The sequence below is a fragment of the Oryctolagus cuniculus genome, chromosome 1 (genome assembly GCF_964237555.1).
Source record: "Oryctolagus cuniculus chromosome 1, mOryCun1.1, whole genome shotgun sequence".
Lineage (NCBI taxonomy): Eukaryota > Metazoa > Chordata > Mammalia > Lagomorpha > Leporidae > Oryctolagus > Oryctolagus cuniculus.
The window spans coordinates 106,294,567-106,435,273 of NC_091432.1; the positions used below are offsets into that span (position 1 = coordinate 106,294,567).

The following is a 140,707-nucleotide window of genomic DNA, read 5'->3' on the forward strand; positions in this document are numbered from 1 at the left end:
ATTTCTTTAAATTTTGTTTTAAATTTGAAGCAGAGACAGAAAGACAGGCACACAGAGTTTCTATTCACCAGTTCTGTCCCCAAATGCCCTGGCTGGGCCAGGGCTGGGCTGGGGCCAAAGCTGGAAGCCAGGAACACAATCCATGTTCTTACACCCCTGCCACCACCACCATGCATGGCAGGCACTAAATTGCTTTGGCCATCACTGCTATCTCCCAAGGTCTGCATTAGCAGGAAGTTGGAGCTGGGAACTGAACCCCAGGTACTCTCACATAGAATGGGGGCATCCTAGCCAACATCTTAAGTAGGCTAGACACCCACCTTGTGAAAAGAAATTTCTTAATGTATTTGCATTTTTTGATGTATATGGGAAGCTTCATTTGAAGTACATAATCATTTCTATTCTGTCTGATGCTTTCATGGGATGGAGACTTATTTATTATATGGTAGTATCTGCCCATTATCCTTTAGAAATAAAATGCTCATGGGGAATGAGGGATGTCCACTTTGTTTCTTACTGTCCAGAAGATGCTTCCTTTGTCCCTATATCTTGAAACAGGTCTGGTCTATTATGTCTCACCTAATTTGGATTTAACTCTGCTACATTTCATGATAGGAGGCCAGACTGAATTGAAAACAGTACTTGTAGCTCACTGCCCTTACGATTCTAATACCTTAAACCTAGTCTTCGGGGCCAGCGCCATGGCTCACTTGGTTAATCCTCCGCCTGTGGCGCCAGCATATAGGTGCCCATATAGGCGCTGGTTCTAGTCCCAGTTGCTCCTCTTCCAGTCCAGCTCTCTGCTGTGGCCCGGGAGGGCAGTGGAGGGTGGCCCAAGTGCTTGGGCTTCTTGCACCCACATGGGAGACCAGGAAGAGGCACCTGACTCCTGGCTTCGGATCGGTGCAGCGCCGGCCATAGTGGCCATTTAGGGAGTGAACCAACAGAAGGAAGACCTTTCTCTCTCTCTCTCTCTCTCTCTCTCTAACTCTACCTGTCAAATAAATTTTAAAAAAGACTAGCCTTCATTTATTTTGGAGTCTCTGAAAACTGACATAGGATCAAATCTCATACTTCTGGGCAAATGGAAAGAACACAAGAAAACAGGGAAGAAAAGGAACGAGTCCCATGGGGAATGAAACCAGAGTGGACATTCGGGTCAAGAGGCAGTATACCTTCCTGCTTAAATGAGGAACTATTTAGAAGTCAGTCATGTGCAAATGATTAAACTAAATGGCTATAAATGTGGGAGTCTTAACAAAGAACAGACTGAAAAAAATGATTAGGAAATAATTAAAAGGAAAACAGTATATTACATAAAGCAGAGAAATATGAAAAATAAAATAATCACTCCTCTCCCTTGTGCTTCCCCACCCTCCACAGCTGGAAAAAATATCCCTGCTTCTGCCCTTAATTTGAAAAATTTAGAACATTGAATTTACTGACAGGAAATATATTTACCATCTAATCAGAGAAATTCCAGAGGGAAAAGAGTGTTGTACACATCAGAGGTACCCTAGAGACTCCACTATTCATATCTCTGCATGAATAGGGAGGACACTGCCATATTCCCATTAAAGAGCAACACAGTTGGTTAAAGAATGAACAAAAAGCAGCATTTCTTCATTAGTGTCATTGCAGGAAGCTGATGCTGTGAAAGCTGGAGGCCATCAAATGGATATTGTAGCAATAAAACAGAATGAAAAAATGAAATGCTCCATTCTCTTGTCAATCTCACAGCCTTGTCTCTTTCTTTTTAATATACCAGGCAGTACCCTGGTAAGCTAATACATATTTGCGGTTTCATTTTGTGCTTGGTAATTGTGCTATGGGCACTTATTCATTTGACAGAATTTGCTTTAAATGAAGGAAACTGGCAGGTTGGAAGAAAAAAAATCCAGTGTTGCCAAATCACCAATTAAGGAAGCTGCCACAGGGAAAACGACCTGAGACTGGTATCAATAAAAATGATATAATGATGCTGCACTCCAGCAGACACTGTGAAGAGACACTTAATGAAGGAGATAAGGGAGCTTGATTAATATATATGACTGTCAAATTTAGACCTTGAAGATAGACACAATGGAGGTACAGTCAGTTTTGCGAAGTTCTGGACATCTAAATACCAAAGGTATCCAATTTGGCTGTAGTTGACAGGAAGGCTGATTCTCTCCAAAAATGGAGGAAGTGGCCTAATAACCAGTTCTGTTCAAAACTCTTCATTGTGAAGCAATGTCACCATGGTAGGTCCTGGGGATATGATAGCAAACACACTATAGTCCTGGCCCACCTCCATGGATCTCATAATCTAGCAAAGGAACAGGCAAGTATGCAAGCTATTGGTACGTAGCTCTGAAGGATGAATCAGAACACTCCTCTACTTTGCCCACTGAGTCACCCATTAGCATCAGGATGACCCTTCCTCCTCTTTGTTCAATTTCTCTGATTCTCCCACCCCCACCCCCAGACCCAGCTTGATCTGGAGAGGTGGCATCAAATCCTACACTTCTTGGAATTGCTGCAAGAGGCATAAGTTCCTTCATAAATTATTAAAGCGTTTTCTCTTGCTACTATTGATTGTTTCTCATGCATAACTTCAACAAATTATTATATTAACTAAGTCATTGTCTCTTTACTTACTTTTACCAAAGATTCACTTCTGAAAAAAATTGTAAAGGAGAAAAAAAGTGAAGGAAGAAAATTCTATAAATAACATGCACTGAAGTAGTGGTGTGAACAGATTCCTGAGTATTTGGAGATGTGTCACAAAAGACATGGAAAACGTGATGCTTGCTGAGTAGAATATTTGGGCACAACACTGTCCTATACACTGTCAAATCACAAAACATAAGACAGCACTCCTGTCCTGAAATAAAAAAATACAAGACAACTGGTAGTGATATGCGTGATATGAATGCATTGGCAATTTTGGAACTGAAATTTATTTTCCTATTTATCTGCCAAACAGGATAAGGGCTAAGAAAATGTAAGTTAGTTACTTGTTCCTGGAAAGAGTTGTTTCTGGAAATTAATGCTATAAACCAACTAAAATGGCTTATGTACTAGGACTAACAGCTTACAGGTCAGTACCCACTTTAAGGCCCTTGTTTCTGTGCTCATCACCCTAAAGGTTGCATGTTTTTCACTGCTCAGCCTCTACTAGTTCTCTGCTTTGCCAGATCTGCCTTAAACCACCCAGTCCTGGCCCTGAAGTACTAAAAACATCCTTCTCCAAGGTGGTACTCTCCTTTTGTACTAAGTCTATAAGCTTTGCTTAACAAAATTTTTTTCTGGTGATCTTTTTGGAAATTGACAAAAATAATGCAATAGTTTCCTATGAAGATAGATGTCAGGGTTACCTAGTAATTTCTTTAGCCATACTGTTTTTTTTTAAAGATTTCATTTATTTATTTGACAGGTAGAGTTATAGATGTGAGAGAGAGAGACAGAAAGGTCTTCCTTCCGTTGGTTCACTCTCCAAATGGCTGCAACGGCCGGAGCTGCGCCAATCTGAAGCCAGGAGCCAGGTGCCAGGTGCTTCTTCCTGGTCTCCCATGTGGGTGCAGGGCCCAAGCACTTGGGCCATCCTCTACTGCTATCCCAGGCCACAGCAGAGAGCTGGACTGGAGGAGGAGCAACCAGGACTAGAACCGGCACCCATATGGGATACCGGTGCCGCAGGCGGAGGATTAACCTGCTGTGCCACGGCACCGGCCCCTAGCCATACTGTTTGTATATAAATACTGCCTGTACTTCTTACGTCTGCGCCCTGTCCTCAGAAACAAAATAACAGCCGTGACTGAAAGGTCACACATCTAAAACCCTAATAAAGGGGTGGAATGAAGGGAAACATGGAGCTCAGCAGAACCGAGAGACCTATGGTGAGCACTTTTGTATCCTGATGTCACCAGTGATGCGACAGACTGGAGCGGAGATTTGCATACAGCTTTGGTCTCATGCCCTGGGGATCAGATACACACCAAATTGTGCCCGAGTGGAGGTGGAGAGACAGTCTAAGGGAGCCAATTTACAGAGAGAGGACACAGACAATTCATCCCAAGGTGAGAGCACATAAGGAACAGCTAGCTGTCAATGCCCAGGGTCATGCATGTGAAGGTATACGTTAAGCTCTTGGTCCTTGGACTTACTCAGGCCCAGTCATGCTAGGGGAATACACACACACACACACACACACACACACACACACACTGGGAAGTTCAAAGAACTAAGTTGTTTCCTTAGACTCAGCAGCACCTTGGTGCCAAGCAGCCCTGCTGTGGGAGTTCTCTAATGAGCAGAACATGGAGGAAGTGTCTCCAGCTCAGCTCTTGGCAGCTCAGGAAGCTTCAGGCACAGGAGACTGAGCAGTGAGGGTGGAGCATCATTTCCTTTCAGGATTAGAGGCCCACCGAGGGAGTGGCTGTGAAATGTGAATGTACCATAGATACCTGTTTCCCCTGCATACTCTAATAAGGGATTGGGACTTGGTAAGGAACAAGACATTTTATTTTTATAAAAAAAACACTTATTTTACTTATTTGACAGGCAGAGTAACAGAGAGAGAGAACCAACACAGAGAGGTTTCCCATCTGCTGGCTCATTCCCCAGATATCTGTGACAGGACTGGGCCAGGACAGAGCCAGGAGACAGACACTCCATCTAGGTCTCTCATGTGGATATAGGGACACAAGTACTTGAGCCATTGTCTGCTGCAACCCAGAGCGTGCATTAGTAGGAAGCTTAAAGTCTGAGAGGAGCAAATACCTGAACCCAGACACTCCAGTATGGGATGCAGGCCTCCCAAGGAACATCTTAACTGCTGTGCCAAACACTTACCCTAGAAATACTTTTATGAATAATTAAATCCAGGAATGAACAAGATTGAGGTTTGAATCTTAGGGACCCCCAGTTTACAGTGGTTGGAAACATTTGAGTCCTGTCACACAAAATCACTTATCTCATGATGATTTCCCATAGGAGTGCTGTTGGTAGGGAGGTGGCCAAGATGGTGTGGCTTGTATATATCAGTCAGGGAGGAGATGGAGTGTCAGTGTTTCAACCAAGATCTCTCTTGACCATTGAGAAACCATAAGTATATATAGGCTGTTCATAGCGGGGATGCACTTAAGATCACAGGGAATTCCAGAATGATAGAAGTCAATAGGAACTGAGATGGTCATACAAAAACATTTATGATGGGGTGCCACTGTGGTATAGTGGACTAAGCTTCTGCCTTCCTTCCCATATGGGCACTGGTTTGAGTCCCGGCTGCTCCACTTCCAACGAAGCTCTCTGCTATGGCCTGGGAAAGCAGCAGAGGATGGCCCACATCTTTGGACCCCTGCACCCACGTGGGAGACCCGGAAGAAGTTTCTGGCTCCTGGCTTTGGATCGGCCTAGCCCTGGCATTTACAACCATTTGAGGAGGGAGCCAGTGGATGGAAAACATTTCTCTCAGTCTGTCCCTCTCTCTGTCTGTAACTCTGCCTCTCAAATAAATTCAAAAAAAATTATGGCAGAGGTAGACAACATGAGAAGGCTGGGAAAAGGAATCAGTGGAGAGAAAATGATATTAAAAGAAAAGTCTATTTTGTTGCAAAAGTTCTGGAAATCCATGCCTACGTGGAGTCCATTTTTTCCATGGTCTTTTTGAATTTCCTTTGCATATCTGTATACACCTGCCCTCCATTGCCTGAGACTCCAGCAGATAGCCTCTGGAGAGTCTTTGTGCCTAGGGGAAGGGAGGGAAGGCAGAATAAGGAGTGGAGCACAGTTCTGTCATTCTCCCACACCTACACCATTTCACTCTATATACGGGTATTAATAAACATTCTAGGAGTAGGTATTCAGCTTAGTGGTTAGGGTGCCTGTGTTCCACATCAGAGGGTCTGTGTTCACTACTCACCTCTGATTTATGACTTCAGCTTCTTGCTAATGCAGACCCTGGGAGGCAGTGGTGATGGCTCAAGTGATTGATATCCTGCCATCCACATGAGAGACCTGGATTGAGTTCTCAGCTTAGGCTCAGCTCAGTCCCAGCTGCTGCAGGCCTTTAGGGAGTGAACCAGTGAATGGGAGCTCTCTGTCACTCTCAAAATCAAAACAAACAAAAATCCTAGCTTCTCCAAGGCATATTAAGCTCAGACTGTATACTCCACCATCCTGGGAGGATGATAAGGATAAAGAAAAGACTATCGGCAAATGACAAATGTCACTGCCCCAGTGCCATCCCTTACCTAGCTGCATGCCCGTGAGGTAGTAGTCTCACTCTCTGGCCATTTCCCCACCTGCAGAAAGAGAGACTAACATGGACTTCCTGCTACCTTTCATTCTTCCCTTCCTGCATGGTCTCAGAAATGTAGCCAGGTGCAGGGCTCAGCAGCTCTACTGTGTTTCCCTGTCTGCTGCACAGGAGCTGTGACTAGCCCCTCTAGTAAAATGTGATAGGAGTGCCACACCTTTCCAGCCTGTTGTTTTAAGATCAGACCCAGAGAAGTCATGCACTTTCCCCCTTCCACAGGCTGGGATCCAGATCCAGATGGGGCATCCATCACAACTGGACAAATAAACAAGACGGAGAGGGCTCGGGTCCTTGAATAAATGTACTGCTTGCTGAGCCCATCAGTTTACAAGAGATAAAGAATTATTCTGCTTCATTCTTTGCATTTTGGGATCCCTGATATTTAACCTTATCATAGTTGGTTCTATGTCAAAGAACTGTTGGGAGCCAAAGAACATAGAGGATGTTACACCCCCTTATAAACTGTTATAAACTGCAAAGTGCTTTATAGATATGTTGTAGCTGCCACGTAATTGAATGAGCCAGCAATGGAAGCAACAATCTTCAAGCCTAAATGTACCCTCACATCCAACTGATATATCTAGCCTCATCTTACAAATTAAACAATTAAGCAAAAGTGACCAAATTAGTCAGGGGTAGTAGACACCTGTTGCTAACTGGGTGTTTGATACCAACCTACTAACACCTTTCTCCTTGGGGAGTCTTAGGAGGTAGTAGACACAAAGCCTGAAAGGTCACATTCCCCTCCCCCTTGCTGCTGCTGTAACCAGCCAAACAAGAGGATGGATGGAGTTCATGTCCATTATTCTGCAGAGTGGCAGACCAGGACTTGCAGAACAAGAATCTCCACTGATGCCTCAGGCGATCGTCAGCCCTCTACATCTGAGCTTATTCAGAAACACAGCCCAAGCAATTAAACAGTATCTGTCTTGAGAATCTCCAATTCCCTTCATTACAGCCTTTCACGAATCCTATCAACAGCCCTGAGAAAGTAGAAAGCAGGTGCAGCTTCCTTAACTTGACAGCAAGCAGATGTTTGGGGAAGGAATTTGCTAGCTCGCAAAGGCACACACAGGAACAGAGCATGGACAGCTGCCCTGTGCACCTGCTCTGACCAGGCTGCTAAGCCCACTCTTCCTAAAAATAGTGTCCTCCCTTCCCCAGGCTCAGGGAGGGTGGGTAGAGTACTTGATATTTCACTCTCAGAAAATTTCCTAGGAATCAAACTTTTTTTTAACAATGCAAAAGCCTTAGAGGGGATCTCACATGTACTTCTTCATTACCTAAGCTGATGAGTCACAATGGAGGTGTTGAGCCCTGGGGATGGAGGATATGTGGAATAGCCACTGTTAAAGGACAGGATGGAGATCAGAAGCCCTTTCTCTCTCTCTGTACAACCCAGACACGGCCTTACCCTTTTGCCACATTTGGCCCCCAGAACTGAGGAGGATACACTCAATGAATAAATGGGGCTCCCCTTTTTGAAACTCCCTCTGTTTCTTCCAGCTTAGCCTCCTGAGAAACATATTTCTGCCTTGCAGGGTTTCTGCTAGTCTCCTTTCCTGTTTTAGTGGCTTCTCATCAGGGAGTCCTGTTTGTCATGGAACAGTGCAAACCATAGACTCTTTCCCAACAGCTCAGGAGATGTGAGGCAGCTACAGGACAAAATGGGGAGAAGAGGGGGCAGATCCCTTGATGCAGTAAAATGCTCATTCTGTTCTGAGCACTCTGCCAGAGCAGTGACTTCCAAAAAAGTTTTTAAAGTATAAAGGGTACTGGGGCCGGGGCTGTGGTGCAGTGGGTTAACACCCTGGCCTGAAGCGCCAGCATCCCAAATGCCATCCCATATGGGTGCTGGTTCAAGACCTGGCTGCTTCACTTCCAATCCAGATCTCTGGTATGGCTTGGGAAAGCAGTAGAAGGTGGCCCAAGTCCTTGGGCCCCTACACCTGCATGGTAGATCAGGAGGGAGCTCCTGGCTCCTGGCTTCGGATGGGCACAGCTCTGGCCATTGTGGCCATTTAGGGAGTGAACCATCCGATGGAAGACCTCTCTCTCTCTCCGCCTCTCCTCTCTGTGTAAATAAAAATCTTTAAAAAAAAAGTACAAAGTGTACCTTAAAAATATAGTCATTTATTTAAAAGGAAGTGTTTACACAGAGAGGGAGAGATGGGGGTGGAAGAGAGAGAGAGATTGATTGATCTATCTTCCACCTGCTAGTTCACTCCCCAGATGGCCACAATGGCCAGCGCTGGGCCAGGCTGAAGCCAGGAGGCAGGAGCTACTTCCAGGTCCCCCACATGGGTGGCAGTGGCCCAAGGACTTGGGCCATCTTCCTCTGCTTTTACGGGACATTAGCAGGGAACTGGATCACAAGTGGAGCAGCCAGGGCTTGAACTGATACCCATATGGGATGCCAGCATAGCAGGCAGGAGCCTTACCCACTAGGCCACAACACTGGCCCCTACAAACTGTACTTTTGAGATTTATTCAATCGATCTACTTACAAGTTTGTGCTAAACAAGATATAGTCTCTGAGTGCTTTAGATCAGTTTTGGAAACAGAGTGCTTTCCCTTTCCCTGCTCAAAGTTCTATTTGACACACTTATGTTGGCTTCTGATCTTTCTTTAAATTCTCCCCCACTGCCAGAGGCCTTGATGCCCCTAAAGGTCACTTTCTCCTCTCAGCTTATGATCTATTGGTCTTTCTTGGGGCAAGTGTCATTCATTGCATTAGAGGGGAAAAGGAAGATCTAGAAATTTGTGTCTAACTCATACTTTCACTTTGTTCTATATCAAGACAGAGACTTCATTATTAGAAGACCACACTAATCATACTGACTGCTGTTTTGATTAGAGACAGGTACCTGGAAGGAAGCATGCTAGGGAGCTAGGACCAGAAATCAACTTTGAACCTGCAGCTCAGCTTGACTACTCATTCGCCATAACAACATGGCCAATTACTTAAGGACTCAGTTTCCTGTTCTATAAAATGGAGATAAATACCTTGAATCTGTCCTCTGAAAGTTCTTGTATTGGGAACTAAATCACATTGATTATATTTGAAGGGAAGTGCCTTTGAGAGGTAGTGGGTTGGATGAGGTCATGGTCTTTTGAGGCCTCCACACGATGTCATGACACAACAGGAAAGCTCTCACCAGGTGCCTGTACCTTGATATTGGATTTTCCAGCCTCCAAAACTGCAACCAAAAAATTCCCATTCTTTACAAATGACCCAGTCTTGGGTATTCTGTCATATTAGCAGAAAACAGACCAAGACAGATTCTTTTCTCACAGCCTTGTTGGAATAATTAAAAGATATGACACATGTTACGTAAGTGGAGCTCAGTAACTGTTTTTCAACTTCCTGCAGATGAAGAATTTGGAGGTGGTAGTCATGTTGAAATAATTGCTTGAGATACAGTCCAATATGGCTTCCCTTGTAATATACAAAGAAGCAGTACAGAAGATATGGTATGCCCTCCTTCAGCTCTGGACTCTCATGCAGTGAGATGCTACAGTTGTAGTGGGATCTCATCTAACAAAAATAACACTGAAGTGATGGCCTGTTTTACATTCACTACAACTGTTACACTAACAAGTTACTCTAACAGTTACCCAAAAACCTGAAACAAATAAACACTGAACTGCAGAAGTGACTAAAAGGTGATTTTTTACTTTATTTGAAGCAAAAGATTTCTACAGTTGTGGGGAGCAACTCGAACTGGACTGAGTTACTGGAATTAAGACTTATTCTATGCATCTGCTCTCCCACAATATGGCGCTGAGAGAGGAGAAAACAGCTTCTACGCAGCTGCCTCTTGCCAACTTGAGTGATGACCTCCAGGAGCTGATCCTGCTCCTGATTGGAGGAGAGCAGCGTACTCGGCGTGTGGGCAGCCGAGTTGGGATTGGCGGAAGAGGACTATAAAGGAGGAGAGAGACAACATGCAGGAGGAACATCTAAGGGGAACATCTGAAGGAACACCTGTGCAGCTCCCGAGAGAGCCGGCCGGCGGTGTGCCGCTCCCCTGCGGAAGTGGGGATAAGTGGCCAGGGGGAACCGCCCTTCCACGGAGGTGGAAGGGTCGGTAGCCAACCCGGGAAGAACCAGCAGCAAACCCGGGGAGGGCCGAGCAGACAAAAGAACAGCGCAGGGTCCTGTGTCGTTCCTCCACGAAGACGGGGAGCGACATACAGTGAAAATTATCAAACTCTGATGAAAGTTTGATGATCAAGCACAAAAAAAAAAAAAAAAAAAAAGAAAAGAAAAGATACTCCTTGCTCATGGATTGGAAGAATCAATATCCTTAAAGTGTCTGTACTGCCTAAAGCAATCTACAGATTCAGTGCAATCCCTATCAGAATACGAATAACATTCTTTACAGAACTAGAAAAAGCAATCCTAAAATTCATATGGAATCACAAAAAATCCAGAAAAGCCAAAGAGATCTGAACAAGATAAATCAAGCTGTAGACATCGCTGTATCTGACTTCAAAGCATTCTACAAAGCTATAGTAATTAAAACACTATGGTACTGGCATAAAAACTGATACATAGATCAATGGAACAGAATATAGAGCCCAGAAATTAATCCGCATACGTACAGCCAACTGATTTTTGACAAAGGTGCTTAGACCATACAGTGGAGTAAGGAAAGTCTCTCCAACAAATGGTGCTGGCAAAACTGGATTTATATTTGTAGAAGAATGAAATTAGATCCATATCTCTCACCATATATCAAAATCAACTCAAGATGGATCAAAGACCTAAATTTAAGACCTGAGACTATGAAGTTGCTGGAAGAAAACATGAGAAAAACACTCCCAAGACATTGGTGTAGGGTATGACTTCTTGGACAAGACCCCCAAAGCACAGGCAACAAAAGCAAAACTAAATAAATGAGACTAAATTAGACTCAGAAGCTTTAGCACAGCAAAGGAAATGATCAACAGAGTGAAGTGATATCCAACAGAATGGGAAAAATATTTGCAAACCACCTATCTGAAAAAGAATTAACATCCCAAATATATCAGCAATATAAAAAACTCTACAACAACAACAAAAAACCCCAATCCTGTTAAGAAATAGGCAAAGAACTTCAATAGGCAGTTATCAAAAGAAGAAATACAAATGGCTAACATATGAAAAAAATGTTCAACATCACTAGCTATCAAGGAAATGCAAATACAATGAGATTATTATCACACCCCTGTCAGAATGGTTAAAATCCTCAATACAGAGAGTGACAAATGCTGATGAGGATGTGGACAAAGGGGAACACTTACATACTATTGGTGGAAATGTATATTAGTGTGGAAAACAGTGTGGTGATTTCTTTAAAAACTAGAAATAGACTTGCCATATGATCCAGCAATCCCACTACTGGGTATATACCCAAAAGACTTGAATACAATGTATCCAAAAGATACCTGCACCACCATGTTCATAGCAGCACTGTTCATAATAGCCAAAATTTGGCAACAACCGAAGTGTCCATCATCAGAAGAATGGGTAAAGAAAACGTGGTATATATACACAAAGAAATATTATTCAGCTATAAAAAAAGAATGAAATTCTACCATTTGCAGCAAAATGGATGCAACTGGAGGACATAATGTTGAGTGAAATAAACTGGACCCAGAAAGACAAATATTACATGTTCTCCCTTATATGTAGGAGCTAAAATTTAAAAAACAAACAAGCAAAAACAGTAAATGAGAAAGAAATGTCTGTATCAGTATTGCTGCAAATACAGTTGTATAAAACTGTTTTATACTTTTGACAAACCAGTGGTTAAGAATGTTACAGTACTTTAGTTTTAATGATGTGTGATTACTTTAAAATTTACTGTATAAGGGTGAAATGGTCATTTTTCTATTCAACTATTGTTTATAGCAGATCTATATTTCCTATAAAGTAAGGTTCTTTTGCTTTTTACTTGTTAAACTTCTTATTCAGTGAAGTATTAAGCCTTTTTACTGTCATGTAAATTTAAATGTTATCTCAAAAACTAAAAAAAAAAAAGGAGAAGGAAGGAGAGTGGGAAGGACAGAAGGGGAGGGATGGAGGGAATGAGGAAGGTAATATCGTTATGTTCTTAGACTTGTACCTACATAGCACACTGAATCTGTTAAAAACTAGTTAAAATTAAAATAAAAACTTTTGAAAACATAAAAACCAAAATCTTCTTGGGGCCAATGTGACATAGAGGATTAAGCCACGGCGTGCAATGCTGGCATTCCAAAAGGGCAGCTGTTTGAGACCCAGCTACTCCATTTCCGATCCAGCTCCCTGCTAATGTGCCTGGGAAAGCAGCAGAAGATGGCTCAAGTGTCTGGGCCCCTGAACTCATGTGGGAGACCAGGAAGAAGCTCCTGGCTGCTGGCTTCAGCATGGCCCAGCCCCAGCCATAATGGCCCATTTGGGGAGTGAACCAGCAGATGGAAGATCTCTCTCTGTCTCTTCCTCTCTTCTCTGTGACTCTGGCTTTCAGGCAAATAAAATATAAATCTTTGAGAGAGAGAGAAAGAGAGAGAGAGAGAGAGAGATACCAGAGGGTAGTCATGCACATGTTCCTTGTTTCTTGTCACATGATGCCCTGTACCACCTTAGGTTTGTGGCAGCAAGAGGACCATTACCAGATGTGAGCCTTCCACTTTGGACCAGAACTGTGAGATAAACAAACCTCACTTTTTAAATAGCATCTCCTAGTGTCAAGTGTCTCATAGAGTAGTGAAAAATAAAAAGGAGTAATTCAATACCATTCAACACTGTAGCATGGCTAGCTCATCTGACTCTTAGCATATCGACAAAGTGATAGCATTTTCCTTCTGAGGCTGGGTCAACCAGAAAACATTACAGCTTCCTCTTTGCTCTCCTGGATTCACATCTCTAAAGGAAGCCAGCTACTGTGTTATGAGAACACTCAAGCAGAACTGTGAAGCCCTATGGAGAGGCCTTGTGGGGAGCAACTGGGGTTACCTACCAAGAGCACTTTGGTTTGGGCAGTTGAGTTTAAGATGCCATCTTGGGGCCGGCGCTGTAGCGCAGCAGGTTAATGCCCTGGCCTGAAATGCTGGCATCCTATATGGGCACTGGTTTGAGACCTGGCTGCTCCACTTCCGATCCAGCTCTCTGCTATGGCCTAGGAAAGCAGTAGAAGATGGCCCAAGTCCTTAGGCCCCTGCACTTGCATGGGAGACCCAGAAGAAGCTCCTGGCTCCTGTTTCAGATTGGCACAGCTCTGGCCATTGTGGCCAACTGGGGAGTGAACCAGTGAATGGAAGACCTCTCTGTGTGTGTGTGTGTGTTTGTGTGTGTAACTCTTTCAAATAAATAAGTAAATCTTTAAAAAAAAAGATGCCATCTAAGCAGAGACAACAGTATAAACAGTTATACATGAATGTGTGCAGCTCAGAGAAGAGCCGGACTTGAAATTGAAATCTGGGAATCCTCAGCACATGGATGGCTAGAGTGTGAAGCAACAGAAGAGAGCATGAGCGCCTTCTGGAAGGAAGTGATAGCTGAGCTAAATTGTTATATGTGACTAGGAGTTATCCTCAAAAAGGAACTGGGGATGTGAACAGGAGGAATTCAAGGCCTTCAGGAAGTTAGGGTGCAAGTAAGTTCTTGTAGAAACGTGGTATGCATTGGGTTTGTATTTCTAAGTCTCTCAAATGTGCATTTCTAAGTCTCTCCTCACTGGACATCCATCCATACATGCAGCCCTTCCAAAGGTCATCCCTTGTCCAGGTTAAAGGGCAAAAGAAACACTATGTAAACAGAATATTTGTGGTTAATAAAAGATACATATGCAGCAAAAATTTCCACTTTGTTGATTTAAAAAAATGTCAGCAACAAAGAAACTAGTGACATAATCTAGACCTCCTCAGGCCTTCTTTCACAAGCTGATTTCAGAAACAGGTATTCCCACTCAGCTGCCTTTCGACTTCCTTTGATGTGTCCTCATTTCTACATTGGATATGCATTATAAATAAAACTTTGATAATGTGTAAGGAATGATATATTTAAAAAATGGCATAGAGAATACCTAGAAGGATTTTAGATATGAGTCAGATTCAGAGAAACAAGAAGCACAGAGGTATGTATGTGTGTGTGTGTATATATATATATATATATATAACTAACTATATATATAAGACTATATATATAGATAACTCTGCAAATATATATATATATATATATAGAGAGAGAGAGATTGATTTACAGTTACTCTTTGCTATTAGATTAGCCCAGATGGCAAGGGTTTATGTACACAATTCCAATGTCCAATAGAAAAAAGTAAAATGTTTTCTTATTGGGCCACAGTCAAGTGAGAAAGGATTAACTCTGCTACTTGACTTTCAAAATTTAATGGGTATATTTATGGAGGAATATTATAGGTGACCGGTCTTGATTCAAAAATGCTAAATTTCCTAAACCTGGACTATGTTTTCAAAAATTCAAGATGCATTTAGCAAAGCAAGGAAAAATAAATTCAGGCTGCTAGCTTGGCAGCTGGTCTGGATACAGTATTTTGCTCTGTTTACTCTGTCAGGAAGCCAGTTCCATTTGATTAAATTCTGAAATTAGAATGCATGCACCCTGGAAGATACCAAGCAGCTTCATGCTTTCACCCGTATGGAAAATGTGATTAAGGAAATGAACTCAACGGCTGTAGCATCAGAAGAGATCAATGCAACAGCTGTATTCAACTAGGCTCAATAGGCTAGACCTTTACTTTATTAAAATGGATGGCTTTAGCATGGAAACTGTGTCCACATCACAGAACTGCCGTATTGCTCTGAACTCAGGCCGAGAAAAGAGCCAAGTGGAACTGCCATCAAATATTATGGCAGCAGTGCAAATTCAGATTCACTCTCACACCACAAAACTAAAATTCAGCCAAAAGAAGAGATAATTAAAGAATTTATATGCAAAGCCTTCCCACACCAACATATTGGACTAATTTCAAGATTGTTGGTATGTCCTAATTTGGCAAGTTTTTCAGAATTCCCCCACAAAAGTCTTGAAATTCTCTGTGGGGTAGTAATATTTTTTGCTTTGCCTGAAGTAGGCTATGAATAATGATTTAAATGTGAAATATTGTCCGAGGCAGATATAACCAGATAACTGCAAAAAAAAGAAAATCCCTCATTGTGTTTTTTTTCCCACCCAGTTAACACAGAGAAAGAGAAAATTCTTAAATTGGCACCTAAACGACCAAGTCTTCATTTTGGCCATATTGGCTTGTTAATGAGTTGAAAAATGAAATGGAATTGAAGTATTATTGCTGTACCTGTGAGGCACAGAGTGTGTGAAGGTAATGTGAATGAAGAGACACTGAATTCCAGGAGGGCCTAGATAAGACTTTCTAGAACTTACGTACGGTGGTGTGGATACTGTGTTCCATGAGCTGATACTCAGGCTCCCAATATTAAGGAACTGTAAGAGATTCCAGACATGATCAAATCCTCTGGAACTGTTTCATGCTAACCAAACACATAAGAAGCTGGTAAAGACAGCCGAGTAGGCCAGCACCGTGGCTCACTAGGCTAGTCCTCCGTCTTGTGGCGCCGGCATATCGGGTTCTAGTCCCAGTCAGGGCACCGGATTCTGTCCCGGTTGCCCCTCTTCCAGGACAGCTCTCTGCTGTGGCCAGGGAGTGCAGTGGAAGATGGCCCAAGTGCTTGGGCCCTGCACCCCATGGGAGACCAGGATAAGTACCTGGCTCCTGCCATCAGATCAGCGCGGTGCGCCGGCCGCAGCGCGCCAGCCGTGGTGGCCATTGGGGGGTGACCCAACGGCAAAAGGAAGACCTTCCTCTCTGTCTCTCTCACTGTCCACTCTGCCTGTCCAAAAAAAAAAAGACAGCCGAGTGACAATAACCATACTGCATACTCTCCCTTAAGATATGCTAAATAGATGCACACTTGGTCAGCTTGGAGCCAAGACAAGACAAGCTGATGGAACGCACATGTTACTTTTATCCAGCTTGGCATCCATCTCTAAAAATGAGTTGTTTGTGTTCTCGCACTGTGGTGCATTCTCCCTTTAACAGGAAAAAATCTGGCAAGTTCTTGCTTATGTCTTCTGAATAGTATCAGGTAGACCAGGTAGACCATCCTTTTTGTTAATACAATCCTTGGGGAATTTCAGTTTGTCTTTCAACTTTATTGAAATACAATTTATATACAATAAAGGGACCCATTTAAGGTGTATAGTTTTGGGGGCTGGCATTGTGGTGCTGTGCGTTAAGCCACTGCCTGTGATGCTGGCATCCCTTGTTGGTGCTGGTTCCATTCTCTGCTGCTCCACTTCCAATCTAGCTTCCTCCTAATGCATCAGGGCAGGCAACCAAAGATGGCCCTACTGCTTGGGCCCTTACAACCCTTGTGGAGGTCCTGGATGGAGTTCCTGGCTCCTGACTTTCTCCTGGGCCAGCCTCGGCTGTTGCAGCCATTTTGGAGAAAACCAAGGAATGGAAGCTCTCTCTGTCTCTGTCTCTGTATCTCTCTCTGTAATTCTGCCTTTCAAATAAATAGATACATCTTTCTAAAAAGTATGGTTTTTTTGGGATTTGACTATTGTATATATCCATGCAAAGTTCATTACAAGCTAATACAGAACAGTTCCATAACCATCCAAAAAACTCCTTTGTTCCCCTTTCCAATAAGTCCCCACCACAAGAAAATATTGATCAGCTTTTGTTGGTATAGATTAGATTTATCTTTTCTAGTTTTATCTAAATAGAATCACATAATATACTCTCTTTAATGCCTGGCTTCTTTTATTCACCCTGTTTTTGAGATTTATCTGTGTTGGTAGACAACTCCTTTTTATTGTTGGTAGATAATTCCTTTTTATTGTTGAGTAGCTCTCTATTGCATGGATATGTTATAATTGCTTATACATAGTAGCCTTTTAATAGTAACTTTAATGCAAATCTACAAGGTGCACTTTCATTATAGCCAATTATGAAGTGGAACTTGATATAGAGTAAGATGGTTTAGTACCTATACATCAAAATGGTTTAAATAACATCATTTGAGACCTCATAAATGACTCTATGATTTTACACATGTATATCTTGCAAGGCGATCAGATGATCACCCCATATCATATATATATATATACTCAAAAATAACAAGTTATTCTTACATATACAGTTTAGAAAAATTTAGAAAAAGAACTAAAAAAAGTTTCACAAAAACATCTGTACATTTTAAGCAAGGCTTTTTAAATATGTATTTTATTTGTGTAAATTATCACATGCTGAACTAGAAAAAAATGACTGTCTTGATCAAAAAGACCTACTTATTGCTCAACAAGTTCAGGGAATAGAGAGACCATAACCTAACCTATTATATCAACATGAACAACTGTTGTTTAGATAGGGTTTAAGAAGCTTTGTTTTGATATGGCTTAAGTGAAATTATTTAGCAGAGCTAATACACTTGCTTTTCAGTCTAGACTATTGTCTCTATAGACAATACAAGATTATTTTGAAATGACCAAGTAAAAGGATAATGTAGGAGTTGAATGATTTATGTTACATAGTTAAAATGTTAGCATAATATAGTTAATGTGATTGAGTAAAGACAAACAATGACCCTATCAGAAGATTTTAAGATGATTTAAATATTTTCTGACAAAAATTTTAATTATTTTGCAAATTCAGAAAAATATAATTAATACAGTCTACAAATCACATTAAACATCACCACCCAGAAATAACATTTTGGCCAGATTACTTCTAGTTTTTTCTGTGTTTGTCTTATTTATATAGGTGAAAACATGGTATAATTTTATACATAGTTTTTATCACATATAACATAAATACCACTGTAACACAAGTGGATTCACACTACTGAGATCTTAGAAATACTTGAATGGTATATGCGACCACCTTGAAGCAGAGGTTACAAACTCAAATGGCTTAATGGGCCAAGCAGGTGACTAAAATATATGAAATGGATGAATACAATGTAGGGTGTGGTGGTAAATAAAAATGCATGTCCCACCAAAAGACATTCAAATTTACATTTAAACATGTTCTAGCAGGGCAATTCAAATTTACATTTAAACATGTTCTAGCAGGGCAGAGTGGAGAAAAGAATCAAGTCACAGGAGAATATGTACAGTATACCGCCTATATCACAGCAAAGTAGATAAAATAATTAGATACTTTGGGATACACACAGAGTGGAATCAGTTAAGAAAAAAAAGCGGGGTGGGTGGCATTGTGGCTTAATGGGTAAAGCTGCTACCTTTAATGCCAGCATACCTTATGCTCAATGGTTCAAGTCCGGCTGCTCCATTTCTGATGCAGGTTCCTTTTAATGTGCCTGGGAAAAGTAGAAGAAGGTGGTTTAAGTCCTTGGGCCACTGCACCCACATGGGTTTACATAAAAGAAACTCCTAGCTTCTGCCTGGCCCACCCTTGGCCCCTGCTATTGTGCCATTTCAGGGGTGAACCAGTGGATAAGAAGCTCTCTCTTTCTCTCCCTCTCTGTCTCTCCCCCTGCTCTCTTTAACTCTGTCTTTCAAATAAATAAAAGACATCTTTTTTTTTTTTTAAGATTTATTTTATTCATTTGAAAGAGAGTTACAGAGAGAGGTAGAGACAGAGAGAGGTCTTCCATCTGATGGTTCACTCCCCAGATGGCTGATTCGGATGGAGCTGTACCGATCCCAAGTCAGGAGCCAGGAGCTTCTTCTGGGTCTCCCACACGGGTGCAGGGGCCCAAGGACTTGGGCCATCCTCTACTGCTTCCCAGGCCATAGCAGAGAGCTGGATGGGAAGAGAAGCAGCCTGGACTAGAACCGGCGCCCATATGAGATGCTGGTGCTTCAGGCCAGGGTTTTAACCCACTACAACACAGCACTGGTCCCTAAAAGACATCTTTAAAAAAAAGAATAAAAAGAAAATATGGGAATGAAAAATACCAGATTTAGGATGGCAATATCTGGGAGGATGTGAACAGGTTATCAAAGTGGGTTACATGGAAGGGTTTTAAAGTGTGGGTAATAACTATTTAAGTTGGGTGGTAAGTTCATGGGTATTGATTGCCTTTTAGTTTTGTGTGTATTAAATATTGTGTGGAGCTGACACTGTGGCGTAGCTGGTAAAGCTGCCGCCTGCAGTGCCAGCATTCCATATGGGCACCAGTTTGAGTCCTGGCTGCTCCATTTCTGATCTAGCTCCCTGCTATGGCCTGGGAAAGCAGTGGAAGATGGCCCAAGCCTTTGGGCCCCTGCATCCACGTGTGAGACCCGGAAGAAACTCCTGACTCTTGGTTTCAGATCAGCGCAGCTCCGTAGCTCCAGCCGTTGCGGCCAACTGGGGAGTGAACCATCAGGTGGAAGACCTCTCTCTCTCTCTGCCTCTCCTTCTCTCTGTGTAACTCTGACTTTCAAGTAAAATAAATAAATCTTTTAAAAAATAAATAAATATTGTGCAATGGATCTTTTTAAGGAAAAAAAAAAAAAACTAGGCAAAGAAAACCCCACAAAGGATTTGGCTACTGGCTACCCTAGCACTATTTTATTAGTAGTACCTCATGGTCACAAATTGAGTAAGCTCTGAGGCCAGGCTGCCTGATCAAATTTGAATTCCTGCTCCACCACTAAATAGCTTTGTGCCCTTGGGCAGTTTAGCGGAGAATTACTAACATTCTCTGTAAAGGAAGGCCCAAAGGCTAAACACAGCCCTCTGCCAGTTTTTGTATAGCTTTTCAGCTAAGAACGCTTTGTACATTTTTAAGTGTTTGATAGATCTGTCCTCAACCACTATTATTGAACTGTAAACAGCTTTGGAATTTAGCTTTTGCAGCAGATTTGATTATGTTTCTAAAACTAAAACTAAAAGGCAAAACACAGCTTACATGCCAAACTTATATGATGGTAAAGTCATTTCAACAACAACTAACCTTGTTTGAATCACAAACAATCTCAAGCTGTTTTATATACTTGCTAAAACTAGAAGCAAGATCTCCATACATCCACAAATTTGCAGTAGATATATTTGAGCTGTTCGAATTCAAAATAGAGTTCTAGCAAGGCTTTCTGGATCTAAATGTAAATACAAAGATATTTTTCACATTTCAAAATCCATTTGATTGTGCAATTGAAGAGCTTCCACCTAAACTTCAATTGGAATCAATTAATCTGCAATGTAATGATGTGCTTAAAGGCAAATGTTCAGAGAAGAATCTAATGAAATTGTGTAAAAGCCTTCCCAGTGATGAATATGTTGAATTAAAACCATATAGTTGGGGATTCATATCAGTATTTGGCAGTATCTATCTGTATGAAAAGATATTTTCAAAGATAAAACACATAAAATATCATTAGAAACCAGCATTAACAGATAAGCATTTGTTATTGATTTTGGTAAAGAACACTTAACTTTGAGTTCCAGTCGAGAAGAATGCTGTCTTTCCCACCAAAAACAATTCTGTTTTTTCCTTAGCATTACAAAAATTTGTATTCAATTATTATATTTTGAATTTCATCAGCATGAATTTTATGGTTACTTTTTTCCTCCCTCTTGTTTATACATATCTGCATAGGAACCATGAATTTTGCCTCTTGGACCACAAAATCTAAGATATTTACCACATGACTCTTAAAAGTTTGCCAACCCATCATAGAAAGACTGAAATGATTAAGTAAGCCTCATGAAAGTGATTAATGACAACCTGGCATATGGTAGGCACTCACTGTTTTCCTCAATTCATTACCTAATTTGAACATGTTTCCATGTGTCTTTTATCATTATAAATCAGAAAAATGTTAAATGTCTTAAATATTTGTGTGTTTAAACATTGATCTACTTCTTGTATTAGGATCTAACCTTAGGTTATTTTCCTAGTAGCAATAGGTTATTTTCCTAGTAGAAGCAAACCTTTAAACAAAATTTATTTTACCATGTTACTCTTATCTTGCCAAATTTTAGACTGGAGGCCACAATTTCCTGGATTTAACATGGAAATGGGGAATTACAGGATGAGAAGAGAAAGATTAGGTATAACACATAGGGTGACCTTCTTGGCAAACCAGGACATTTAAAGAGGGGAAGAGAGGGCCCTATCAATCATGGAGAGGGAACAAGCATAAAAATAGGGCTATCCGAGCCGGCGCCGTGGCTCAATAGGCTAATCCTCCACCTTGCGGCGCCGGCACACCGGGTTCTAGTCCCGGTCGGGGTGCCGGATTCTGCCCCGGTTGCCCCTCTTCCAGGCCAGCTCTCTGCTATGGCCAGGGAGTACAGTGGAGGATGGCCCAGGTGCTTGGGCCCTGCACCCCATGGGAGACCAGGAAAAGCACCTGGCTCCTGGCTCCTGCCATCGGATCAGCGCGGTGCGCCGGCTGCAGCGGCGGCCATTGGAGGGTGAACCAACGGCAAAGGAAGACCTTTCTCTCTCTGTCTCTCTCTCTCACTGTCCACTCTGCCTGTCAAAAAAAAAAAATTAAAAAAAAAAATAGGGCTATCCCAGGCACAACAGTTGACTTATACAATCATCACCTACTTTTGTACCATATTCCTTAAGTTTTCAGTGAAAGAGGCTGAGACTTGTAAATGAGGGAACAAAAATCTTGCTTGGGAGTACACACAAATGTGTAAGAGCAAGGGAGGATCCAGTGAAAGTGATTTCATTTCTAATGATTTCACTTTCTGTCATGGGGTCATCAAAACAGTGCTTTGCTTGAGTGGATATACCAGAAAAAAAATTATTTGCAGCTGGCCTTGTACTATACAGCAGGTTAAGCTGTAGCTTGGGACCTCTGCATTCCATAGTAGAGTGCTGGCTCAAGTCCCAGCTACTCAGTTTCCAATCCAGCTTCCTGCTAATGTGCCTGAGAAGGCAGTAGAAGATGGCCCAAGTGTTTGAGCCCTTTCCACTCATTTAGGAGACCAGGATGGAGTTGCCAGCTCATGTCTTCAGCCTGGCCCAGACATGGCTGTGTGGCTACTTGGGTAGTAAACCAGTGGATGAAAGATATCTCTGTCTCTGTATTTCCCTCTCTCTGTGTCACTCTGCCTTTCAAATAAATAAGCAATTTTTTTTTTTTTTAAATAAAGCTGCCCCTGGCTGGCGGCACTGTGGCACAGCGTTAGGTTAAAGCCCTGGCCTGCAGCGCTGGCATCCCATGTGGGCACAGGTTCTAGTCCCAGCTGCTCCTCTTCCAATCCAGCTCTCTGCTGTGGCCTGGAATAGTGGAAGATGGCCCCAAGTGCTTGGGCCTCTGCACCCACATGGGAGACCCAGAAGAAGCTTCTGGCTCCTGGCTTCAGATCGGCGCAGCTCCAGCCATTGCGGCCATCTGGGGAGCAAACCAGCGGATAGAAGACCTCTCTCTGTGTCTCTACCTTGCTCTGTAATTCTTTCAAATAAATAAATCTTTAAAAAGAAAGAAAGAAAGAAAGAAAGAAAGCAAGCTTCCCCTAATATACATTGGGAGTAGAAGATTGCTCAAGTACTTAGGCCCTTGCCGCCTACATGGAAGACCAAAACGGCATTTGTGGCTCCTGGCCCTAAGAGCTAGCTGTTGCAGCCACTTGCATAGTGAACCAGTGAATGGAAGAAATGTCCCTCTTTCTCTCTGCCTTTCAAATAAATAAATAATTATTTTTTAAAAAAAGATGATCTGCCTGGAATGTTCTACGTTTGGAATTTAATTGCCAACAGGGACAACCTGTTTGTGAAGTCTACTTATTCAATGGAACTTTTTAAATACCTACTCTTTGGACATTTAATAGGTACAAATAAAATAGACATGTGTAACTTCAGAAAGCTCAAGGTATTAAAGGAACTAAGATAAAAATTATACCTGTTCCTACAGCTATGTGTAAAGTCCCACTTGGAATTCTTGAGCAGAAAATGAGGGGGAAGCTACAAGAAAAACAAAGGCCAAAGTGCTATTAAATGGTGGATAAAGAGTTACTAGGTAGACAAAATATCTGATGTTCACCACACTTCCCCAGCTCTGAAAATTAATATAGCCCATTTGTTGTTTAACCTGGTTAAAACTGGTATGTTTTTTGCAATGTAAAGAGATTTGACTAACCTAGGTAGATAAAGTTTAAAAGGCAGAAAAAGGAGAGGGACAAGCAGTTTAGTTAAAGGGACTAGGAAGGGCATAGGCTCAGGAAAGAGCAGCAATCAAATGCTTGGGGGAATTATGGATAAAAAAAAAAAGCCTGGCAATGTAGCTTGGTCAGATTATGGAAAGCCTTAAAAGTTGGTTTATAGAGTATGCAATTTATTAGAGTTGCATTGCTTCAGTGACTCAGGTCTTTGGGAGCTTAAGGCAAGATTTTTCTCTTCTGATTTAGAAAAAGTCCATTTTGAAGTAGAGCTGCCTATAAACATTTCCATTGCAATAAGGACTCAAGTCATCACTCTTTAGAATAACGTACTTAAGAAATCTTCACACCTACCTGCATTCATCAGGGTATGTGTTACTAGTAACAATGCAGACTTGTTCCTCAGTGTCCAGGGAATCTTCCGCCAAATGCTTGCCTTCCTCCTCCCACCCTTCCAAAAACATTGATAGGTACAGGTCATCCTGTGGGTTGAATCTTGTCAAACTGTGAGTGAGGAAATCAACTAACATTTCTAATTAATAGCATTTGGAAACCTACTAAGATCTCACACTATATCAAAATCCATTTCTAATATACAAAAAACTGTCCCACTGGAAGTAATGCAGCACTTCTAATTACATCTCTGTAGGAAAAGCCTCCTTAGGAAGACATATAGCATACAAAATTTTAAACCTACGGAAAATAAATTTGGGGGACACTGGTTAAAATACAATTAAATGTTTCTTTTTCTGAAGGAACTATCAGAATCTTTGACATGTTATTACACATATATCTCCCTAAGAAGTTGGCAAAACATATACCACATGTCAAAATTATTGATCTTCTATTCTTTTTATAAAGAAGGACCTTGTATATCTTAGTGAAGGTTCTGTGTAACAGACATTAGGAAACACTGTAGTAGTAGTTTGTAGGAGTAGCAATAGTAGTAGTCAGATGTCATTAGTTCAAAGGCTACATACATTTAGGATGGAGAGACAGAAAAAGAAAACAGGCTGCCATGTCCAAGTAAATATGGTTCAGGTAATGAAAAATGATTATAGAAACATAATAGTACTCAGAAGATAAATGTACAAGACTTCACAATTAAATGGAGGAAGACAGTAAGAAGACATAGGTATTATGTTGTCATATATATTCAAACATAGATTTGGGGGCTGGTGCTGTGGCATAGTAGGTAAAGGCTGCTGTCCACAGTGCCAGCATCCCATATGGGTGCCGGTTCTAGTCCCAATTGCTCCACTTCCAATCTAGCTCTCTGTTATGGCCTGGAAAAGCAGTGGAGGATGGCCCAAGTCCTTGGGCCCCTGCACCAGTGTGGGAGATCTAGAGAAAGCTCCAGGCTTCAGACTGGCACAGCCCCGGCCATTGCAGCTATTTGGGAAGTGAACCAGCCAATAGAAAGACTTCTCTCTCTCTCTTGCTCCCTCGCTCTCTCTGTCTCTGCCTCTCTGTAACTCTATCTTTCAAATAAATAAATACTTTAAAAAAATACATTTGGTCAGCTAGGAAAAATCGGAATGCCTTTTGTAGAAATTGAGAAGCTGTACCTCAGTGCAATCTGTACAAATCCACCAGACTGAATGGAGGACATATAACTAATTTTGATGGAAAGGCAGTAGAGTTTTCTGACCACTACTTACTCTTGCTTCCTGTGACATTTTTCTCCCTCTTTTATTTATTTTTAAAGATTTATTTATTTGAGAAACAGAGTTACAGAGAGAGAAGGACAGATCTTCCATCTACTGGTTCACTCCCCAAATGGTCACCAGACCCCGGGCTGGGCCAGGCTGCAGTCAGGAGCCAGGAACTCTATCTGGGTCTCCCATCTGGGTGGCAGGGCCCCAAGCATTCAAACCATCTTTCATTGCTTTCCCAGGCACATGAGCAGAGAGCTGCATCAGAAGCAGTTGGGACTCCAACAGGTACTCACTGGCATCGAATGCACCCCCCTCCTTTCTTTTCCTTTCTACCTTCTAATTCTTCCCTGTTAGAGTTACCACTAAATCTAGCTCAGGGACAGTCTTACTGGTCTCCTTTTCTATATCCCAAACAGATACACTTTGTGGGAGCTTCAGTGCTGATGAATAGAGAATGTAAATACTCTATCAGGATTTCACTTCAACTCATGCTAGCCAGTTGCTCATACCAACACAGTAAGTAGGGGCAACAAAAACAGAGGTTATAACACCTTTTCAAAAATATTACTACTTTTCTGGACTACTCTTAGAATTCACCTATTTTAGAATGACAACATGCTATGATTAATCAATGACATTAAATAAAAATTCAGAGGGCTGGCATTGTGGTGCAGCTTGCAATGTATACATTCCATATGAGCATCCCATATGAGTGCTGATTTGAGTCCTGGTTTCTCCACTTGTGATCCAGCTCCATGTTAATGCACCTGAGAAAGCAGAAGAAAATGGCCCATGTGTTTGCTACACCAGGATTAGGCTCCTGATTCCTGGCGTTAGCCTGGCCCAGCCCAGGCCACTGGGACCACATGGGGACTGAACCAGTAGATGGAATCTCTTTTTCTCTCTGTAACTCTATTTTGAAAATAAATGTCTTTTTAAAAAATTCCACTTGTAGGGCTGGTGTTGTGGCATAGTGGGTAAAGCTGCCGCCTGCAGTGCCAGCATCCCCTGTGGATGCTGGTTGGAGTCCTGGCTGCTCCACTTCTGATTCAGCTCTATGCTATGCCCTGGGAAAGCAGTAGAAGATGGTCCAAGTCCTTGGCCCCCTGCACCCGCGTGGGAGACGTGGAAGAAGCTCTGGCCATTGTGATTATTTGGGGAGTGAACCAGTGGATGGAAGACATCTCTCTCTTTCTCTGCTTCTACCTCTCTGCAACTCTGCCTTTCAAATAAATCTAAAAACATAAATAGCTAAAAAAAATTTTAAAAATCCATCTGTGCCCCAATATATGAAATTTTAATAATGTTGTCTGCTCCAGGGAAAATCCAGTTGTCCCTGTTTTAGACAATTTCATTTAGAGAGTTTTAAGTTGGTTCCTGCTTCCACAAATGTGACTGGAGAAACACACTGTCATTTGGATGCTACTGCAGATGTGAAGAACAGAAATTAGAAATTCATTGAATCAAACTTAAATAATGGCACATTTATGTGAACAAAGTTCTCCTCCTGCCAAATAAAACAAAACTCTAACAAATGACATCATTTTCTTTTTCTGGCACATCCACTATTACTCAAGCAAAGCCCTACTCCTGATCACCCCATGAAAGAACAGGCAGAAATGAAGTTACTCCCACTTGGTCCTTCCTTGTTCTTTTGTACTTCTATGTACTGTTATGAGACTTTTGTTCCCTCATTTACAAGTCTCAGTCTCTTTTGCCTGAAAAGGGATATAACAGTAATCTAATTGCAAAATTATTTCCTAGGTGACTATTATATAACTGATATACTTGGCACAGCCCTTTTATGTCTGTTGCCTCTGCGTGATTGCTGTACCCTCTTAATTCTCAAGTGTCCTGGTTTGCTCATATGATCATTTTCCCCTTCTTATCCTCTAAGTTCCCATTTCCAGATTAAGCCAAATTATTTTCTTAAAGATTTATTTTCTTTATTTGAAAGAGTTACAGAGAGAGGTAGAGACAGAGAGAGAGGTCTTCCATCCAATGGTTCACTCCCTAGATGGCCACGACAGCCAGAGCTGTGCCAATCCTAAACCAGGAGCCAGGAGCTTCTTCCAGGTCTCCCATGTGGGTGCAGGGGCCCAAGCACTTGGGCCATCTTCCACTGCTTTCCCAGGCCATTGCAAAGAGCTGGATTGGAAGAGGAGTAGCCAGAACTAGAACCGTACCCATATGGGATGCTGGCACTTCAGGCCAGGGCGTTAACCCGCTGTACCACAGCGCCAGCCCCAAACCAAGTGTATTTTTAAAAGTACAGAATCAGAGTAAATGAGAAGAAAGTGAAGAAGTCATCTAGTCCTATTTCACACTGTAATTCCTTTGACAAAATCCTTGACAGGATTCAACCTCTATTCTAAATTTCTGAAACTAATGTATTGCTTTTCGAGGTAGGATTTTTTTTTTTTAACTTTTAGTCACCTCTTAACTTTTAGGAAAGCCTACCTTACCTTCAGTATTCAGTATTATTTTACCTGTCTTAAACTCCTAAATGGGACATCTTCCTCAACTATTGGTTGTTATAACACTCAGCTTAAAGTATCTATTGGCATAATTTGAAATAACTCTTCTATAGATATTTGTAATAGTACTAGTTCCACACTATCCTTGGGAAAGTTGAAGAAATCATCACTCCATGAATATTTGTATTGCATAGTTCAGATGAGAAAACTGCTGAAAGGCTACGAAGCTCTCCCATTTACCAGATATATGTCCTTGTACAGTCAGCTTCATTTGAGACTCAGTTCTTCACAACAACTGGGCTGCTATGAGAATCAAACAGCATATGAGCACAGAGACTTATCGATCTTGTTTACCACTTCATTCTATGTTTCTATTGCACACAGTTGTAGGCACAGAATAAATCCTCAAAATTAATCTCAATAAACAATGAATAAAAATCCCTAATTCATTGCCTTGCACATAGCACACAACAAATGGGAGCTATTATCATTCTCATTATTCTTTCTATCATTCTTTCTATACCCTGGTAGCTATATTTCTTACTATTTGTGTGCATGTATATGTATATACAGATGTGATTTATTTGAAAGGCAGCAATGCGGAAAGAGGAGAAATCTTCCATCTACTGATTCACTCCCCAAGTGGCTGCAAGCTCCCACAGCCAAAGCTAGGCCAGGCCAAGGCCAGGAACTAGTCTTCTTCCAAGTCTCCTATGTGGATGTAAGGGCCCAAGAACTCAGGCCATCTTCCTCTGCTTTTTCGGGTGCATTAGCAGGAACCTGGATCAGAAGTGGAGCAGCCAGGTCTTGAACCAGTGCCCATAAGGGATGCCTGAACTGCAGGCAGAGGCTTAACCTACAATGCCACAGCACCAACTCGCATCTCTCACTATATTAATCCCTCTTTTTTGGAAGCACTCTGACTTATCCCCGTTTTTTTGTAATATGTGGTCCTAAAAATTTACTACTGTGTGGTGTGTGGTGATTTTACTTTATCTGAAAATAATTATTTTAAGAAAGTCTAAACAAGCAATAGTCCACTGGGAAAACGTCTACCTACTTGCATAAACGGTTGGCACTCACAAAACCCATTAACCTTCTCTGGATGCCACCCTTTAACCATGGATGGTGTACACCTGGCCCACTGGCCATACAAAGTCTGTGAAATTATTTGGTTTGGCCCTGCCAAGACAAGCACAGGTGGGACTTGAAAGTCAATACATCTATAACAGGCTAATTGATAATTTTGTATGGCCTGTGAATGATTTTGCGAACAGCCAAATGACCCTTGGCAGAAACAAAAAAGGAACATATTAACTGAAAAAAACAAGCATCAGCAAATAAGGTCTGATCAGCCAGGTAAGGGAAGAACCAAAATAGTGCAGTATTATGGAAAACCACTGCGACCAGGACTTATTTTTATTCCTGTGTATAAAATAGTCCAAGGTTGCAATTACTTATTTACTTACTAGCTGCCTCCTCCCACCCCTTGCATCTAGAAAACACACCTAATCTAAATGGCAGAAGTGTGTCAAGTTCACTCACAATGCATACAACAGAGAAGACCCCCATGCACTGGTGAGTGGCTGAATTAATAAAAACAGATTTCAAGAAGATGCTCCAGTGAATAAAAGAAATGGCTGGTGTTTCTGCCAGGGTACCTTGAGTCACCAGACTCATATCAAGGAATCTGGATCGAATGCAAATAATCAAATGACAAATATAAGAATTCATTCGAAACCTTTGGCAAAAGGAATGTCAATTGGTTAGGTGATGTGAAAGCAAAGTAAATTTTTTTTTTTTGGTAGATATTCCTGAGGTGAAAAGTGAAGGGGCAGATGGGAATGCTGAGGAAAAGATGGAAAAATAAATCAGCGCGACTTGTCTTATCTCACAAGTAAAGGTAGAGGAAAAGGGCAAGGAAAGTGGAACGAAGTCTTCCAGTGGGAGAATCAGCGAGGGAGGGGAGGAAGGCCTGTGGAAAAGGAGAAAATTCTGATCGCTTGTTGGAAAATTGTGAAGAAGGGTGGACAGTGAGTGGGATTTTTGATCAGCTCCGTGAATACCAACTAAGTCTTCCCCAATTCTAACCATCCTGGCCACATCGGAATCGATTAGTGATACAATTTTCCTTGTTGCTAGGCTATACTGACAGAATTCCTCCGTAGGTCCTTTTATATGAAGATGGAAATAAAGACTGCGGTTACACCGAGGCGGTTATACAGAGGCCTTGTTCACAAGCTAACTGGGAGGAGGCATTCGCTTCAGGCTGCTATTCGGGATGCGAGGACAGCGCCCAACGCGACCAGCCGCTGTTGCAGCACGCTTCTCAGGAGGTCCAGTTTAACGCCGCGGGGCGGGTACGGGGAGAATCTGGTTTGGTGGCCTCGGCTCCGGGCATCCGGGTCTCTTCCGTTTATAAGGCTGGGCGGGCTGCGGCCGCTCGCGGTCACTCGACGGCTCTCTCGAATGTTTGGTCGCACCGCCTGCCGAGGTCCCGGACGAACCGCCCCAGGCCTGGCAACGAGGAAGCCGTCTCCAGACACCATGGCCCACGCGGAGGCCGACGGGCTGCGGTCGCCTGGGAGAGCGCGGTAGGCCGCCCTGTTTCTTTGGTCGCCAGCGGACAAGGACACACAGTTCAGGGCCATCTTCAAACACTGCCCGCAGTGGCTGAGTTACGTCTTTCGCAGGCCCTTCGCAACCCGACAGACTAATCCAGCCCGTCACAGAACGACACACGAACTCCTCTAGAAGCCATACCTAAGGCAGCGAACGAGCCGCCTCCTAGCGAGCATGCGCAATCGCCCACGCAGGGCGAGCGTAACGGGCGCGTACGTCCGTGACGTCAGGAAGCGCGTCGCGTAACGTAGGACTTCCGAGATTGCGCAGTGGGGGCGTCGGCCGGACCCTTCGGCCTGGGCTGGGAGGGGGCGACGCTGAAATGGGGGCAGCGGCCGCGGAAGCGGATCGCACTCTGTTTGTGGGCAACCTTGAAACTAAAGTGACAGAGGAGCTCCTGTTTGAGCTTTTCCACCAGGTAAGCGCCCTGTTTGCTTTCCATTTCCCGGCTCGGGTAGGGCCCGATCCAATGGCGGGCGCCGCTCCACCCCTGCTGGGCGCGGGACAGGTGGGCCGTTTAGAGTGGGGGCGCGCTTAGGAACGAGGTGTGCACTGGGTGTCGCCTTGGTTAATTCAGGGCCACAGTGACGACTCCAGGTAGTGGAGGGACCGTCCGTCAAGCATTCCCGTGGGAGAGACTCAGGGGTCCTAGGGGCTTAACGTGTGGGATCTTCGTTGACCGGTGCCTTCTCCTTTTCCTGTCCCTCTCATCTTCCCTGTAAGGTCGTTTGTCTTCGGTTCCTCCGACTGTGAAGTTGCATTTCCGTTTCTTTGTCACCATCTATTGTCACTTAAGTTGATGATAATGTTGCAGCGTTTAAAATAGACTCCGATACATAGTAGTGTTTGTGTTTAAAGACATGCGGAAAATTCTAAGTGTCCCGTTCCCCCCAGGCCTGGCCCCCTATAACTAGTGCTGTTTGATTAATCTTGCTTTTGGGAAGCATTCGTTTCCATGGTGATAAAGTGATGGCTGTTGGTCACCTTGTTAAAAAGGCACATAGTGCTGGGAAGACTAAATTTACTGATTGCTTTTCCAGTTCCTCAATTAAGTTAGTCGAATTCTCAGTCATAAGTAGGATTTTTTACACTAACTAAAATGGAAGTCCGCATGGATCGATTTCTGAAGTTCTTGATTACATTTCTGTGGCTTTTAGACTTTGCAGTCTCTTTTGTTTGTAAAATTTGAGTATATTCCTGAAATTGTCTTGTTTAAATTTTAATAACTTTTTTGTTTATAGGCTGGGCCAGTAATAAAGGTGAAAATTCCAAAAGATAAGGATGGTAAACCAAAGCAGTTCGCATTTGTAAATTTCAAACATGAGGTGTCTGTTCCTTATGCAATGAATCTACTTAATGGCATCAAACTTTTTGGAAGGCCCATCAAAATTCAATTTAGATCAGGTAACTATTCAGTGATGATTGAGTTTAAAATTTATTTTGGATTGGTGAAAAAACACAAACTTTGTTAAAGAGACTTGAATTTGAAAAGGGAGTGAGGATTATTTTCTGAAAATACTTTTCCTGGCTGCTTTGCCATTAATTTTTACAAATTTTGATTCTCGATCATGTGAAGATGAAACTTTCGTTGTATCCAGTCTTAAAACGGAGAGGCGGTATTGATTATTTATATGCTGGATAGTGTCATGTTTGGAACACTATGTTGTGCATATCTGGTATTGTATACTTAAATATTTCAGTCTGATGAAGCTGTAAAGCAGTTCATAACCATTTGAGATATCATTTAGATTGTGTATCTTTTTGGAGTGATTTGGGGTGGGGGAGACAGAAGTTCAAATTAAATGTTCTCCCAAGAAGAGTTTTTCAAATTGTTTCATTTTAGGAAGTAGTCATGCCTCACAGGATGTCAGTTTGTCATATCCCCAGCATCATGTTGGAAATTCAAGCCCTACCTCCACTTCTCCTAGCAGGTAATATTTCTCACTGATGCTTAAAATCATTTATCAAGAATTTCATAAAGTTATGACTTCAAATGCATGAGTGAGTAGCTTCCTTCTTTATGTGGGGACTTCAGTTCTGCTCTGTTGCCATGTTGGATTATTGTTACTTTTGTATTCTTCCAAGAAGACTATATATATAATGGATACATTGTCCTTTTAAAATACACAGACACACACACACCCCCCCACACATATATATATAGCTGTGTCCTCTTAGAATAGATACATACATCTATGTTTATGGTCACTTGTAAAAACATATCCCTATATATAACATGGCTATAGTTGAAACAAAATTTTTTTTTAATTTTTTTTAAATTTTAAAAAATTATTTTTAGAAAACTTTTATTTAATAAATATAAATTTTGAAAGTACAACTTTTGGTTTATAGTGGTTTTTCTCCACCATAACCACCTTTCCACATGCAAAGCATCCCATCTCCTACTCCCTCTCCCATCCCATTCTTCATTAAGATTCATTTTTAATTATCTTTATATACAAAAGATCAATTTAGTATATACTAAGTAAAGATTTCAACAGATTGCACCCACACAGACACATGAAGTGTAAAATACTGTTTGAGTACTAGTTTTACCGTTAAGTATAAAGTACCATTTGAAGACTAGTTTTACCGTTAATTCTCGTAGTACAACACATTAAGGACGGAGATTTCTTAAAACTTCCCTTCTCTTTACTGTTCCCAGCTCACTGTTTTCTATTTTACTTCAAATTAATATTTTTTTTTAAAGATTTCTTTTATTTATTTGAAAGAGTTACAGAAAGAAGTAAAGACAGAGAGAAAGGTCTTCCATCTGCTGGTTCACTCCCCAGATGGCTGTAATGGCTGGAGCTGAGCCTATCCAAAGCCAGGATCCAGGAGCTTCTTCTGGGTCTCCCACGTGGGTACAGGGGCCCAAGGACTCGGGCCATCTTCCGCTGATTTCCCAGGCCATACCAGAGAACTGGATCAGAAGAGGAGCAGCTGGGACTAGAACCAGCGCCCATATGGGATTCCGGTGCCTCAGGCCAGGGCTTTAACCCGCTGTGCCACAGTGCCGGCCCCCCAAATTAATATTAAGACCATTAATTAGTTGTTACTTGCAGTTTAAAAGTACTGATTAGTAAGCAGTGGACTGCACTGAGTTCATAGAACTGAATTTCAGGTAAGCCTCTACCAGTTGTGTGATCGTCTGCATGTCTTACTTCTCTTGTCCTGTGGTTTGTAAGGAAAAAAACTCATGTTCTTCAACATCCCTGCAGCTACACAGGGTCCGAAAAGTTACTGTGTTTACTTACTTAAGTGATTTTATTTGCTTTGGGGAGACTGTTATTTTATCAGGGACAGTTTTTCCTTCCTTAGAGCTATTAAATCAGTCGTGGGCTTCATTCAAGAAATAGTTAACAAATACTTGTTCTTTGCGTATATGATCTCATTTGTTCCTCTCGGCAATCCTAAGGGGTAGCAATTATTTATCTGTACCTTGTATGTGAAGAAAATGGGGAATGGAGGTTAACTTACCCAAATTTGAACTGCTTATAAGCAATGGACTGGGATTCAAACCCATACAGCATGATTGAGACCAGCTGTTACCATATCCTGCCTAGTGGAGCTTAAAATCTAGATGAAGATATGCATTTATCTGTTTACAACACTAAGTTCTCCAGGGAGAGAGTAAAAGGGTGACTTGAGAAAGTTTTGACAGAGAGATGTATTATAGATGGATGGGGAACTGAAAGGAGCCAGTGTACCAAGACTGTGAGGAATGGAAATGGAAAGTAGTTGTTACCAGTATTATATATAGAGGCTGTAGATAATGGGTGAATGGGCTGGAGGGACCATAGTGAAAATGGAAGAACCAATTAGGAAGCTCTTGCTAGTAAGGTATTGCTATTTGTGGTAAGTGTAGCAAAGAAGCTATTGGGGTGAGATTGGTGGTTTGGACTGTGTGGTGTCATGAGCTGAGAGAATTGGATGGATGTTAAGAAATGAGATATGGAAAAGTGGAATTGTAAGCTGACAGCCATGGAAAAAATACAAGAATGCTACCTTCCCCATATCCTTTCTTACCAACTGAAATTAATGAGTGCTGTTTAAATATTTTTTTGGTACAGTTGGAATTTAAAGCATCTCCAATCACTGTTCTTGAATTTTCAAATGTATGCTTGGTAAAAGGGGTAAAAGTTCTCCCTCCCCTTTGAATTTTATGGGGGAAAATGCACAAATAAATAGTGTTAGTCAAATGGTAGAGTGTTTATATTTTTATACTTTTAACATGTCACTGAATGATGTTTTCTCTCCCTTAGCATATAGATATAAAACCTAATTTAAGAAAATTAAAAATTAAAAAATCTAAACTTAAGGTTAATCAGTTGATTTCAAGGAAATTTTTTAAAAAATATTAAAATAATCCCTTTTTTTCTTATTTTCTTCTTGTTATTATTATTTACTTTTAAAAGTTTAGAGTGCATTTTTCTTTTTCTTTTTTTTTCTTTTTTTATTTTTTTTGACAGGCAGAGTGGACAGTGAGAGAGAGAGACAGAGAGAAAGGTCTTCCTTTGCTGTTGGTTCACCCTCCAATGGCCGCCGCGGCCGGCGCGCTGCTGCCGGCGCACCGCGCCGATCCGATGGCAGGAGCCAGGAGCCAGGTGCTTTTCCTGGTCTCCCATGGGGTGCAGGGCCCAAGCACCTGGGCCATCCTCCACTGTACTCCCTGGCCACAGCAGAGGGCTGGCCTGGAAGAGGGGCAACCGGGACAGAATCCGGCGCCCCGACCGGGACTAGAACCCGGTGTGCTGGCGCCGCAAGGCGGAGGATTAGCCTAGTGAGCCGCGGCGCCGGGTAGAGTGCATTTTTCTATACAGAAGTTACCTCTTTAAGGAGTGAGGAATAAGGCACTTAAAATTAATATCAAATGTATGTTCTAGAACTATAATACCTTACCCTCTTTTTTTTTTTTTTTTTAAGATTTTTGTATTTATTTGAGAGGTAGAGTTGCAGACAGTTAGAGGGAGAGACAGAGAGAAAGGTCTTCCTTCCGTTGGTTCACTCCCCAAATGGCCGCAATGGCTGAAGCTGCGCTGGTGCCAGGAGTTTCTTCCAGGTCTTCCATGTGGATCCAGGGGCCCAAGGACTTGTCCATCTTCTACTGCTATCCCAGGCCATAGCAGAGAGCTGGATTGGAAGAGGAGCAGCTGGGACTAGAACCTGTGCCCATATGGAATGCTGGCGCCGTAGGCGAAGGATTAACCTGCGCCACGGTGCCGTCCCCAATTCCTAACCCTCTTAAATCCTGATCCTTTTCCCTGCCTCGGTAAATGCCCACCAAATTGCCCGAGCTAGAAATCTAGATTTTATCCTTTCTTTATTGTTTCTTTCCTCCTTTATATCTAGTTTAGCATATCCTTTTCATTTTTCTTAGACTAGGCCTTTGTGCTAGCTCATAGATTGACAGATTTTTCTTTTAAATGAAGGATCAAATCGTTAATGTTTCAGACTTCCAGGCCATACACTCCATTTCTACCACTGTAGCAACAAAGTAGCCACAGATAATATAAAAATAAAAGAGCGTGGGTCCAATAAAACTTTGTTTATAAAAACTAAATTTGGTACAGAGGTTTGCATACTTCTCTGCTAGCTCTTCCCTTACTTGAGAATGTTTTGCCTACAAATAATCTTGTTATTCAGCACTCACTTGGTGTCTCCTTTCTGGAAAGGCTGTCCCTGACCAGCCAACCTAAAATAGAACCCCTGTCATATGTTATAGGATTTAAAATTGTGGGGGAAAAAGTCCTTTTGTCTGTATTCTAACTCCATGAGAGCAGATACCATTTCTGTCTTATTCATTCTCCCCTTTGAGAACAGTGTCCTGCTCATGATTGGTGTTCAATAAATATTTACTGAATGAATGATTGTATGTTGGTTTTATTTATAGCAGATACGAAAGGACAGTGGATAATGTGGCTCCATCAGCACAGATGATCCAGAGGTCTTTCTCGTCTCCAGAAAATTATCAGAGACAAGCAGTGGTAGGCTGACTTTTTTTCAACTTGAGTTCTAAAAAAAAAATCATACTTAGTTAAAATATTCAGGTTAGATCACGTGACTTTTTTAAAATTAACTTCCTCAGAAGTATAAATTTGTAAATTCCTAAATTAACAACTTATCAGATTTTTGTTAAGGTTAGCAAAGATTAGATCTTTGTATATTGATCACCTATTTTAGTCTTCCTTAGACTGACATATACCTAGTAACCGAAGATAAGTAGAAATAGAATTACATTTTACATTTGTATTTGGATTTATGTATTGCAAATACTGGAGATTCTGTCTGCTGTTCTTGCTGCCTATCCTGAGTGACTTGTTATCACCCCCTTTAATATTTTAATATGCGTAAGTGTCTAGACCAGTCCTTTCTTAAACTTTGCATTAAAAAAAAATTACCATGAAATTAGGCTTAAAATCTTAGCTTTTATTATTCCATTGTTTACTCATTCACCTTGTCTTTTTGTCCATTTTTGTTTGTTTGGTTTGCAGTACTTTCATTCATTTCTTCCCCCAAATCATGACGTTGGTTTGTGGTTCCCAGACTTTTGTGTTTTACAAGTGTGCAAAACATCTATCCACAGGTTGATTTTGGGAACCACTGGCCTAGTCAGTTATCAATGTCTCTGTTCCTCCCTAACTAGCCCACCCTGCACACCATTTCCAAGTTAATATAATAGCTCTGTTTTAACTTCCCATTTCTTATAAGATAGGTCAGCTTTCTCTTAGGCATTCCCATCATCTGATTCCATTAAACCTTTCTAAGCTGACCTTGTGTTGGTGAGTGCTTTAAGGTTATAATCTGTCTCAGCCTGAAGTACTTGCTTGCTTTCAGCCATTCTATGTTTCCTTATAAATTTTATTTGTGCAGTTTCCTTTCCTGGTTCTATATTCCCTTTGAAATATTTTCCTTAAAATATTCCTTCTATAAATATTCAGATCATTTTTTCCTTAAAATATTCCTTTTAATATTCAGATAATGTTTCATCTTCATTGAATGCCTATTCCTTTATATGTTTATTACCCAGTGATTAGCATTATAATCATTTTGTATGACTTCTGCCCTTCTAAATTTTATCTTTGATGGAGCCAGGTGTAGTATTTATGCACCATTACCTTGTATTCCTACATTGGGATGAATTACACTGTTGTATTGTTCTGTTCTGTTTAACTTAGGATTCCTCCAGACAAGAGTGATTTTGCTTATTCTTATCTGTTTAGTTAACTGGACCACATGTGAGTATTGGCTTTGATGCCTTGAAATATTTGCAGTTAACATTTCCTTCTCTTTGTTTTCCCTCAGATGAACAGTGTTTTGAGACAGATGTCATATGGTGGGAAATTTGGTTCTCCACATGTGGATCAGTCAGGATTCTCGCCATCAGTTCAGTCCCATAATCATGCTTTTATCCCGTCGTCAAGCTCCCAGTGGCGCCAGGATACCCCGTCGTCGCAGCGTAAAGGCAGGCAGAATTCTCACCCCTACCTGGCAGACAGACATTACAGCCGTGAGCAGCGGCACTCTGATCACGGGTCTGACCGCCACTACAGAGGCAGCCGCGATGATTTCTTCTATGAAGACAGGAACCATGATGGCTGGAGCCATGACTATGATAACAGGAGAGACAGTAGTAGAGATGGAAAATGGCGTTCGTCTCGGCACTGACAGGTGTTAAAAGGACGATGTTTTATAGGGTCATTTTAGGCACTTTTGACTAAGTTGATCTGGAAATATTTTGTTTAGAAATTGTACAGAGCAGCTTTACAAGTTGCCACCTTTCTTTATAAATTTTTTTAAAGCTGATAGCTACAGTTTAATACAGAAAGGAAGATTGTGGTTCTACTTTTATTACATTAATAACCTTTCACCTCAGGGTTTTAAGCAAAGGAAAGTGCCACATCTCTTTAGACAGTTTAGGAAGGGTGGATTATATAGATTGTTTGAATTATAAAGCAAATATTTTAATTATCTGTTATCCTTTTGTATTGCAAGAAATTTCTTGTTAGTGAATCAGATTTTGGTGTGTATAATAGAAAATATGCAAATTGATAGTCTGAAATGGCTATCTGTATTTTGGTAATAAACTAGAAAACACAACATTTCAGTGACTCATTAACATTTTATTTGATGAAACTCAATGGTTAACTTTGGGGATAAATCATATTGCGTAACTTAAAGAATTCAACTAAATTCTGTGATGTGCTTTTTTAGTTTTACCCTGTTTGAACACATAAGTATAAATCTATACATGCTCTGTCATTCTGAAGTTTGGAATTTATTCAATAAATCATGTTTGATGTATGGCTGAAGTCACTCAGGAAGTTGAATATCTCATATATTTTTACATTAAAAGGTAACAGTGTTAATATAGATCCATTTTTTCAGGAAGAAAAACATGTCAATGCATAGTCAGATAAAATAGTAAAGTGTTTGAAAGTATACTTACTGGAGGAAGCATCCATGAAGAGTTGAAGTGCTGCCTCATATTCTAAAAATTTTAACATTTTCAGAGTATCCAGGATGTGCATATAAGGACACATTGTGTTACGGAGATTGTACAGTTTGCTTTTTTTTTCTTTCTTGAACATTGGAAAGAATTTAAACACTTTGCTGATTTTAAATTTTTTAAATCTTGTTTGACAAAACTTTTATGTATCAAAATGTAGTTGCCCTTTTATTACAGAATTGTTTATAAAAATTCTTTTAAAAATTTGGATCCTTTTTAATGCCACTACATTTGTACTATGTTGCTTTTTAATGTATTAAAAACAAAACAAAACCAAAACTGTCTTTTTTTTTTTTTTTTTTTGGCATCACAAACTTTTGAAACATTGCATACAGTGAGGCCACAATGTACTTTTACTCAGTGATTGCTTGGTGTTAAGAATGTCAGTTCTTTTACTTGCAGCATTCTGATACATGTCTTTTGTGTATACTGCACCTGATGTTTTAGAATCACACTTTTAGTGACCTATGGATTATAGTTTGGAGCACTATAGATTAACTTATTGTCTCTGATTTCTAAGAGTTTCTGTAACACTCAGATTTTTTGTTTCTAAATTTATTCAGTTTTTCTGTGTCTAGGTAAATGGAGCTATTTAATTACTCCATATACAGTTAAGATTTAAACTTTGATTTGCTTAAGCAGTTTTATAGTATCTATTTCCAGTGAGCCTTCATTTTCAGGTATCTTCTCTGTGTGAGAACTTACTCCATGGATTTGTATGCATTAGCAAAGATTGAGATTGCTTGATTGTAACTTACATGTGGGCCAGATCCTGCCATGTGGGTTCACAGGGTGTCCTGATTCAGTGGTCTTTCTTCATGGCTTTCTCAGGGAGTTTGTTGCATTCCAGTGAACCTTTTTCATGTCAGCTTCACTCAGTTGAAAGTAACCAAGCTAGATACATGTACTATGTAATAGGATAGAACAAGACAACCTTGAAAAATTGAATATAGTTGATGAAACTACTCACTTAACTGTTGGGAGCTACAAGAGCAGAAACAGTTCCTCCCGCAGTGCTCCATGGAAAATTAATCTTGGAAGATGTTCTGCAAAGTATGGATTCAGTAATGAGTTTGGAAAACAGTATAAATGCTTCTATTAGTACTACAGTAAAGTAATCTCTTTATAGTTAACCTAGTATTTACCAGGCTTATTTGACCATGTTTATACATGACACCTGTTCAGAACCCCAATGTCTTTGATTCCGTCCTTCCCAATACAGTGATCCACCAATGCTTTTTACATTGTTTTCTAGTTTTGTTGTGTATGCCCCCTTTCCCCATGCCTACTGCCATTCTAGAGTGGATAATTATCTCTACGGGATTCACTAGCACTCTAATGTTTTCCTACTAATAATCTCCCCAGATTAATTTCATGCCCTGTAAGAACAGAGAAAGTAGGGGCTGGCTCTATGGCATAGCAGGCAAAGCTGCCACCTGCAGTGCCGGCATCCCGTTTGGGCATAAATTCAAGTCCCAGCTGCTCCATTTCTGATGCAGCTCTCGGCTATGGCTTGGGAAAGCAGTAGAAGTTGGCCCAAATCCTTGGGCCCCTGCACCTGCATGGGAGACCCAGAAGAAGTTCCTGGCTTCTGGTTTCGGATTGGCTCAGCTCCAGCCTTTGCGGCCAATTGGGGGGGTGAACCAGCAGATGGAAGACTTCTCTCTCTCTGTAACTCTTTCAAATAAATCTTTTTTTTTTTTTTTTTTTTTGACAGGCAGAGTGGACAGTGAGAGAGAGAGACAGACAGAAAGGTCTTCCTTTTGCCGTTGGTTCACCCTCCAATGGCCGCCGCGGCCAGCGCACTGCGGCCGGCGCACTGCAGCCGGCGCACCGCACCGATCCGATGGCAGGAGCCAGGTACTTATCCTGGTCTCCCATGGGGTGCAGGGCCCAAGCACTTGGGCCATCCTCCACTGCACTCCCGGGCCACAGCAGAGAGCTGGCCTGGAAGAGGGGCAACCGGGACAGAATCCGGTGTCCCAACCAGGACTAGAACCCGGTGTGCCGGCGCCGCAAGGTGGAGGATTAACCTACTGAGCCGCGGCGCCGGCCCAAATAAATAAATCTTAAAAAAAGAACAGAAAAAGTGAATCTATCACCTGAACTAAAGCTTAGTACCTTCTTTTGCTTGATTAAATACAAAATCTAATTATTTGTTTGAAAAACAGACAATTCCCATTTGCTTCAGCCAGGGCTGAGCTGGGCCAAAACCGGGAGCTGGTAATTCGATCTGGATCTCTTACAAGGGTAGAAAGATCTCACCACTTGAACCCTCAGTTGCTGCCTCTCATTAGCAAGAAGCTGGGATCGAGCATAGCCAGGTCTTGAACTCAGATACTCTTTATGCAAAATGCCAGTAACCCATTGTGTTTCAACCATTATGTCAAATTGTCACCACAAGTACAAAATTCTTCAAAAAAATTTACTTGAAAGAGTTATATAGACAGATCTTCCATCCACTGGTTCATTCTCCAAATGGTCGCATCCGCCAGACCCAAGCCAGCAGCCAGGCACTTCTTCCGGGTCTCATGTGGGTGCAGAGGCTCAAGCACTTGGGTTATCTGCTCTCCCAGGCACATTGGCAGCTGGATCAGAAATTGAGTATCTGGGACTCAAATGTGCCCATATGGGATGCAGGTGGTAGCTTAACCTGCCATGCCACAGCACTGGCCGCTGTGAAATTCTAATATGATGCTGTGCAATGGCATCTGCCTTTGCTCTTCTCTTGTCCCTTCATCCCCTTTGCAGTCATCTTAGGAACTGTCCTTCACTGCTCAGTTTTTAAGTTTACTTCCTTGAGAAAGCCTTTCCAGAGCTCTAAAAGTTAGGTTAGTTCCCATAGTTCCTGATATTACTCCTGTAGGTTTACGCTGTATTATGTATGATTCCATTTTTACTTGTCTGTATCTTTTCTCTAAACAGCTCCATAAAGGCAGGGACCATAGCTTGTTCATCATGGAGTTCTCAGGATCCAATGCATGGCATATACTTGTATGTATGTAATACTGGTAAGGTTTTGATGTATGCATGAAACAACATTTATCAATTAGTTGGATAAGAGAGGGATTCAGCAAAAGCTTTTTTTTTTTTTTTAAATAGATTGCCTAACCCTGAGCCATCATTGCATTCTGTCATAAATACTATATGTTGCAGGGACATTTGGCTTAGCATGTAAGATCCTGCATCCCACGTGAGAGGGTCTGTTTTGAGTCCCTTCGCTTTTGATCTGGCTTCCTGTTGTTGGTGCATACGCTGGAAGGCAGTAGATGTTGGCTCAAGTACTTGGTTCCCTGTCACGCACTTAGAAGATCAGATTAGGTTCTAGACTCCCAGCTTTAACCTGGCCCATCTGCAGCTATTGCAGGCATCTGGGGGCGTGAACCAGCTCATGGAAGAATCTCTCTGTCCCTCTCTCTCTGCCTTTCAAGTAAAATGAAAATTTATTTTTAAGAATATGTCATGATATAGTGTGCCTTTAATGCACTTTGGATCTTATTCATGAGTGACCATTTCCAAGAATCGTTTATTTATTTGGTTTTGAAATTAGGGTTCTGCTAGCCTTGTAAAATAAATTGGTAAGCTTATCTTTTACTATGCTGAAAAATAAAAGAATTGTAGAAACGATTTGTTTCTTTGATAATTGTTAAACTCATTTCTACAACTGTCTGGATCTGTCTTCAGATTCTCAGTTTTCTCTGCAGTTATTGATGTGTTCATATTTTCTACTTCCTAAGAAGTCAATTTGGAGAATATGCTTTTCTAGAAAATCAATCCATTTTCTCTACCCATATTTATTACCATTGAGTTGTACTCAGTGTTCCTCATAGTTTTCGTACAATTTCCCATATCTCTAGTTATAGTCCAGTTTTACTTCCTGATATTTTGTCTTCCCTTCCACCTTTCGTCCGACTGGCTAGCAGCTGTGCTTTTGTTGGCAAACATTTACATTCATATATGTTGTAAGTGCCACATCGTGTTATTTTTGTTAAAACATTTCTCTTTTAAGGAAGCAAACAACAAGGAAAACATCATACTATTTACACCCACAGTTACTATTTCTGAAGTCCTTTATTCTTATTGAGATCCATTTGCCCAATTGCTGTTAACTGTCCTTCTGCCTGAAGGACTTTTTCTGATGTTTTTTACAGGGCAGGTTTGCTTTTGATGGAATCTTTGATGTTTTGTATATTTGAAAAAGTTTTGCATCATTTTTGAACTATATTTTTGCTTGAGTATAGAATTCTCAGTTGATGGAGTTTTTAACATTCTCTCAATATTTTATAAACTGTTGCTGTGTTGCCTCTCCCTGGTTTCCTATAAGAAATCTGTGTGCTATGTTCTGTGCCATTTTTCTCCTGTTAATTTTGAGCAATTGCTCATAACATTAGTTGATGCAATTGATTCCTGTTTCTTGTGCTTAGGATTCCTTGAGCTGCATGGATCTGTGGGTTTATAGTTTCATCAAATTTGGAAAAATCTTAGCCATTATTGGAATTTTTGGTACCTACTTTCTCTCCTTCGGGAACTGCAGTTACACTTAGATGCCACATGTTGTCCTATAACTTACTACTATGGTTTTTTCTCCCTCATTTTATTTGAAAGGAGGAGAGAGAAATGGGGGAGAGAGCACTTCCATTTATTGATTCACTTCCCACAACAGCCAGTAACCCGACTGAGCCTGATTGAAGCCAGCAGCTTGGAATTCAATCTAGGTCTCCTATGTGCATGGCAATGACCCAAGTATTTGAGATACCATCTGCTCCCGGTCAGGGTGTGCATTAGCAGGAAGCCAGATTGGGAGCCAAGGACTGGGACTCAGACCAGGCATACTGGTGTGGGACAAAGGTGTCATCTTTACTGCTGTGCCAAATGCCCATCTCCTATTACTATTTTTTTTAAATCATTTTTCTGTGTGTTATTTCAATAGTTTCTTTTGCTATCTTCAACTTCACTAATCTTTTATTCTGTGATATCTAATTACTAATTAATTCTAATATTATCTGTATCTTAGACATAGTATGCTTTGTAAGTTTGCTTAGATTTAAAAAAAAATCTTCACTGTCTCTACTTAAGTTCTTGAACACATAGAATGCAGTATGTAGTACCTTTTACTGTCCTTGTCTGCTAAGTCTAATATCTTGGTCATTTCTGGGTTGGTTTTATTGATCACTGTTGGATATATTTTCTTACTTCCTTTAGGCCTTACAATTTTAATTGTAAGCTGGACAATGTAAATTAATTTATTGTATGCTTGATAGTTTAACATTCCTATAAATATTCTTGAGTTTTGTTCTGAGACTCAGTTATATTACCTCTAAACAGTTGTATCCCTTCAGAACTTGGCTTTTAAGGTTTATTATCATTTATTATTATTATAGGGTTATTATTATTTATTGGAGAAGTATTTCATCTTGGGTTAATTCACCCCATTCACAAAACTGGGACAGGCGTTGTGGCACAGCTGGTTAAACTGCCACTTGGGATGCTTGCATTCCATATCTGAGTGTCTGGTTCAAGTCCTTTCTATTCTGCCTGTGTAATCCATCTTCCTGTTAATGTGCCTTGGGGGGCAGTGAGTGATGGCCAAAGTACTTGGATTCCTGCTGCCCATGTGGGAGACTCGTTTGGAATTTCTGTCTCTTGGCTTCAGTCTGCTCAGTCCTGGCTATTGCAGGCATTTGGGGAGTGAACCAGCAGATGGAAGATCTATATCTCTACCTCTCTCTTTATTTCTCTTGTTTTCTTGTTTCTTTGTCACTCTGCCTTAAGTAAATTTTTTTTTTTTTTTTTTTTTTTTTTTTTTTTTTTTTTAAGAGGCAGGACTCCTGAATACTTTAACAGATGTTCCAGGAGTTATAAAAATTTCTAGTTTGGCTGATGTGAATAGACACTGATCTGGTCCTATGTGAGTTATGAATGTTTTTCCCTGTAATTCTTTGGGAAAATTCTTTCATCAGCCTTGGGTAGTTTCTTCAGACCTATGTGCTGATCCATACTCATGAATGCAGGAGAATGTCTGGTCTCTAGGAGTCCCTGTCGCTCCCCGTCTTCGCGGAGGAACGACACAGGACCCTGCGCTGTTCTTTTGTCTGCTCGGCCCTCCCCGGGTTTGCTGCTGGTTCTTCCCGGGTTGGCTGCCGTCCCTTCCACCTCCGTGGAAGGGCGGTTCCCCCTGGCCACTTTCCCCACTTCCGCAGGGGAGCGGCACACCGCCGGCCGGCTCTCTCGAGGGCTGCACAGGTGTTCCTCTTAGATGTTCCCCTTAGATGTTCCTCCTGCATGTTGTCTCTCTCCTCCTTTATAGTCCTCTTCCGCCAATCCCAACTCGGCTGCCCACACGCCGAGTACGCTGCTCTCCTCCAATCAGGAGCAGGATCAGCTCCTGGAGGTCATCACTCAAGTTGGCAAGAGGCAGCTGCGTAGAAGCTGTTTTCTCCTCTCCCAGCGCCATATTGTGGGAGAGCAGATGCATAGAATAAGTCTTAATTCCAGTAACTCAGTCCAGTCCGAGTTGCTCCCCACAGTCCCCACCCTGTGATACTTATCCCTCTTCAGTCCTGTCTACACTGAGTATTGGTCTTTCTAGCTGCCTATGGTTCACTGGTCTTTCCAGCCATGTCTCAGCTCAGAAAGTTTGCCAGGCTCTGTCTGCCCTGATCCTCCAACCCTCCCGCACTCACACCTGAAAACTCCCTCAAGGCAGCAAACTGAGGCAATCAGTCCCAGGGCTCACCTCGTTTGTTTCCTGTTTCTCAGCTATCACTGTCCTTTGTTCCTGATGTCCATGGTCTTGTTTCTTTTCCATTTTGCCTGAATGTTGGTTGTTTCTGGAAGACTGTGTACTGGAACCATGTTGGCTGGAAGTGGAAGTTAATAAACAGTGTACTTGCTATTCTTCCTTTTACAGTTCTGCATTTTGTGTTTGATTTTTCTCCAAGTTGTTGAGTAAAGTTTTCTTTATAAACAACCTTTTCCACCATATTTCTCTTGTAATTTCTGATTTTATAGCCTTGCAGACAGAGGATGTGACCTATGTGATAAAAATGTGTGAAGAGATGAGCCAGATTGCTACCTGGTCTCTTAGTTCTGAGACAAATGATTCCACATAGTCACATTTCTCTGAGTCTGTCTCTTAGTTTTTGCTGTATTTATGCCAAAGCCAAACTAGATGCAAAAAAGTTACACATTTACCTAACTTTTGTGAATGTAAATATCCTTGACTCATTTTCATGCTTTTAACTGTCAATTTTGTTTTGTTTTATGTTACTGTTGGCTCATCTTTATTTTCATTAATATTTGTTCGTTGGTTAATGTTTAACATTTCTCAGTAATTTTATGAGAAGTGTGTCTAATATTAATTTCTTTGATTTATTTGAAAGACAAAGCAATGGGGAGAGGGAGGAGGATCTTCTACTTGCTGGTTCACTCCCAAGTGGCCACAATGGCCAGGGCTGGGCCAGGCTGAAGCCAGGAGCTTGGAACTCCTTCCTAGTCTTCCACATGAGTAGCAGAAGCCCAAGTACTTGGGTAATCATCTGCTGCCTTCCCAGGCACATTAGCAGGAATGTGGATTGGAAGAGGAGCAGTCAGAATACCGACCAGCCTCTGATATAGGATGCTGGCACTGCAAGTGGCAGCTTAACCTGCTACACCAGACGTTGGCCCCTAAGATATATTTTAATATATTCATGCTGTACTTGTATGTGGATACATATAATATATATATCACTTTTTCTTTGTTGTTTTTCTTCTACCTAGTATGTCATTTCATAACCCTCAGTGTATTCTATAACCACATAGGAACTTTAAAAAAAAAATAGTGCCAAATTTTACCCCAGAATCTCAAGGGTGGAGAGTGCTATCAGTACTTTTAAATAGATTTGAGTATGTAGTCAAGGTTGGAAACTAGTATTATACCATTTCTGTTCCTGTAGTGTTTCCCTTTAAATTCCAAGAATCACAAATTTATAGTTTTCTACGAATATGTAGATTCAAATAGTTGTATTGATGAAGAAAAAAAAAATCAGAGAAACAAAACTAAGAATGACCTAGAGTAAGGGACTTATTATAGGGATTAAACTTTGCACAATTGTGATTGCTCATGGAGCCATCTGTTGGACTACATGTGGCACTGGGTCTGAAGTCGCCCTCAGTCAGCCAGACCAGCTGTTGTGCAGGAAAAATCAACAAGAACAATAGCAGGGACAAGCTAGAAAGAGAAAGTTGGAGTTAGTTATCACCTGCCTTTCATTCCACCTGACATGACTTGGATGCCATGTTGTCTCCAGGAATAGCTGGCACCCTTAGCTGTCTTTGGCCCAGGACCCAGAGAAGTTAGAAGAGACATGGTAGGAGCTAGAAGAGCTGCAGGCCTGGTGCTGCATGCCATGATGAGCCAGCGGATCAACAACCATGTGCATCAAGTACATATAGTGCCTGCCACTCTGCACCAACCTCCTGGAGTGTAAAAATCATTGCTGCTATTTCCCTATGACTGCTCAATCTCAAACAAACTTATGTTGTGGTCAATTGCATTGCAATTTTTTAAAAAGATTTATTTATTTATTATTTATTTATTTGAAAGGCAGAATGACAGAGGGGGAGGGACAGAGGTAGGTATCTTTCATCTGCTGGTTCATTCTGCTAATGGCCACAATAGCCAGGTCTTGGCCAGCCTGAAACCAGGAGCCTGACCCTTTATCTGGGTCTCCCACATGAGTGGCATGGACCAAAGCGTTTGGACCATCTGCTGCCTTCCCAGGCACATTAGCAGGGAACTGGATCAAAAATGAAACAGCTGGGACTCAAATTGGCACTTTGATATGGGATGCTGGCTACAAATTTTGGGATTCCAACTAGCCTCTGAGGCTCAAAAATTCACTAGAAAGACACATGGAACTTGGGAAAGAGGGACACTTAAGATTACAGTTTAATTGTAGCAAAAGGGTTACATTAAAAGCAGTCAAAGCAGAAATGCATAGAGTGAGACCTAGAAGGTCCCAAATGTGATGTTCTCATGTGTTCTCCCCATGGAGTCCGGACGTATTACCCTCCTGGCACATTGATGCATATTACCAGCCAAGAACCTTCTCCAAGCTTTGATGTTCAGAGTTTTTATTGGGGTTTCATTACATACGCTTCATTGCTCAAATCCTTGGCTGGCTGACTGAACTCAAGTCTTTACCCGTCTCCCCTCCCAGGAGGTCAGACTGAAGTCATGCGGCTTAAAATCCCAACCCTGTATGACTGACCTTTCCAGCATGGCTAAGCCCCATCCATAAACTATCTAGGGGCCACCATGAATAATAAAGATACTCCTGTCACTTGGGAAGTTCCAAGAATTTAGAGGCTTTCTCCCAAAAGCAAGAACAAAGGTCAATTTCTTGACTATACAACACTAATTCCAAAAGGGAAGTAGACAGGGAGGGGAATTCTGGAAACCATAGTTCCACTTTAGCTAAGTTAACAAAGATGCAATATTGTGTCTGTCTCGCCTGTACCGCATCAAGGAAATACCTTTACCATACCTTCACATTGTTTCTTTCTCACCCCTGGCTCATAGATAACCTCTCTTGCTTTGTCACTGCTACTTGGACTTTAGTTTCAGAATGACATTAATATTTCAAAATATTATCTGTTTCCATCTAAACGAATCAAACTCACAGAAGTAGTTAGAATGGTGGTCTGCAGAGGCTGGGATGGGGGTGGTAGACAGGGAATGGGAAACATTGGTATAGAGTTTCAGGATGGGGAATAAGCCTGGTGATCTATTGCATGGCATGGAACTACAGTTAAAAATAATATATTGTACAAGGGGACTTTAAAAGTCCATGGAGGGCCGGCGAGTGGCTCAATAGGCTAATCCTCCACCTTGCGGTGCCGACACACCGGGTTCTAGTCCCGGTCAGGGCGCTGGATTCTGTCCCGGTTGCCCCTCTTCCAGGCCAGCTCTCTGCTATGGCCCGGGAGAGCAGTGGAGGATGGCCCAAGTGCTTGAGCCCTGCACCCGCATGGGAGACCAGGAGAAGCACCTGGCTCCTAGCTTCGGATCAGCGCGATGCGCCGGTAGCAGCGCGCCGGCCACGGCGGCCATTGGAGGGTGAACCAACAGCAAAGGAAGACCTTCCTCTCTCTCTCTCTCTCTCTCTCTCACTGTCCACTCTGCCTGTCAAAAAAAAAAAAAAAAAAAAAAAAAGTCCATGGAGGGGCCTGAATTGTGGGACAGCAAGATTAAGCTTCCATTTGTAATGCTAGCATCTGATATTGGAATGCTGGTTCAAGTCCTGCCACTCTGCTTCCAATCCAGCTCCCTCTTCATGCTCCTGGGAAAGCTGGAATTCCAGCCTGGTCTCCTATCTGGATGCAGGGGCACAAGTACCTAGGCCATCTTCTGCTGTTTCATAGGTACATTAGCGGGGAGACTAATGGGAAGTGGAGCAGCTGGGACTTGGAACGGTGCTCATCTGGGATGCTGGTGTGGCAGGTAGCGGATTAGCCCACTGTGCCACAGCACTGGCCCCAAGCATTAATTTTTGAACTGTTTTATGAACTAAGTTTCATTCTTTGCTTAGCTTACTCCTTTAGATTCTACTTCTATAATAGATTAAGTGAATAAAATTAATAATTTTTAAATTTCACATTTGTAAGGAGAAAGCAATATTGTCTGACAAACATTTTCAGAATTTCTGTATTAATTTCAAAAATATTTATGTTTAATGCATCTAAAATTTATTTTAGCACATCATATGAGGTTTTGGTTGAGCCAATTTTTTTCCCTAGTCAATTTCTCCAAGTGTTAAACAAATGCTTCTGTTTTTTTTTTTTTTTCAGCACTCAAAGGGGGATTTAGAAAAACACACTTTTTCAAGTTTTTAGAAAAATTCAGATATGATTTTGATTGTGATTGCGTGAAATCTCTAATTCAGGAAGCAGTGGCTTTGTAATCTGAATGTGAAGTGACTCCTTTTGGAGCTAAAAGCACAAGTCACAGAGGTAAGGTCTTGTAGTTGTGTGTTAAGTGGGCCTTCCCAATGTGATGATCTCTAAGTTTTAAATTAAAATATAAGCTTTTCATAAGGAAATAATTCCATTAGCTTGTTTTATTATGGTAAAATATACAGAACATAGAATTTATCATTTTGACTATTTTAAAGTGTATGCTTCAGTACCATGTAGTATATTCATGAAGTTGTCCAAACATCACTCTGTATTTCTTTTCCTCCCCTCCCCTCCCCTCCCCTCCCCTCCCCTCCCCTCCCCTCCCCTCCCCTCCCCTCTCCTCTCCTCTCCTCTCCTCTCCTCTCCTCTCCTCTCCTCTCCTCTCCTCTCTTTAATTTATGTAATTGAGAGGCAGAGGTACAGAGAGACGGAGAGAGAGAGAAAGGTCTTCCATTCACTGCTTCACTCCCCAAATGGCTGCAATGGCCAAAACTGGGCCGATCACAGTCAGGAGCCAGGAGCTGCTTCTGGGTCTCCCATGCGGGTGCAGGGCCCAAGCACCTGGGCCATCCTCCACTGCCTTCCCAGGCCACAGCAGAGAGCTGGACCAGAAGAGGAGCATTGGGACATGAACAAAGGACTTTAAACAAAGAGATACATAACACCTGTTGGTCAAAATAAAAGGAAGGAGTTCAAGAAATGCAGCATTACAGAAATTAAAGGAAGAACAAGTTTAAATGAAAATATGAAGTCTCTTATTAAACGCAGGGTGAGATCTGAAATGATGTCATTATATTTGGCCACTACAGAACAAGTGTCTACTTCAGTTTGAGAAACAAGAGAATGGCAAGTTGGCAAAGCCAGAAAAGGTTCTTTTTTATGAATGCAAAGGGGAGAATGAAAGTTTGAAAGTAGTAAAGGAACTAATGAAGTTTGCTAAGAGGAAAGAGTACATTGCAGCTGAAAGGGAAAAGCTCAACAACTTAAAGAGGTGGAGAGAGTAATGAGACATGGCGATTTATGCAAAAGACTGTGGGAGAACAAAACCACGGGCACAGAAGACAGCTGGTGGGACAAATCCTGGAATTACTGTGTTAACAAATGCATCTTTTCCTTTGAATAGATACTTTTAGAAGACTATCTATTTGAAAGGCAGATTGACAAGAGAGACAGAAGCAGGGGTGGTGGTGGTGAGAGAATCAGGAGATCTTCCGTCTACTGGTTCACTCCCCAAATGCCCACAACAGCCAGAGCTCGGTCAGACTGAACGCAAAGTCAAGAAGAACTCTGTCTGGGCCTCCCACGGGTATGTCAGGAACCCAAGTACTTGGGCCATCATCCACTACCTCCCAGGTACATTAGCAGGAAGTTGGATCCAAAATGTAGAGTAGTCAGGACTTGAACCAGGCACTCCAAAGTGGGACAGCAAACAGATTTGGCACAATGACTACCCCAGACAATACTTTTTAAAATAATTAAATTGCCTTGACAAAATTTTTCGGACATAAATGCTGACAACAGTAATTTTATTTCTTCTTAGTAAATTTAGTACCATCTTCAAACATTTGTCTTACATTTTAAATAAGCACAAAAACACTTCATGTTTAATTTTGCAAGGAAGGAGCTCTTGTAACAACATTAACAAACTTCATGTGTGTGGGGAGCAATTCGGACTATACTGTTACTGGAATTAAGATTTATTCTATGCATCTGCTCTCCCACAATATGGCGCTGGGAGAGAAGTAAACAGCTTCTACCCAGCTGCCTCTCACCAACTTGACAAGCTGCAGGAGCTGCTCCTGATTGGAGGAGAGCGGCGTGCTCGGCGTGTGGGCAGCCGAGTTGGGATTGGTGGAGAGGACTATATAGGAGGAGAGAGACGGCATGGTGGTGTGGGTTGGTTGGAGAGTGCGTTGGAGAGTTCGCGGGGAAGTTCGTTACTTCGTTCTTTCTCATTTCTCTCTACTCATTCTTGCTTTGGGAGTTTGCTGTTTACTTATTCTTACTTTACTATAGAAAGGACTTGTAAAAAAAGGGAACAACAAGCGCCCGGTCCGGTGCGGCTCCTCCGCGTGCGGAGGAGCAGCAAGTGGTGCCGTGACTCGGATAGGAAACCTAGGAGGGAAAGACCGGGAAGAAGTGGGAAATTACTGGAGAGAGAGACTAGCAAAGAGCCTAGGGGAAGGCCGGACGGAAAGAGTGCCGGTGAAAAGCTAGTCAGAACCTAGGAAAAAAGCCGCGGGGGAAGAAAATTAGAAGCTAGGAAGGAGGTATTAACTGGGAACGTCTGGGAGACTCAGTCTTCCATTGCGCCCACTGCTCCAACATGTCACAGACGGTACAGACAATGGAGTTCTTTGGCTACTCTTTGCCCACTGGCTACCTCTTCCTCCTGCTGGGCACCATCCTCTGTTTCTCCCTAAAGATCATCTATGGGCTAAATATGGTTTCTCTCTCTCTCTCTTCCTACTCCCCACCTCATCGCAGCTTTTCCTCTAAGCAAGGGAAACGAGGGGGGAGGAAAATTCATGCATTCGTAAGAGCAATCGTAGAGACGTCCCCCTGGTTTCCACAGCAGTGGAGGCAGGTGGGACGGAAAATGCGCGAGGCTGGGGAACCGATAGAAGTGCTGAAGCTGTGGCAACTCGTTGATCAGGTGCTTCAGAACCCCACGGAAGGGATCGAGTTGTTGCTTAATGAGGGGAGTGAAATGCAGGAAGAATTATGGCAGGGCAGCCAGGCGAGCAACTATTGTAACGAACAAGTGAGAAGAAAATCAAAGAAGGATTTAGAGAGCCAGGAAGCTTATGGGGGGGAGAAGGAAGCTGAGGAGGGAACCTCGCCCCCGAGAGAGATGCCTGGCCATACAAGGCTGGCAAATTCAACCATAAAGGATGAATCACCACCCCGGTATCGCCCATTGGTACTACCAAAGTTTCCTCCTGTAAAGAAAAGCCCCTTTTTTCCCCATGAGATTGAAGAGTGGGAGGAAGAAGGAGTGATGGAGGGAGTAGGCATGCAGGAGGAGCTAGAAAGGCCAAGAACCGAAAACAAGCAAAGGGGAGCTGTTTATAGAAAACCTGCTTGGGAGCAGTACCAGGAACCAGGCCAGGTGTTTCCTGTAATTCAGGATCCACAGGGAAACAGGGGATGGACGCCTCTTGACCATAAATTACTTAAAGAGTTGCAGCAATCAGTACAATTGTATGGGCCCCATGCAAGTTACACTCAGGCAATCCTTGATAACATCGGGCAGCAAGGCCTAATACCTGAGGATTGGAGAAACTTAGTAAAGGCGGTGTTAGGCGGGGGTGACTTCCTCTTGTGGCTAGCTGCCTATAAAGAATTTGCGCGAGAATATTCAAAGCAGAACTATCAAACAGGGAATCAAGCATGGGATGAGGAAATGTTGAATGGAGAAGGGCGATTTGCCTGTCCCGATGAGCAGGCCCGATTACCAACAGCTGTCCTCTTACAGGTGAGAGAGATAGCAAGAAGAGCCTGGAAGGTGATACCCAGAAAAGGAGAAGTAAGACACAGCCTAACTAAGATAGTACAGGGCCCTACCGAACCTTACGCTGATTTCGTGAACCGATTAATGGAAGCAGCAGGAAACATTTTCGAAACCGTGGAAGAAGCAATGCCCTTAGTCAAAAGATTGGCGTATGAACAGGCCAATAAAACATGTCGGGAAGCTCTTAGACCATGGCAGCATAAGGACATCCCTACCTTTTTGAAAATCTGTAGGGATGTCATGGATGATGTAGTTTCTGGATCACATGCTGCAGTAGCAGTAACCCGACAATTCAGACAGAACATGAGGGGACGTATATGCTTTAGATGTGGTCGAGAAGGGCATCTAATGAGGGAATGTAGGGCCAGATTTCCAGCCCGAGATCGGCAGGGCATAGAGAACTCGAGAAGACCAGGCCTTTGCCCACGCTGTAGAAGAGGAAATCATTGGGTCAGTGAATGTTACTTTAAAATAAACAGCGCAGGCAATCCCCAGAGGATGCCAAATGAGCCGGGCCCCATAAGAAGATCAGGTGTATATGGTCAACAGCAAAAAAACGGAATGTGGGCCCCTGCACCCCGGGGCCAAAACAATCGGTGGGTGCCACGGTCCCAAAACCAAATATTTACCGCGCAGAGTTACGAGCCACCGAATATTCGGTACTGACACCTCAAATGGGGCCACAAGCCATAGAGGTGAGGGCAGAAGCAATTTCAGCGGAGCATAACGGACTTGGAATAATCGTAGGAAAAGAAACAAATGCTTTGAGAGGCCTAATGGTCATCACCGGAGTCATTCAGTTACCTTTTGATAAGCTAAAAGTGCTAATACAATCTACAAAGGGTATTATTCAAATCAAACCAGAAGAACCTGTGGCTCAAATACTGATCATGATTGGAGCGCAGGACGTTCATGGACCCCAAGGGGAGAAATTTGCAGCCTTGTCCCTATCTCTAGCAGATCGACCTCTGTGGACCTTAACCATTAGAGGAAAGTCGATTCAGGGCCTGCTAGACACAGGTGCGGATGTAAGTATAATTTCGGAAAATGATTGGCCGAAGTCATGGCCCCTTCAGCCAGGAGATAATACTTTAGTAGGCCTAGGTGCGGCCATGACACCATCAAGGAGTGCTCAGGTGCTTCATTGGCAGGATCAAGAAGGGAACAAGGGAAATGTGCAACCTTATGTTAGTGCACTCCCCATCACATTATGGGGAAGAGACATTTTAGAACAATTGGGACTGACGTTAACAAATGAGGATCAATTGGAGAGTTGTACAGGACGGCGTATTATGTATAAAAAGGGATATCAGGAGAGAGGATTAGGCTCCAGAGAAGGCAGAAGGGACCTAGCCCAGCCCAAAGGCGATTTTAAAAGACAGGACACGGGTTTTTCGTGGGGGCCACTGAGATGCAGCCGCTGCCATTGTCATGGCTGGACAACAAGCCAAAGTGGATACCACAGTGGCCCCTTACCCAGGAAAAGTTGGCTGCGGTAAATGATATAGTATCACAACAATTAGAGGCAGGCCATTTGCAACCATCAACCTCCCCATGGAATACGCCAATATTCGTGATAAAGAAAAAATCAGGGAAATACCGGTTGTTGCATGATTTACGGGCTGTTAATCAGCAGATGCAACCCATGGGGGCATTGCAACCCGGACTCCCGGTTCCTACTATGATCCCAAAGCATTGGCCACTAATAGTACTCGATCTGAAGGACTGCTTTTTTAGCATACCTCTACATGAACAAGACACTCAGAGGTTTGCTTTCACCGTACCTTCCATTAATCATCAAGGTCCCGACAAAAGATATGAATGGAAGGTGCTTCCCCAAGGAATGACCAACAGTCCTGCCATATGCCAGCTATATGTTGACCAGGCAGTAGAGCCGGTTCGACAACAGTGCCCAAAGGTACAAATTTTACACTACATGGATGACTTGTTAATAACGACTGAAAGTGAAAGTCACCTAATGGAAGCATATAAGCTGCTGCTATTATATTTGGAAAAAGTTGGGTTACAAGTAGCGCCAGAGAAAATACAAAAAGGGGAAGTAGTACAGTACTTAGGACTTAAAGTAACTTCTGAAAAGGTAACCCCATTAGAATTTGAAATTGCAATAGATGGGTTACAGACCCTTAATGACTTCCAAAAATTATGTGGCAATTTAAATTGGTTGAGGCCCTATTGTAAATTAACTACCGAAGATATGATGCCATTATTCAATATTTTAGAAGGAGATGCCCAGCTTGATTCCCCTCGTAGATTGACAATAGAAGCCCGCTTGGCGTTACAGAAAATTGAAAAACAAATTAAAGCAATGCAGATGGAAAGATGTGATCCACAACAAGCCCTAGAAATATTAATTTTTATGGAACAGCTGTATCCCTTCGCAGTCATTTGGCAAGGAGGACCCTTGTTGTTTGTATACCCACATTCACATGCACCGCGTGTACTATACACCCAAGGCATTGCGGTGGCTGATTTAATATTAACAGCAATAAAAAAGGCGACAGAAATGGCGGGGAAGACTCCAAAGCGATGTGTAGTTCCCTTTGCTCAAGAGGCAGTAGAAGCCTTTACAAGGGAATGCTGGCAATGGGCATACATAGTTCTCATTCTACAAATAGAGATTGACAATCACTACCCTCGCCATCCATTTGTTAACTTCTGCACACAGGTTTCAATAAAACGGGTGCAGAAGGTGCGAAGGGATCCAATTCAAGGGGCAGTTACCGTATTTACGGATGGAGCTAAAGGCGGAACAGGAGCAGCTATATTTAACAATCAACGATATTTTGTTTTAACAGCATCCCCTTCTCCACAACATGCAGAATTAGCTATTATCGCAACAGTATTACGCAGAGAGAGCGCACCCATGAATATTTTGTCTGATAGTGCATATGTGGTGAATGCAGTTCAGATGCTCGCTACACAGTGCCTTATTCTTAAATCCTCCTCAGTCTATTCTTATCTAAGTGAAATTCAGGGGTTATTAAATCAAAGAGAGCATGCTATTTACATAGGCCACATAAGAGCTCATTCTAATTTACCTGGCCCACTCACTCGAGGAAACATGATGGCAGATCACTATTCAAGATTCTTGCTTGCATGCACCGCTTTGGAACAAGCTAAAGAATATCACTCTAAATGGCATGTTAACACCCACACTTTAAGTTTTAAATTTAATATTCCCCGCAAGCAAGCAGAAGATATCATTAGATCCTGTGAAAAGTGCGTTGTTACCATAGTTCCAAAGATTCCTGCGGGAGCCAATCCCCGTGGCCTTAAACCAGGACATATCTGGCAGATGGACGTTACACATATCCCCTCTTTTGGGCGACAAAGCTGTGTTCACGTCACTGTAGATACATACTCAGGTGTAATTATGGCCACAGCCATGAATAAAGAAGGAGTACAACAAGTAATCCAACACTGCTTGCAGGCTTTTGCAGCCTGGGGAGTTCCTCATGTGATCAAAACGGATAACGGCCCAGCATATACATCAAAGCGTTTTGCTGCATTTTTGAAAGAATTCGGAATCTCCCATATTACCGGTATTCCATACAATCCACAAGGGCAAGCTGTGGTAGAACGCGCTCACTTATATTTAAAAAATTTAATAATTAAACAAAAAGGGGGAATAGGGGAAATGGCCACATCCAACAAGGATGTCTTGGCCCTAGCTCTTTATACAATTAACTTTTTGAACAAGAAAAAGAACGGTAAAACACCTGCAGAAATGCATACTCAATCAGCTGATAAGGAATCAATACAGTGGGTAATGTGGAAGGATTTACAGGACAACCAATGGAAAGGCCCGTTCCCCTTACTCAGAAGAGTACGAGGCGCCGTTTGTTTTTTTCCACAGGGTGCGGCACAACCAATATGGACCCCTGAGAGAAGAATTCGGTTGATAAACCTGCCAGCAGAAGATCTAGAAGAAGAAAACTCCATTTGAGGAAGAAAACAATGAATAACCAATCCCTGGGATCTTTGGAATACGGGACATTTTTCAACAAACTCTGAAGTAGCACGACAAACAAGAGTCAATAGCGTGAAGATCACACTGAACTTTACACAGGCGCGTATCAACGCCAAAAAATAAAAAGAAAGGGGGATCTGTGGGGAGCAATTCGGACTATACTGTTACTGGAATTAAGATTTATTCTATGCATCTGCTCTCCCACAATATGGCGCTGGGAGAGAAGTAAACAGCTTCTACCCAGCTGCCTCTCACCAACTTGACAAGCTGCAGGAGCTGCTCCTGATTGGAGGAGAGCGGCGTGCTCGGCGTGTGGGCAGCCGAGTTGGGATTGGTGGAGAGGACTATATAGGAGGAGAGAGACGGCATGGTGGTGTGGGTTGGTTGGAGAGTGCGTTGGAGAGTTCGCGGGGAAGTTCGTTACTTCGTTCTTTCTCATTTCTCTCTACTCATTCTTGCTTTGGGAGTTTGCTGTTTACTTATTCTTACTTTACTATAGAAAGGACTTGTAAAAAAAGGGAACAACAAGCGCCCGGTCCGGTGCGGCTCCTCCGCGTGCGGAGGAGCAGCAATGTGGAAACATATATTGTTGGGAAAATTTCACAATTAACAAGCAAAATAGAACTTTTTAAAAGTTGTCATTAACAAAGAGAAAACTAAGAGTGAGCTGATGGTTCGGAAGCGTGATCAGAAAGTCAAAGGCGCTGCGGAGCTTTGGATGCTTTACTTGCTTTGCTGTGGATTTTGGTGCCTAGTTCATGATACAACTAAACTTTTTAATGATCTGTTTCCGTTTTATCTGACTGCATACGTCTCATTTTATTTTACAAAGCTTAGCAAAGGGATACTGCGACACTTCAGCTGCACTGAAAATGCAAGTTCCTTAGCACTATTACATACTTAGAGTTTATTGTATCTATTTTGCTTCCCATTAAAGCAATGTGACATGGGTGCTTCACTTTAGACAACACTTCGATTACTAATCCTCCACATTCTAAACGGGATTAGAATTCTGCACCAACCTCAGTAGTCTTTTTCTTTTTAAATTCTGTCCTAAAGGAAAAAGTACAGATTTTAAAAACTACAGACATTAAAAAATTAATGCATTATTTTCACTTCTTTTTCTGCCACATCAAATGGTTGTTCCTAAGCAAAACACAGAGAGGGAGAAAGACCATATTTGGTGCTATATATGTATATATGTAGCATGCACACTCTTAGCTGGTGTTTAGGAGCATGGGTTTAAGAGTCAGAATGGCTGTATTGAAATTCTGATGACCGCTCGCCATCTGTGTGACCATGAACTAGTAATAAAAACTGTGCAAATTGCTTTTTCCGCATTTATGAAATACAGAACAACTAAGCCCTGTTTAAGTTTCAGTGAAGATTACATCATCTCATGTGTCAGCCAAACTATAAGCTCTCAATGACAACTACTTTATTATATCTGCTTCAAATAGTATATATATTATAATATATGTTATATATTATATAACAATATATTTTCAAATATTATATATTTGAGAATGTTTACTTATTTTAATAGATAAAAACTATTCTTTACTCTTCTTTTAATAGATAGAAACTATTCTTTATTCTTTTTAAAGCTTTATTTATTTGAAAGAGTTACACAAAGAGAGAAGGAAAGGCAGAGAGAGGTCTTCTATCCACGGGTTCACTCCCCAATTAGCTGCAACCGCTGGAGCTGTGCTGATCTGAAGCCAGGAGTCAGGAGCTTTTTTTGTCTTCCACGCAGGGACTTGGGCCATCTTCTGCTTTCCCAGGCCACAGCAGAGAGCGGGATCGGAGCAGCTGGGACTCGAACCAGCACCCATTTGGGATGCCAGTACTGCAGGCTGCAGCCCTACCCACTACCCCTCTTTATTCTTCTTTTAAGGCTCTTTTTTTAAAACTTTTCTAGGGCATAATAAACAGAAAATAGGCATTTTCTTTTTCTCAATTAAAAAACCATTAGCTTTCATTTTTGTTGTTGTTCCTTTGCAAACACAAAGAGACAGGAAACAGAAACATGCATTTATTCAGTGAACTACTTCTTGGCATTGGGCTTTTTCCTGAATCTGTTTAAGCTGATTTTTAAGTGTCTTTTTTTTTTTTTTCCCCAACAGGCAGAGTGGACAGTGAGAGAGAGAGAGACAGAGAGAAAGGTCTTCCTTTTTCCATTTGTTCACCCCCTAATGGCCGCTGCGGCCAGTGTGCTGTGGCCGGCGCACCGCGCTGATCCGAAGCCAGGAGCCAGGCGCTTCTCCTGGTCTCCTGTTGAGCCACGGCACCGGCGATTTTTAAGTGTTTTTTAAGTTAATTGGTTTTAAGAGCTGCTCAATCAAGGACTTTTCTTTTTTTTTTTTTAATTATTTATTTGTTTATTTATTTGAAAGATAGCCAGAAAGAAACAGAGACATCTTCTATCTGCTGGTTCACTATTCAAATGCCCACAATAGCCAGAGCTGGGCCAGGCCAAAACCAGAAGCCAAGTATCTCAGATGGGTGGCAGGAGTTCAAGTACTTGAACCTGCTGTTTCCCAGAGTGCACGTTAGTGGGAAGCTGGATCTGGGAGAGGAACTAGGACTTGAACCCAGGAATTCCACATTTCTTTGGGGAAAAAAAGTGGGTGCCTTGGTGATAGACAATCAAGCGACTGATTAAAATAGCACTATTTCCACTCCTAGCAGTCAAAAGTTGGAAATAATCCAAGTGTCCATAAATAGACAAACAAAATGTAATATCAACACATAATGGAATATTGCTCAGCCATAGAAAGAAAGGAAACTGGCACATGTCACAGTGGGGATGATGCCAAGTGAAGTAAGCCAGACACAGAAGGAGAAACACTGTGTGATTTCACTTACATGAAATAACTACAGTAGGCTGATTCATGGAGACAGAAAACAAGAGTTCAGCTTCCCAGGGACTGGGGCCTGGGGGTAAGTGATGTTATTCCTTAGTGGGTACACAGTTTGCCTTGGGTGATATGACTTTTAGAAATGCACAACATGGGCCAGCGCCATTGCTCACTTGGCTAATTCTCTGCTTGTGGGGCTAGTGCCTCAGGTTCTAGTCCCGGTTGGGGCACCGGTTCTGTCCCAGTTGCTCCTCTTCCAGTCCAGCTCTCTGGCGTGGCCCGGGAAGGTAGTAGAGGATGGGCCAAGTGTTTGGGCCCTGCACCCACATGGGAGACCAGGAGGAAGCACCCAGTTCCTGGCTTCAGATTGGCAGCGGCCATTGGGGGGTGAACCAACGGAAGGAAGACCTTTCTTTTTTTTTTTTTTTTAACTTTTATTTAATGAATATAAATTTCCAAAGTACGATTTATGGATTACAATGGCTTCCCCCCCATACCGTCCCTCCCACCCACTACCCTCCCCTTTCCCACTCCCTCTCCCCTTCCATTCACATCAAGATTCATTTTCGATTATCTTAATATACAGAAGATCAGCTTAGTATACATTAAGTAAGGATTTCAACAGTTTGCTCCCACACAGAAACATAAAGTGAAAAATAATAGATGATTTTTTTGAAATGATGATGAAATCAGATCAGACCTATTGTCATGTTTAATCCCAGTGAGAGTCAAGTTGGGAGTTGATAATTTCTTTTTTTTTTTTTTTACAGAGGATCAGTTTAGTATACATTAAGTAAAGATTTCAACAGTTTGCACCCACATAGAAACACAAAGTGAAATATATTGTTTGGGTACTCGTTATAGCATTAAATCTCAATACACAGCACATTAAGGACAGAGATCCTACATGAGGAGTAAGTGCACAGTGACTCCTGTTGTTGACTTTACCAATTGACACTCCTGTCTATGGCATCAGTAATCTCCCTATGCTCCAGTCATGAGTTTCCAAGGCTATGGAAGCCCTCTGAGTTCTCCGACTCTTATCTTGTTTAGACAAGGTCATAGTCAAAGTGGAGGTTCTCTCCTCCCTTCAGAGAAAGGTACCTCCTTCTTTGAAGACCTGTTCTTTCCACTGGGATCTCACTCACAGAGATCTTTTGCCAGAGTGTCTTGGCTTTCCATGCCTGAAATACTCTCATGGGCTTTTCAGCCAGAACCGAATGCCTTTAGGGCTGATTCTGAGGCCAGAGTGCTATTTAGGGCATCTGCCATTCTATGAGTCTGCTGAGTATCCCACTTCCCATGTTGGATCACTCTCCCCTTTATTTATTCCATCGGTTAGTGTTAGCAGGTACTAGACTTATTTATGTGCTCCCTTTGACTCTTAGTCCTTTCATTATGATCAATTGTGAACTGAAATTGATCACTTGGAATAGTGAGATGGCATTGGTACATGCCACCTTGATGGGATTGAATTGGAATCCCCTGGTATGTTTTTAACTCTACCATTTGGGGCAAGTCAGCTTGAGCATGTCCCAAATTATACATCTCTTCCCTCTCTTATTCCCACTCTTATGTTTAACAGGGATCACATTTCAGTTAATTTTTAACACTTAAGAATCACTGTGTATTAATTACAGAATTAAACCAGTCATATTAAGTAGAACAGACAAAAAAACTACTAAGAGGGATAATGTATTAAGTTGTTCATTAACAGTCAGGGCTATGCTGATCAAGTCACCATTTCCCATAGTGTCCATTTCACTTCAGGAGGTTTCCTTTTTGGTGTTCAGTCAGTTGTCACCGATCAGGGAGAACATATGGTAATTGTCCCTTTGGGATTGGCTTATTTCACTCAGCAGGAAGACCTTTCTGTCTCTCTCTCACTGTCTAACTCTGCCTGTCAAAAAAAAAAACACACACACACACACACACACACAACATGTAGCTGGCACTGTGGCATAGTGGGCTAAGCCCCCACCTGTGGCACTGGCATCCCATATGGGCATTTTTTAAAAATTCCTTTGTTAACTCACCATTTAAATATATAGACAGTTTTCCAGATGAGTTCTGTATGGATTAGGTATTAGGTTTGGTTGTAAAACCAGGGGCTGGAAAATACTTTAACCCACTAAGGTTAAGCTATTGGAGACTCTGTTATCTCATGAGCCAGAACTTAGTCACATGACCATACTCAGTCAAAAGGGTGTCAGAGTGCCTAGCTAAAAACCAAAAGTCCAGGGGCCGGCGCCGTGGTGCACTGGGTTAATCCTCTGCCTGCGGCGCTGCCATCCATATGGGCGCCAGGTTCTAGTCTCGGTTGCTCCTCCTCCAGTCCAGCTCTCTGCTGTGGCCTGGGAGGGCAGTGGAGGATGGCCCAAGTGCTTGGGCCCTGTACCCCATGGGAGACCAGGAGGAGGAACCTGGTTCCTGGCTTCGGATCGGTGTAGTTCCAGCCTTTGCGGCCATTTGGGGAATGAACCAATGGAAATAAGCCCTTTCTGTCTCTCTCTCTCACTGTCTGTAACTCTTTCAAATAAATAAATAAAAATCTTTAAAAAAAACACCCAAAAGTCTATTTTTCTTTCTTTCCCTTCCTTCCTTCCTTCCTTCCTTTCTCTCTTTCTTTCTCAGGCAGAGTGGACAGTGAGAGAGAGAGACAGAGAGAAAGGTCTTCCTTTTTCTTTTTTTTTTTTTTTTTTTTGACAGGCAGAGTGGACAGTGAGAGAGAGAGACAGAGAGAGAAAGGTCTTCCTTTGCCGCTGGTTCACCCTCCAATGGCCACCGCTGCAGCCGGCGCACCGCGCTGATCCTGGCAGGAGCCAGGAGCCAGGTGCTTTTCCTGGTCTCCCATGGGGTGCAGGGCCCAAGCACCTGGGCCATCCTCCACTGCACTCCCTGGCCATAGCAGAGAGCTGGCCTGGAAGAGGGGCAACCGGGACAGAATCCGGCGCCCCAACCGGGACTAGAACCCGGTGTGCCGGCGCCGCAAGGTGGAGGATTAGCCTATTGAGCCACGGCGCCGGCAGGTCTTCCTTTTTCTGTTGGTTCAGCCCCCAATGGCTGCTGCGGCCGGCACACCGCACTGATCCGAAGCCAGGAGCCAGGTGCTTCTCCTGGTCTCCCATGGGGTGCAGGGCCCAAGGACTTGGGCCATCCTCCACTGTACTCCCGGGTCATAGCAGAGAGCTGGACTGAAAGAGGAGCAACCGGGACAGAATCCGGCACCCCGAATGGGACTAGAACCCAGTGTGTGGGCACCGCAGGTGGAGGATTAGCCTAGTGAGCCGCAGCACCAGCCCCAAAAGTCTGTTTTTAATGAAACAAGAGGCATTATCTATCCTTGTTAGATAATGTTCAAAGCTCCCCTGCAGTTGCTTTTCTGGCTCCATGACTAGAAGTGACCAGTGTATAAATGGGCCTATTGTATAATAATAAGTGATTTATTTATGCTATTAATTAAGCACCTACTTTGTGCTAGCTATTAAATTACCTTTGCATATATTCTCTTAAACTTTTATACCAATTTTTCAGAAAAGGTTGTGTTGTCACTTTCTTTAAAAGTAGGAAAATGATTTTCAAACAGATTAAAGTCAACCTGTTTAAAGAAATGTAGATTAAAAAGTAGCTGAGATATGGTTTGAATTCAGATTTAAATGTTTCCAAAACCCATAGACTTTCTCATTCTATGTAGCCCACTCTGAGTCTGTATTCACACCCCTATTCTTCTGTTTAATAATTGTTCAGACTACTCTAGGTGTGTGAGGGGTCATCATTTCTAAATGGCATTAACATTGGGCTATTCAAAATGAGAGAACTGTCTAAATTTGCCTCAGTGAGAGTTACTCGTGGATTCAAGCTTGTTATCAAGACAAGACCTGTGGGTGAGAGAAGAAGTAACTCAGCCTGAACGGTCTGATGTCCCCATCCGAATAACGCAGGATCTCTGCTCCCTACAAAGCCACCCATCCAAGCATGTGTAGGGTTCCTAAAAGTGTCCACTCCTTGGGATGGTGACTGTTTCAGGAAGCACCACTGCCAGGATACTAGGCTTCTCCAAATGCCAGGGTTTCTGACTGGTCCCTGGCATTGCAAAGAAGGAGGTCGTTGGATCTTTCCTTTATGGGGGAGTGCTAGGGAAAACATAAATGGCACTGTGTTTACTGTGTCTAATTGCTGTCCAAAGTCTTGAAGTTTATTCCATCTTTGTTTAAGGGATAAGAGAGGCCAGGAGTGTCTTGCTAGTGGCAGTTCCTCCACATGGAAGGAAACATGAGACTTCTCCCTACTCCCCAAAATTTCAGTTTTGTCTTTTTAAAAATTTTACTGTGCTAGAGGAAAACTCAACAAGTGTTACATGATACTTTCATCATGTGTGCTTTCCATTGAGAAAGCTCTTTGAGTATGCTTGCACCCTGTTTTCTCCATCTGTCTGAGACCTGAGTCCAGTAAGGTATAAACTGGGAGACAAATCCAGTGACAGGTGCTGTCCTATTGCAGGTGGTCTCTTCCTCCTTCTAACTGAGTCAGCTTTGGGGCTCACTATGCTCTTCATTTGTGGCTGAGTCTTCCCTGAACTGAGTTCTCTCCCAAATTACTCCTTGCTCTTCCAAGACTCACACTTCTGGTGAACTGCCTTCATCAGTTGGTTTTATACCTGCCAACTAGTACAGAATCATCTGAGGATCTACTTTGTGTGCTAATTAGATTGGAACATTTGCAAAAACACCAATCTTTTCAGGGTTGGCATTAGGCCTCCAACTGCATTTGTTTGTTTTGAGAGGCAGAGTAGTCGTCAACTGAATCACTCTCCAAATGCCCAGAACGGTCTCCTGACCTTTTCCATTGCCTAACTGAAACCAGGAATTGGCAACTCAATCCAACTCATCCTTGTAGGTATCTGGAACCCTATTTGAACCATCACTGCTGCCTCCCAGGGTCTACATTAGCAGGAAGCTGGAATCAGAAGCCAGAGCTGGAAATTGAACCCCCAGGTACTTGATGTGGGATGTGGGTTTTAACCAACAGGCCAAACACCAGCCCCTAATAGCTGTACTTCTTAGACAATGTGTAATCTCTTCAGTTTGCACTCCTATAGCTTCAGCTACTCTCTCTGTGTGACTTCTAAATTCACGTCTCAGTCCCTGTGCTCTTTCTACCTGCCTGCTAGACAGCTCTGTGAGAGATCTCTCTGGAAGCACATCTTCAGCCTTCCCAAACTGAGCTCAGAAAGTCTTCCTGTTCCTCTCGCAATGTGTTCTCCCCTTTGGTTTCTCTCTGATTTTAAAGGCATTACCATCCTAGTTACTTTGGTCCAAGGTAGTCTATCTACCTGGAATATTGTTATCTACAATGTTAGCAGTCAAAGTTCTCTTATTTCAGGATTTAATCCAATTTCGCCTCCTATATCTTTTCAGTCAAAATGAACGCCTTTTCCATATATCCTCATAACACTCCATAATTCTTGAAAGAATTTCAGGCAGGTGTTTTGGTACATTGCTTTGGATGCCTGCAATCCATTTAAGAGTGCCTGGGCTGAATCCTGCCTCTTGATTTCAGTTTTCTGCTAATTTGTACCCTGGGGAACGGCAGGGGATGGCTCAAGTACTTGGGTCTCTGCCACTCACATGCAAGACCTTGATTGAGTTCCAGCTCCTGGCTTCAGCCTGGCCCTGTCGCAGCATTTGCAGGCATTTGGGGGGAGAGAACCAGTGAATGGGATATCTCTCTGTGTTTCAAATAAAATAAGAATTAGGGGCAGGTGTTTGACACAGTGGTTAAAATGCCACTTAATATGTCTGCATCTTATATCAAGAGTGTCTTGTGTAGAATCCTGGCTCTGCTCCTGATTCCAGCTTGTTGCTAATATGCACCCTGGACAGCAGCTGGTAATGACTTAAGTATTTAGGACCTTGCCAATTTAAGGAATTCAGGAACTGAATTCTGCATTTCTGGCTTGATCCTGGCTCAGTCCTGGCTGCTATGGGCATTTGGAGAGTGAAACAAATAAATGAGATCTCTTTCTTTCTATCTTTCAAAGAAAAAAAAATGGTACAATCTCCTTTGTATTGCATTTCATTCTACCCCACTGGTTTTAGAAATAAATTAAATGAGCACCAACTAATATATTAGTTGTTCCATATGTTTTTGTTTAATCATCTCACAACACATTTTACAGATGGGCCAATTAAATCTGTTTCTTTAATTGTAAAAGAACTCCAAAATGATGAAGCTATTATAGAAAACAGTCTAGGGGTTCCTCAAAAAACTAGAGATGATGGAACTGCCATATGATCCAGCAATTCCACTATGGGGCATATACATCAAAAGGGAAGGGAACCAATATGAAGAAGAAACAATATGCACTCATATGTTTACTGCAGCACCATTCACAATAGCCAACAAATGGAATCAACCAAGGTGTTCATCTATGGGGTGAATGGATAAAGAAAATGCAGTATATTTGTACAGTGGAATCATATTCAGTCATACATTTAAGTGGAATCTTGATATGTATAGCAACATAGATGGAACTGGAATGTGTTAAGTGACTTAAGTCAGGCACAGGGAGATAATTACCCCATGTTCTCACTTAAACATGGGAGCCAAAATATTGATCTTATAAAAGTAGAGGATGGATTAGTGCTTTACAGAGTCTGGGCAGAGTGTGTGAGAATGGGGGATGGAGAGGACGGTTGATGGGCACAAGGTGCCAGTTGGATAGGAGGGATAACTTCCAGTGTGCTAATAGCACTACTAGAAAACTATCATAGTAGGAAAACTGTGGTTGACAACAACTAATTAATTATTTCAAAATAGTTAGCAGAGAAGATTTTGAATGTTCCTAATACCAAGAAATGATGAATCAATGAGGTGACAGATATGCCAGTTACTCTATTCTGATCATTATACATCGTATACAACTATTGAAATGCCACATTGTACTTCATAAATATGTAAATTACTACAATGAAAACTTTAAAAAAAAAACATTGAAAAAATTATATACAAGACAGGCAGGCCTTGTGCCCAGTGTTAAGCTGCCACTTGGATGCTTGCATCCCACATTGGGTGCCTGGGTTCTAGTCCTACCTCTGCTTCCAATCAGCTTCCTGCTAGTGTACACTCTAGGAGGTAGCAGATGCTGACATAAGCACTTGGTTATCTAGCACCTATATGGTAGACCAGATGGAGTTCCTGGCTCCTGGCTTTGGCCTGGCCATTTGGGGAGTGAACCAGGAGTTAGAAGTTCTCTGTATATTATAGCTCTGCCTTTCAAATAAATAAAAAGAAATAAACTTAAAAATCACATGCACACACACACACAAAATTCCAGGCCCAAATATTATTTAGTATTTAGATATTATATTTATATTTATTATATTTATTTAGATATTATTTATTCTTAGGTTAATATCTCAAATACTAAATAGTGTTTGGTATAATATCAGGTTAACACATGTTTAACATTCTACTACACTGATTTGCAGTAAGTGCTCAGTGTTTGTTGATGTGAATTGTGACAAAGTGCAAATTTCATAAAATTCAAATTTCATAAAAACCTTTAGAGTGTGTACTTCACACAGGGAGCATTTCAAAGATTAAAAGTTTGGTCACTATTTTTACCCTGCCTTTTTCCTGTGAGAGCAGATTTTGACTCCTTCTGCAGACCATTAGAGGGAAGTAAAATGTTATCAGTTATCAGCAGTAAATCCTGATATCAACATTTCTCAAGATGAAGTTCCGGTAGATATTATCCCCCATTTTAAGTACCCATGGGGTACCTTCAGCCTATTTAAAAACACAGGACTGGCTGAACACATGATGTAGTCTCATTACTTTGGGGATGACTACTGTGTGGCTCTATGTTAATCTTATAAAAGTATGAAACAAATGCATTCTATACATTAAAGTACAGTTTAATAGAATGATGTCAGATAAAGCTCTCAAGAAACATAACTGTGGCCGGCGCCACGGCTCACTAGGCTAATCCTCCGCCTTGCGGCGCCGGCACACCGGGTTCTAGTCCCGGTCGGGGCGCCAGATTCTGTCCCGGTTGCCCCTCTTCCAGGCCAGCTCTCTGCTGTGGCCAGGGAGTGCAGTGGAGGATGGCCCAGGTGCTTGGGCCCTGCACCCCATGGGAGACCAGGAAAAGTACCTGGCTCCTGGCTCCTGCCATCGGATCAGCGCGGTGCGCCGACCGCGGCGGCCATTGGAGGGTGAACCAACGGCAAAGGAAGACCTTTCTCTCTGTCTCTCTCTCTCACTGTCCACTCTGACCAAAAAAAAAAAAAAAAAAAAAAAAAAGAAAAGAAACATAACTGTGACAATGTGAGGTTTGTGAACATGCTGGGACAATCACTAGGAGGAGCCGGAGGCCTTGCCAAAGAGGAAATAGGAAAGAATCTTTAAAGGAGGGTGTGGAATGATTCCAATGAGGAACCAGGCGAATGGGAAACACCTTAGGGTTGGTTGTCAGGATCATCTGTACACACAGGGTGGGAGGAACAAAACAGTTCTGGGAAAGCACTGTAAAGAAAGCAGCAATAAAAAAATAAAAACCATGTGACAGTCACAACAGCTAAAAAAGTGATATATACATACAATGGAATATTATTCAGTCTTAAAAAGGAAGGGGGGGTGGCACTGTGGCACAGCGGGTTAATGCCCTGGCCTGAAGTGTTGGCATCCCATATGGGTGCCAGTTCCAGACTCGGCTGCTACATTTGCAATCCAGCTCTCTGCTATGGCCCAAGTCCTTGGGCTCCTGCACAGCTTTGTAATGTACTTTCAAGTGTGGAGAGGCAAGTTATAAAAAAAAAAGGAAGGAAATTCAGACCTAAGCTACAGTATGATCAAACTTGAGGATATTATGAGAAGAGAAACCAGCCGGACACTAAGGGACAAATACTGCGTGAATCTACCTAGATGAAATACCCAGTGTAGACGAATCCATAGAGACAGAAAGCACAGCGCTAGGTGGACTGGATGGGGAGAGATGGGGAGTTAGTGTTTAATGGGTACGGAGTTCAAGTGTGGAAAGCTGGAAAAGCTCTGTGGATGAATGATGGTGATGCTTACACAGCAACATGAATGTACTTAATGCCGCTGTACAATACATTAAAAATGGTTGAAATGGCAAATTTTCTGTTATTCAATTTTCACAATTGAAAAATGAAAATATGTAAAAACAAAGTAGGGATCTCTCAAAAAGAGAGGATTTGTGTGGTTTTGGTCAATGTCTATTCGAAACATTGTCGTAGATCCTGTTAGCAACATCACAGTCTGATTACCACAGTGCTGAGAAGCAAACTCCTGGTCCTGTTTCCTTGGAAACTACAAAGTTGATAGGTATGGAATGTTGTATTTGAAAACTCTTTATCTGAATCTCTGCACCTGGATTGGAAATTAAGGCTGCGTCTCTGTATTAAAATGACTCACAGGGCTCAGATTCTTTAAAGCAGAGGAAGTGTTCCATTCTTATTGAAATGCCTTCAGACAGCAAAGTTTCTTAGAGTCTGTGATTTTAGAGAACAGGACAACTTGGCAGCATGTCCTTGAAGTTAATTAACATGTGTTTCCAGGTTCACAACAGAATTGAAAAAGCAGTCTCTGAATAATGTGGCTTTAAGCTGAATCTTATTAAGAAAGGAAAAGGGAAAGTAATGACTTGGGTCCAGCGTTCGACCAGGATGCTTTCAGACTTGGAGCCCTATGCTCCTGTGCTCTTGTGTCTCTCCTCTCTCTTGTATGCCTGGTTTGGATTTGTGAATTTGATGCATATATTACTTTACTTTGGGACATGGATCTTTAAGATTACCAATCTAATGATAAAAATAACCCAGAAATCTCCTTTTAATACCATTTGACTAACATTTGAGTTTATCATTATAAAAAGTATATTATATTGGAATTTTCTACAATGTTCACATATAATTATATTTAATAATTATGATTATGAATGTTCAAGACCTAAGTTCTTAAATGTAAATACTTCCATTGAAGTTGTAATTTGTAATAAAACTGATCGATGTTGTAGTAACGCTGAAAACAAAAGATATCCTTTGAAAATTAAACAAAAAACTTTATGGAGAATCGTGGCACAGCAGGTTTAGCTGCCACTTGGGAACGCGCATCCCATATTGGAGTCCCAGGTTCAAGTGCTGGCTTCTCTGCTTTCCATCCAGCTCCCTGCTAATGTGCCTGAGAAGCAGCAGCAAATGCTGGCTTAAGTACTTGAATTCCTGCCACCTATGTGGGAGACTGGCATGGAGTTCCTGGGCTCAGCCTGGCCCAGCCAGGGCTGTTGCAGCCATCTGGGGAAGAAGACCCTTCTCTCTTTCTCTGCTTTTCAAATAAATAGATGTGGGAAAAAAGAAAATACACCTTAGGATACAAAAATACCAGTTGATAAAAGTTGCTATACTTTGTGGCCAGTGCTGTGGTGTAGTGGGTAAAGCCGCTGTCTGCAGTGCCGGCATCCCATATGAGTGCCAGTTCGAGTCCTGGCTGCTCCTCTTCTGATGCAGCTCTCTGCTATGGCCTTGGGTAGCAGTAGAAGATGGCCCAAGCCCTTGTGCCCCTGCACCCACATGGGAGACTCAGAAGAAGCTCCTGACTCCTAGCTTCGGATTGGCACAGCTCTGGCCATTGTGGCCAATTGAGGAGTGAATCAGCGGATGAAAGATAACTCTTTCTCTTTCTCTCTCTGCCTCTCCTTCTCTCTGTAACTTTGACTTTCAAATAAGTAATCTTATAAAAAAGTTGCTATACTTCAGCCAATTCTATTTTCTATGAATCATGTTTAAAACTATGAAATAAAAAAATAGTGCAGATCACTTCTTAACAAATAAAAAACTACAGCAAAACAATGTGATTCATCAGGAAACGCAGTTACAATAAATATACACTGTCAAAGATAAAAGTCTTTGTAAGTGTAATCTGTGGGCATGTTCTGATGGTCCTTCAAAGAGTCCCTCGGGGGCCCTGGCAGATGTTGGGTTGGGTACACCAAAGAACTGAAGGGGAAAGGCAGTGCAGTGCACTCTCCTTAAAGCCCTCATTAGGCAACAGTTTCTCACAAAACCAGCTCACCAGGTACCAATTACTATGCAATGGACCACACACTCTGTAATTAGTGGCAATAAGGCTGTCAGAAAAAAATGTATAGAGGATATAGTTCAAGGCTGACACCAACTTTTTTTTTTTTTAGATTTTATTTATTTATTTGAAAGAGTTACACACACACACACACAGAAAGAGAGAGAGTGAGAGAGAGAGAGAGAGAGAGATCTTCCATCTGATGGTTCACTCCCCAGGTGGCCACAACGGCTGGAGCTGTGCCGATCCGAGGCCAGGAGCTTCTTCTGGGTCTCCCACGTGGGACCTAGCCATCTTCCACTGCTTTCCCAGGCCACAGCAGAGAGCTGGATCGCAAGTGGGGCAGCCAGGATTGGAAACGGCGCCCATATGGGATGCCGGCGCTTCAGGACAGGGCGTTAACCCACCGAGCCACAGCGCCGGCCCCGACACCAACATTTGTGACAAATGCTGCACCAGGCACACAGATTTGCAACCGAAGATCCAAGACGTCAGGGACCAGGCAGAGCAGAACCGCCCTGTGTTCCTAAAATGATGGAAAGAAGCGCAGTCATTTGGAGCGGATTGAAGACAACTTTGATTAGAAACTAGAGCTGGTGACAGAGCAGGCAGGGCTGGGTTCTTCCATTTTAATTTAGTTTGCGGCATGGATTTGTGATACAGGGACAAGGTTTACCCCTGAGAACTTCCGAGGGTGGAGAAGGAAGTCCTCATTGCCACTGACATCTTACAGATGAACCAAAACGCAGACCAGGTCCACCCATAAGGAAGGAAAGTAAACTTCCAAGGACCGCCTAATACACACTAAGGCAGCTGTCAGATGAGACCCGGCTTAAAAAAAAAAAAAAAGCCAAATAAATGCAAAACATTCGCAGTGCGCCCAAGGGGCAGCTATGTAATAAATAGGAAAAATGCCCCCAAAAGAAAACCATAGCTGGAAAAAAAAAATCATAAACAGATACTTGAGCCTGTCGTGACCCATCACCGTCAAAGAGTTCTTTTTCCAACTACGCAGTTTACAACTAACCAAAACTCAGGAAGTAACTCCTGGAAGCAAACAAACTTAGTCTGGAAAAACATGCGCGTCCAGTAACAGCCGAAACACACGTGGCGGGGGCGGGGAATCCGAGCGCCGGGGCCGGCGAGACTGCACGTCCCAGCATCCCATTGGGCACCCGAGCCGCGCGCGGCCCTGGGCGAGCCGGCGCACGGGATGCTGGGAGCTGTGGTCTCGGGGCCTGCGCCTCCCCGCGGGTTTGCGACGTTTAGCGACCATCGCGCCTGCGCCAGCGCCGGCTGCGGGGCTGGGGCCGTGGCGGCTTGTGCCGGGTGATGCTAGGCGGCTCCCTGGGCTCCAGGCTGTTGCGAGGTGTGGGAGGGAGTGGCGGGCAGTTCGGGGCGCGGGGTGTCCGCGAAGGTGGCGCGGCCATGGCGGCAGGGGAGAGCATGGCTCAGCGGATGGTCTGGGTGGACCTGGAGGTGAGTGCGGTCGGCGGGGGTGAGGGGAGGCGAGAGAGGGTTCGCGCGTGGGACCGACCGGCCGTGCCAGCCCCAGGAGAGCGGCGGGCGCTGGATCCCAGGTGTAGCAGGTGAGCGAGGCCGGGTTGTGAGCAGCAGCCGGGTCGGGGACGCTGCCGGACTAAGGGGCTTCTCGCCGGGGAGGAGTCTCCATATGGCTCTCCGCCCCCACCCCCTCCGCCCAGACGTGGACCTCCCTAATGCCCTGGGGCCTCCGGGCTTGGGGTCGCGGGGGGCTTTAGCTGGGGACCGCGACTCTGCCCCCCACCCCGCGCCGCCCCTCCCAAAGCCTTAAAGGACCCCAGGTTGCTGGAGCTAGACGGGACTCCGGAGATGACTCAGCCTTACTTCCCTCGTTCCATAAACGAGGACTCAACTCTGCCAAGGTCATGCTGCCTGTGAGGGTCTGAGTTGGGACCAGAACCCTTCTCCTCCGTTCTGGTTTTCCCTTCCTTTGTGGAGGGCTCCCCTCTTCCAGAAGCCTCAGAGTCGCCCTTTCTGAAATGAGGGTAATTCTATTAAATTGTGCACATCCAGGGGGTGTCGTCAGTAGGAAAACGGTAGTGATGGTAGTGAGCTAACTCTTAGTAACGAGTGCTGGCTGTCAGCTGTCCATTCTACTGACTTTGCAGCTGTCCCAGAGTGGAGTCTCAGGGCTTGACAAATGGCAGAGCTTTGGTGAGTGTGTGTTTAATGAATGAGAAGTCACGTTTCGCACCTTGACGACTTCCCTGCTTTAGGAGTGTTAGCTTTTCTTCTGCCCGTGGGATATCAGCTGAATAAGCTCGAGGGAATGCCTGGTAAATAAACTTGGGTCGGAAGGGCCAGAAAGGTGGTTTTGTGTGTGTTATATATTTGTTTTTTTGTTGCAGATGACAGGACTGGACATTGAGAAGGACCAGATTATTGAGATGGCCTGTCTGATAACTGATTCTGATCTTAACATTTTGGCTGAAGTAGGTGATGTCGTGTAATCCAGTCATATTGGTTAGAGGGTACTGAAAATACAGAGATTTTTCTCCCCCACTCCATCTCTTTAATTAGGATATAAGAAAACTGGGGTTTATGTAGATTAACATCCAAAATAATGTGGTAGGTCCTGGTAGGGTTGGTATGTAATCCAACTTGCTGCCTAGTTTTTCAATTAGCCATGCCAGGAATTTACAGAAACATAAATTCTGTTAGTTAATGAGACCTTACTGTGTGCCAGACTCAATTCTAAGTGCTTTACATATATCCATTCTTAATTTTCACAACTGTAGGGTAAGTACTGTTACAGTGCTCATTTTATGGCTGAGAACGTTTTGGCATGGGCCTGAAGAGTAATTTACCCAAGGCCACCTGGCTACTAATTGAGGGGAGCAAGTAGTTCAAAGCAGTCTCAATAAGTGCTCGGGTTTAGTGATTCATGCCAACATTCACATCTTTATGGCGTGATCTTTAACTTGACTCCATATGCACTCACTCTGCTTTTTTTAACTGGGACATATGATTCTTCTAGATCTGCATTAAGATTTTAGAATTTCTGTTGATGCATATCCATAAAGTGCTCTCAATATGCTGGGCACAGTTAAGGTTTGTACTTGTTTCTTTCCACTGAAACATTAAGCAAAACAAATAAAACACATCTGTTGCATTTCAGCCACTGATGAAACATGTAATAAGTAGGAGACACCATCTGATTGGTAGAGAAGGAAATCTCTGACCGTGAATAACTGTTTTAGACTGCCAGCAGTCCTCAGAGTCATGAAGAGACTCTAGAATAGGAACAAAACAAGGGTGTTTGTGGGAAAGAGAGTCTTGTTTAACCAGGCTTCGGGGGTGGGGAACATCGGTGTATTACTGGCACGGGATGAATTTCATAATTTTACCATTAAGACTTCCCTTTATTCTCCTGGGTAGGTGAAAAAGTGAGAAGGCATTTATAGATGAATTGCTGCATTTGTGGATACCAGCCTTATCTTCCTGACACATCAGCTGGAGTATTATGAGGCTTTATGTCAACCTTATTTTAGCTTTATATAAATAAAGCACTTGAGTTTTAGGTTTGGTTGTTTTTTTCTGTTGAAATTCCTTGGAGATGAATAGTGAAGAGAAGTGTCTATTTTACCAGCCCTACTTACCCTTGGCCAAAGAAGAGTTGTCCGTTAGACTGTTGATATAATGACAGTTTAATGGACCAGTAGGTTGATATGTTCCCTGGAGGAAATTTGGGTATGTATTCACATAGCTGCCAATGAGTGCAGCATTTGTAAATAGACTAAATCAGATGAGGATAAGGATGTTAAAAAAAAAAAAAAAAAGCTTAGGGGCTGTCAGTTCTGTGGAAAATATGTTTTGTTCTTATGTAAGGGTTTAGGGAAGATGTCTTATCCTATTTGGAGGATTTTTTTGTACATCCAAACTGAAATCTAGAATAAGTTATGTAGTCTTAGATTTGCTTCTTTCCACCATTGTTAGATTTTTAAGAAAATATAATTTATTTTTTGGGGGGTGGGAAAGAGTGAGAGAACGCCCATCTGCTATCCTAAATACCTGCGATAGCCAGGGTTGGGCCAGGCTGTAACTGGCAGTGGAGAATTCAGACCAAGTCTCCCACTTGGCAGGAACCCGATACTTGAGCCATGACCACTGCCTCCTAGGGTCAGCATTAGCAGGAAGCTGGAGTCAGGAGTTGGAACCAGGTGTTGAACCATATATTTGATTTGGGAGTGGGTGTCTTTCTTAACCACTAGGCTAAATGTCTGCCCCTGAGGTTTTTTTTTTTTTTTTTTTTAAAGATTTATTTATTTACTTGAAAGGCAGAATTACAGAGAGGCAGAGGCAGAGAGAGAGAGACAGAGAGAGGTCTTTCATCCATTGGTTCATTCCCCAGATGGCAGCAATGGCTGGAGCTGGGCTGATCCAAAGCCAGGAGCTTCTTCTGGGTCTCCCACGAGGGTGCAGGGGCCCAAGGAGTGCCATCTTCTGCTGCTTTCCCAGGCCATAGCAGAGAACTGGATTGGAAGTGGAGCATCTGCGACTTGAACCGGTGTCCATATAGGATGCCGGCACTGCAGGTGGCGTTTTTACCTGCTATGCCACAGTGCCAGCCTCACCGTTTTGATTTTGATTTTTAAAAAAGTATGTTTGGGCCAGTGCTGTGGTGTAGTGGGTAAAGCCGCCACCTGCAGTGCCAGCAGCCCATGTGGGTGCCAGTTTGAGTCCCGGCTGCTCCACTTCCAATCCAGCTCTCTACTGTGGCCTGGGAAAGCAGCAGAGGATGGCCTGAGTCCTTGGGCCCCTACACACACATGGGAAGACCCAGAGGAAGCTCCTGGCTCCTGGCTTCGAATCGGCACAACTCCAGCCACTGTGGCTGTCTGGGGAGTGAACCAGCGGATGGAAGACCTCTCTGTTTGCCTCTCCTTCTCTCTGTGTGTAACTCTGACTTTCAAATAAATAAAATAAATCTTTAAAATAAAAAAAATAAAAATATGTTGTTGGAGCAGTATTTTTGTTTTTTTCAAAGAGATTATGAATAGAAGTTTTCTTGTTGGATTAAAACTCCTTTTTAATTGTAGGATTAAAAAGGAATTTTAGGCATATTTTAGTCAAATTCTAGCCATACCTTTTAGTGATCACAAATTATTTTTACCACATTGGTAGTAATGATACCTTGAATTTTATAGAGTAATTTTCTTTCAGAGAGTTCAAAGAACTTTCATGTCTGTAATTTCTTTTATCCTGTTAATGTCCATATGAGAGAAAGGGGACCGTTTTATTAACACCATCTTACAAGAAGGAGAAACTAAGGTGACTTAATGCCATGGCCAGGCTACTTTTACTCCTGGGGCTCAATCTGAAAACTCACAGTTGAATGTTCTGTTAAATGGAGCTAAAAATTTGAGGGTCAGTTTTGTTTTTTTTTTTTTTTTTTTTCAGATGTTACCTATTACCTTTATTTTTCTTCTCAGGATTCATTTATTTATTTGAAAGGCAGGAGTGATGAGGGAGAGGGAGGGAGAGAGGGGGAGATCTCCCATCTGCTGGTTCAGACTACAAGTGGCTGCAACAGCCAAGGCTGGGCCTAGCAGAAGCCAGGAGCCAAAAACTCCATATGGGTCTTGCACATGGGTTGCAGCAACCCAAGTATTTGAGCCGTCATCTGCTGCTTTCCCAAGCACATCAGCAGGGAGCTAGATCAGAAGCAGAGCAGGACTTGAGCCAGCACTCCGATATGGGATGTTGGTATTGCAAGCTGTGACTTAACACACTGTGCCACAACACCAGTCCCACCTATTATCTCTACATTTTTAAAAAAATGCACAACATGATTATTAAACAGTATAGCTTTATCTGAAGTATTTCTGTTATAGATTTGTTTTCTTGTCCTGTTCTCCACCCTCATCCTCAATCCTCATGTATTTTCTTGATATTTTGTATGTGTATCTAAATGTATTTTTTAAAAACAAATGAAGTTATGCATGTATGTACTGTCCTGCACTTTGCTTTTATCACTTGGCAACATAGACACTTTTGAAAATGAACTCATAATCAGGGATTGGCAGACCTTCACTGGAAAGAGCCAGATATTAAATATTTTAGCCTTTGCATGCTGTATACATGTATATCATTTGTCCTTTTTTTTTTTTTTCTTAATTCCTTGCAAATGTAAAAAAATCATTCTTAGCTTTAGGGTCAGAAAAAGCATCAGTGGAGTAGATGTTTGGTGTAGTTGTTAAGACACTGATTGGGATATTAGAATCCTGGTTTCAAGACTTGTTTCTGCTCGTGAGTCCAACTTCCTAATGCCTGGGAGGCAGCAGATGATGGCTCAAGTACTCTGGTCTCTGCCACCCACGTGAGAGACTTGGATCGAGTTCTCAGCTCCTGGTGTCCTGGCTGTTGCAGGCATTTGGGAAGTGAGTCAGTGAATGGGAGATTCGTCTTTCTCTGTTTTTGTCTCTGCCTCTCACATGAAATAAAAATTAACAAAACAGTTGAAGCCTGGGGCTATAGTTTGCTGACTCTTGATAGATATCTGTGTCCTCTGTTAGTAGGCATTTTGGTATTTGGTTGTGTGTGTACTTTTTTGATGTCATCCATAGTGCTGAATTGAATGAAGAGCACTTTGGAGTTCACAAAGTGTCCTTATCTCTTTCTTTCTCTGCTATGTATATCAAGTCTTTAGAGCAGCTTAACTTTTACCTCTAAGAGCAAGGTTACGCCTGTGGATTCTTGGTGACTAATGGCTTTTCCCATCCACAGGGTCCTAACCTGATCATAAAACAGCCAGATGAGTTGCTGGACAGCATGTCAGATTGGTGTAAGGAGCACCATGGGAAGGTAACATAACCAAATAAAAGGATTGCTGCTTTGGGGATCAGTAACAAGCTTGTTGCGCCCACATCCGAATTCTTTACCATTGTTGGATGGTATTAAAAAGAGGGTTAGAGGAAGATTGCTTGGCAAGCCTGGGAAACTGCTTGCTTGTTTACGTTTCATCTTTGGGACCTCTCCAGATCTTCTTCTCCCAAATGTCCTCTTTTCTCTCTCCTACATTCAGTCTGTCGCGAACGCATTGTGGAGTGTCGAGTATTACTCAAGTCAGTCTTTTGGATCAGGTTAGACATCAACTGTCAGACGAGGGGGATGCTGCTCTCCTGTTAATAGTTGTCTCTTCCCAGAGGTTATATATCCTTGGACTTTGAGCACCATCTTTTTGACTGTGGAAATGCTATTAACAACCAGGAACATAGCTTATTTGACTTGGATTCTTTAAGAAACCTGGTGCAAAGATGGCAGTTTCAATTTGAACTTGAGCTCTAAAAGTGGCCCATCTGTGGTTATATTTGCCCATTTTAGAAGTGAAGTTTCATTTCTGGATGCCTTTGAAAACTGACTTCATGTGTTTCTGGTGGGGGCTGGGGATTCTCTCTTGCAGTCTGGTCTTACCAAGGCAGTGAAGGAGAGTACAATTACATTGCAGCAGGCAGAGTATGAATTTCTGTCCTTTGTACGACAGCAGACTCCTCCGGGGCTCTGTCCACTTGCAGGTAAAATCCAATCCTATGTGTATCTTGTAGATAGTCTTCTGTTGTAGTGGTTCACGAGAGACCAGCCAAGATGGACCAGCCAAGACCGTCCATGTCTTCCACTCACCTTGATTTGGGTTATACATCTCACTTTTGTGTTCAAGTTTCCTTGTATAATTTATGTCATGAGTATTGGGGGAAATGCCCTGAAACCTGACAGGAGATCCAGGAAACACAGACTAATTCAATGAAATCTGGCCTCCTATCTTTTTATCATAGAAAAATTTGAAACGTGTAGAAAAATTGGATCAGTAATTGTTAACTTTGTACCATGTTGCTTTTACTTGTCTTTTGATGAATGTTTGAAAGTAAATTGCAAGCATCATGACATTTTGTTTCCAAATACTTAAGTATCTCTTAAGAATGAAGACATTTTCTTATGTAACACAGTATCATTTTGCCTTGAAGATAATTAACATTTAATAGTATGTGATAAAATCTAGTCCATGTTTGAATTTCCCAAACATCTAATCAAGACCAATGTATTTCAGTTAGTTATTATTATGTCTTTAGTCTCTTAATCTACAGCTGTCCACCTATCTCTTTTTCCCCTGTGACACTGACTTTCTAAAGAGATCAAGCCAGTTCTTCTAGGATTTTTTTTCCTACTATGATTTTTAAGGGCTGACAGTATCAGAGGGAAGTTAATGTTTTATGAGGTACATTTGCATTTGTATATGTAAATTGATGTGGTAACACTTTCCTTAAATCTTTAGAAAAATGTTTAGGCATTAAATACTAGAACATATGTTGTATAAATGTTCCCCCCAGTGTGGCTGATGTTTATTTGGAAGTTCTCATTTAAAATTTAGTGTTTTTTAAAATATAAATTACTGTATGGAAATATGAATATGGATATGATTTGTTAAAAATGTGAAATGTAAATAAAGGTTTATCTACTTACATGGTTCAGTTAAATCTTTAGTGTTAATGTGGATTTGTGACACTGGGAGGAGGAAGTTTGCACATCTGGTATGATCTTGAAAAATAACAAATAGGTTTATGCAGTATTTTAAGCATATAGAATGATGAATTTAATCTTTTTTCCATGAGAGGTCATTCATAGATTTATTTTGAACCAAATTGACTAAAATTGGAAATTTGCACTTATAAACAAGTCAGATGCTCTCAGAACTATTTGGAAATTTAGAGATGCTTTTAGGAATTGTTTGAATTTAAAAAAATCATCTCCATTTCAAAATACAATTTATGACTTTTTATATCCTGTTGTATACTACTAGAAATACACAGATGCAGTATGCTTCGTGTCTTTCTAGGAAATTCAGTTCATGCAGATAAGAAGTTTCTTGACAAATACATGCCCCAGTTCATGAAACATCTTCATTATAGAATAATTGATGTGAGCACTGTTAAAGAACTGTGCAGGTAAGGGCTATATTTAGGATCCATTAAATTGCCTCATTTAGCATGTTTTATTTGAGAATTTGTAGAAAGTAAGTGAATAAAGCTGTAGAACTAAGCGTGCCATGTGGGTGTATCCCTTTCTTGCTTAAAAGTACCTTCATTTAGCCTGGACTGGTGAGAATTGGAGAAACCAATGTGAAAAATCTTTCATGTAAATTTCATTAATCTGGGAAGTTTTTTAAGCACTCATCTCTGCCAGTTGATAGCCTGTTTGCTGGGAACATATACAGAGATGAAAAGCCCTTAAGTAACCTAGAGTCAAGTGGGTTGACAGATGTGTGAAAAGCACACTCTGAAAATACTCTGTGTATGACTTGTGTAGCAGAAAGGTGCATTTAGAATATGGGGAGCCCAAGAGAAGGGGCACCTAATTGTGTTGGAGCAGGAGGGTGGGAAGTCAAGGAAAGCTTTATTTGGGAAAATGGCTTTCTTTATTTTTTAAAAGATCTTATTTATTTGAGAGGTAGAGTTACAGAGGAAGAAAGACAGAAAAATCTTCTATCTGCTGGTTCACTCTCCAATTGGCCACAATGACTGGAGCTGGGCCAATTTGAAGCCAAGAGCCAGGAGCTTTTTCTGGGTCTCCCACACTGGTTCAGGGGTCCAAGCACTTGGGCCATCTTCCACTGCCTTCCCAGGCTATTAGCAGAGAGCTAGATCAGAAGTGGAGCAGCTGGGACACAAACTGGTGCCCATATGGGATGCCTGCCCCACAGGTGGAGGATTAGCCTACTATGACACAGTACCGACCTGGGAAAAATAGCTTTTAAATTGAGATTAAAGCAGAGTAGAAGTTTTCCAAGTAGTTAAGCATGGAAAGAACATTCCATAGACAAAGTGGAGGTGTGAGGATGTGAGGGAGCCTGAGGATGAGGCAAATGTGTTGAAGGAATTACAAACTGTTCGTTAATGCTGTAGTACAGAGCATGAAGTTGGCCAAGGTAGGGGTGAGACTGAGTTAGGAAAGTTTTATGTGCCATATTAAGGAGTTTAAATTTTATCTTACAAGGGGTGGGATTCCATCGAGCAAGTTTTAAGTCGAAGAATGAATGATAGGACTAGAGGGTGGGAGAAAAGTGGTGGTAAATAGAGTAGGGCTAGGTAAACGGCCCTTAGGGGATGGGTAGGCTGAATATCGACATAAAATACCTGAGGGGCTCAGCACCTCGTTGGCCCCTTGTCCGGGAGACTGAGGACATGGAAGGGGTCTGAGGTATTTCTAGTTTGGGCAGCGTAGGTGGATGATGGGATTGCTCAAAGAGAGAGGCTAAGACGAAGAGTAGATCCAGTGGAGGGGAAGAGAGGTGTTGAGAACCACGAGTGTGATTTTATTTGTGTTGCTTTCAAGTGTCGAGTGGAGTTTTCAGTGGAGGTGTGCAGCAGGCAGGCCTATATCCGTGATAGAGAGCCTGGCGAAGGCTGGGCTGAAGTTACAGAGTTAGGAATCTTACACATTGATGGCCTTGCTCAAAGAGGCTGTGTGGAATGAAGAGAGGAGAGGGTGGAAAATAGAGTCCCAAAGTTAGGACCCACATGCCTTTTTCAGTGTTAATCAGTTACTTGAAGGAGGTATTTACTTGGTGTATTTGAGACAGTTTCCTTTGAAAGTTCCATTTCTGCTGTGTATAGACGCTGGTATCCAGAAGAATATGAATTTGCACCAAAGAAGGCCGCCTCTCACAGGTAAGGTTGGGTCCTGCCAAGCACTTGCTAATCTGACACAACACACAACTCCCCAGATCCTGACTGAAATAATGCCCCATCTCCACATTCTCCTTGAGGGAAAGGTGGAAGTCATCTAGCAGAAAGATAGCTTTTTTTTACTAAGATGATCAGAAATTCTGATCAGGAGTCTAGTCTGAGGTGGGTATGGTCTTTATTGCATTGTACAATCACTAGATAACTAGTGTGTAGGTGTGATGAAAATATCTGTGATCTTTTTAGAAAGGAGTATTATTATTATAGAGAATACGGACTTGTAGCCATTTGCAGTGACAACACTTTGTGAACAGCTATGTGATACAGTTGTCTTGCTTGGACACATTTGTTTTTCACATTGTTTTTTGTATGTTGCCTCAGGCACAAGTATACAAGTAATTTAAATATCTTTTGCATCACCTGTCCTTTACTGGTTCTTTTCTTTTTGATATTGTAAACTTTTGGGAGGAACCTAAAACCCAGCAGGAGATTGGCAACTGGTGTCTAAGGGTTGTCCTTTGAGTGGAGTTTTTGGTTCACCCATTTACTAAACTCCTATGTGCCATGCACAGTTCTTGACAAACAGAGAAAGACCATACCCTGTGCCAAAATGTGGCATTCTCATATTCTTTTAATTGGATGTACCTGGAATATAGCATAATGATAAAAGCTTAGAATAGTTTATATGAAATGATTGAAGTTTGCAATGTTTTGGGCTTCACAATAGTTGACAGTTCAAAAAGGTGGGAGTATACCCATATTATTTATCATGTGCCACTCCTACTAACAAGATTTGAAGAAGCACTCCATCAGAGAACACATTGATGGTTCTCTAGTGAATTGCATGGTTCTTCTTAGCAAATGGAGTAATTGGTGACTAAATAATCTCATGTCAAGACTGGTGAAGTTTTGCCACATAACAGATTCTAAAAGTTCTTTTGAGTTTTCACATCTGTTCTAGATTTCAGTATTGTGGATAAGTGGTTGTGTACCTTTACTTAGCTTGAAGCTGTATTCTTCCAGCTTCAGCTCTTTACCATATACTCAAGACTTGGGAAGAAAGCTGATTATTATCTTGGCCAAAGAACTGTCATAAACTCTAGCACCAGAGTTGGTGCTGTTGATTCTTTAGCAGAGGCCCTTGACCCATCATTCAGAGATCATGGATTTACTTGCATACTTTTTTTTTCTTAAGATTTATTTTTATTTATTTGAAAGAGTTACAGAGAGAGGTAGAGAGAGAGAGGTCTTCCATCCACTGGTTCACTCCCCAGATGGCCGCAATGGCCGGAGCTGCGCCAATCTGAAGCCAGGAGCCAGGAGCTTCTTCTGGGTCTCCTATGTGGGTGCAGGGACCCAAGGACTTGGACCATCTTCCACTGCTTTCCCAGGCATAGCAGAGAGCTGCAGCGGAAGAGGAGCAGCCGAGACTAGAACCAGCACCATATAGGATGCCGTTGCTTCAGGCCAGGATGTTAACCTGCTGTGCCACAGTGCTGGCCCCTACTTGCATACTTTTCCGCTATTCCGGGTTACCTGATTTCTCAGACTATGAGAGATAAGAAACAGCATGTTGGAGGAGAAGCAAGGCTGTTAGATGAAGGCAGGCTGCCACTGATTATAGCATAAATCACCAGGGAGAAGGTAGATCCTCTTATGACAATATTTATTATCATGACTGAGTCATGGCTTGAGTTCAAGTAGGTGTATTTTGTTCAGGAATATCACCAAGTCTTGTGTAGTCTTTTCCAGACTGTGTTCCATGAGCTTGTATTAAGTATTCCACAGTTGTGGTCAATTAAGTTTTAGAAATGCTTTGTATTAGCATAGCTTCCTCTTAGGAATGCATAGCACACCTGAGTGCACTAAATGCTCTACAGACAAGAAAAGAAATATCTGATGTATTTTTTCCTAAACTTATTAGACCCTGGAATTTTTTTTTCCAGCTGTGGAATGCGTCACCATCTTACGCAAGAGTTTGGGAAATTTTGATCGCCTCTATTTTATGAGTTCTATCAAAAGTTTTTTAAAACACGAAAAAACACTTAAAGAAAATTGGCTTTTTGCACTTGTTGATGGTGCTAGATAGAGGCAGTGGCGGTAATGTGTTGTTCTTAAGTTAAGAAGTTCTACCTCATGAAGTGATTTCCCCCTCCTCTGGTTCTAGGCGTTTTATTTGGTGTGATATGTTTGCTTGTAGGGCACTTGATGACATAAGTGAAAGCATCAAAGAACTTCAGTTTTACCGAAATAACATCTTCAAGAAAAAAACAGACGAGAAGAAGAGGAAAATTATAGAAAATGGGGAAAATGAGAAGACTGTGAGTTGATGCCAGTTCTCATGCTGCCACTACATAGTTCTCTGGAAGCAACTTCTGTTCTTTTGTTTCTGTTTTGTTTTGTTTTTCCATGCAGATTGCTGGGCAGAGCACCTTCTTTCAGTTACCTTGCATCTCCAGATGACGCTAGCAGACACTTCTCTGTTTCTCCTAATTAGCTGTTTCCATTATGGCACAGCAACTCCTTTGTAAGAACCAGGCCATGCCCATCCCTTGGTACATATCTGCATTTGCTTTTAGATCCTTTCTTTTGTTTAAAAAAAAAAATAAAGCTAGTTCTATTGAAATGCAAACCTTTTTGTACCATCTTTTCTTTAGTAGTTTAATCATTGGTAAAAGATGACTTTTTTTAAAGTGGTATAGCTAATGCTTAAACTCTTTTAATGCAACTGGATTAACTTTCATAGTCATGCAGGAAGTGAACTTGTTCCGTTTTGCTTTATAAATAAGTTAAGACTGGAATAAGTGGGGAAAGCTCCACAGAAGTAGATTTGGGTTCCTTGCTATCAGAATAACAGCCCTGCATTCCAGCAATCTAAGTAAGCCATCAGTCGAGGACTCTGCAAGTAGTAACTAGGGCTTGTTGACTTCATATTATATGTAAGGCTGTCACTATGCCAGCTTTATAGAGCATACTTAGCCTGCTGCCCTAGGTCCAGTGGTCAATAAATAGCCAAGAAAAGAGTTCAGTTTGAATGTATTAATCCTAAGCTTATGTACTCTAGACCATGATTCCTTTTTAAGATTTATTTATTTATTTGAAAGGGAGAGTTACAGAGAGGCAGAGGCAGAGGCACAGAGAGAGAGGGCTTCCATCCGCTGATTCACTCCCAAAATGGCTGCAATGGCCGGAGCTGCACCCATCTGAAGCCAGGAGCCTGGAGCTTCTCCCAGGTCTCCCTTGTGGGTACAGAGGCCCAAGGGCTTAGGCTATCTTCACACTGCTTTTCCAAGCTATAGCAGAGAGTTGGACCAGAAATGGAGCAGCTGAGTCTTGAACTGGCATCCAAATGGGGTGCCAGCACTGCAGGCAGCGGCTTTATCTGCTATGCCACAGTGCTGGCCCCTAGAGCACGATTCTAAGGTAAGTTCTTTGCAGAAGGGTGCAGGAGAATTATCTGTAGAACGCATCTCATTTTCTTGTGTTCTCTATTCTGACAGTGCCTCTGTAAGCTAAGAAATTGGAATTAGGGGAGACCTAGAGGTGACCTGCTTCTCATTGAGAACCACCAAATGAGAAGACTTCTTTTTTTTTTTTTTTTTATTTATTTTTGACAGGCAGAGTGGACAGTGAGAGAGAGAGACAGGTCTTCCTTTGCCGTTGGTTCACCCTCCAATGGCCGCCGCTGCAGCCGGCGCACCGCGCTGATCCGATGGCAGGAGCCAGGAGCCAGGTGCTTTTCCTGGTCTCCCATGGGGTGCAGGGCCCAAGCACCTGGGCCATCCTCCACTGCACTCCCTGGCCATAGCAGAGAGCTGGCCTGGAAGAGGGGCAACCGGGACAGAATCTGGCGCCCCGACCGGGACTAGAACCCGGTGTGCCGGCGCCGCAAGGTGGAGGATTAGCCTATTGAGCCACGGCGCCGGCCTAAGACTTCTATGATGATTTCAAATTATATTCCTCTTCAATTGCAGTCATTATATGAATGTAGTAGTGTGATCCTAATGTGTCATCATTATAGATAGCAGATCACTAAACTGTAGATGAGGAAAAGCTTGTAATTTCACCTAGTGCTTTTACATATACTAAGTTTTGTTACCTATGACTTAAAATTATTGCTGCTAACTCAAAGTATTGTCAGAAGTAAATGTTACTTTGGGGCTGGCTCTGATGCATAGCGGGTTCTGCTGCCTGCAGTGCCGGTATCTCATATGGGTGCCAGTTTGAGACCCGGCTGCTCCACTTCTGATCCAGCTCTCTGCTATGGCCTGGGAAAGCAGTAGAAGATGGCCGAAGTCCTTGGGCCCCTGCACCCACATGGGAGACCCAGAAGAAGCTCCTGAGTGTAGCTCCGGCCATTGCAGCCAACTGGGGAGTGAAACCAGCAGATGGAAGACCTCTGTCTCTGTCTCTGTCTCTGTCTCTACCTCTCCTCTCTCTGTGTAACTCTGACTTTCAAATAAATAAATAAATCTTAAAAGTAAATGTTACTCATACAGTTCGGAACTCAGTGCTTGAGCCACAGTCACCTTATAATGTTAGTTAATTAATACTGATAAAGATCTCGATTCAGTGTAGGACCTCTGTGAAAGAGTTTTGCGATTGGTTAGCTCTGATGGCTGGGCATTATTTTAAATCAGTATTGACTAATGCCTCTGACTAACTGTCATGTTGAGGACTAGTATAAACTCCATTAACAGTATGACTGACCAGACTGCGTCCAATTGAAATTTGGCAAGATGGTCTTTACCTTTACTTGACTTTCAGGAATGTCATAAATTCTAATGCAAGGATAGATAGGAAAACACTGGGCTAAAACCAGTTAACTGCTTTTTTTTTTTTAGAGGTTATGTATTCATTTGAAAATCAGTTATGGAGAGAGGAAGAGTCAGAGAATGACATATTCCATTCACTGGTTCACTCCCCAGATGACTGCAATGGCTGGGGCCGGGCCAGGTCTGAGCCAGGAGCCAGGAGCTGCTTCCAGCCCTTCCACGTGGGTTGCAGGACTGCAAGCCCTTGGGCCATCTTCTGCTGCTTTTTCCAGGCCGTTATCAGGGAGCTGGATGGGGAGTGGAGCTGCTGAGACACGAATCGGCATCATGATGGCTTTACTTGCTGCACCACAATGTGGAGAGCAAGCAAGAGCTCCCCATCTGCTGGTTCACTCCCCAAATAACCGTAGTGGCTGAGCGGTCAGGTCTGGACTGAAGCCGGGAGCCGGGAACTCATTCTAGGCCTTCTACACGGATGGCAGAGCCCAACTACTTGAGCCATCACCTGCTACCTCCAGGCTCTGGGTTAGCAGAAGCTGGAGTCAGGACCTGGAGCTGGGAATGAAACATGGATGTGTTAACCACTAGGCCAAATACCTGCCCACATGCAATAAATAAGTTTAAAAACTTAATTGCTGGCCGGCGCCGCGGCTCACTAGGCTAATCCTCCACCTTGCGGCACTGGCACACCGGGTTCCAGTCCTGGTCGGGGCGCCGGATTCTGTCCCGGTTGCCCCTCTTCCAGGACAGCTCTCTGCTATGGCCCGGGAGTGCAGTGGAGGATGGCCCAAGTACTTGGGCCCTGCACCCCATGGGAGACCAGGATAAGTACGTGGCTCCTGCCATCGGATCAGCGCGGTACGCCGGCCGCAGCGCGCTGGCCGTGGTGGCCATTGGAGGGTGAACTAACGGCAAAAGGAAGATCTTTCTCTCTGTCTCTCTCTCTCACTGTCCACTCTGCCTGTCAAAAAAAACAAAAACAAAAACAAACCAAAAAACAAAAACAACCTTAATTGCTGGCACCCATTTTAAGTCTTCTGTCACATGAATGGGTACCTCACCAATTGAATCCTCTGTTCTTTATCTTCATTATGCAGCGAATTCTGTTGTCCTGGAGTGGATCTTGTGCTAGATATTAGTGAAATATTTGGCAGCCTGTAAGATAAGCAAATCTGATATGATGCAGGTCTGCATGAAGACATGATGGTTCAATGATTAGTTAAATTATTTAATAGTCTTAATAGTCTGCCTAAAAATAAGTTTAAATTTGTAGTGCTGGTATTTAATCTCATAGGGGATTCCTGAAGCTGTGAAGTAATTTCTGTTCAATGAACTGTGTTGCAAATTAGTATAACTACAGCTTGAAAAATGATCAATGTTTGCTTGCAGTGTTGGTATTCCTGTGCTCTTGGGGGTTTCTCATTTGGTGATGGTTCTGTGTAGTAGTTATCCTGAAAGCTGTATTCGTGGGAGCATCCAGGTACACTTCCCTGGGCATTAAACTCATGAGTGAATGAATCGGTACTGTGATGATAATCTCTTCAGTATTCCTTGAGTGTTCTAACCATGTGCTGAGTCTTTGGGTAGGAAAGAGCCCTTTGATTCCAGCAGTTTGGCCATAGTTGGTAATATGAAATCTGAGATACCCATGTTTTCTAACTTGTGAAACAATACGTCTCTATTTAAAAACCAGTCTGAGAAATTCACAAAAATTGACAGTTTCTTTTGGCAGATGGGAGCTCTCTGTGTCTCATATGTGTAAGCCTTAAGGAAAAAGTAGTAGTTAGAATTAATGTTCAGGTGCAGTTTTGTCACACTGATTGCCTTGAGATAGTACAGGAGTATGCCAGGTTCACTCAAGTGCCCTAACACTTTGAACAATTACTAATCATCAAGGACAGTGGAGAATCGGTTGTTGCTAGGATAAGCCATATGTAACACATTGATGAAGGTAAACACTACTGTATCCCATATCTATTGATCAGGGTGTGCACTGCCATGTTCTATATCCGTCAAGGCAAAAGCTATTATGCTATGTGTCTATTGATATATGCTTGTATATCTGTTGTGAAATAATGTAATTTCAGTTACTTGAACAGATCCTTTAATTTTATGTGGTTCTTGATAAAAACTGTAGATGCCTGTGGTAGTGATATCCATGAAGAAATCTTCCGTTTCATATTTTCTATTGAGGAAAGGAATATTACAGCCTCAAAATCCACTTAAAAAGAAGGAATTGTACATCTTCATCCCACTAGTTGCTTTGACAATTGACATGCCAAGTTGAATGCATGGGATATGAGACCTATCTTGGTCTTCAAGATAATTGAATTAGTTCCACTTTTGCACCTGTGTAATAATACCACTGGTATTCTAGGATACAGAAAACAAGAGTCTCTCAGTGGGTGCAAGCACTAGAAAATGGGAAGGTTGAGGAGTGTGGAGCAAAAATACATGTTCTCGGGCAAATGAAGGCATACCTTGAACAGCTTAGGAATCCAGCATAAAATAGGTGATTTGGGTTGCATGACAACATAAGTGTACTTCATGCTACTGAACTGTACACTCAGAAGCTACAGAAGTGGTAAGTTTTATGCTACAACCCATTTTCAGAATGATCCTTTCTTAGAACCAATGAATAATGGGACCAGATTGGAGGAGCTGGACTCTAGACCCTTGATTGTGCCCTTAGGAAGGGTAATATTCCTTTGTTTCTCAGTTTGGGAATAACAACATGACAGTGGGATATGAAATTGCTGTTTTGTTTAAAGATAAAGGAAATATAACAAATTAATGTCTTTTAGGAGCTTCCAGTGTCCTTCTTCCAAATTTGATTGTACGAAAGGGGGAGAGAGATGCTTTTGAATCCTGAGTTTCGTGTACTCCATGGATAGTCTGGCTGAATAAGCCTGTGCAAGCTGCCTTGGGATCCAGGCCTGCTTTGTTTCTGTGGAGAAAAACTTAACATTTTGAGTTTATTTAACCATTTATATTGATTAGTGGTATTACTTATTAGAGCCTGTATGCTGTTTTATACTTTCACTCATTTTGGTTATATTCTTTGTCCAAATTACTCATTTTTCTTGCACATTCTCTTTACCATTCTAAGTGTTTTTAAATAGCTTATTATGTCATTCTACCTATTCCCTAAAGTCTTCTGTGAAGTATGTTGATAGCTCAGTGATTTACAAAGGGTCTTCATAAAGTTACTGGAAAATATGTATTATGATAAACATCTTCATAGATTTTAACTTTTTTAAAAAAGATTTATTGATTTACTTGAAATTCAGAGTTACACAGAGAGAGAAGGAGAGGCAGAGAGAGAGAGAGAGAGAGGTCTTCCAATGCTGGTTCACTCCCCAGTTGGCTGCAATTGCTGGAGATGCACTGATCCAAAGCCAGGAGCCAGGGGCTTCTTCCAGGTCTCCAATGCGGGTGCAGGGGCCCAAGGACTTGGGCCATCTTGTACTGCTTTTCCAGGCCATAGCAGAGAGCTGGAGCAGAAGTGGAGCAGCTGGGACTTGAACTGGTACCCATATGGGATGCCGGCACTGCAGGCAGCGGTTTTACCCACTATGCCACAGCGCCAGCCCCAGATTTTAATTTTTTAACCAAAGTAAATTTAATTCATTTTCTGTGAACTTTTGGTAGCCCCTTTGTATGTTCATAATTAACAACTAGAAGAAACAGCTTCAGAGCTGAAGAGTAGTAGAGACGTTAAAGATCTTGTGAAGAGAAACTGCAGTGTGGTTTCAGTGAAGTAGAAGCAAAGGTGGCTACTGTTCAGTAGGCTTCGGGGTCCTGGGAGTGGCACTCCCTGCCCAGGGCAGCCACCCCCTGGAAAAGCCCATTTGCTTTTCAGACTATCAGCATTCTACACACTCTGGATCTTGTGAATGGCAGAATTTGTACATCATTTGGGTATGCTGTGGGGATTGCCAGCTTTTACCAAATAACAGTGTTAAAAACACCATCTGCTGTTACCATCATTTCATAAAACACATTTTGAAACACAAAGGATGTAATTTCAGAAAAAAAGGAAAGGTTCTTTGAATACGTTTAGCTTTGTGAAAAATCCAAATATGTTCTTTTTTTTTTTTCGTTGTATTATAAACTGATTTAAAAACATGCAAATGTCATCCTGCATCCTGGGCATATGCTACTCCCTAGGTTGAAGTTTGGGAGTCACTGGTACATTTATGCCTCAGACTTCAGTCTAAAACCAAGAGAAAGGGATTATGATATGATCAAAATTACTCTTTTTTTTTTTTTTTTTTTTTTTTGCAAGTTACTAGATGAAAGGGCTTGGAAAATATCCCAGAAGCCTCACAGTTAAGTCTGGTTAAGACAGAACCCTGTGGTGAGATAAGGATCAGCCTCTTGTAAAGGTTCGGTGTTCCTGTATTTTACACCCTGTTGGCCTTCTGTGGTCTTCACAAGTGGTTCTAGGTAAACTGCAAACTCCTTGGATATTGGAACTTTGTTTTTCCAGTGTTGACATTCTGGAATTTTTATTTGTGACTTTTATTGTTGGTGTTTAAATGCTGGCTTTCTGAAGATGAGCAGGGAGTGGAGAGTTAGTTATGAGTCTTACAATTATTTTAGAGTTTAGATATTAGTTGAAATTTAAAATAATTTTATTTGAATTAAATCCAAAATCTCATTCAGGTTTGAAGAACATAAATGTTTCCTGTGGTTAATGCTAGTGTTTGAGAAAAGCAAACCGGAAGACCCTTGGGAATGAGGAGATTGTAGATCATTAATAAGAACACTTTCAAAGTTACATGGGAGAATGAGCCATGCTTTGGAAATTTCTCCTTTGAAAATATATAGCTTAAAGTACTTAAAAGTGATAGCACATATCCATTTTTTTGGAGAGTTCTGGTGTTTAGTTGATCATGAGAAGATTTATAATTCATTGTTAATTTATTATTTTACCATGCTCATATGTAATGAAGATTCTGATTTAAATTGAGTATTGTATTTGGGTGTCTAGCGAGGACTTAAACATATCCCTGCCCTCATAGAGTTTTTCTGTTTCACTGAGCAAGGTGGACAAAAGAGGAAAGAATGAGTTGTCTACTAAGTTAAAAGGTACTGTGGTAAAGGCAAATGGCGGGGCTGAGGAAGAGGAAAGACTGACTGGAGTGGCATGGTTAGTGCAGGCTGCCTTGGTTAGGTGACAGTTTGTCTAGTGCAGGAAGGAAGATGGGAAGGCGGCTGTGGGTGTTACAGAGAACAGTGGCCTTGAGATAACAAAATACTTAATGTATCCTTCCTTCCTTCCTTCCTTCCCTCCCTCCCTCCCTCCCTCCCTCCCTCCCTCCTTCCTTCCTTCCTTCCTTTCTTTCTTTCTTTCTTTTTCTTTCTTCTCTCTCTCTCTCTCTCTCTCTCTCTCTCTCTCTCTCTCTCTTTCTCTCTCTTTCTCTCTCTTTCTCTCTCTTTCTCTCTCTTTCTCTCTCTTTCTCTCTCCCTCCCCCTCCCTTGCATCCTTCCTTCCCACATGGGTGCAGGGGCCCAAGGGCCTGGGCCATCTTCTACTGCTTTCCCAGGCCATAGCAAAGAGCTGGATCAGAAGTGGAGCAGCCGGGATATGAACCGGTCCCCATATGGGATGCCGGCACTGCAGGTAGCAGCTTTACTCTCTACACCACAGTGCTGGCCCCCTTAGTGCATTCTTGGAACTGTCAGAAAGTCAAGTTGAATGGAGCATAATGAGCTAAGGGGGAAGAGAACACTGTAGGTTCTACTTAACAAGACCTTAGTAATTATCTGCTTAGTGAATGACTTGAGGTAAGATTTTTGCAGCCTAAATCCAGGCAGGTCCTTATTGAAAGATAGTGATGAGTGGAGGATGGCTAGCACTGGGAGTGAGGGTCACTCTAGAATACCATCTCAGTCGGGCCACCCTACTTTTAGGTCTTGTGATGCAGGCTCAGAAGTTTGATTTCTGCATACATCCAGAGTTGACCAATTCCTTAAAGGAGAACTGATCCAGCCACACACACAAAGGACTGATGAGTAATTCAGAATATTGACCAGGTTACAGTGGCATTTGCTTTTCCAATTACCTGAATACTACATGTGTGCTCTGTGGAGTGTCCCTTGTTCAGCTGCAGGACACTGGCAAAGTGAGTGAGTATCTGAAGCCCACTCAGTACATTTAGAATAGGATTAAGAAGTTCTGTCTTGAGGAAGCTTGGCCTTGATGAAGTATCTGTATTCTACAATGAAGAATCTTTTAATGTTAGCTGAGAGCTGGCTTTATGTGTACTTTCTGATTACTGGTCTGCTTTTTATAGGGTTTTTTCTTTCACTTTTGACATAGTCTATATTTTTTAGTTCTGTATGTCATTTTTTTTCCTGATTATAAAATAGTAGTTCAATATTTAAAAAAAAAAAACTATGCTGTACAGAGAAGACTCTCTTAATATTTTGGTGTCCTTTTTCCCTATACATCCATGTATGTAGTAGGATGCTCAGTGCGTTGGAAATCTAAAATGTAGTTTTTTTGCCATAAACACTTCAGTGGTAGCACATTGCATCAGGGGATAGCAAATCATCTTTGAACAGAACTTCAGTCTGCTTTAGTAAGAACTTCAGAATGCCTGTTAAGTGGTTATAATGAAAATTGAATATTTAATAAAGTAGATAATCAAAATGCAGATAAGTCAAATGGAGATATGAAGTAATCTGTTTAGTAAATGTAAATGATTCTTAGAGAGGGTACATCTCAGCAGAGATTTATTTATTAAACTTTTTTTCTTTTTGGCAAGATTTCAGAGATCAGCATAATGAACTTTCATAGACCGTGACCCAGACTGAAGAGTTATCCCTGCTCTTGTGTCCTTGAAACTTCCATCTCTTGTCCTCTTCCCCCATGGATTATTTTGTAGTCATCTCCAAACGCCATATCACTTCTTCTGTAAATGTTTTTGTGTGCATCTCAAAAGATAAAGCCTTGGCGGGTGTTTGCTGTGGCGGGTAAGATGCCACTTGAGATACCCACGTCCCATATCAGGGTGCTCCCAGTTCCAGTTTCCTGCTAATGCACACCCCAGGACGCAGCAAGTGATGGCTCAAGTACTTGGATTCCTGCCTCCCACATGGGAGACTCACATTGAGTCTCTGGTTCCTCTCCTCTGTCTTGCACAGCCCTCCTGTGCAAGTGAACCAAGATTGGGATAATCTATGGGAATAATCTATGGGATAATCACTTGGGAAGTGAACCAAGATATGGATAGTCTATGTTTCCCTGCCTTTCAAAATAAATAGAAGTCAGAACAGGTACAATATGACTACACTTAAAAGAATGAATGATTTCTTAGTATAGATTTTCCTGTTTGGTATTTCTCATGTATAATTTGCTAGTGAGTCAATCAGAATTAGGTTTGATTTTTACTGTTTCCCTTTCTAGACTGGAGTCTTTGAAGCCAGTTGCTAAGCATGCCTGCATATTCAAAGAGTTGGAGGAGACCATCCAATGAGGGGAGTGGAAGGGGATCAAGAGGGGATCAAGTGGAAGAGGGATCAAGAGTTTTTTAAGAAAAGTTTATTCATTTTGATTTATTTGTAAGGTGGGTAGGAGGGGAAAAAGAGTTAAATATCAATCTTCCACCTGCTAGTTTACTCCCCAAATTCCTGCAACAGCCAGGAGCCAGGAGTCAGATCAATCTGGTGGTCGCACATGGGGCCCAAGTGACTTACAATTTTTGCCATTTTTATCTGTATGTGATAGCATTTCCTTGTTTGAATTGCATTTCTCTGACTAGCAGCGTGTTGAACATGTCTTCATATGTATTTTCTTTTGCATTTTTTAACTTTTATTAAATAAATATAAATTTCCAAAATACAACTTTTGGTTTATAGTGACTTTTTCCCCCTATAACCACCCTGCCACCCGCAACCCACTCCCTCTCCCATCCCATTCTTCATCAAGATTCATTTTTAATTATCTTTATATACAGATCAATTTAGTATATACTAAGTAAAGATTTCAATAATTTGCACCCACACAGAAACACAAAGTATAAAGTACTGTTTGAGTACTAGTTATACCATTAATTCACATAGTACAACACATTAAGGACAGAGATCCTACATGGGGAGTAAGTGCACAGTGACTCCTGTTGTTGACTTAACAAATTGACAATCTTATTTTTATTTTTTTTGACAGGCAGAGTGGACAGTGAGAGAGAGAGACAGAGAGAAAGGTCTTCCTTTTGCCATTGGTTCACCCTCCAATGGCCACCACGGCCAGCGCGCTGTGGCCAGCGTACCGCGCTGATCCGATGGCAGGAGCCAGGTACTTCTCCTGGTCTCCCATGGGGTGCAGGGCCCAAGTACTTGGGCCATCCTCCACTGCACTCGCTGGCCACAGCAGAGAGCTGGCCTGGAAGAGGGGCAACCGGGACAGAATCCGGCACCCCGGACAAAATTATTTTTTATATTTTCTTTTTTTAACTTTTATTTAATAAATATAAATTTCCAAAGTACAGTTTATGGATTACAATGGCTTCCCTCCCCACACCCCTCCCATCTCCCGCTGCCTCTCCCATTCCATTCGCATCAAGATTCATTTTCAATTATCTTCATATACAGAAGATCAATTTAGTATAAATTAAGTAAAAATTTCAACAGTTTGCACCCACACAGAAACACAAAGTGAAAAATACTGTTTGAGTACTAATTATAGCATTAAATCACAATGTACAACACATTAAGGACAGAGATCCTACATGAGGAGTAAATGCACAGTGACTCCTGTTGTTGACTTAACAGTTGACACTCTTGTTTATGGCATCAGTAATCACCTGAGGCTCTTGTCATGAGTTGCCACAGCTATGGAAGCCTTTTGAGTTTGCCAACTCTGATCTTATTTAGACAAGGTCATAGAGTGGAAGTTCTCTCCTCCCTTCAGAGAAAGGTACCTCCTTCTTTGATGGCCTGTTCTTTCCACTGGGATCTTACTCACAGAGATCTTTCATTTAGGTTTTTTTTTTTTTTTTTTTTTTTTTTTGCCACAGTGACTTGGCTTTCCATGCCTGAAATACTCTCATGGGCTTTTCAGCCAGATCTGAATGCCTTAAGGGCTGATTCTGAGGCCAGAGTGCTATTTAGGACATCTGCCATTCTATGAGTCTACTGTGTATCCCACTTCCCCATGTTGGATTGTTCTTTCCTTTTTAATTCTATCAGTATTAGCAGACACTTGTCTTGTTTATGTGATCCTTTTGACACTTGGCATGTACCAATGCCATCTCAATAGTCAAAGTGATCAGTTTCAGTGCAGTATTGATCATAATGATGGGATTAAGTGTCTTCATATGTATTGCACTTTGAATTCTATTTATTACCTTATGTATTCACCCAATAGTTTTTGTAAGTTTTAGTAAAAATATCCCAATTGAGCAAAGAAGATACCATATAAAATACAGTGAACATTAAACTGACAGCAGTGTTAGATTTTACTTGTTTTGATCCATTATTTTTTAAGGTTTTATTTATTTGAGTTGGTGCCGTGGCTTACTAGGCTAATCCTCCGCCTGCAGCACTGGCACCCCAGGTTCTAGTCCCGGTTGGGGTGCCGGATTCTGTTTCAGTTCCTCTTCCAGTCTAGCTCTCTGCTGTGGCCTGGGAAGGCAGTGGAGGATGGCCCAAGTGCTTGGGCCCTGCACCTGCATGGGAGACCAGGAGGAAGCACCTGGCTCCTGGCTTCGGATTGGCGTAGTACACCCCAGCTGTAAAAGCCATTTTGGGGTGAACCAACGGAAGGAAGACCTTTCTGTCTCTCTCTCTCACTGGCTAACTCTGTCAAAAAAAAAAAAAAAAACCAAATTTTATTTATTTGAGAGAGTTACAGACAGTAAGAGGGAGAGACAGACAGAAAGGTCTTCCTTCTATTGGTTCACTCCCTAGTTGGCTGCAACGGCCAGAGCTGTGCCTATCCAAAGCCAGGAGCCAGGAGCTTCTTCCCAGTCTCCCATGCAGGAGCAGTCCTTGAGCCATCTTCCTCTGCTTTCTTAGGTCACAGCAGGGAGCTGGATTGGAAGAGGGGCAGCTAGGACTAGAACCGGCGCCCATATGGGATGCCAGTGCCATGGCGCTGGCCCCTGTTTTGATCCTTTTTTACTGCATCTTGCTTTACGATGGAAGGAATTCAGTGTGTATTTGTCTGGAAAACATTTAACTTAGATTCAAAATAAAATAGGGCAGTGTGTACCTGCCAAAATCTACCACAGTGTAAGTTGTTTATTAGGTTCTCTTGTCCATTTCTCTGGGGGCTTTCTGGCTTTTTAATGATTTTCATTTCCTTTACCCCAAATCTGTTGTCCATCTGTTGGCTTTGTTTGCTATGACTTTCTTTAGACAGGGACCTTTAATTTTCTCTTGTGAAGTCTGTCACTTTCTTCCTTAAGGTTTTGTCTTTCACAGTGTTGGGTAAGAAATAATTTTATACCTTCAGATCATGAAGATATTCTCTTATATAAATGTTTACTAGCTTTCGATTTTAATTCTGCTTTTCATTTTTTTTTTATGTATCTGGAGTACACATCTGGAGATTGTATGACCCAAGAAACCAACTTTAGTTTTCTGTCTATATTTTTTAAATAATCTGTCTTTTGCCCATTGATTTGTGGTATCACCTTTATCATACATCAGGTTTTATTTTATGTTTTGAATATTTATTCTATTTATTTGAAAGAATGACACAGAGGGAAGGAGAGACAGAGAAAGAGAAATCTTCCATCTGCTGGCTCACTCCCCAAATGGCTGCTATAGCTGGAGGTGGGCCAGGCTGAAGCTGGGAGCCCAGAACTCCATCCAGAGCTTCCACACACAGGTGGCAGGGGTCCAAGTGCGTGGGCCGTTCTCTGCAGCCTTTCTTGGTGCGTTAGCAAGGAGCTGAATCTGCAGCAGAGCAGCTGGGTCTCCAGCCAGCAGCTGACGTGGGATGCAGGTATTGCAGATGGCAGCTTAACCAGCTGTGCCACAGCACCGGCCTTCCACTAGGTTTTCATGTACAGGTGGTCTTTTAATTCTGTTCCATTGGTCTTTGTTCTTATACCCCTGTGGTTGATTTTCTACCATGTTTTAACTTCTCAGTCTTCTAGTTGGATGGTGCTTATCCTGGACTTTCTGGGTGGATTATCAGATATCCAAAGAAGGAACACTTCATTTCTTCCCTTCTAATCCTTTTTGCCTGTTATACGTTTTTTTCTTACACTAGCCAGAATGTCACACAGTGTGTTGAACAGAAGGTATCTTGGTGGCATTTTTATCCTATTACTGACCTTAAAAAGGAATACGTCAAAGTTAATTATTATGTTTGTTCCAGGGAATAAATAAGTAACCTTCAGGAAGTTAAGGACATTCTGTTCTATACCATTTTTTTTTAAATAAACGATTGAATGGAGCCTTATCAAATGCCTTTCTAAAGGCTATTGAGATAATCATGTGTTTTCTTTAGTCTATCCATGTGGTAAAATAACTTGATTTTCTAGTAGTAAAGTATCTTTGCATTTCTAGAATAAACTTGTAAGTATAATTGGGGCTATTTTTTCAAATGCTCAATTGGATTCTGTTAACTGATATTTTATGTAGGGAGTTTCCTTCTATGTTAGTGAAATTGGCCTGTAATTTTATTTTCTATACTGTTCTCATCTGGTTATTTTCAAGATTATAACAACCTGAAAAATGAATTGGGCAGTTTTCATAGCTTTACTAATTTTGGCTAAATTTATATAACGTAGAGCAATTTGTTCCTGTTTCAAGGGCCTCCCCTGTAAGACTATCTGAGCTAAAATTTTTTAAAAAATATTTTTAGATTACTGTTTCCAATTCTGTTATGGTTATTGGCCCTGGCTTTTGATAATTTTGCTGTTAATGTAGTCTTCCCAATACATTTATTGTAGGTTTTCAAAAAATATTTTTTAAAGATTTATTTTATTTATTTGAAAGGCTGGATGACAGAGAAGGGAAGAGACACAAAGAGATCTCCCATTGTTGGTTCACTCTTTAAATGGCCACAATAGCCAGGGTAGGTCAGGCTGAAGGCAGGGGCTGGGAGGTCTGTGCAGCTCTGCCACGTGGGTGGCAGGTGTCCAAGGATGTGGGCTATTTATTCTCTGCTGCCTTTTCAGGCATATTAGTAGGGAGCTGGATTAGAAGTGGAGCAGCTGGCACTCATACCAGCCTTCTGATTTGTATGCCAGCATCACATGCAGCAGCTTAAGTTATTACACCATAACACCAGCCCCTCAAAAAAACTTTTGATACAGTTTTTATAGTAGTAGAACTTTGTTAAATCTTTATTATAGATTTATAATTTGTCCCTTTATTTACACATTTTATTTTATCATTATTTTGTTCTGTAATAGTCCCTTTTTTAAAAAATTAATTTCCTTATTTGAAAGGCAGAGCTACAGAGTGGCAGAAGCAGAGAGAGAGTGAGCGAGAGAGAGAGAAGGCGAGAGAGAGAGAGAGAGGTCTTCCATCCGCTGGTTCACTCCCCAGATGGCTGCAATGGCCAGAGCTATGCCGATCAGAAGCCAGGAGCCAGGAGTTTCTTCTGGGTCTCCCACGTGGGTGTAGGGACCCAAAGACTTGGGCCATCTTGTACTGCTTTCCCAGGCCATAGTAGAGAGCTAGATTGGCAGTGGAGCAGCCAGGACTCAAACTAACACCCGTATGGGAAGTCAGCACCGCAGGCGGCTTGACCCTCTATGCCATAGTGCTGGCTCCTGTAATAGTCTTTTAAAAGAAGGAGCATATAGTAATATTGACATTTCTGTACCATTTCATTGTCTTTATCTTGATATTTTCTTTCTTTTTGTTTCTTTGGGTGTGAAGGGTCCTCCTCCTTCATGGTTTTGCTTTTTTGTGGTTTTAGTTACAGTTAACAATAAGATGGGAGAATAGAGTACAGTAAGGTATTTTGAGAGAGAGAGAGAGAGAGAGACCTCATTCACATACCTTACAATTGTCCTATTTTATAATTAGTTACTGTTGTTAATCTCTTGATGTGTCTAATTGTAGATTAGACTTTGGGGCAAATGTTTGGCATAGCAGTTAAGATGCTGTGGGACTCCTGCTTCCGTAGTGCAGTGCCTGGGTTTGAGCTTCAGCTGCATTCTGGATTCCAGCGTTCCTGCTAATGCGCACCCTGAGAGGCAGCAGGTGGTGGCTTGGCTCAAGTAGTTGGGTCCCTGCCATCCACATGGAAGAACCAGATTGAGTTCCAGGCTCCTCACTTTGGCCTGGTCTGGCCCTGGCTGTTGTGGGCATTTTGGGAGTGAATCAGTAGATGGAAGATCTCTGTGTGTCACTCTGTACCTTTCAAATAAAATAAAGAAAAATTTTAAAAAAGTTTATCATAAGTATGGATGTGTAGGAAGATAGCGTAATTGAGTTCAGTACCATCTGCAGTTTCAAGCGTCCGCTGGGGATTAGGGACTAAGGTGGGTTGGTGGTACTCTTTGTCTATGTCATAAGTTGTGCTTAGTTTTCAACTTTTCTTATTTTCTGATACTTGCTTGCGAACCATGCCTTTCCCTCTAACAAACTTTCAACTTCATTATTAATCAAGAAATTCAAATGTAAACTATGATAAGAACCTGTTACACTCCCACCAGACAGGCAAATATTATTAAGTCACATTCCAAAACACTTAGGATAAGAATGTAAGTTGGTCCAACTACTCTGGAGCCTCTTCAGGTATCAGTGAATTCAAATGTGTAACAGCTTAAGGACTAGGGGTTCTGCTTCCAGTAGCCTGAAGAAAATCCTGCCCATGTGCACCAGTGCAAATATATTTATAGCATTCTTAAAATGAAAATTACAGAGTATCACTGAGAATTCATAGTTACTAATGGTATGTTTATATGATATTATAGTGAAAACAAGCTCTTTAGTCACAAAACAAGCAGCGAGCATGAATTTTATAATGTTGAGTAAAACAAGCGGGCTACAAAATAATACAGTATGACTGGGACAGGTGCTGTGGTGCAGTGGGCTAAGCCACCACTTGGGATGGCCATATCCACGCTGGTATGCCTGGGATCCAATCCCACATCTGCTTCTGATCAACCTTCCTGCCAATGTACCTGGAAGGCAGCAGATAATGACCCAAGTACTTGGATTCCTTCTACCTCTGTAGGAGACCTGGGTTGATTTTCTGGGTCCTGATGTCCTTATGGCCCAACCTCAGCTGTTGTGGGTATCTCTCTCTCTCTCTCTCCTTTTGAAATAAATAAAAAATAAAACTTAAAAAGGACAATGCAGTATGAGTCTGTTTAAATGAAGTTGAAAGAACAAAGCCTAAGTAGTGTATTTTTGGGAATGTATACGTTCCTAAATGTATGGAACAATTATGATGTAAGGAAATCAAAGTCAGGATAGTGGGTTACCCCTTAGTAGAGGGAGAGGATGTGACTGAAAGAGGGTCCATGGTAGGACCCTGTTTCTTTTCCCCTCCCTCCCTCCTTCCCTCCCTCCCTCCCTCCCTTTCAGATTTATTTGCTTATTTGAAAGGCAGAGTTACAGGGAGGGAGCGCTTCCATCCACTGGGTCACTCCCCAAATGGCTGCAATGGCTGGAGTGGGCGGATCAGGAGCCAGGAGCTTCCTCCAGGTCTCCCATGCAGGTGCAGGGTCCCAAGGACATGAGCCATCTTCTACTGCTTTCCCAGGCCATAGCAGAGAGCTGGATCAGAAGTGGGGCAGCTGGGACTCGAACTGGTACCCATATGGGATGCCAGCACTGCAGGCAGTGGGTTTACCTGCTATGCCACAGTGCTGGCTCCCGTGGTAGTTTTCTAAGGGTTTGGGTAATGTGGTGTTTTTCCAGGTGTTTGCTTTGTTAATATTATTCTTTGAATATATTTAACCTCCTTAAGTGTGTGTGTGTGTGTGTGTGTGTGTGTGTGTGTGTGTGTATAGCATATATTTTACAATAGAATGCAGTTGAAAGTTGAAATAGAATGTATGAAAATCTTAACAAATGCATAGAAGATAGAAAATGAGTTTATTATTCAGTATAATTTTATTATTATCAAAATATTTCATTCTAAATGTGGTTGCAGCTGCATCTCACACATTTCCCACATAGTGTTTTACATAAAGTCATTATAAGAAGTTTCCCGCATACTTTTCTCTTAGTATTATTTAGTAGACTGTATTTTAGTTTTCAGGAATAGAGGATTGTTTGATCTATTTTCTCTCTCTTTCTCTATAATAGTGCTGCATTAGACTCAGAAAACCTAATCTCTATGAAAGTAATTTTCATGACAGTTATGGAATAAAGTTGTTTGCTGCTTGAAATCATAAAATGTACTTAGATGAATAAAACACCTTCACTGAAGTTCCTGCAGTGAAAATAATCTTGGTATTGCAACCCTGAAAGCCTCTTCTCGATTTCTCTTTCTCTCTTATAACTTTGATTTTAGTATCTGAATTTTTGATAGCCTTCTTAGTCTTGTAACTATAATGATATCACAGAGTAGGCCATGATTTTGTGTTTTATCTGTATTGTTGAATATTAATTTATACTACCACCAGAAGTGTATCAGAGTGCCCATTTTCTTGTTTCTCAATGAGCAGTATTGGAAAATATACCCCCCCCCCCCCTTTTTGGCAATCTGAAGGGTGTGTGTGTGTGTGTGTGTATGTATGTGTGTGTGTGTTTAACCTTTACTTATCAGTCAATGTGAATGTTATGTCCTTTATTAATATTCTGTAGTGCAACAAAGGCTTTTTAAAAATTTATTTATTTTGACAGACGGACACACACACACACATGCACACACACTTCCCCTTGTTGGTTTACTCACCTAGTACTTACAACAGTTGGTGCTGGTCCAGGCTGAAGCCAGGAGCTGGAAAATCCATCAGGGTCTCCCACCTGGGTGACAGGGACCCAAGTATTTGAGCCAGCATCTACTCCCTCCTGAAGTGTGTGTTAATGGGAAGCTGGATCAAAAGTGGAACAGAGACCCAAACCCAGCAACTCCAATATGGAATGCAGGCATCTTAACTGCTGAGCCAAATGCTGGCCCTAGAAGCAGTTTTTTTTTTTTTTAAAGTTGATGTGTTAAGTCTATTTATATATTTAGGATAGTACCGCTCTTGTTCCAATTTACTCCTCCGACTTTGATGTTTATTGTTTAATCTTACTTACTCTTCTACCTTCTTTTCGTCCTTTTCTGCAGGGGCAACTATCCCCAACCCTTTTCCTGATTTCATGTCGAGCAGTTTAGTCTTCCCTTATTGCAGGGAAAAGATCCTCTGGCAGCAATGATGTGGCCCAGATTGCAGAACTGAGTTGGAGGTTGAAGTATGTGGGCTCTGACTCTCGCGGTCTTGTACGTTGATGGATGTCATGTCTGTCCCAGACAGCTTCCAGATAACAGATAACTCTGAGATGCAGTCTTCCTATGGGGACCCCAGATTTAAGCATGTCAAGAAAATAGAACCTTCTGACTCCTTATAAACATTTATCACTAGTGATTTCAATTCACTGCACATACTTTAGCTATCCAAGGGAAAACATCTATCTACAGTGAGAGCGTAACATTGACATTTGTGAAAGGTCAAAGCTCCGGAAATTTAACGTACTAATAAATCTATAAGCTGCTAGTATTTTTAAATTGTAGTAGTGAAAAGAAAAGGCAGGATTTGAAAAGTATGTTTTTCGGCTGGCGCCATGGCTCACTAGGCTAATCCTCCACCTGCGGCGCCGGCACCCCAGGTTCTAGTCCTGGTCGGGGCACCAGATTCTGTCCCGGTTGCTCCTCTTCCAGTCCAGCTCTCTGCTGTGGCCCAGGAGTGCAGTGGAGGATGGCCCAGGTCGTTGGGCCCTGCACCCGCATGGGAGACCAGGAGAAGCACCTGGCTCCTGGCTTCAGATCAGTGCGGTACGCCGGCCGCAGTGCGCCGGCCGCAGCGGCCATTGGAGTGTGAACCAACGGCAAAGGAAGACCTTTTTCTCTGTCTCTCACTGTCCACTCTGCCTGTCAAAAAAAAAAAAGTATGTTTTTATTTCTTATCAAGAGTTCCTAAGAATACTGTTTTTGTTAGAGCTGTTTCACATTTTTGAGAAAAGCTGGATCTCTTTATTTTGGGGGGAAAAGTCTGTTTTTTTGTGCATTCAGGGAATGAACTAGCGATGGGGGTGCTCTCTCTCTCTCAAATAAATAAAAAAAACTAAACAAGGATAGGAGAAGGCATGTTCTCATCTTGTTCTAACATGATCAAGACAGCCATTTCAGTGAGGGTACCTGAGCAGCTGCTGTGGGCATTCAAATCCCATTAGTTGGGCTTAAGCCTAGGTTTATTTCCCCTGAATGTGTTGTCAGCAAGTAATGCCAGTCTTGATAAACAATTGATATGATGATCCATCTGTAGCAAATCTGGGCCAAGTCACTGGAGCATGATGATTTTGAGGAAAGTTGTGTTTTCTAGAGACTAAATAGAATGCGAGCTAAAAGCAAAAACAAAGCTATCCATCACCCCCCTAAAAACCCAATAGAAGTAGGACATACTCTACTGTATAGGTTTGCTAAAATGAGGGTAACTTCCACTTTCTTTTTTTTTTACTTTTATTTAATAAATATAAATTTCCAAAGTACAGTTTATGGATTACAATGGCTCCCCCCCCCATAACTCCCTCCCACCCACACCCCTCCCATCTCCCACTCCCTCTCCCATAACTCCCACTTTCTTGTCTTGGCCTTAATTTGGTTGTTTTAACCCTCCATTGTTTGGAAATGTTATGACACTAAGTGATAATGGTTAATCAAAGTGTTTAATAACTTGATTCCCAATTAAAGACAATACTAAGCAACACAGATTTCTAGCCCACGGCTACTTTCCAGCACATGCAGAGTCTGTGTGCAGATTACAAAGATGCACCCCTTTCTGTGGGCAGAGGCAACCTCAGGCTTGTGTGCACAGGTTGGGGGATGGAACCTATACTGTGTTTCAGCCCCGTTTACCCCTCACCCATGGTGCAGCTGACGTTGCACAGGCTGCAGAGCTGAATGTGGAGGCCCTGTCTTGTCCTCTCCCAAAGCTAAAGACCCTCATCCTTCCCACTGTTTTAGACCTTCTGAAGGGTAGTGTCTAAGTCTGTTAGGGCCCCTAGGACAAAATATCATAGACCTGGCTGCTTATCAGCATCAGGCACCTGTCTCTCACTGTTCTGGACACTGCGATGTTCAAGATCAAGATGCTGGCAGTTTTGGTGGCTGGTGGGGGCCCACTTTCTGAATCGGTTTCCAGCTGTGTCCTCCTCAGTCCTTTTCAGAAGGGCACTGATTCCAATTATAAGAGCTCCATCAAGTAGCAGGCAACTGTTTGGAGCAGAGAAGCTTGTCTTTTGTGGCAGACAGAGGGGTCCATGCTGTGATCCTATCATAACTGGCTTTCCTCATTTGGGAAATTGAGGGACAAATTTTTTAAAAAGTCTATTTTCTGATAAAACTCCAGTGAGGTCTTTGAGCTAGTGATTTTGAAGTGCTATTTTCCTCACCTTTCAGTGTAGATTATCTGGGGAAGAGACACATAGGCATTGCTATAACTGAGGACTGACACATAGCAGTCACAATCTGCTCTGTTCATCTCTTTCTCTGAGAAAAGAAATATTAGATGATGAAGGACGTCAGGTTTTTACCGAGGGTCCCCTCTCCTCATTGCCCCTTTTCCCAACTCAGTCTTGGGAAAGGGATTAAATTGGGTTGGATCCGATCAAGCTTATCCAGTTCTCTTGTCTCCTTCCTGAGCAATTTTAGCTTTTCATTTTCTCAACATTTCCCTTTTTGGAATAGGATCTTTGCAAAACCAAAGATTTTTTTTTCTTCCCCAAAACAAGCTATATGTGAAAGGTGAATTCAAGTCTCTACTAATAGAGAAATAAAAAGGTGAATTTAGTTTTAAAATGATAAATTTATTTAAGTCCTCAAGGTTTCAGAAAAACTGAAGTTTAAATTTATCTCAGGCACTCCATTACAGTGGATTAAAGGTTAAGATACATTGTGAGGGGAGGCAAGATGGCGGAATAGGAAGGGAACACACTGATAGTCCGGGGAGAGACAGTTTAATAAAAGTGGAGACACTGCAGGTTCAAGGAAGAGTAGGGGAGGAAACAGCAGAAGAAACTCTTCCGGAACGCGTGATTCAAAGCGGACCTGCGTGGAGAGCGTGGGAGCCCACAGTTCGGGACACCAGCGGCAGACTCAATACACCAGCGCTGGAACGCAAGGTGAGCCGAACATCAATAGCCTGAGACACCGGCAGGCAAGCGGAGAGAGGAGACTAGAGGGAACGACCGCCAGGGGGGAAAAGTTCACCAGGCTAACTGGAAGAGAGAGAGAGAGAGAGAGAGAGAGAGAGAGAAAAGGTGACTGGTACGGACACGGGTTTCTCTCTCTCCGCTCACCTCTCAAGGGCGAGCAAGACAAAGAGCAGGCGCCATCTTGGACATACGTCATAAGCAGAGCGACCTCAGGTCTGCACCGGCCCTGAGCCTAGCAGAAAAACCTGACTCTGGGCGGGGCGAATTAACAGGAGATTAGGACCTAGTAAATTTGTGGTGCTACCGAACTGAGACTGTGAAAAAAGAGACGGTGGGGGAGAGAACTCACGGAATTCACGTGAATACTCTCCAGAGATGCTACAATTCCATAACTTTGGCTACCCAGTGGGAGACTGAAGGAGAATTTGAGCCCACTCTGAGGGCCGAACAGATTCCCTGTGTGGTCCTTGGGAAAGAGCTTCCGATCTCTGGCTCCTGTGGGTATATCATTTGCCTGCTAACTACCTCCAACTTCGTTCAGCTGTGCGGAATTACTTCCCTTTTGAATCAAAAAAAGAAAGAGAGAGAGAGAGATCTACCACGCCTAACCTGGGAGTGTCACCTTTGGCACACCAAACAGAGCTCTCAGGCCACACCCATCTCAAGCCTCTAAGGCTCCATCAAAAACAGACAGCCCACTTAATCTAGAGTCATAGTATAACAAGAAAAAGCACCACAGTGAAGAAACCGAATATCTCCAATATGCCAAATAACAAACGCAAAAACCGAGATAATAAAAACAAGGAAGTCACCATGACGCCCCCAAATGAAAAAGACACCCCAATTCAAGATTATGAAGATGATGAGATAGAAGAAATGCAAGAAGCAGATCTCAAAAAATTGATAAGAACATTAAGAAGTTCTCAAAAACAAATTCTTGAACTACAGAAATCCTTAATGGACAAGATAGAAAATCTCTCTCGTGAAAATGAAATATTAAGGAGGAATCAAAATGAAACGAAACAACTAGTACAACAGGAAACTGGGATAGTGACTGAAGTGAAGAATTCAATAGATCAAATGAAAAACACAATAGAGAGCCTTACAAACAGAATGGGTGAAGCAGAAGAGAGAATATCGGACTTAGAAGACAGAGAACAGGAAAGGATACAGTCAGACCAAAGAAAAGAAGAGGAAATTAGAAATCTAAAACATATTGTCCGGAATCTTCAGGATACTATTAAAAAACCCAACATCCGGGTTCTAGGAGTTCCTGAAGGCATGGAGAGGGAGAAAGGATTAGAAGGCCTTTTTAGTGAGATATTAGCAGAAAATTTCCCAGGTTTGGAGAAGGACAGAGAAATCCTAGTACAGGAAGCTCACAGAACCCCTAATAAACACGACCAAAAGAGATCCTCACCACGACACGTTGTAATTAAACTCTCCACAGTGAAACATAAAGAAAAGATCCTAAAATGTGCAAGAGAGAAATGTCAGATTACTCTCAGAGGATCTCCAATCAGACTCACAGCTGACTTCTCATCAGAAACCCTACAAGCTAGGAGGGAATGGCGAGATATAGCCCAGGTACTAAGAGAAAACAACTGCCAGCCCAGAATATTATATCCTGCAAAGCTATCATTTGTGAATGAAGGTGAAATAAAGACCTTTCATAGCAAACAGAAATTGAAAGACTTTGCTGCCACTCGTCCAGCCCTGCAAAAGATGCTTAAAGATGTGTTACACACAGAAACACAGAAACACGGTCATCAATATGAAAGAGGGTAAAGGAAGGAAAGCTCACAGCAAAAGATCACAGGGAATTCAAAGCATATATTAGAACTTATCTTTGGCAAATGGCAGGGCAAAGTTACCACTTATCATTAGTCACATTGAACGTCAATGGCCTGAACTGTCCAGTTAAAAGACACAGATTGGCTGATTGGGTTAAGGAACAAAACCCATCTATTTGCTGCTTACAAGAAACACATCTTTCCAACAAAGATCCATACAGACTGAAAGTGAAAGGCTGGAAAAAGATATACCATGCCAACAGAAATGAAAAAAGAGTGGGCGTAGCCATCTTAATATCGGACAACATAAACTTTACCACAAAAACTGTTAAGAGTGACAAAGAGGGACACTATATAATGATTAAGGGATCAAAACAACAAGAAGATATAACAATTATCAATGTATATGCACCTAACTACAGGGCACCAGTTTATCTAAAAGATTTGTTAACAGACTTAAAGGGAGACTTAGACCCCAATACAATAGTACTGGGGGACTTCAATACTCCACTCTCAGAAATAGACAGATCAACAGGACAGAAGATCAAGAAGGATACAGTAGATTTAAACGACACTATAGCCCAAATGGATCTAACAGATATATACAGAACTTTCAATCCTACATCTACAGACTTCACATTCTTCTCAGCAGTACATGGAACCTTCTCTAGGATTGACCACATACTAGGCCATAAAGCAAGTCTCAGCAAATTTAAAAGAATTAGAATCATACCATGCAGCTTCTCAGACCATAAAGGAATGAAGTTGGAAATTAGCAACTCAGGAATCCCTAGAGCATACACAAACACATGGAGATTGAACAACATGCTCCTGAATGAACAATGGATCATAGAAGAAATTAAAAGATAAATCAAAAATTTTCTGGAAGTAAATGAGGATAACAGCACAATATAGCAAAACTTATTGGACGCAGCAAAAGCAGTGTTAAGAGGAAAGTTTATATCAATAGGTGCCTACATCAAGAAATTGGAAAGGCACCAAATAGATGAGCTTTCAATTCACCTCAAGGATCTAGAAAACCTACAGCAAACCAGACCCAAATCTAGTAGTAGAAGAGAAATAATTAAAATCAGAGAAGAAATCAACAGGATTGAATCCAAAAAAAACATTACAAAAAATCAGCCAAATAAGGAGCTGGTTTTTTGAAAAAATAAACAAAATTGACACCCCATTGACCCAACTAACTAAAAAAAGAAGAGAAAAGACCCAAGTCAATAAAATCAGAGATGAAAAAGTAAACGTAACAACAGACACCACAGAAAGAAAAAGAATCAACAGAAATTACTACAAGGACTTGTATGCCAGCAAACAGGGAAACCTATCAGAAATGGATAGATTCCTGGACACATGCAACCTACCTAACTTGAACCAGGAAGACATAGAAAACCTAAACAGACCCATAACTGAGACAGAAATTGAAACAGTAATAAAGGCCCTCCCAACAAAGAAAAGCCCAGGACCAGATGGATTCACTGCTGAATTCTACCAGACATTTAAAGAAGAACCAATCCCATTTCTTCTCAAACTATTCAGAACAATGGAAAAAGAGGGAGTCCTCCCAAATTCTTTCTATGAAGCCAGCATCACCTTAATTCCTAAGCCGGAAAAAGATGCAGCGTTGAAAGAAAATTACAGACCAATATCCCTGATGAACATAGATGCAAAAATCCTCAATAACATTCTCACCAATAGAATGCAACAACACATCAGAAAGATCATCCACCCAGACCAAGTGGGATTTATCCCTGGTATGCAGGGATGGTTTAATGTGCGCAAAACAATCAATGTGATACACCACATTAACAGACTGCAGAAGAAAAACCATAGGATTATCTCAATAGACACCAAGAAAGCATGTGATAAAATACAACACTCGTTCATGATGAAAACTCTAAGCAAACTAGGTTTGGAAGGAACATTCCACAATACAATCAAAGCAATCTATGAAAAAACCACAGCCAACATCCTATTGAATGGGGAAAAGCTGGAAGCATTTCCACTGAAATCTGGTACCAGACAGGGATGCCCACGCTCACCACTGCTATTCAATATAGTTCTGGAAGTTCTAGGCAGAGCCATTATGCAAGAAAAAGAAATTAAAGGGATACAAATTGGGAAGGAAGAACTCAAGCTATCCCTCTTTGCAGATGATATGAGTCTTTATTTAGGGGACCCAAAGGACTCTACTAAGAGACTATTGGAACTCATAGAAGATTTTGGCAAAGTAGCCGGGTATAAAATCAATGCACAAAAATTAACAGCCTTTGTATACACAGACAATGCCATGGCTGAGGAAGAACTTCTAAGATCAATCCCATTCACAATAGCTACAAAAACAATCAAATACCTTGGAATAAACTTAACCAAGGACGTTAAAGTTCTCTACAATGAAAATTAGAAAACCTTAAAGAAAGAAATAGAAGAGGATACCAAGAAATGGAAAAATCTTCCATGCTCATGGATTGGAAGAATCAACATCATCAAAATGTCCATTCTCCCAAAAGCGATTTATAGATTCAATGCAATACCAATCAGGATACCAAAGACATTCTTCTCAGATCTGGAAAAAATGGTGCTGAAATTTATATGGAGGCACAAGAGCCCTCGAATAGCTAAAGCAATCTTGTACAACAAAAACAAAGCCGGAGGCATCACAATACCAGATTTCAGGACATACTACAGGGCAGTTGTAATCAAAACAGCATGGTACCGGTACAGAAACAGATGGATAGACCAATGGAACAGAATTGAAACACCAGAAATCAACCCAAACATCTACAGCCAACTTATATTTGACCAAGGATCTAAAACCAATTCCTGGAGCAAGGACAGTCTATTCAATAAATGGTGCTGGGAAAACTGGATTTTCATGTGCAGAAGCATGAAGCAAGACCCCTACCTTACACCTTACACAAAAATCCACTCAACGTGGATTAAAGACCTAAATCTACGTCCTGACACCATCAAGTTATTAGAGAACATTGGAGAAACCCTTCAAGATATTGGCACAGGCAAAGAATTTCTGGAAAAGACCCGGGAGGCACAGGCAGTCAAAGCCAAAATCAACTATTGGGATTGCATCAAATTGAGAAGTTTCTGTACTGCAAAAGAAACAGTCAGGAGAGTGAAGAGACAACCGACAGAATGGGAAAAAATATTTGCAAACTGCAACAGATAAAGGGTTAATAACCAGAATCTACAAAGAGATCAAGAAACTCCACAAAAACAAAACCAACAACCCACTTAAGAGATGGGCCAAGGACCTCAATAGACATTTTTCAAAAGAGGAAATCCAAATGGCCAACAGGCACATGAAAAAATGTTCAAGGTCACTAGCAATCAGGGCAATGCAAATCAAAACCACAATGAGGTTTCACCTCACCCCGGTTAGAATGGCTCACATTCGGAAATCTACCAACAACAGATGCTGGCGAGGATGTGGGGAAAAAGGGACACTAACCCATTGTTGGTGGGAATGCAAACTGGTCAAGCCACTATGGAAGTCAGTCTGGAGATTCCTCAGAAACCTGAATAGAACCCTACCGTTCGACCCAGCCATCCCACTCCTTGGAATTTACCAAAAGGAGTTTAAATTGGCAAACAAAAAAGTGGTCTACACCCTAATGTTTATTGCAGCACAATTCACAATAGCCAAGACCTGGAACCAACCTAAATGCCCATCAACGGTAGACTGGATAAAGAAATTATGGGATATGTACTCTTTAGAATACTATACTGCAGTTAGAAACAATGAAATCCAGTCATTTGCAACAAAATGGAGGAATCTGGAACACGTCATGCTGAGTGAAGTAAGCCAGTCCCAAAGGGACAAATACCATATGTTCTCCCTGATCGGTGACAACTGACTGAACACCAAAAAGGAAACCTGTTGAAGTGAAATCGACACTATGAGAAATGGTGACTTGATCAGCCTAGCCCTGACTGTTAATGAACAACTTAATACATTATTCCTCTTAGTAGTTTTTTTTTGTCTTTTCTACTTAATATGACTGGTTTAATTCTGTAATTAATACACAGTTATTCTTAAGTGTTGAAATTTAACTGAAATGTGATCCCTGTTAAACATAAGAGTGGGGATAAGAGAGGGAAGAGATGTATAATTTGGGACATGCTCAAGCTGACTTGCCCCAAATGGTAGAGTTAGAAACATACCAGGGAATCCAATTTAATCCCATCAAGGTGGCATGTACCAATGCCATTTCACTAGTCCAAGTGATCAATTTCAGTTCACAATTGATCATAATGAAAGGACTAAGAGTCAAAGGGAGCACATAAACAAGTCTAGTACCTGCTAATACTAACCGATAGAATAAATAAAGGGGAGAGTGATCCAACATGGGAAGCGAGATACACAGCTGACTCATAGAATGGCAGATGTCCTAAACAGCACTCTTGCCTCAGAATCAGCCCTAAAGGCATTCGGATCTGGCTGAAAAGCCCATGAGAGTATTTCAGGCATGGAAAGCCAAGACACTCTGGTAAACAAACAAACAAACAAACAAACCAAAAACACCTAAATGAAAGATCTCTGTGAGTGAGATCCCAGTGGAAAGAACAGGTCTTCAAAGAAGGAGGTACCTTTCTCTGAAGGGAGGAGGCAACCTCCACTTTGACTATGACCTTGTCTAAACAAGATAAGAGTCGGAGAACTCAAGGGGCTTCCATAGCCTTGGAAACTCATGACTGGAGCATAGGGAGATTACTGGTGCCATAAACAGGAGTGTCAATTTGTAAAGTCAACAACAGGAGTCACTGTGCACTTACTCCTCATGTAGGATCTCTGTCCTTAATGTGCTGTACATTGAGGCTTAATGCTATAATGAGTACTCAAATAGTATATTTCACTTTGTGTTTCTATGGGGATGCAAACTGTTGAAATCTTTACTTAATGTATACTAAACTGATCTTCTGTTAAAAAAAGAGAAGAAATTAGCAATTCCCAACTTGACTCTCACTGGGATTAAACATGACAATAGGTCTGATCTGATTTCAACATCATTTAAAAAATCATCTATTATTTTTCACTTTATGTTTCTGTGTGGGAGCAAACTGTTGAAATCTTTACTTAATGTATATAAACTGATCTTCTGTATATAAAGAGAATTGAAAATGAATCCTCATGTGAATGGAAGGGGAGAGGGAATGGGAAAGGGGGGGGTTGCGGGTGGGAGGGACATTATGGGGGAGAAGCCATTGTAATCCATAAGCCCTACTTTGGAAATTTATATTCATTAAATAAAAGTTAAAAAAAAAATTAAAAGCTAATAAAAAAAAAAAAAAGAAATGGGCATGGGCCAGCGTCGTTGCATAGTGAGCTAAGCCTGCACCTGCAGTGCCAGAATCCCATATGAGCGCTGGTTCTAGTTCTGGCTCCTCTTCCAATCCAGCTCTCTGCTGTGGCCCAAGTTCCTAGGCCCTTGCACCCATAAGGGAGAGCAGGAAGAAGTTCCTGGCTGTTGCAGCCATCTGGAGAATAAACAAGTGGATGCAGGACCTCTCTCATTCTCTCTGCCTCTCCTTCTCTCTCTGTGTAACTCTTTCAATAAATAAATCTTTAAAAAATAAAAGCTCCTGGCTGATGCTACAGCTCAATAGGCTTATCATCCACCTGCGGCGCTGGCACCCCAGGTTCTAGTCTGGTCAGGGCAATGGATTCTGTCCCGGTTGCCCCTCTTCCAGGCCAGCTCTCTGCTGTGGCCCAGGAGTGCAGTGGAGGATGGCCCAGTACTTGGGCCCTGCACCTTCATGGAAGACCAGGAGAAACACCTGGCTCCTGGCTTCAGATCAGTGCAGTGCACCGGCCGCAGCGCGCCGGCCGTGGCGGCCATTGAAGGGTGAACCAACGGTAAAGGAAGACCTTTCTCTCTGTCTCTCACTGTCCATTCTGCCTGTCAAAAAAAAATAAAAATAAAAATAAAAGCTCCTGGCTCCTGGCTTCCTATCAACTCAGCTCCAGCCATTGCAGCCATTTGGGGAGTAAACCAGCAGATGGAAGACCTCTCTCTCTCTCTCTCTTTCTCACTGTATTAACTCTACCTCTCAAATAAAAACTTTAAAAAAAAAAAGGAATCACTGTTCAAGTGACTTTTGAGACTTTGTGATGATGAATATAATACTTTAATTTTAATATTTATGTCTTTAAATTATAGGAATCTGAATAAATAATATTTTTGCTATTTTTTTACTTCCAAATGAATTACAACCACCAATAAGGTTTGAATGTTTATATTTAGGTTATTTTTTTTCCTTTTTATGGCAGAGTGTCTTGGCTTACCATGCCTGAAATACTCTCATGGGCTCTTCAGTCAGATCTGAATGCCTTAAGGGCTGATTCTGAGGCCAGAGTGCTCTTTAGGACATCTGCCATTCTGAGTCTGCTGTGTATCCTGCTTCCCATGTTGGATCATTCTCTCCTTTTTAATTATTTTTTTTTTTTTGGACAGGCAGAGTGGACAGAGATAGAGACACACAGAAAGAAAGGTCTTCCTTTACCATTGGTTCACCCTCCAAAGGCCGCTGCAGCCGGCGTGCTGCAGCTGGTGCACCGCGCTGATCCAAAGCCAGGAGCCAGGTGCTTCCCTGGTCTCCCATGCAGATGCAGGGCCCAAGAACTTGGGCCATCCTTACTGCACTCCCAGGCCATAGCAGAGAGCTGGCCTGGAAGATGGGCAACCGGGACAGAATCTGACGCCCCAACCAGGACTAGAACCCGATGTGCCGGTGCCACAGGCACTAGTCTTGTTTATGTGATCCCTTTGACTCTTAGTCCTATCATTAGGATCAATTATGAACTGAAACTGAAGATGGCGGAATAGTGAGGGCGCGCACCGATAGTCCGGGAAAATTTAGTTTAATAAAAGGGGAGTTATGGTAGCCTCAGAAAAAAGAACCAGGAAAATATTGCAGAGGAAACTCTTCTGGATCGAGTGGCTGTGAATCTGAGGACCTACTGGGAGAACAAGGTCGCCCACTGCGCGGAAGCCGAGCCGCGGGAGCCGCGGGTGCCGCGGAAGCCGCAGGGTCTGCGCGCCAGTGCAGGAAGGGGAGTGCATGTCACACAGACAACAGCGGGGAGAGTTGGGACGGCCAGGGCTCCGAGTCCACACATCGGCGCTGGAAGAGGAGGTGAGCTCAATTACCTGAGACATTGGCGGGGAAACGGGGGTCAGAATCTAGAGGGGGGCCGGAAAGTGCAGCAAACTCACTACTGGAAAGAAGGAAAAAAAAAAAGCTTGGGGGTTTCTCTTTCCCCTAACCTTGCAAAGGTTGCAAGGCTGCAAGGCTTGACGAATTCGCAAGAGACAAAGAGCAGGCCCCCTCTCTGGATTTACATATCAACAGGGGAGAGCTAAGGAACTGAGCCACTATAATTCAGTAGCCTAGGCAACCCAGTGGGAGTCCAGAGGAGCCTACACAGACTCTTTGGGTAGAAGCCAGAGACTGGAAGCTAAATACCATCAATTCTGTACAGCCGTGCCATGCGGTATTACTTACCCCCTGAACAAATAAAATAAATAAATAAATAGAGAGAGATTTACCATGCATAATCTGAGGGTGTCACCTTTGCACACCCTTAACCAGGAAGAACCAAGCAGAGCTCTCAGGCCGCACCCATCTCAAGCCTCCAAGGCTCCTCCAACAGCAGGCAGTCCACTTAACACGGACATAGTAATAAATTAAAAAAAAATTAAAAAAAAAAAACGCACAGTGACGAAAGAAGAATTAACTATGCCGCACTCAGCAGGTTGGGCTGCGGCGGCGGCGGCAGCTGTGGGAGCGGAGGAGCTGGGTGTGAGAGGTCCCAGACGTGTCTGCGGCTACCGCTCCACCACCTTCCGCCTCTCCCACCCCAGTCTCCGTGCTGGGCACTGAGGAAGGGAGCGGTGCTAGCCTCAGGAGCCCTGAGCACAGCCCTGGGTGTTTCGACACCGCCCTCCCTCGCCTCCCAGCCACGGGCCTCGCTCGGTGTTAGGCAACTCTGCAGGGAGGCGGCGGCTGCTGCTGCTCGTCTGTGGCGAGTCCCGCCGTCCTCCAGCCTCGCTGCTCCGCCGGGGCCCTGCAGGGGCCGAGAGAGCTCGGCACTCGCCTTTCCGCTCGCCCTTATCGGCAGCCGGTTGGAGCAGCGTCGGTCCGGGCGGTCTCTGGGCTGAGGCGGCAGCAGCTCCTCCGGCTCCATCATGTCCGCGGGCGGAGACTTCAGGAATCCGCTGAGGAAATTCAAGCTGGTGTTCCTGGGGGAGCAGAGCGTTGGAAAGACATCCTTGATCACCAGATTCATGTATGACAGTTTTGACAACACCTATCAGGCAACAATTGGCATTGACTTTTTTATTTTTATTTTATTTTTATTTTTATTTTTTTATTTTTTGACAGGCAGAGTGGACAGTGAGAGAGAGAGACAGAGAGAAAGGTCTTCCTTTGCCGTTGGTTCACCCTCCAATGGCCGCCGCGGCCGGCGCGCTGCGGCCGGCGCACCGCGCTGATCCGATGGCAGGAGCCAGGAGCCAGGTGCTTTTCCTGGTCTCCCATGGGGTGCAGGGCCCAAGCACCTGGGCCATCCTCCACTGCACTCCCTGGCCACAGCAGAGGGCTGGCCTGGAAGAGGGGCAACCGGGACAGAATCCGGCGCCCCGACCGGGACTAGAACCCGGTGTGCCGGCGCCGCTAGGAGGAGGATTAGCCTAGTGAGCCGCGGCGCCGGCCCGGCATTGACTTTTTATCAAAAACAACGTACTTGGAGGATCGAACAATCAGGCTGCAGCTGTGGGATACTGCGGGTCAGGAACGTTTCCGTAGCCTCATTCCCAGTTACATCCGTGATTCTGCTGCAGCCGTAGTAGTTTACGATATTACAAATGTTAACTCATTCCAGCAAACTACAAAATGGATTGATGATGTCAGAACAGAAAGAGGAAGTGATGTTATCATCATGTTAGTAGGAAATAAAACAGATCTTGCTGACAAGAGGCAAGTGTCAATTGAGGAGGGGGAGAGGAAAGCCAAAGAGCTGAATGTCATGTTTATTGAAACCAGTGCAAAAGCAGGATACAATGTAAAGCAGCTCTTCCGACGTGTAGCAGCAGCTTTGCCTGGAATGGAAAGCACACAGGACAGAAGCAGAGAAGACATGATTGACATAAAACTGGAAAAGCCTCAGGAGCAACCAGTCAGTGAAGGAGGCTGTTCCTGCTAATCCCCCATGACATCTTCAGCCCTCAGAAGCTCACTGCTTTGGCCCTGTTACTCTTTCATTGACTGCAGTGTGAATATTGGCTTGAACCTTTTCCCATCAGTAATAACGTATTGCAACTCATCATTGCTGCCTGTCTCGTGGAGATGATCTATTAGCTTCACAAGCACAAAAAAAGTCAGTGTCTTCATTATTTATATTTTACAGAAAGCCAAAAGATTCCGCATATTCCATTGATAACTTTAAAAATTAGATACATTTTCTTAACATTTTTTCCTTTTTTAATGTTATGATAATGTACTTCAAAATGATGGAAATCTCAACAGCAATGTGAATGTGGCTTGGTTAAGGAGCAGTATGCTCACCACAGCACTTGGCCAACCTACTTGATCTCTCCATGCTTTCCTTACCTTCACCTAACCCTCATTCCCGAGTCTTACTCCTCCCCTCCCTCAGAACAGACAGGAGGTAGCAAAGCAGCAGCCTGATCAGGCTCATTGGAATTATAGACACCATTTAATTTAGGCAAAGGGCCAAGACGTCCAAAATTACTCTTGAGCACTGATACGAATTACTTGGACTTTCTTTGAAGTCAACTCAGCTGTCATAGTAGGCAGTGCTTGAATATGAGAAGGTTCTGGTGTGTCTTCAAAATGAGTCCTAATGAACATACTGAGTACTTACAGGTAGCAAAAAATATATTTCCCACCAAAATCAAATAACCCTTTCACATGTGTTTTCTTAGACTTTGGGTGAGAAAAGTAACAAAGTGCTTCAGAACAGATTTTTAATATTTAATTCTAAACAGTAAATCATAAAATTTAATGAATCTATTTCTCTCAAGATTTTAAAATTCTCAAGGTAGTATTACTCTGGTAAAAAAAAGACAACATGTTTGAGCAATAGACTTTGCATGGGTTTCTTTCTTAAAAATGCTATGCATGCAAGGTGCTGTAAAAGTCTAATTCCTTTTAGAAGAACTAGTGGAAGAATTTAAAATTGGCAAAGTGACCAAAACTACTATAACAAGTAGAAATAACGGTATCAACAAAAGAACCCTCACCAAATAGCAAATATTTTGCTCAGGACATTTGAGGTCAAGTTAAAGATGAACACAGGATTCAAGAGGGAAAGGAGAGAATGCAAATAAAACTTAATATTATGCAGATTTATTCCTTATTTTTTAGCATTTTTTTAAATGTTGGGTCTTTCAGGCTGGTTTTGCTTTTTATTAGATCTGTATAGTTTGATTAATTAACTAGTGATTTAGTTTTATATTTAAGCTATAATTAATCCTTTTTCTTTGGTGATATTTATTTCTTTGCCTTTTTTTTTAAACCTTCAATTTTAGATGTTTAGTTTGATCTATTTGGAGCTTCATCACCATGGCAATATGTATTTCCCTTAAAACACTGCAAACAAATATATTAGGAGTGCACCCTTTTAATCTTTACTAGTTATTGTGAGATTGCTGTGTAAGTTAATAAACATATTTGTAAATACATTGTTTGCAGGAAGAAAATTTCTGAGTGATAACTCAGAAAAAGCCTGCTGAATTTATGTTGTAAGCATTACTTAACACAGTATAAAGATGAAAAGACAACAAGAATATCTTCTTAATTCCTTCTCTCCTCATTGCAACAAAACCCTTAACAGGGAAACCTTATTTCCCTGTTTTTCCTCTTTCTCCTCCACTCCTCACTTCTTGTCACCTTGTAATATTCAAAGAACACTTGGATTATGGATCTGAACAGAGAAATGCTTTCAGATAATCATTAGCCCACCTACCCGTAACTTATACTCAAAGATGGGATGGAGTTGTAAAGTGCTTTTATAATACAATATTATTGTTAAAGGCAAAAAAAAAATTAACTATGCCAAGCAACAAACACAGAAATCGAGGGAACAAGATCAACGATGACACTATGATGCCTCCAAATAAACAAAACACCCCAAGCCAAGATTATGAAGATGATGAGATAGAAGAAATGCAAGATACGGATTTCAAAAAATTTATGATAAGAACATTTAGAAGTTTTCAAAAGCAAATCCTTGAACTACAAAAATCCTTATTGGACAGGATTGAAAATCTCTCTTGTGAAAATGAAATTTTAAGGAAGAATCAAAATGAAACTCAGAAACTAGTAGAACAGGAAAGTGTGATAGTGAAGAGAAATCAAAATGAAATGAAGAGCTCAATAGATCAAATGACAAACACATTAGAAAGCCTTAGAAACAGAATGAGTGAAGCAGAAGAGAGAATATCGGACTTAGAAGATAGAGCACAGGAAAACATACAGTCAAACCAAAGAAAAGAAGAGGAAATTAGAAATCTAAAACATATTGTCCGGAATCTTCAGGATACTATTAAAAAACCCAACATCCGGGTTCTAGGAGTTCCTGAAGGCATGGAGAGGGAGAAAGGGGATTAGAAGGCCTTTTTAGTGAGATATTAGCAGAAAATTTCCCAGGTTTGGAGAAGGACAGAGAAATCCTAGTACAGGAAGCTCACAGAACCCCTAATAAACACGACCAAAAGAGATCCTCACCACGACACGTTGTAATTAAACTCTCCACAGTGAAACATAAAGAAAAGATCCTAAAATGTGCAAGAGAGAAATGTCAGATTACTCTCAGAGGATCTCCAATCAGACTCACAGCTGACTTCTCATCAGAAACCCTACAGGCTAGGAGGGAATGGCGAGACATAGCACAGGTGCTAAGAGAGAAAAATTGCCAGCCCAGAATATTATATCCTGCAAAGCTATCATTTGTGAATGAAGGTGAAATAAAGACCTTTCATAGCAAACAGAAATTGAAAGACTTTGCTGCCACTCGTCTGGCCCTGCAAAAGATACTTAAAGATGTGCTACACTCAGAAACACAGAAACACGGCCATCAATATGAAAGAAGGGAAAGGAAGAACACCTACCAGTAAAAGAGCATGGGAAGCTCAAAGCATATACTAGAAAATATCTCCGGGAAAATGGCAGGGCAAAATCACTATGTATCAATAGTCACATTAAACGTGAATGGTCTGAATTCTTCAGTTAAAAGACACCGTTTGGCATATTGGCTCAAAGAACACAACCCAACTATTTGTTGCCTACAAGAAACACATCTCTCTAACAAAGAGGCATGCAGACTGAAAGTGAAAGGTTGGAAAAAGATATTCCATGCCAACAGAAACCAAAAAAAAGCAGGTGTAGCCATATTAATATCAGACAAAATAAACTTTAATACAAAAACTGTTAAGAGAGACAAAGAGGGACACTATATAATGATTAAGGGTTCAATTCAACAGGAAGATGTAACTATTATAAATGTATATGCACCAAATTACAGGGCACCAGTCTATTTAAAAGATATGTTAAGGGACTTGAAGGGAGATTTAGATTCCAATACAATAGTACTGGGGGACTTCAATACTCCACTCTCAGAAATAGACAGATCAACAGGACAGAAGATCAACAAGGAAACAGCAGATTTAATTGACACTATTGCCCAAATGGATCTAACAGATATCTACAGAACTTTCAACCCTACATCTACAGACTTCACATTCTTCTCAGCAGTGCATGGAACCTTCTCTAGGATTGATCACATACTAGGCCATAAAGCAAGTCTCAGCAAATTTAAAAGAATTAGAATCATACCATGCAGCTTTTCAGACCACAGCAGAATGAAGCTGGAAATTAGCAACTCAGGAAACCCCAGAAAGTATGCAAACACATGGAGACTGAACAACATGCTCCTGAATGAACACTGGGTCATTCAAGAAATCAAAAGAGAAATCAAAAACTTTCTGGAAGTAAATGAAGACAACAACACAACATATCAAAACTTATGGGATACAGCAAAAGCAGTATTGAGAGGCAAATTTATAGCAATAGGTGCCTATATCAAGAAATTGGAAAGGTACCAAATAAATGAGCTTTCAGCGCATCTCAAGGACCTAGAAAAACTGCAGCAAACCAGACCCAAATCTATTAGGAGAAGAGAAATAATTAAAACCAGAGAAGAAATTAACAGGATTGAATCCAAAAAAACACTACAAAAAATCAGCCAAGCGAGAAGCTGGTTTTTTGAAAAAATAAACAAAATTGACACACCATTGACCCAACTAACTAAAAAAAGAAAAGACCCAAATCAATAAAATCAGAGATGAAAAAGGAAACGTAACAACAGACACCACAGAAATAAAAAGAATCATGAGAAATTACTACAAGGAATTGTATGTCAGCAAACAGGGAAACCTATCAGAAATGGATAGATTCCTGGACACATGCAACCTACCTAACTTGAACCAGGAAGACATCAAAAACCTAAACAGACCCATAACTGAAACAGAAATTGAAACAGTAATAAAGGCCCTCCCAACAAAGAAAAGCCCAGGACCAGATGGATTCACTGCTGAATTCTACCAGACATTTAAAGAAGAACTAATGCCATTTCTTCTCAAACTATTCAGAACAATCGAAAAAGAGGGAATCCTCCCAAATTCTTTCCATGAAGCCAGCATCACCTTAATCCCTAAGCCAGAGAAAGATGCAGCACTGAAAGAAAATTACAGACCAATATCCCTGATGAACATAGACGCGAAAATCCTCAATAAAATTCTGGCCAATAGAGTACAACAACACATCAGAAAGATCATCCACCCAGACCAAGTGGGATTCACCCCTGGTATGCAGGGATGGTTCAACGTTCGCAAATCAATCAATGTGATTCACCACATTAACAGACTGCAAAAGAAAAACCATATGATTATCTCAATTGATGCAACACCCTTTCATGATGAAAACTCTAAGCAAATTGGGTATAGAAGGAGCATTCTTCAATATAATATAAGCAATTTATAAAAAACTCACAGCCAACATCCTATTGAATGGGGAAAAGTTGGAAGCATTTCCACTGAGATCTGGCACCAGGCAGGGATGCCCACTCTCACCACTGCTATTTAACATAGTTCTGGAAGTTTTAGCCAGAGCCATCAGACAAGAAAAAGAAATCAAAGGAATACAAATTGAGAAGGAAGAAGTCAAACTATCCCTCTTTGCAGACGATATGATTCTTTACTTAGAGGATCCAAAGAACTCTACTAAGAGACTATTGGAACTCATAGAGGAGTTTGGCAAAGTGGCAGGATATAAAATCAATGCACAAAAATCAACAGCCTTTGTATACACAAGCAATGCCATGACTGAGAAAGAACTGCTAAGATCAATCCCATTCACAATAGCTACAAAAACAATCAAATACCTTGGAATAAACTTAACCAAGGACGTTAAAGATCTCTACGATGAGAATTACAAAATCTTAAAGAAAGAAATAGAAGAGGATACCAAAAAATGGAAAAATCTTCCATGCTCATGGATTGGAAGAATCAACATCATCAAAATGTCCATTCTCCCAAAAGCAATTTATAGATTCAATGCAATCCCAATTAAGATACCAAAGACATTCATCTCAGATCTAGAAAAAATGATGCTGAAATTCATATGGAGGCACAAGAGCCCTCGAATAGCTAAAGCAATCTTGTACAACAAAAACAAAGCCGGAGGCATCACAATACCAGATTTCAGGACATACTACAGGGCAGTTGTAATCAAAACAGCATGGTACCGGTACAGAAACAGATGGATAGACCAATGGAACAGAATTGAAACACCAGAAATCAACCCAAACATCTACAGCCAACTTATATTTGACCAAGGATCTAAAACCAATTCCTGGAGCAAGGACAGTCTATTCAATAAATGGTGCTGGGAAAACTGGATTTCCACGTGCAGAAGCATGAAGCAAGACCCCTACCTTACACCTTACACAAAAATCCACTCAACGTGGATTAAAGACCTAAATCTACGTCCTGACACCATCAAGTTATTAGAGAACATTGGAGAAACCCTTCAAGATATTGGCACAGGCAAAGAATTTCTGGAAAAGACCCGGGAGGCACAGGCAGTCAAAGCCAAAATCAACTATTGGGATTGCATCAAATTGAGAAGTTTCTGTACTGCAAAAGAAACAGTCAGGAGAGTGAAGAGACAACCGACAGAATGGGAAAAAATATTTGCAAACTGCAACAGATAAAGGGTTAATAACCAGAATCTACAAAGAGATCAAGAAACTCCACAAAAACAAAACCAACAACCCACTTAAGAGATGGGCCAAGGACCTCAATAGACATTTTTCAAAAGAGGAAATCCAAATGGCCAACAGGCACATGAAAAAATGTTCAAGGTCACTAGCAATCAGGGCAATGCAAATCAAAACCACAATGAGGTTTCACCTCACCCCGGTTAGAATGGCTCACATTCGGAAATCTACCAACAACAGATGCTGGCGAGGATGTGGGGAAAAAGGGACACTAACCCACTGTTGGTGGGAATGCAAACTGGTCAAGCCACTATGGAAGTCAGTCTGGAGATTCCTCAGAAACCTGAATAGAACCCTACCGTTCGACCCAGCCATCCCACTCCTTGGAATTTACCAAAAGGAGTTTAAATTGGCAAACAAAAAAGCGGTCTGCACCCTAATGTTTATTGCAGCACAATTCACAATAGCCAAGACCTGGAACCAACCTAAATGCCCATCAACAGTAGACTGGATAAAGAAATTATGGGATATGTATTCTTTTTTTTTTTTTTTTTGACAGGCAGAGTGGACAGTGAGAGAGAGAGACAGAGAGAAAGGTCTTCCTTTGCCATTAGTTCACCCTCCAATGGCCGCTGCGGCCGGCGTACCGCGCTGATCCAATTGCAGGAGCCAGGAGCCAGGTGCTTTTCCTGGTCTCCAATGGGGTGCAGGGCCCAAGCACCTGGGCCATCCTCCACTGCACTCCCTGGCCACAGCAGAGAGCTGGCCTGGAAGAGGGGCAACCGGGACAGAATCTGGCGCCCCGACCGGGACTAGAACCCGGTGTGCCGGCGCCGCTATCGGAGGATTAGCCTAGTGAGCCGCGGTGCCAGCCCGGGATATGTATTCTTTAGAATACTATACCGCAGTAAGAAACAGCGAAATCCAGTCATTTGCAACAAAATGGAGGAATCTGGAACACATCATGCTGAGTGAAGTAAGCCAGTCCCAAAGGGACAAATACCATATGTTCTCCCTGATCGGTGACAACTGACTGAACACCAAAAAGGAAACCTCCTGAAGTGAAATGGACACTATGAGAAACAGTGACTTGATCAGCATAGCCCTGACTGTTAATGAACAACTTAATACATTATCCCTCTTAGTAGTTTTTTTTTTTTTTGGCTGTTCTACTTAATACTACTGGTTTAATTCTGTAATTAATACACAGTTATTCTTAAGTGTTGAAATTTAACTGAAATGTGATCCCTGTTAAACATAAGAGTGGGGATAAGAGAGGGAAGAGATGTACAATTTGGGACATGCTCAAGCTGACTTGCCCCAAATGGTAGAGTTAGAAACATACCAGGGGATTCCAATTCAATCCCATCAAGGTGGCATGTACCAATGCCATCTCACTATTCCAAGTGATCAATTTCAGTTCACAATTGATCATAATGAAAGGACTAAGAGTCAAAGGGAGCACATAAACAAGTCTAGTACCTGCTAACACTAACCAATAGAATAAATAAAGGGGATTAATTACAGAATTAAACCAGTCATATTAAGTAGAACAGACAAAAAAAACTACTAAGAGGGATAATGTATTAAGTTGTTCATTAACAGTCAGGGCTATGCTGATCAAGTCACCGTTTCTCATAGTGTCCATTTCACTTCAGGAGGTTTCCTTTTTGGTGTTCAGTCAGTTGTCACCGATCAGGGAGAACATATGGTATTTGTTCCTTTGGGACTGGCTTACTTCACTCAGCATGATGTGTTCCGGATTCCTCCATTTTGTTGCAAATGACTGGATTTCATTGTTTCTAACTGCAGTATAGTATTCTAAAGAGTATATATCCCATAATTTCTTTATCCAGTCTACCGTTGATGGGCATTTAGGTTGGTTCCAGGTCTTAGCTATTGTGAATTGAGCTGCAATAAACATTAGGCTGCAAACCGCTTTTTTGTTTGCCAATTTAAACTCCTTTTGGTAAATTCCAAGGAGTGGGATGGCTGGGTCGAACGGTAGGGTTCTATTCAGGTTTCTGAGGAATCTCCAGACTGACTTCCATAGTGGCTTGACCAGTTTGCATTCCCACCAACAGTGGGTTAGTGTCCCTTTTTCCCCACATCCTCGCCAGCATCTGTTGTTGGTAGATTTCCGAATGTGAGCCATTCTAACTGGGGTGAGGTGAAACCTCATTGTGGTTTTGATTTGCATTGCCCTGATTGCTAATGACCTATTGGCGAGAATTTTATTGAGGATTTTTGCATCTATGTTCATCAGGGATATTGGTCTGTAATTTTCTTTCAACGCTGCATCTCTTTCTGGCTTAGGAATTAAGGTGATGCTGGTCATAGAAAGAATTTGGGAGGACTCCCTCTTTTTCGATTGTTCTGAATAGTTTGAGAAGAATTGGAGTCAGTTCTTTAAATGTCTGGTAGAATTCAGCAGTGAATCCATCTGATCCTGGGCTTTTCTTTGTTGGGAGGGCCTTTATTACTGTTTCAATTTCTGTCTCAGTTATAGGTCTGTTTAGGTTTTCGATGTCTTCCTGGTTCAATTTAGGTAGGTTGCATGTGTCCAGGAATCTATCCATTTCTGATAGGTTTCCCTGTTTGCTGACATACAATTCCTTGTAGTAATTTCTGATGATTCTTTTTATTTCTGGGGTGTCTGTTGTTACGTTTCCTTTTTCATCTCTGATTTTATTGATTTGGGTCTTTTCTCTTCTTTTTTTAGTTAGTTGGGCCAATGGGGTGTCAATTTTGTTTATTTTTTCAAAAAAACCAGCTCCTCATTTGGCTGATTTTTTGTAATGTTTTTTTTGGATTCAATCCTGTTGATTTCTTCTCTGATTTTTTTAAATTTATTTAATGAGTATAAATTTCCAAAGTACAGCTTCTGGACCACAATAGCCTCCTCCCCCCCCCGTGTCTTCCCTCCCATCCACAACGCTCCCCTCTCCCACTCCCTCTCCCCTTCCCCTTCACATCAGAATTAATTTTCAATTATCTTCATATACAGAAGATCAATTTAGCGTATGTTAAGTAAAGATTACCACATTTTGCTCCCACACAGAAACATAAAGTGTAAAATACTATTTGAGTACTAGTTATAGCATTAATTAAACACCTAAGAGTAATTGTGTATTAATTACAGAGCTCAACCAATAGTTTTAAGTAGAATATAAAATGCATCTTTTGCATTGTTGTGGCTTCCCCCCGACCTCCCGACCTCCCGTGGCCCTCCCCTCACCCACTTCCTCTCCCCTCCCCCCCCCCTTCATCACGTTTCATTTTCGGTTACCTTCATATACCGAAGATCAATTTAGTATATACTAAGCAGGGATTTCAACAGGTTGCACTCACACAACCAAACCAGGTATAGGGTATTGTTCGACTAGTAGTGTTGTATTTGAGTTTCATAGATAAACATATTAAGGACAGAGATTCTGCGAGGGGAGCATGAACCCAGTGACTCCCGTTGTTGATTTAACAATTGGCACTCTTATTTATGACGTCAGCAATCACCCGAGACTCTTGCTATGAGCTGTTTAGGCTATGGAAGCCCCTTGAGTTCACCAACTCTGAATTTGTTTAGTCAAGGCCATATCACAGTGGAGGTTCCTTCCTCCCTTCAGAGAAAGGCGCCTCCCTCCTTGATGGCCTGATCCTTCTGCTGGAGTGTTGTTCCCCAGGATCCTTCATTTAGATTGTTTTTTGCCACCATGTCATGGCTTTCCATGCCTGAGAGACTCTCATGGACCTTTTAGTCAGATCCGAATGTCCCAAGGGTTGATTCTGAGACAGGAGTGCTGTTTTGGGCATTTGCCATTCTATGAGTCTGCTGTGTGACCTGCTTCCTCCACAGGATCATTCTCAACCCTTTTGATTCTATCTTTCATTATTTGCTTACACTGGTCTTATTTGTGTAATCTCTTCGACACTTACCCTGTCTTTTGGATCAGTTGTGTATTTATATTTGTCTCTTTACCAAGTGTGCTGGCATTGGTACCTGCCTCCTTGGTAAGATTGAGTTGAAATCCCCTGGCACATTTCCAGATCCACCATTGGAGGTAGGTCTGAGTGAGTATGTGCCGTCCTATATATCTCCTCCCTCTCTTATTCCCACTCCCATGTTCCACAAAGATCAATTTCCTATTAATTTTTAAACACTTACGAATGGTTGTGCATTGATTACAGAGTTCAACCAGTGGTCTTGTGTAGAGCATACCGAGCAACAACAACAACAACAAAAATACTAAAGGAACAAAATAGTAAGTTTTTCCTCAACAGTCTAGACAAGGGCTGCTCATGTCATTGTCTCTCATAGTGTCCATTTCACTTCAATGGGTATCATTTTAGGTGCTCGTTTAGTTGCCATCGATCAGGGAGAACATGTGATATTTATCCCTTTTGGACTGGCTTATTTCACTCAGCATGAAGTTTTCCAGCTTCCTCCATTTTGTTGTGAATGCCCGGATTTCGTTGTTTTTTACTGCTGTATAGTGTTCCATAGAGTACATATCCCATAGTTTCTTTATCCAGTCATCCGTTGATGGACATTTAGGTTGATTCCATGTCTTAGCTATTGTGAATTGAGCTTCAACAAATATTGAGGTGCAAATGGCTTTTTTCACCCCTTTAATTCCATTTGGGTATATTCCAAGGAGTGGGATGGCTGGGTCCTGTGGTAGTGCTATGTTCAGGTTTCTGAGGACTCTCCAGACTGTCTTCCATAGTGGCTTTACCAGCTTGCATTCCCACCAACAGTGGATTAGTGTCTCCTTTTCTCCACATCCTCGCCAGCATCTGTTGTTGGTTGATTTCTGTATGTAAGCCAATCTAACCGGAGTGAGGTGGTATCTCATTGTGGTTTTGATCTGCATTTCCCTGATGGCTAGGGATCCTGAGCATTTTTTCATGTGCCTGTTGGCCATTTGGATTTCCTCTTTTGAAAAATGCCTGTTAAGGTCCTTGGCCCATTTTTTTATTGGGTTGTTTGTTTTGATTCTGTGGTGTTTTTTGATCATTGTGTAGATTCTAGTTGTTAATCCTTTATCTGTTGTGTAGTTTGCGAATAACGTCTCCCATTCTGTTGGTTGCCTCTTCGCTTTCCTGACTGTTTCCTTTGCTGTTAAGAAACTCTTCAATTTTAGGTAATCCCATTTGTTTATTTTATCTTTGATTACCCGTGCCTGTGGGGTCTTCTCCAGGAATTCTTCGCCTATTCCGATATCTTGGAGGGTTTCCCCTATGCTCTCAATTAGTTTCATGATGTCGTGGCGCAACTCTAGTTCTTTGATCCATGTTGAGTGGATTTTTGTATAAGGTGTAAGGTAGGGGTCTTGCTTCATACTGCGGCATGTGGACATCCAGTTTTCCCAGCACCATTTGTTGAAGAGGCTGTCCTTGTTCCAGGGGTTGGTTTTAGGTCCTTTGTCAAATATGAGTTGGTTATAGATGTTTGGATTGATCTCCGGTGATTCTATTCTGTTCCATTGGTCTATCCATCTGTTTTTGTACCAGTACCAGGCTGTTTTGATTATAACTGCCCTGTAGTATGCTTTGAAGTCTGGAATTGTGATGCCTCTGGCCTTGTTTTTATTGTAAAGGATTGCTTTAGCTATTCTGGGTCTCCTGTTTCTCCATATGAATTTCAGCATCGTTTTTTCTAGGTCTTTGAAGAATGACTTTGGTATTTTGATTGGTATTGCATTGAACTTGTAAATTGCTTTTGGGAGAATGGACATTTTGATGATATTGATTCTTCCAATCCATGAGCATGGTAGGTTTTTCCATTTTTTTGTGTCGTCTTCTATTTCTTTCTTTAGTGTTTTGTAATTTTCATCATAGAGGTCTTTGACCTCCTTGGTTAAATTTATTCCAAGGTACTTTATTGTTTTTGTGGCTATTGTGAATGGGATTGATCTTAGTAGTTCTTCCTCGGCCCTGGCATTGTCTATGTATACAAAGGCTGTTGATTTCTGAGCGTTGACTTTGTATCCTGCTACTTTACCAAACTCTTCTATGAGTTTCAGTAGCCTCTTATAGGAGTTTATTGGGTCCTCTATATATAGTATCATGTCATCTGCAAACAGGGATAGTTTGACTTCCTCCTTTCCCATTTGTATCCCTTTAATTTCTTTTTCTTGCCTGATGGCTCTGGCTAAGACTTCTAGGACTATATTGAATAGCAATGGTGAGAGTGGGCATCCCTGTCTAGTGCCAGTTCTCAATGGAAATGCCTCCAACTTTTCCCCATTCAGTATGATGCTGGCCTTTGGTTTATCATAGATTGCCTTAATTGTGTTGAGGAATGTTCCTTCTAACCCCAATTTGCTTAGGGTTTTCATCATGAAGGGGTGTTGTATTTTGTCAAATGCTTTCTCTGCATCTATTGAGATAACCATATGATTTTTGTTTCTCAATTTGTTAATGTGCTGGATTACGTTGATTGACTTTCGAATATTGAACCATCCCTGCATACCAGGGATAAATCCCACTTGGTCCGGGTGAATGATCTTTCTGATGTGTAGTTGGATTCGGTTTGCCAGAATTTTATTGAGTATTTTTGCATCTATGTTCATCAGGGAGATAGGTCTGTAGTTTTCTTTCTCTGCTGTGTCTTTTCTGGGCTTAGGAATTAAGGTGATATTGGCTTCGTAGAAGGAATTTGGGAGGATTCCCTCTCTTTCAATCATTTGGAATAATTTGAGAAGAACTGGGGTTAGTTGTTCTCTAAATGCCTGGTAAAATTCGGCAGTGAAGCCATCCGGTCCTGGGCTCTTCTTTTTCGGTAGTGCGTTTATTACTGATTCAATTTCTTCCATGGTTATGGGTCTGTTTAGATTTTCTATATCTTCACGGCTCAGTTTAGGAAGGTTGCATTTGTCCAGGAATCTATCCATTTCTTCCAGGTTCCCCAATTTGTTAGCATACATCTCTTTGTAGTAGTTTCTGATGATTCTTTTTATTTCTATTGTGTCAGTTGTTACATTTCCATTACTATCTTTGATTTTACAGATTTGGGTCTTCTCTCTCCTTTTTTTGGTTAGTTGGGCCAATGGTGTGTCGATTTTGTTTATTTTTTCAAAGAACCAGCTCCTGGTTTTGTTGATCTTTTGTATTGTTTTTTTTTGGTTTCAATTCTGTTTATTTCTTCTCTGATCTTTAGTATTTCTTTCCTCCTTTTGGATTTGGGCTTGATTTGCTGCTGTTTTTCTAGTTCCTTGAGGTGCATGGAGAGTTCATTTGTTTGGTTCCTTTCCAGCTTCTTGATGTAGGCACTAATTGCTATAAACTTTCCTCTTAGCACTGCTTTTGCTGTGTCCCACAGGTTTTGATAGGTTGTGTTATCATTTTCATTTGTTTCTAGAAATCTTTTGATTTCTCTTTTAATTTCTTCGATGACCCACTGTTCATTTAGGATCATGTTGTCCATTCTCCATATATTTGCATATGGTGTAGAGATTCTTGGGTTGTTGATTTCAAGTTTCACTGCACTATGGTCTGAGAAGCTGCATGGTATGGTTTCAATTTTTTTGAACTTGTTGAGGCTCCCTTTATGGCCTAGTATATGGTCAATCCTAGAGAATGTTCCATGTACTGGGGAGAAATACGTGAACTCTGTGTCTGTGGGGTGGAGGGTTCTGAAGATATCTATTAGGTCTATTTGGTCTATGGCATCAATTAGCTCAGTTGTTTCCTTGTTGAATTTCTGTCTGGTTGATCTGTCCATTGGTGAGAGTGGGGTGTTGAAGTCCCCTGCTACTATTGTATTTGAGTCTATATCTCCCTTTAAATCCTTTAGTAATTCTTTCAGGTAGCCAGGCACCCTGTAATTAGGTGCGTATACATTTATAATAGTAATGTCTTCCTGTTGGATAGATCCTTTAATCATTATATAGTGCCCTTCTCTGTCTCTTTTAATAGTTTTTATGTTAAAGTCTATTTTGTCTGATATTAGGATGGCCACACCAGCTGTTTTTTGATTTCCATTAGCTTGGAGTATCTTTTTCCATCCTTTCACTTTCAGTCTGCGTGCATCTTTGCTGATGAGGTGTGTCTCCTGAAGGCAGCATATAGTTGGATCCTCTTGTTTTATCCAATCCGCTAGTCTGTGCCTCTTTGTTGTGGAATTAAGACCATTCACATTCAATGTGATTACTGTTAAGTACTGTCTTTTTCCCTTCATGTTTCCTGAAACGAGCTGTTTATGTATTTTGAACTTTGTTTGTGGGTTATTCTACATTCACTTTTTTTTTGCAGTGAAGTTCTTGTTTTTGTATTTCTGTGTGCAGCACGTCTTTGAGCAAGTGTTGTAGGGTTGGACGCGTGGATACAAATTCTTTCAGTTTCTGTTTGTCGTGGAAGATCTTTATTTCCCCTTCATTCATAAATGATAGCTTTGAAGGATATAGTATTCTAGGTTGGCATTGTTTGTCTTTTAAAACTTGAAATATATCATGCCATTGTCTCCTTGCCTGTAGTGTTTGCAATGAGAAGTCTGGGGTGAGTCTGATTGACTTACCCCTGAATGTGATTTGTCGCTTTTCTCTGGCACATTTTAGGATTTGTTCTTTGTGTGTCACTGAACTGAGTGTTGCCACAATGTGTCGTGGTGAATTTCTCTTCTGGTCTACTCTGTTCGGAGTCCTGGCTATCTGTTGTATTTGTGTGTTGTTATCCAGCTGCCTTTGTTTAAAGTTTTCTGATATTATTTCATTGAAGACACCGTCTAATCCATTCTCTCTTTCCACCCCCTCAGGGACTCCTATTATCCGAACATTACACCATTTGATTGAATCTTGTAGGTCTCCGACCGTGTTTTTTAATTTTTTAATTTCTTCTTCCTGCGATTGAACTGACTGTATTATTTCTGGAAGTTTGTCTTCGAATTCTGATATTCGGTCTTCTATTTCATCTGTTCGATTTCCGAGGGATTCCACGGTGTTTTTTATATGGTCAATTGAGTTTTTCAGTTCTAGTATCTCATTCTGGCTTCTCTTTAAGATCTCTAATCCTTGGGCTTGTTTTTCATTCAGCTCTTGACACTGTTTCTCATTATTTCTAAGTATTCTGATTATTAATTTTCTGAATTCTTTTTCTGGCATGTTTTCAACTTCTTCTTCTGCCTCTGTTATGGTTGGTTTAGCCTGCTCCATTGGCAAATTTATATTATCTTCTATATTTTTTTGGTTTTTGGTTTTGTTTTTTGGCATTCCGTCTGGGTGATTTTTCGGGTTGATTTCCCTCTACTATAGGCTGCTGTGAGTCTCTACCAATATCCAGTGTAACCAGGCTGCTCTACACAGCCCGCAGGTAAACAGACAGGGTGGCTGCTCTCTGCCCACTGCAGCTCTGGATCCTGTGCTTTTTCCCCACCAGGAGGCGCTATTCAGTAACTTGAGTAGTCGGGTCTCAGGACTTTGGGCTGCCCTCCCTCGAGCACCCTCAGCTCCACCTTTGGGCTCTGCCTCCGAAGGTTAGTGTGGAGGCAAAGATAGTTCTCCTTTAAGCCCGAATGTAAACAAACAAAATGGCTGCTTCCCGCCCGCTGGAGCTCCGGGGAGGCGCCAAGAGATACTGGCTTACTCAGTCTCTCAGTTAGTGTCCCTGAATCATGCACTCTCTCCGCCGGCGCCACTCACTCTGTTCCGTTTTTCTATTTCCTCCCCCACTCAGTCGTGCATGTCTCAGTGTCCGTCCCAGAATGTGTTGGGGGAGGGGCGGCGGCAGCTGTGCCGCGGTGCTGGGCTAGTGCCCCGTCTCACCTCGACTTCCAGCGCTGGTGCGTACACGCTCCTGCTGGTGTCCTGAGTCTCAGGCATCCGCGTCCTCCACGCGTGTCCACCCTAACACCCCAGTTTGAGGAAGGGCTTAAAAACTACAAATTTTCATCCCTCTTTGAACCTTCCCTTAGTGGAGCTTCGCTGTGCTCCCTCCCTCTCTATTCCGCCATCTTCCCGAGTCCTCTTCTCTGATTTTAATTATTTCTCTTCTGCTACTAGATTTGGGTCTGGTTTGCTGTAGGTTTTCTAGATCCTTGAGGTGAATTGAAAGCTCATCTATTTAGTGCTTTTCCAATTTCTTGATGTAGGCACCTATTGATATAAACTTTCCTCTTAACACTGCTTTTGCTGCGTCCGATAAGTTTTGGTATGTTGTGCTGTTATCCTCATTTACTTCCAGAAAATTTTTGATTTATCTTTTAATTTCTTCTATGATCCATTGTTCATTCAGGAGCATGTTGTTCAATCTCCATGTGTTTGTGTATGCTCTAGGGATTCCTGAGTTGCTAATTTCTAACTTCATTCCTTTATGGTCTGAGAAGCTGCATGGTATGATTCTAATTCTTTTAAATTTGCTGAGACTTGCTTTATGGCCTAGTATGTGGTCAATCCTAGAGAAGGTTCCATGTACTGCTGAGAAGAATGTGAAGTCTGCAGATGTAGGATTGAAAGTTCTGTATATATCTGTTAGATCCATTTGGGCTATAGTGTCGTTTAAATCTACTGTCTCCTTGTTGATCTTCTGTCCTGTTGATCTATCTATTTCTGAGAGTGGAGTATTGAAGTCCCCCAGTACTATTGTATTGGGGTCTAAGTCTCCCTTTAAGTCTGTTAACAAATCTTTTAGATAAACTGGTGCCCTGTAGTTAGGTGCATATACATTGATAATTGTTATATCTTCTTGTTGTTTTGATCCCTTAATCATTATATAGTGTCCCTCTTTGTCACTCTTAACAGTTTTTGTGGTAAAGTTTATGTTGTCTGATATTAAGATGGCTATGCCCACTCTTTTTTCATTTCTGTTGGCATGGTATATCTTTTTCCAGCCTTTCACTTTCAGTCTGTATGGATCTTTGTTGGAAAGATGTGTTTCTTGTAAGCAGCAAATAGATGGGTTTTGTTCCTTAACCCAATCAGCCAATCTGTGTCTTTTAACTGGACAGTTCAGGCCATTGACGTTCAATGTGACTAATGATAAGTGGTAACTTTGCCCTGCCATTTCCCAAAGATAAGTTCTAATATATGCTTTGAATTCCCTGTGATCTTTTGCTGTGAGGTTTCCTTCCTTTACCTTCTTTCATATTGATGACCGTGTTTCTGTGTTTCTGTGTGTAACACATCTTTAAGCATCTTTTGCAGGGCTGGACGAGTGGCAACAAATTCTTTCAATTTCTGTTTGCTATGAAAAGCCTTTATTTCACCTTCATTCACAAATGATAGCTTTGCAGGATATAATATTCTGGGCTGGCAGTTGTTTTCTCTTAGTACCTGGGCTATATCTCGCCATTCCCTCCTAGCTTGTAGGGTTTCTGATGAGAAGTCAGCTGTGAGTCTGATTGGAAATCCTCTGAGAGTAATCTGACGTTTCTCTCTTGCACATTTTAGGATCTTTTCTTTATGTTTCACTGTGGAGAGTTTAATTACAACGTGTCGTGGTGAGGATCTCTTTTGGTCGTGTTTATTAGGGGTTCTGTGAGCTTCCTGTACTAGGATTTCTCTGTCCTTCTCCAAACCTGGGAAATTTTCTGCTAATATCTCACTAAAAAGGCCTTCTAATCCTTTCTCCCTCTCCATGCCTTCAGGAACTCCTAGAACCCGGATGTTGGGTTTTTTAATAGTATCCTGAAGATTCCGGACAATATGTTTTAGATTTCTAATTTCCTCTTCTTTTCTTTGGTCTGACTGTATCCTTTCCTGTTCTCTGTCTTCTAAGTCCGATATTCTCTCTTCTGCTTCACCCATTCTGTTTGTAAGGCTCTCTATTGTGTTTTTCATTTGATCTATTGAATTCTTCACTTCAGTCACTATCCCAGTTTCCTGTTGTACTAGTTGTTTCGTTTCATTTTGATTCCTCCTTAATATTTCATTTTCACGAGAGAGATTTTCTATCTTGTCCATTAAGGATTTCTGTAGTTCAAGAATTTGTTTTTGAGAACTTCTTAATGTTCTTATCAATTTTTTGAGATCTGCTTCTTGCATTTCTTCTATCTCATCATCTTCATAATCTTGAATTGGGGTGTCTTTTTCATTTGGGGGCGTCATGGTGACTTCCTTGTTTTTATTATCTCGGTTTTTGCGTTTGTTATTTGGCATATTGGAGATATTCGGTTTCTTCACTGTGGTGCTTTTTCTTGTTATACTATGACTCTAGATTAAGTGGGCTGTCTGTTTTTGATGGAGCCTTAGAGGCTTGAGATGGGTGTGGCCTGAGAGCTCTGTTTGGTGTGCCAAAGGTGACACTCCCAGGTTAGGCGTGGTAGATCTCTCTCTCTCTCTTTCTTTTTTTGATTCAAAAGGGAAGTAATTCCGCACAGCTGAACGAAGTTGGAGGTAGTTAGCAGGCAAATGATATACCCACAGGAGCCAGAGATCGGAAGCTCTTTCCCAAGGACCACACAGGGAATCTGTTCGGCCCTCAGAGTGGGCTCAAATTCTCCTTCAGTCTCCCACTGGGTAGCCAAAGTTATGGAATTGTAGCGTCTCTGGAGAGTATTCACGTGAATTCCGTGAGTTCTCTCCCCCACCGTCTCTTTTTTCACAGTCTCAGTTCGGTAGCACCACAAATTTACTAGGTCCTAATCTCCTGTTAATTCGCCCCGCCCAGAGTCAGGTTTTTCTGCTAGGCTCAGGGCCGGTGCAGACCTGAGGTCGCTCTGCTTATGACGTATGTCCAAGATGGCGCCTGCTCTTTGTCTTGCTCGCCCTTGAGAGGTGAGCGGAGAGAGAGAAACCCGTGTCCGTACCAGTCACCTTTTCTCTCTCTCTCTCTCTCTCTCTCTCTCTCTCTTCCAGTTAGCCTGGTGAACTTTTCCCCCCTGGCGGTCGTTCCCTCTAGTCTCCTCTCTCCGCTTGCCTGCCGGTGTCTCAGGCTATTGATGTTCGGCTCACCTTGCGTTCCAGCGCTGGTGTATTGAGTCTGCCGCTGGTGTCCCGAACTGTGGGCTCCCACGCTCTCCACGCAGGTCCGCTTTGAATCACGCGTTCCGGAAGAGTTTCTTCTGCTGTTTCCTCCCCTACTCTTCCTTGAACCTGCAGTATCTCCACTTTTATTAAACTGTCTCTCCCCGGACTATCAGTGTGCTCCCTTCCTGTTCCGCCATCTACGGCCCATGCCCATTTCTTAACTGGATTGGTTGGTTTTTTGTTGTTGAATTTTTTAAGTTATTGATATATTTGGTACATTTAATCCTTTTTCAGGTAGGTGGTTTGCAAGTATTTTTTCCCATTCTGTTGGCTGTATCTTCACTCTATTGATCATTTCCTTTGCTGTGCAAAAGCTTCTGAGTTTCATATAGTCCCATATATTTAACTTTGCTTTTGTTGCCTGTGCTTTGTAGTCTTGTTCAAGAAGTCATTACCTAAAACAATGACTTAAAGTGCTTCCCGTACATTTTCTTCCAGCCACTTCATGGTCTCAGGTCTTAAATTTAGGTCTTCGATCCATCTTGAGTTGATTTTTGTTTATGGTGAGAGGTATGGATATAATTTCATTCTTTTACATATATAAATCCTGTTTTACCAGCACTATTTGTTGACAAGACTATCCTTACTCCACTGGGCTCTCTATTCTGTTCCATTGATCACTTTTTATGCCAGTACCATGATGTTTTAATTACTGTAGCTTTATAATATTCTTTGAAGTCAGATATGGTGATGCTACTAGCTTGATTTTTCTTGCTCAGGATAGTTTTGGTTATTCAGGATGTTTTGTGATTCCACATGAACTTTAGGATTGCTTTTTCTACTTTTGTAAAGAATGTCATTGGTATTTTGATAGGTATTGCATTATATCTGTAGATTGCACTAGCTAGTATACACATTTTAATTATATTGATTCTTGTAATCCACAAGCAAGGAATATCTTTCAATTTTGGGGTCCTTCATAATTTCTTTCATCAAAGTTTGATAATTTTCATTGCAGAGATCTTTGACTTTTTTGGTTAAATTTATTCCTAAATATTTGAATTTTTTAGCTATTGTGAATGGGATTTCTTGATTTCTCTTTCTGTGAGTTCATCATTAGCATACAAAAAAGCTACTGTTTTTTGTTAGTTTATTTTGTAACCTGCAAATTTACTGAATTGGCTTTTTGGTGGAGTGTTTAGGTTTTTTCATGTACAATATCTGCAAACATAGATAATTATAGTTCTTCTTTTCTAATATTGATGTCCTTTATTTCTTTCTCCTCCTTAATTGCTCTCACTAAAACTTCCAGTACTATGTTGTATAAGAGAGGCAAGAGCAGACATCTTTGTCTTGTACCAGATCTGAGGGGAAATGCTTTCAGCTCTTCCCCATTCAGTATGATATTGGGTGTTGATTTGTCATATATAACCTTTTTGAGGAGTGTTCCTTCTATACCTAATTTGTGGAGGGTTTTTATCATGGAGACATGTTGAATCTTATCAAATGCCTTCTCTGCATCTGTGAGATGAACATACAGTTTTTGTTCTTCATTCTGTTAATGTGATTTATGATGTTTGTTGACTTGCAAATGTTGAGCCACCCTTGCATTTCTGGGAGAAATCTCACTTGATCATGATGTCTGATCTTTTTGATGTGGTTTTGGATTTGATTTGCTGGTATTTTTGTTGAGAATTTTTGCATCTATGCATCTAAGGATACAGGTCTGTAGTTTTCTTTTTATGTCATGTCTGTCTGATTTTGGTATCAAAGTAATGCTGGCCTTATAAAAAGAGTTTGGCAGAGTTCAATCCTGTTCAATATTTTGGAATACTTTGAAGAATATTGGAGTTATTTTCTTAATGTTTTATAGTTTAGTAATAAAATAATCAGGTTCCAAATTTTTCCTGGATGGAAGACTTTAGATTACTGCTTCAATCTCATTGCTTGTTATGCATCTGTTTAGGTTGTCTATATCTTCTTGAGAAAATCTTGGTAGATTATATGAATCGGGAATTTATCGATTTCTTTGAGGTCTCCCAGTTCGTTAGCATATTAGGATACCCTTCAGAATTTCTTTTTTTAAAAAAAAAATTAAAGATTTTATTTATTTACTTGAGAGGTGGAGTTACAGACAGTAAAGCGAGAGACAGAGAGAGAAAGGTTTTCCTTCCATTGGTTCACTCCCCAAATGGATGCAATGGCTGGAGCTGCGCCGATCTGAAGCTAAGAGCCAGGAACTTCTTCCTGGTCTCCCATGTGGGTGCAGGGGCCCAAGCACTTGGGCCATCTTCTACTGTTTTTCCAGGCCACAGCAGAGAGCTGGATTGGAAGAGGAGCAGTTGAGACTAGAACCAGCACCCATATGGGATGCTAGCGCTGCAGGCGGAGGATTAACCTACTGTGCCATGGCACTGACCCCTTCAGAATTTCTTGTAAGGCTGGTCTGGTGGTGGTGAATTCCCTCAGTTGTTGTTTATCTGTAAAATACTTCATTTCTCCTTCTCTTTTAAAGGATAGTTTTTGCTGGATGTAATATTCTTGGTTGGAAGTTTTTTTCTTTTAAGACTTTGAATTTATCATCTCACTCTCTTTTGGCCTGTAGGATTTTTTTCTGAGGCATCTGATGTTAATGTGATTGGTTTACCTTTATATGTATCTTGATGCTTTTCTCCTGTTGTCTTTAGGATTCTGTCCTTGTCTTTAACTTTTGAGAATTTGATGACAGTATACCTTGGAGAAGACATTTTTCATTTGAATCTGTTTGGGGTTTTTTGAACTTCTTGTATCTGGATGTCCATATGTCTTTAAAGACTTGGGAAATTTTCAACTATTTCATTTGGCATGTTCTCAATGCCTTTTTCCTTTTCTTCTTCAGGAAGACCTATAATACAAATATTTGGTTGTTTAATGTTATCCCCAATTTCATGTAGACCTTCTTCATTCTTTTCTCTTTATTTTTGTCTGATTGGGTTATTTCAAAATTCTTGTCCTCAAGATCAGAAATTCTTTCTGTACTTGGTCAATTCTGCTGTTAAAGTCTCAGTCATATTTTTTATTTCAGTGATTGAAGATTTCAGCTCCAAAATTTCTGTTTAGTTCTTCTTAATGAGTTCTATTTGCTTAGTAATATTTTCATTCACATCACTCATTGATTCTTCATTTTTAAAATTTGTGTGTTTTCTCTTTCGTCTCATTGAGTTTTCTTACACAATTATGTTGAATTCTATATCTGTCATTTCATAGATTCCTTCAGTTTGGGATCTAATTCTGGAGGATTACTGTGTTCTTTTGGAGACCTTATGCTACTTGTTTCTTCATGTCTCCTGTGTCCCTATGTTGACATCTGTCCATTTTCTGTACTTGCCCCTTCTGCTTTATGGAATACATTTTATTGGAAAACAGCTTATGATCTAGCTGCAATGCAGGGTATCACTTGGCTTGTTGCTTTGGCTTTGATTCTAAGTGAGCCCTAGAATATAGTCTCTGAGTGATTTCTTTTGCATTTATCAGTTTCAGCTGTGTCTAAGTGACACAGTGGTCTAGTCTGCTGCAGTTCATAGGGATAGAACCTGGCTTTGAGAGGAATAAGGGTTTCCTTGGGTGTGTATCTTTGGCCCACTGAGAATTTGGTGTCAGCCTCTATACAAATGTAATATCCAGCAAATGTAATATCTAGGGCCTTGTTCTTGGTGTTGTGGGAGACAAGGGTGGCTGCCCTCTTGTCCTATTGGCAAGCCTGAGTGATGCTGGGGCTTGTGGCACCAACTGCTGTGGCTTTAAGACTGTGTGATGTGGGTAGACCCTTCCTCAGGTCCTGTTGGGAGAGTCCGACTGGTGCTGTGGCTTACACTGCCAACAGCCCTAATCCTAGGACTAGGGAATGTGAAGTGAATGAACCCTGTTCCCGTCCTACAGGGTGACTACAGGTACACAGGAGGTTTTACTCTGGAGGGTTTGAGTGCAGAGAGGTGGAATGCAGGTAGGTTCTTCATATGTCCATCAGGTAGATTCCAGTAGCATTGAGAAATCTAGAATGAATTGTTACAGTCCTGGTGTTCCAGGATATAGTGGGCTCATTATCCAGCTCTTCGAGGGTACACGTGGAGTTTTTTTATGGGCTACTGCTGCTATTAACCCACAGAAGCTTAGGTGAATCCCCCTGCTCACAGAGCTCTGGGACTAATGCCCCCAAATTCCCACAGTTGCAGGATGCAGGGGATCTGTCCTTTGCCTTACACATTGATCCAACCCTGACTACAATGCTGATCAGAGTAGAGCAGAGACACACTGCAGCTTTTCACTCCTGGGGATGGTGCTCTGTGTAGGTGGGGGAGAGGAGGAAAGGAAAGCAACACAGCTTCCCTGCTCCAAGCCTGACGGCTGCTCAGAGCCCAGTCAGCTCTCTAGGCTGAAGGAAAAGCCAGTGGCTTCTTTGGAATCCCCTCTCAGCTAACATGGCGTGTGGTGGGGCATGTGACGATTTCTTGTTCCCTTGACCTGGTAAGATGCTGGCTCACAGCCGGCGACTGGCTGCAGAGGTGTCTGTCTTCTCTCCTTTTGTCCCATGGAGTGTTCTTTTTTTTTTTTTTCTCACTTCTTCACCAAAAATTTCAGTCAGAGCCCCGGAAACGTAGTCCTTCCTTTGTTCTGTAAGTTAGTGTGGCTGCACCCTATTCAGCCATGTTGGACTTCCCAGCAAGTCTCATTTCTGTAGTGCACTTGTTTCTGTGTTTGGATCTGTTTCCAACATTTCATAGATTCATCTTTTAGATTTGTGTAATTTCTCTGAGACTCCACTTCATGTAAAGTTAGTTCTGGGATCACTTCC

General features: G+C 41.9%; 4 protein-coding genes and 1 long non-coding RNA gene across 8 annotated transcripts; 3 read left to right on the forward strand and 2 right to left on the reverse strand.

Annotated features, from left to right (window-relative positions):
- Positions 1-29,696: 29,696 nt before the first annotated feature.
- Positions 29,697-30,183, reverse strand: C1H11orf71 (chromosome 1 C11orf71 homolog). The gene has a single exon (XM_002708423.5). It carries the CDS (start codon positions 30,181-30,183, stop codon positions 29,797-29,799), a length of 387 nt encoding a protein of 128 aa, XP_002708469.1. The 3' UTR covers positions 29,697-29,796.
- A 192-nt stretch (positions 30,184-30,375) lies between these two features.
- RBM7 (RNA binding motif protein 7) lies at positions 30,376-38,942 on the forward strand. Of its 2 annotated transcripts, none has more exons than XM_002708420.5 (5): positions 30,376-30,572; positions 31,396-31,558; positions 31,998-32,085; positions 36,051-36,141; positions 37,460-38,942. In XM_002708420.5, exons 1-5 carry the CDS (start codon positions 30,477-30,479, stop codon positions 37,820-37,822), a joined length of 801 nt encoding a protein of 266 aa, XP_002708466.1. In that variant the 5' UTR covers positions 30,376-30,476; the 3' UTR covers positions 37,823-38,942. The 2 variants fall into 2 exon arrangements, with proteins under 2 accessions (XP_002708466.1, XP_008259350.1); XM_008261128.4 differs by having other exon boundaries at positions 30,398-30,572; positions 36,048-36,141.
- Positions 38,943-71,167: 32,225 nt separating this feature from the next.
- On the reverse strand, positions 71,168-72,210 carry LOC108176944 (uncharacterized). Its single transcript, XR_001793660.3, has 3 exons — positions 72,033-72,210; positions 71,747-71,901; positions 71,168-71,596 (listed from the first exon to the last, which is right to left on the reverse strand). It is a non-coding gene; the product is annotated as an uncharacterized lncRNA (long non-coding RNA).
- A 39-nt stretch (positions 72,211-72,249) lies between these two features.
- On the forward strand, positions 72,250-94,022 carry REXO2 (RNA exonuclease 2). Of its 3 annotated transcripts, none has more exons than XM_051819563.2 (8): positions 72,250-72,549; positions 73,461-73,544; positions 77,839-77,916; positions 78,515-78,626; positions 79,943-80,051; positions 81,720-81,773; positions 83,989-84,109; positions 93,981-94,022. In XM_051819563.2, the coding sequence occupies exons 1-8, from the start codon at positions 72,403-72,405 to the stop codon at positions 94,005-94,007; spliced, it is 732 nt and encodes a 243-aa protein (XP_051675523.1). In that variant the 5' UTR covers positions 72,250-72,402; the 3' UTR covers positions 94,008-94,022. The 3 variants fall into 3 exon arrangements, with proteins under 3 accessions (XP_051675523.1, XP_008259339.1, XP_002708465.1); XM_008261117.4 differs by lacking the exon at positions 93,981-94,022 and adding an exon at positions 84,204-84,420; XM_002708419.5 differs by lacking the exon at positions 93,981-94,022 and having other exon boundaries at positions 83,989-84,253.
- A 21,404-nt stretch (positions 94,023-115,426) lies between these two features.
- LOC138847192 (ras-related protein Rab-6A-like) lies at positions 115,427-118,382 on the forward strand. The gene is given in 2 exon segments (XM_070065069.1): positions 115,427-116,002; positions 116,392-118,382. Coding segments are annotated over 2 exon segments (774 nt in total). The 5' UTR covers positions 115,427-115,865; the 3' UTR covers positions 117,029-118,382.
- Positions 118,383-140,707: the final 22,325 nt, after the last annotated feature.

Excerpts from the sequence above, each read along its gene's own strand:
- C1H11orf71 (XM_002708423.5), bottom strand. The coding sequence starts at position 30,183 with ATGGCCCTGAACTGTGTGTCCTTGTCCGCTGGCGACCAAAGAAACAGG.
- RBM7 (XM_008261128.4), top strand. The coding sequence starts at position 30,477 with ATGGGGGCAGCGGCCGCGGAAGCGGATCGCACTCTGTTTGTGGGCAAC. Across the intron at positions 32,086-36,047 it reads ACCTCCACTTCTCCTAGCAG|CAGATACGAAAGGACAGTGG; the intron begins GTAATATTTCTC and ends TTTTATTTATAG. Across the intron at positions 36,142-37,459 it reads ATTATCAGAGACAAGCAGTG|ATGAACAGTGTTTTGAGACA; the intron begins GTAGGCTGACTT and ends GTTTTCCCTCAG.
- REXO2 (XM_008261117.4), top strand. The coding sequence starts at position 72,403 with ATGCTAGGCGGCTCCCTGGGCTCCAGGCTGTTGCGAGGTGTGGGAGGG. Across the intron at positions 72,550-73,460 it reads TGGTCTGGGTGGACCTGGAG|ATGACAGGACTGGACATTGA; the intron begins GTGAGTGCGGTC and ends TTTTTGTTGCAG. Across the intron at positions 77,917-78,514 it reads GTAAGGAGCACCATGGGAAG|TCTGGTCTTACCAAGGCAGT; the intron begins GTAACATAACCA and ends TCTCTCTTGCAG.